This window comes from Ochotona curzoniae, unplaced genomic scaffold (genome assembly GCF_017591425.1).
Source record: "Ochotona curzoniae isolate NIBS_2020 unplaced genomic scaffold, NIBS_Ocur_1.0 scaffold_3208, whole genome shotgun sequence".
NCBI classification, from domain to species: Eukaryota; Metazoa; Chordata; class Mammalia; order Lagomorpha; family Ochotonidae; genus Ochotona; species Ochotona curzoniae.
In genome coordinates, this window is record NW_024467106.1 from 59,632,157 (window position 1) to 59,776,335 (window position 144,179).

Genomic DNA, 144,179 nt, shown 5'->3' on the forward strand with positions numbered 1-144,179 from the left:
GGCACGGGTGCCCCAGTACACACACACACACACACACACACACACACACCCAGGCACCTGAAGGCACGGGTGCCCCAGTACACACACACACACCCAGGCACCTGACAGCACGGGCCCCAGTACACACACACACACACACACACACACCCAGGCACCTGACGGCACGGGTGCCCCAGTACACACACACAGAGGCACCTGAAGGCACAGGTGCCCCAGTACACACACACACACACCCTGAAGGCACGGGTGCCCCAGTACACACACACACACACCCCCACGCACACGCACACACACACACACACACACACACAGGCACCTGAAGGCACGGGTGCCCCAGTACACACACACACACACCCTGAAGGCACGGGTGCCCCAGTACACACACACACACACCCCCACGCACACGCACAAACACACACACCCAGGCATCTGAAGGCATGGGTGCCCCAGTACACACACACACACAGAGGCACCCAAAGGCACAGGTGCCCTGGTACTGGCTGGCATCCCAGCCACTACCAGACCAGCATCCTGAGCCTTCAACACACCCGCTGTGAGCGCTCCCTCCCGCTGAAGTGGATAGATTCCCTTTTTTCCTGGCTATCACCGGCTCTAACCTAGCCCCGACCCAGACAACTGCCTACATGATGTGAACGCAGGAGCCTCGACAACTTCATCCCTTGCCAGGTTATTCCCACAGCCGCTGTGCATGCGCACCTGTGCTCCCATACCATGGCCTCTAGGCACACAAGGCCGTGGAGAGCTCTCCATGTGGCACGCGAGCTGGAGGAACTGGCACTGTAACTAGCTGGGAACTTAAGTGGCCCATGGGGCAGGCGATGCCACACTGGACAGCACAGACACAAAACCACAGACAAACCCAGTGCATTCTATATCCTCATCTGCATCTTCAGGACTTGGGAAGCATCGAGCCATCATGATCGCAGGGAAGTCCCGTGAGTTCTGCACACATCCAAAGCCTCGGATTGCCTCCCACTGATGCGCTGCCCAGCCTCTCAGCTGCAGCCCCCCGGCAGCAGCCTCTGTACGACAGTTCCCACACCTGCCATCCTCGCTCTCCTCCCCACAACCTTCACAGGGATTACTCCAACACCGGACAGCCCGGGCCTCCCAGGGCAGTAATCTCATTCCCTTCAGCTGTTGCCCTCCGGACTGTGAGGCCAAAGAGGAGGAGCAAGTACTGGACACTCTCCGATGACCACACCTCCCTGTGACGCCCTGCGGAGGCTTCCCGGTTGTTCTTCCACGCAGAGCACCTCCCCTTGACCAACAGTCTCTAAGCAGTTACACTCCCAAAGTTATCGTAGATTTCAAATGATCACTGTATTGTGGGCCGCTTCCTCAGACCGCAATACTACGGAATTATAAACCACTTTTTCAGAATGAGTTTAAACCATCAACGAATTATATGTTCTGTGTGAAGCAGCCATGCAGATTATTATAAAATATGCGAAACAGGGACCCAGTGCGATAGCCTAGTGGCTAAAGTCCTTGCCTTGAACACGCTGGGATCCCATATGGGTGCCAGTTCATGCCCTGGCTGCCCCACTTCCCATCCAGCTCCCTGCTTCTGGCCTGGGAAAGCAATCAAGGATGGCCCAAAGCCTTGGGACCCTGCACCTACATGGAAGACCCGGAAGAAGCTCCTGGCTCCTGGCTCCTGGCTTTGGATTGGCACAGCTCCGGCCATTGCAGTCACTTGGGGAGTGAATCAGTGGACAGAGGATCTTCCTCTCTGTCTCTCCTCCTCTCTGTATATCTGACTTTCCAGTAAAAATAAATGAATCTTAAAAAAAAAAAGCAAATATGCAAAGTGGAACAACATGAATACGCACTCAGTATCCACAGCCTCTGATCACACAGACCCATCTAGCCTCCAAACACTGCAGGGCTGGAATGAGGGGAGCCTGTGTCCTCCCTGCAGGGCTGGAGTGAGGGGAGCCTGTGTCCTCCCTGGGCGTGTGCAGACTTTTCTCCTGTCATCACTCCTCAAACAACAGACACAGCAGTGCACATGGTACCTTAGGCATTGTGAGTAATCTGGAGATGATTGTAAAAGGGGGTGTGCATCTGTTCCATGCAAATATCACATTGTGTCTCCCAAGGGACTGGGGCACCTGGTGTCTCTGGGGGTCCAGCAGCCACTTCCTTGAATGGTGAGGGGTCCTGTGAGCACTATGAAGCACACAGCTGGGGAGCCATGGCCTTAAACACACCTCCCCAAGGTCCGCATGGAGATGGCTTCCCTCGTCCATCCGGGCAGTTGGGGAAACAGCCATGGAGCAAACGTAAAGAAAGAAGAGCAACGATGAAATGAGACCACGAACAGCAATGACTGAACCGGGGAGTGAGCCAACCAAAAGCAACACAGGGTGAGTGCTCAAAACCCAGCTCGGTTCTGCAGCATCTGCCGACATCAAACGAGGGACAAGGAGAGGACATGGAGTATCGGGATCCAGTTAACACATGTGTCTGTGCCGGCTTAACCATCCTTGAGAGCCTCATGGGCTGTTCCCAGAATGTTCCCCCAGAGCCAGTGGACAGGGCCACCACACCGGCAGCTTTAGCAGCCACTCCCCATGGGGTTCCTGAAGAGGAGAAAATCGGTAAACCACTTTGCAAACACAAAGTGAGCAAAAAGAGCCCAGAAACATGGCTAGGCTGAAACTACATTTGCAGAGCTGATCAACTGACGGCACAAATTCAGAGCAGAGGCCAACTCATGCCACACCAAGATGCAGGGGCACAGGCACCCGGACAGCAGAAACTCAACTCGGGCCATGCACAGATGCAAGACCCTCCCTGTGGGCCTGGGAGACCTCTATGGGCAGGCATCCCGGCTGTGCAAAACCCAACATTTAAAATGCACAAAAAGCTAGCCTTAACCAGAAACACAGAGCTAAGAGGCACAGAGGCAGGAGGAAGAGACAGCCCCAAAGGGCCTCGGCTGGGTCCTCTGCTCTGCAGCTGTGGCACACAGCTGACTACAGCCCCTTTCCACTGAGGCAGGAATGGGACGGGCCAGGGCAGTACTTACTGCATGCCAGACATGGACGCAGACAGCCCGGCTGGAGTCAGACCCGGACGGGGGAGGTGGGGGAGTGCAGGCTGGCCGTCCCAAGAACTTGGGATCTCACTTGCCAAGCGGCAGGAAGTTCCTGGAGGACCACTGCTGGGCAGCAAGGAGGAGGCGTCATTTCCCCAGTAGCAGCCCCATTTCCTCCACAGGGCCCGAGCCGACTGGGCATCTGAGCAGTACCAGCTGGCACTTGTCAATGCAGGGTCCCCAAACAACTCCTGGGAACTCCCCGTGTCCCAAACCCAGGGGCAGCACGTGATGGGAGTCCTTATTCAGACTTGCCAGGGGATCACGGTCACTTGGGTCAGCTGGCCCTGCTGGTCTCCGAGCACTGAGACTGAGAGCAGCACCCTGGACGGCATGGGCAGCCTAAGCCTGGGATGCCGCCAGGTGCCTGTATCTCTCCTCTGGAAACCACGGCCCTTCCCATCTCTGGCCTGAACTAGCTGTGGGGCTTGGGCAAGCTGGTTGACTTCCCTGAAACCCAGAGTCCCCATCTGGGACTTGGACAAGCTGGAACACAATGGCCACAGAACAACACAAAGGGATTTCAAAAACTCTGTGAAGAAAAACTGAATAAGGGCCCGGCAGCGTGGCCTAGCGGCTGAAGTCCTCGCCTTGAGCGCGCCAGGATCCCATATGGGCACCGGTTCTAATCCCGGCAGCTCCACTTCCCATCCAGCTCCCTGCTTGTGGCCTGCGAAAGCAGTCAAGGACGGACCGAGGCATTGGGACCCTGCACCTTTGTGGGAGACCTGGAGGAGGTTCCTGGATCCTGGCTTTGGATGCACGCAGCACCGGCCGTTGCGCTCACTTGGGCAGTGAATCATCGGACGGAAGATCTTCCTCTCTGTCCCCCTCCTCTCTGTATATTTGACTTTGTAATAAAAAATAAATAGATCTAAAAAAAAAAAAAGAAAAACTGAATGAAAAGATAAGTTTAGCAGCTATGGCACAGTAGCTTAAGCTTCCACCTGTAGTACCAGCATCGCACATGGGCACCAGTCAGAGTTCTGGATGCTCCGCTTCCGATCCAGCTCATTGCTGGTGGCCTGGGAAAGCAGCAGAAGATGCCCCAAGTCCTTGGTCTCCTACACCCACACGGGAGACCCAGAAAATCTGCTCCTGGCTTTGGACTGGCCCAGATCCGACCATTATGGCCGCTGGGGGAGTGAACCAGCAATGGAAGCTCTCTCTCTGTAACAGTCTCTCAAACAAAAAGAAAATATTTTTTTTATTTTTTTTCTTAAAGATTTATTTATTTTTATTGCAAAGTCAGATATACACAGAGAAGAGGAGAGACAAAGAGGAAATATTTTCCGTCTGATGATTCACTCCCCAAGTGACCACAACGCCCGGTGCTGCACCAATCCGAAGCCAAGAGCCCAGCTCCTCTTCCAGGTCTCCCACGCGGGTGCAGGGTCTCAAGGCTTTGGCCCGTTCTCGACTGCTTTCCCAGGTCACAAGCAAGGAGCTGGATGGGAAGCGGGGCTGCCACGATTAGAACCGGCGCCCATATGGGATCCTGGCACGTTCAAGGCAAGGACTTTAGCTGCTAGGCTAAAACGGCACCAGGTCCAGAAAATAAATTTTTAAAAAAGAGGTAAGTTTAGAGACAGGCATTTGGCAGGGGTTAAGTCAGCACTTCTGACACTTGCACTTCCTACCACAACACCCAGTTCGTGTTCCACTTCCAATCCTGCTTCCTGCTCACCCTGGAAGGAGCACCCCTCGGGTCCCTGCCATCCACACAGGAGACCCAGGTGGAGTTCCAGGCTCCCAGCCCAGACCTGGGTGCTGCAGACACTTGGGGAGTGAATCAACGGATGGCAGATCTTTTTCCCTTCCCAGCCCTCCATAAACACCGGCTGCTGTGTTGGGTGGGAAGGACCCCCCTCCAACCCCAGCTGTGCTGATGGTTCAACCGATACTCTGACCCCTGGCTGCACTAACTGGTACAGGAAAGGGTAACCAATACAGTCTGTGAGCGTTCATGGGAAACTTGCCTGTATGCTGGGAAAGAGGATGGTGCGAGGCTGTGCAATGTGAGGCATGGCAACCATTCTGGCACCATGAGGAGAGACTGCGTTTGCCTGGCAGCCATTGCCTGTAGCCTGAGTGTGACGTGGACACGGCAGAAGGAGAGTCATGAAAGCGGGTCCAACAGCTTCTGACCTCCCTTGAGAACAGCTCCTGGCTACAGGGTGGCTTGTCTGAGTCAGTCCATAATGTATTTTGTTAATCACTTGGAACATTACAGCTAGCTCTGATGCAGGAAGGCATAAGGCAGCCAGGATGTGAGGCCTAAGAAGAAGCCTTGAGGTGGCCACAGTCAGCTCCTGCTGCAATGCCCAGGGCCAGCTCCCAAGTCCCCGCCTCTGCAGCCTCAGCCTGCAGACACACCTGCAAACTGAACGGGAGAACCAAATGGCCAGCCACCTCCCCTGAAATCACCACGCTGGCTCCACAGAAAACACAACACATTTTGCAGGGCCTGGTAACCGGGCACTCTCACCAATACCCAAGGGTCCCACTTCTCCTTGTCCTTGGCACTAATGTGATGTTTTTTTTCCTCCCCACACTTTACCCAGCCCTGTCCTTGTCCTGGGCAGCACAGAGCCTCTAGATTTCGGACTCTGGATTCTTTCTGTCTCAACCAGTAGCAACTACTGCCCAATAAATCTCTCTGAAGCTCACTCTTGGGTTCATTTGCTCCCACTGCCCATCAAACACACATCTTATGGGTGTGAAGCCCTGGGTCATGACTGTCCTGGGGCAAGAGAAAGCAGGAGACCCCTGGAGAGCTGGAATGAGATGTGGCCACAGCAGATCTGACTCTGGATCAGGAGTTAAACAGCTGGGTATATTGCACTGGGAGCCCAGTGAGGGGGAAGTTCCCCCGCGCAATGCCCCAGTGTGCAAACAGACAGAAGAAGCCAGGATCCACAGACTCCCCGGGACCTGGTGCATGTGTTGCTTCTTCAGACTCAGGGAGGAAAGGTGGAGATGGCCAAGAACCGTGAGCACAAGCATCGGCTCCCCACCTGCCAGTGTCCAGGGCCTGCCCAGCCTCCACCCACCAGAGGGGAAGCCTGCCAGTCTGTTTTCTCATCAAATCCCAAGTACCCGCCTGAAATGGAGCACCCACCACAAGGGACAGAAAGCAAGACCCCCTCAGACCTCCTCAGGGTCCACTGCCCTTCCAGAGGCTGGAGGGCCCGGGGGTGGGGGGGAGGGAAGCACTATAATGAGACAATCATAAAATCAAACAAAATTGCCACAGAGTCTGCCTCTCCAGGACAAGAAGTCCTGCTGGTGCCAGTAAATACAGACCTTGTACCTTCCATTCTTGGACAGATACCATTCCGATCAAAAAGCAAAGGGAGACGTGCCAGAAGGAGACTGAGTCCCGAGAAAACACTGCTGGAGCACTGGTGTCTGGCTCCATCCCCCCAGAACCGGGGAGGAAGGCATTTGTGTGGGCACCTGACAGCCAAGCCCGCAGCCTGCATCTTTAGTCAGCATCCAGCTGCGCCCAGATGCTGTGCCTGGGCTGCACTGGCAAGGTAAAATCCTTAAAGACAACTCTAAGGACAAGGCGAGAGTTCTCTTGTCTTCTTCCCAGAGGGGCACCTGCACCATCACCATCACTCCAGTCACCTCAGGGGTATCCAGCCCCAAAGGACTGCACCTGCTACCTAGAGAACTCAAGTGGTCCACTATGCATCCGGTGGGCAGGAGGGGACGTGCTCGGGCCTCTGAGGAGAGGCAGCTCTGAGCTCTCTTCCCCAAACATCTACCAAGTGGAAGATCCGTGACATCAGTATCGTAAGCACCCCCCACCCACCCATGCTGCACACACACACAGCACCATTGACAAAGCGCTGTGCTTGCCACACGTTCTTGAAGCCCAGAACACCTCCTGAAGGCTTTACGCTTTTAGCTCTCAGTGGTGGCTGTTTCCATTCTGCTCATAATCAGATTCCGTAAGCCCAGGCTGGGGATAAGCAGAACTTGGGAGCCAGCTCCAACAACTCTCAGAACATGCCATGCTTACACACAACAGTAAAGGGGTTAGGGACATTCAGCCTGGAGAAAAATAGAGCTACGTGCACAAACTGAAAGATCTCTCTGAGGATGAGAACCAAGGGCACGGGGGGGGGGCGGGCAGGCAAGGCACAGGATGCACAGACGCCCCACTCCATGCACCTGTCTGCCTCCAGCTGGAGCTCATCCGCTTTGAGAAGCTCAGCAGCGAGACAGAAGATGGCTCTGCTGAGCCCCAGCCAGTGCCCATGCCAGGGGGGTCTGGAGGCTCATGGCAACCTGGGAAAGGAAGCAGCCCAGAGTCAGGGGAGCTGTACTGTCTGCCTCAGTGGTACATCTGGCAAATGGAGGTAAAGCAACACAAACAAAAAGCAGAGAATGGGTCCACAACCTACCCACAGTGCTGCAAGCTACCATGCTACCACGTGACACATCATTGTGTCCAGCAACAAAATAACCCGCCAAGGTCACTCCCTGGGAAAGCCCAAGCTACACTCCCCCAGGGTCAAGTACTAGCACCCTCACAGTCTTACTTCTCAAAAAAAGCATATTCTTTCCAAAAACAGCAAGTGGGTGATTTCCATGTCAAACAAGTCGCATTGTATTTCACGCCACGCCACAACAAAGAGTTGTGGTGCAATGGGATGGCTAACATCCCATTTCAGAGCAGCTAGCATCAAATCCCACCTCTGTTTCCAATCCAGCTCCCTGCTAACCTGCCTGGGAAACAGTAGGCTCAAGTGCTTGGGGCATCGCCACCCAGGTGGCAACCCACATGGAGTTCCAGTTTCCTGGCTTTGGTGTGGTCCAACCCCCAGGGGTTATGGCTATTTGGGGAGTAAATCAGCGGACAGAAGATCTCTCCTCTTTGTCTTCTCTCTCCCTTTCCAACCCATCTCCCCCCTCAAACCACGCCACCCCCCTCCCGCCGCCAAAAGCCTGGTCCCTGTCTCTAACTCTGCCTTTCAAATAAATAAGAAACAAATCTTAAGGCAGGGAGGCAAGGCTGATGCTCCCAACCTCTGCAGAGGGACCTTGGGAGCTCATGTGGCCACCTACAACCATCTGGCTGAGGCAATGAGCTCTATGACCTGAGACTCATTTAATTTTATTTTATTCTGCAAGGCAAGAGAGACAGAGGGACAAAGATCTTCCATCTGCTGGCTCACTGACATCCAGGGTTGGACCAGGCAAAGCCAGGCGCCTGGAACCCCATCTGGATCTCCCAGATGGACGGCAGGGACCTGAACACCCTACTGCTTCCAGGGGAGAGCTTTAGCACTAACAGCACCAGCGCACGAGTCCTGGCGCAGAGAAAGCTCTGAGCTCAACTTTCAATTCACAAACTCAAAAGCCCAACACGGAGGGTTTGAGCACAGCGTAGACACCTACCTCTGCCCCGCGCAACACACGACTACATTACGGTTCTACAAGTCCATCACTGCCGGTAAACACCAACCCGAAATGGGAGCCAAATACCTGAGTTATTCCTCCAGCCCAAAACCTCCCCCACCGCTGCCACACGCCTAGTGCATTCGCAGATCCGGGTGGCGCTGTCCCTCGCCCTCCCACCCGCTGACCGCTGACCAGAGGCGGGAGTTGGGGAAGGGACAGCTAGCTGGGTGCCCACCAGCGCGCTTAGAGCATAAAGCCCCAGAAGCGCACCCTGCCCAACCCGGTCCTGAAGGGTTGCTCAGAGAGATCCAGCGACGTTCCTTGGACAGAAAGGGGCGGCATAAAGGCGGAGCTGGGCAACCCGCCCCAGCCCAGGACCCCCACTCACTGCCGGTAGGGGTCGTGGAAGGGCAGCGCCAGCCAGGCGCCATGCAGCTCGTGCATGAATTCCAGCATCTCCTCGGCGCTGCCGTCGGCGGACACGAAGACCACCTCGAAGGGCGCGGGCCGCGGCGCCGCGCCTACCAGCGCCGTGTAGAAGTCGCAGAGCAGCGGCGTGAAGTCGCGGCTCGGCGCGCACCGGCCCGCCGCGAAGTAGAGCGCCACCACTTTGTTCTGCAGCGCCGCCTCGGCCTCCACCGACGCGCCCTCGCGGGTCAGCAGGCGCCGTCCACCCAACAAGTCCACCATGGCTCTGCACTGGCGAGTCGGCGGCCCGCCCGCGATCCACAGACCCACGCGGACCTCACCAGGACCTGGCTCGCTTCAGGCCGGGGAAGAGGCGTCCCTTCCACTTGGCCAGACGACGACGCCAGCCGCGAAACCACAGCAACCCGCCCCGCCCACACCGCCGCCGGCGCGCTCCGCCCAGCGCGCGCTCCCACCTGCGCCCCGACCTCTCCAGTGGCCACCTTCCAGCATCCCTCCCAACCTCCGACCCTGGCGCTGCCCACGAAGTGTACCTTCCCCCGTCCTCACTGCGTACCCCACTGTGCGCTCCCCTCCGCCCTGGCAGGGTATCCGCCCGCTCCCGGGGGCACTTGAACCAGCCTTGGAGATCGTGCCGCTGCCCAGAGCCCGGGAAGATGGAGGAAAGACTAGGCTGGGGGCGAGCGCGGCTCTGGGGACCCTGGGCTCTGTTCTTTCTGGAAGGTTGCTTCTGGCGGGCGAGTGTGTCCAGCGGGAAAAGGTGCCACTTCCGTCTCCTGCTGGCCATACCGCATGGACACAGAAACAAGCTCCACACAGAGGGTTCGTGGAGGAAATTGGGGCCGGTTCTAAAAGGCGGCTTAATTTAAGGAGCCTGACTTAAAAAAGCGCGGTGGGCCTAAGGATTCCTCCGATGTAAGCGAAGGCAGGGGAGGAAGGAGAAGGGGACTCGTGGGCAGTGAGGCACCTGTGAGTGGGAAACTTCCTAAGCCGTGCCAAAAAATCTCCATCATCGGGATAATTTGTAACGCAGTCTTCTTAAAAAGAAAGTGTAAAACTAATGCAAAAAGGTTTTTGATGAACAAAATATTAAATATTTTAAAGGCTGGAGGAAAATAGAAATATGTTAGGTAAATATGGAAGGTAAATTAGATACCCTCCTGGGAGGTGCACCTGTTGGGAAGATGAGATATGGAGCCTTGAAATCTCCCAAGACCCACCTACAGAAACCACGGGGTCCCCCCACCCCTACGGTGGAATGATCCCACCTCCCCTCCCCTAATTCCTGCCCTGCACCCTACCTGGAGCTCACTTTCAACAAAAACAAGGAAGGACGATACTTTGCCTTAACCCTAGTGAGAAAAGAGCCACAGGTGGAGCACAGTATTAAGTCAGCAGGTCCCAAGAGCCCAGGATCCCCCTGCTGGCGCTGGCTCCCTGGCGCCTCGCCCTGCAGGAAAGCAGAAAGTGGGCGGAGTAGCTGGCGTCAGTGTGCTTAGCAGAATGCCGACCGGGGACTGACGGCTGCTCTGAGGAGCAGCGGGAGCTGTGAGGCATGTAACCCTTGCTTGCCAAGTGCCCAACTTTCCTTAAAGCTCTGAAGTAAAAGGAACAGGATGCAGGTCAAGTCTTTTGGTTAGTTTGGCTTCCTTACCTTTGCACACACAATGAGCCCAAGTAGCCAGCCGTCCATCCACCCCAGGAAACGTCCCGTTGTGTGCACAAGCACTATGTGCCATCCCTAAGGTGTTGTGAGGGATGGGGCCCCTTCCTGGGGAGGACAGCCCCTCCAGGACTGTGGTGGAGCCCTCCAGAGAAGTATAGCCCCAGAGAACAGCCACTCGCTAGCCCTCAATCTCAGGACATTCTACTCAGCCAGGCTGTTTTGCGTGTGTGCGCACACATGTGCCCACGTGTGTGTGCCCATGTGGGCATGCATCTGCCAGGAAGAGCCTCCTCAGTCTGTGCCCACGGACCCTGGCCACTGATTGCTGAGCTCACTTCAAACCGCATTCCCAGAGACCCCTGCTTGCTCTTCTGGGAGTACCAGTCTTCAGCAGGTGGGAACACCTGGTGCAGGGGATGTGTGCCCATTGCCCCCTCACCCCACCGCTGCCCTCTCCTTAAGGTAGGCTGTGCTGCAGATGCGGAAGAAACAAACAAAGCCCAGCCACTCCTCCCTGCTCTGAGACTGAGCCCACTTCTCCTCCAGGGCTCCCCAATAGGACATACACAGAATACCCACAAATAGGGTCCCTGAACCAGGAGCAGGGGCCCCCAACTTATCCAGCTGGGAAGGTCATCCCGAACCTCCTTCCAGAGAGTCTAAAGGTAGCTAAGGAAGGGCGTCTCCGATCAGCCGCACATGTCCTACAGTCACAGGATGTGGCAGGGAGTCCTCCTGGTGCCCCTGGGAGCCCCTCAACCCCACCCAGTCTGCCCTCCAACCCAAGCCCCCCTCCCCTCCCATGCCCTATCTTGAATTCTCCACTCTGATTTAAGGACAGTTTCGGGATTTCCTCCCATCTGCTGGTGCTTACAACCATGGCTAGACAAGGACTAGCACCTTAATCATGTTTTTTTTTTTATTTTAAAATATTTATTTTATTATTTTTATTGGAAAGGAGGATATACAGAGAGGAAGCTCTTCCACCTGATGATTCACTCCCCAAGTGAGCGCAACGGCCGATACTATGCCGATCCGAAGCCAGGGGCCTCTTCCGGGTCTCCCACACAGGTGCAGGTTCCCAAAGCCTTGGGCTGTCCTCGACTGCTTTCCCAGGCCACAAGCAGGGAGCTGGAAGGGAAGTGGGGCTGCCGGGATTAGAACCGGAGCCCATATGGGAACCCGGGCGTGCAAGGCGAGGACCTTAACCACTTGCGCCACCGCGTCGGGCCCACCTTAATCATGTTTGAAGAGCGTTTCCAACCGTCTCTTCTACAAAAGAGGAGCACGTGAAGAAAACGTGAGGCCTGGACACCTGACCCAAAATCAAGATGTGTGTATGACGCTGTAATGGCTCACTAATTTCTGGCACAACTTATAAATGCACAAATATAGTTGTAGAAAAAACTGTTTTTGCTCTGTTTAGCACAGCAAACAAATTAAGCATCCCAGTGTACAAATATCTGCATTTCCTAGCTTTTATTTTTATTTTTGTTAATAAAGATGTATTTATTATTGGAAAGTCACATATACAGAGAGGAGGAGAGACAGAGAGGAAGATCTTCCGTCCGATGATTCACTCCCCAAGTGAGCACAACAGCCGATGCTATGCCGATCCGAAGCCAGGGGCCTCTTCCGGGTCTCCCATGTGAGTGCAGGGTCCCAAAGCTTTGGTCCGTCCTCGACTGCTTTCCCGGGCCACAAGCAGGGAGCTAGATGGGAAGTGGAGCTGCCAGGGTTAGAACCGGCACCTATATGGGATCCTGGCGCGTTCAAGGAGAGGAGTTTAGCCACTAGGCCATGCCTCCGGGCCCCGGATTTCCTAGCTTTTAAATATCCAAGTTTGAGTTACTTATTTTCTTACATGTACATGGCATTTATTCCCAGGGACTGATATTATGAGGTCTTCATGCTTATGTACTTAAAGATGTATTTACTTGAAAAGCAGAGTTACAGAAAGACAGGAAAAGACAGACACACAGAGAGAGATCTTCCATCTGCTGGTTCACTCCTCAGATGGCTGCAATGGCTGGTGCTGGGCCAAGGCAAAGCCAAGAGACTGGAATTCCAGCTGAGTCTCCCATGAGAATGCAGGGATCCAAGCACTTGATTCATCAGCTGCTCCCTTCCCAAGCACATTAACAGTGAGCTGGATTGTAAGTGGAGAAGCCAGGACTCGAATCACTTCTTATGTGGGAATACTGAACCCTGTGTTCCACAGCACTGGCTCTGTGATTTATTTTTAGAACAGTGATGGCCCATTGAGAAAGGACCAGAGAAAGGACACGGAATTGAGAATTAGACACTGGAGCTTGTCAGAAATGAATTGTGGGACCACAGGCAAGTCACTCTGACCAGTCTCTTTCCAGGGATACTTAAAGGTGCTTCTAGAAGCACAATCAAACCCAAATTTGATCCTTGCCACAAGAGACGCCAGTAACCTAAAGGACACAGATTTGGGGGCAGGAGGGAGAAAAGTTTATTCAGGCTGCTAGCAATGGTAACAAGTTCATGGTGCAACATCCCATCTCCCAGATGAATGAGGACAATTTTTTTTTAAAAGAGTTATTTATTGGGCCACATGCAACGGTCTACTGGCTGAAATCCTCACCTTGCACACCTGGGATCCCATATGGTCACCACTTTGTGTCCCAGCTGCTCTGCTTCCCATCCAGCTCCCTGCTTGTGGCCTGAGAAAGCAGTAATGGATTGCCCAAAGTCTTGGGATCCTGCCCCCACATGGGAGACCCAGAAGCTCCTGGCTTCAGATTGGCTGAGCTCCAGCTACTGCAGCCACCCGGGAAGTGAATCAGTGGATGAAAGATCTGTCTCTCCTTCTTTCTGTAAATCTGGTTTTCCCACTAAAAAAATCTTTTTTTATTTATTAAAATATAAATATTTATTATTTTATTGAAAAGGCAGATCAGATTTATGGAGATGAGGAGGAACAGAGAGAAAGATCTCTGTCTACTGGTTTACTCCCCACGTGGCTGCAGCAGCTATAGCTGAGTCGATCTGAAGCCAGGAGCTTCTTCTGGGTCTCCCAGGTGGGCGCATAGTCCCAAATCCTAGAGCCATCCTTTGCTGCTTTCCCGGGCCACAAGCAGGGAGCTGGATGCGAAGTGGAACAGCCAAGACAAAACCAATGACAATGTGGCATCCCTGCACTTGCAAGGTGAGAATTTAGCCATTGAGCTATGGTGCCGGGTCTGAGACCAGATATTTTTAAGGAAACACACACTTAATTACGTGATTACACTCAGATAAAGAGTATAGGGAGGGTGTGGGGAGTCAGAGAGAGAGCTTCAGTTATTCTGGGGCCCCTTGGTGAAGACTTGTTGGATAAGAAGCATGGCTGTTTGGACTTAGTAGTCATAAACTTCTTCCTTAGCACATGACCAGGTGGCTCTGGCTCTTGTATCCATCAGCTCTTTAACAGTCTTGGAACAAACAAAATTATTCATCAGATCAGATAGGTATGGCCTCTGTTACAGAAACACCTGAATTGCTTCCTCCAGCTGGGGTAATAGTTTGGGCTACCGTAATGAACATGAGAGATCTGACAGTTTAAGCATCAGACGTTTCCTTGTTGCTGCTCAGGAGGCTCCAGGTCTGAGGTCAGATGCCAGCCTAGTACAGTCTTGGTACACACGGCTGCCTTCTGGCCACACATTCTGGTGTCCTCTTCTGGCCTGTTTGCTCAGTTCCACCCCCGTGACCCCACTGAGCCGTGATTGATTCCCCTGAGGTCCCGTGTTGGATCAGTCACAGGGCAAGCCCATGTTTCCCACAGGACTTGTGAGGAACATGGTTCAGCCCTGAGCACAGCAGCAGAAGTCCAGGTCACACACAAAGGTTTGTGCAAACAAAACTCAAGGATTATGTGGGTCAAAAAAGTTAAGATGTATCTGCTTATTTGAAGTGCAGAGTGACAGAAAGAAGGAAACACACAAAGAAACAATGTGTTTCACTCCCTAATGAATGCAACTGCAGGGGTTGGCCAAACCAAAGCAGACAATCTGGAACTCCATCCAGGGCTCTCATGTGCATGGCAGGAGCCCAAGCCACTCAGCTCCTATTCCACTGCCTCCCTAAGCACATTAATAGGGAGCTAGATTGGAAATGGAACAGCTAAGACTCAAACTGGGGGAATGTTGGTGTTGTAAGTGGCAGCTTATTCCAATGCCAGCTCTGTCCCAAATTTTGAAATCCATAGTCACAAAGGCTCTTCTGACAGTTCATGAAAAATGCATATTGTGCATGGATTTCAAAATTTTTACACCAAAAATAAAAGTTTTTTAAGTTGCATTTTTTCCCCCTGTCCTTGTGGAAGTCTCATCATTCACAGCTCTCACATTGGACACACCCTGAACTTTAGTGACACCAGTACTGGGAAGGCTAGGAGGCATCCGCAGGCAGGGGCTTTACCAGGTGTAGCAATAGGATCCCGAAACAGGAGAACAGCTGTCAGAGGGGAGGAAATGTGTATGTCAAAACGCAAGCCACAGCTTCCCTGTGCCAGAAACTGCAGAACACTTGCTGGGTGAGACAGAAACTCAATGGGGCATGGTGCACACAACCCTGCTGCATTTTCTTCAGTTTGGTGTCCCATCAGCAGGAGCAGCCTGGCCAAGATGCCTGCCTGATGTCATCATGAAGCTGCTTCTCCAGGTTCCAAAGCACCAGGACTCAACTTCACAGGGCAGTTGAGGGGCCCCAGGTTTCATCTCTGCCTGGAGCATCTGCTCATGGTTGCTAGCCAGGACAGTCACACTATGACCCAGGACAAAGTGAGGTTACAGCCACTATGATTCAAGAAGCAAGAAAAAACACAGGCCAACAAGGCTACTAAATAGATTACAGAATTCTTAGCAGGGTGGTTGAGTGTCCATGCAAAGGGAGTGAGATTGCATCCAGGTGGTTGGAAAGACACCTGTCAGGCCTTACCATACAGCTGGAAGCTCCCCGCAGGCTTGCCAACAGGGCAACTGTTCTTTTTACACCTTCATGTTGTGAGAGCAATTGGACTGGGTAGTAGGCAGTTAGGGTATCCTGGGTCCCCAAGTCATCATTTTTTTTTTCTCAAATATAAAGGGGTATTTTTCCCCACCATGTCTTGAATTCACCAGAGCATGTCTTTCCCAGGACAAGTGCATGTCTTAACTTATCAGGAACACACTTCCCCAAGAGACAAGGGCAATATTAACATATCAATTCCCCACCTGATGCCTCAGCCCAGTTCTGTCTCTGGCCATTGCCAAGGGGGAATGGCCAGACTGGTCTCTATCATTAGAAAGGGACCAAGGAAGTTGGCTGGTGACACCTTTCTGGCCTTTTGTCCCAGGGCCAGGTACCGTGGAAACCAAGAATTTTCTTTGTTTATGGAGAAACATCTTTGAGGGAAACCTTTATAAGATGCTTTCCGCACCATTAATACGGGTCTTCTTTTTCACTTTTCCTCCTGCCACTATGGCAGGGGGTAAGGGTCCTTTCTATTTCAGAGCCCCTTCCTATCACTAGGACAGGAGTCTCCTTTCTCAGCTTTTCTAATAAATCTTGCTTTAAAACTAATATGTGTCTGCATGAAAATTCTTCTTTCCTGCGAGGCAAGAATTGAGGTTGCTGCCGTATTCAGGGTCAAAAAAACCCCTACAACAATGTCATCCACACTTACTGCATGGACCCCCGCATGCAGGGACTCATGGACTCAGAACATCTGCTGCTTTCCAGCTTACCAGCAGGGAAGTGGAACCCGCATCTACATTGGATGCTAGCACTGTGGACAGCACCTGCAGCGGCTCCACAGACCACACTACAGCTCCAGCCCCAACTGTGGGGTTTAAACATGAATTCAGGACCCAAATCTTGATCAAGTCACAGCAAAATATAGTCCCTCTCTTTGAAAAAGCGAAGTAAGGGATATGTGACAGATGGAACAGGCCTTGGCCCCCTACATTCCTGCAATGCCTACACTCTGCAGCCTTGATGCTCAGGGTTGGTGATTAAGGGCACAGACTTGGTCTAATTACAGCTCTCTCACCAGGCAATTCTCTGGAGACAGCTGGTCATTTAAGCCAAGTTCAGCCTGCCTTCCCACAGGGCACATGACCCCTCCTTCCGACAGGCTCAGTCATTGCCAGTCTCAGCAGAAGTCAGACTAGCTGGTCCTGAACTGGGAACTTCCACACCACAGAAACTGAAATAAACCCTTTCCTTCCTTCCTTCTTGAGACAAGTTTCTTGGTTGCTGAGGTGAACGGAACGGAATGTTAATGAAGGCAAAACCAGAGATGTGGATTTGGGTTTTAGCAAAAATGAAAAACAGTGATGCCTAAAAACATTGTTGTGATTGGTTGAGTCCAGGGCAAAAATAAAAATCCCCAGAGTTGGTTTTGACTGCAATCAGAGGCAAGGCAGCAGACTCCCACACTGCCCAATGTTGTTCCCAGCAATTCTAGCCAAATGCTGTTTCCAGGCCATGAGCACAGCCACCTCGTTGGGCACCTGGGCTTTGCTTTCTGTCCACGCCATGGGAAGGTTTTCACTTCCACCAGGACTTTTTTATGGGCTTGGCAGAGCAATCTCTCTACCTTTAGACCTGCGCCAGGACAGAGCCAGGATGGGAGGCAAGCTCACACCTGGCTGACCAGTTTTGATCTTTACCAGGAAAATCTGGAAGACTCTTCCTCCTCACTTCTTTCAAGTCTCAAAGAAATACCCCTCTGCTCCCCCAACCCTGGTCCTCATTAAGCAGGATGCTAGTGCTTGAGATGCTAATCTGCTATTGTGTTCTTCCTTAACAAATTGAGCCATCTTTTTACTCTCAAGCTTTGTCCCCCCTGATTCCAAGGCTAGGGACCAGGACTGAGTGTGGCTTGCCAGAGCAAACACTCTCTCCCGAAGCACCTCCCCATCTCCCTGCCCCCAAACTGGCCAGTAGGCTACAAGGCTCTTCCTGAATGATGCTGGACCTGTAGCAGCCATCTTTGAATCTGTCCTTTATGGTGTTCTATTTAGGATCCACCTGCAGAGAGCTGCCCTAGCTTTGGCATTAAAAAATGTTATTGATTTTTATTGGAAAGGAAGATTACCAGAGAGAAGGAGAGACAGAGAGAAAGATCTTCCATTCACTGGATCACTCCACAAATGGTCGCAATAGCCAGAGCTGAACTGATCTGAAGTCAGGAGTTTCTTCTGGATCTCCCACGGGGGGAGCAGGGTTCCAACGCTTTGGATCATCTTCAACTGCTTTCCCAGGCCACAGGCAGGGAGCTGGATGGGAGGTAGAGCAGCAGGACATGAACCAATGCCCATATAGGAATGTGGTACTTGGAAGTGGGTTAGTTAATTGAGCCAAAGTGCCACCCCTCTGACTTTAACATTTTATCAGCATACTTATTTCTGTCTCAGTGTCATGTCTCTGCAACCCCAGCTAGCAATACCTGCTGTTTGGAGATGTGGTGAATTCCTCAATGCCCTCTGGGACGGGCCACCTGGGAAAGACACTTTATCACACTAGAAGTGACCAGGGCTATGGGATTCCACAGTTCAGCGGGATGTATTGAGAGAGGAGCTAGACAGGGTAGTAATCAGTTAGGGTATTCTGGGTCCCCAAGTCTTCACTTTTTTTTCTCAAATATAAAAGGGTAGTTTCCCCACCATATCTTGGATTCACCAGAGCACAACTCTCCTGAGACAAGTGCATGTTTTTTTAAAGATTTATTTATTTTTATTGCAAAGTCAGATATATACAGAGAGGAGGACAGAGAGATAGAAACATCTTCCATCCAATGATTCACTCCCCAAGTGACTGCAATGGCCAGTACTGCACCAATCCAAAGCCAGGAACCAGGAGGTCTTCCAGGTCTCCCACGTGGGTGCAGGGTCCCAAAGGCTTTTGGCCATCCTTGACTACTTTCCCAGGCCACAAGCAGGGAGCTGGATGGGAAGTAGGGCTGCTGGGATATGAACCGGCACCCATATGGGATCCCAGTGCATTCAAGGCCAGGACTTTAGCCACTAAGCCACTGCACCAAGCCTGGCAAGTGCATATTATAACATATCAAGAACACATTTCCCCAAGAGACAATGGTGAGATTAACTTACCAATTCCCACCTGAAGCCTCAGCCCAGTTCTGTCTCTGGCCATTGCCAAGGGGGAGGGCCTCAGACTGGTCTCTATCATTAGAAAGGGACCAAGGAAGTTGGCTGTTAACACCTTTCTGGGCCAAGTACCATGGAAACCAGGAATTCTCCTTTGTTTATGGAGAAACATTTTTGAGGTGAACCGTTAAAAGATGCTTTCCTCCCGCCATTACTTTTTTTTTTTCCCCCACTTTTCTTCCTGCCACTATGACAGAAGTCTAGCTGGTCCTGAACTGGTTCTCTCTTTCCTCCTCCTGCCACTTTCTGTTTCAAAGCCCCCTCCTATCACTGGGACAGGAGTCTCCTTTCTCAACTTTTCTAATAAATCTTGCTTTAAAACTAAGCTGTGTCTGCATGAAAATTCTTGTTTCCTGTGAGACAAGAATTGAGGTTGCTGCCATATTTGGGGTCAACAACCCTATGACAGTTTTGGTGCCGTGACTCGGATTATCTCCAGCCAGTCTCTGGTCATCCATCTCGTCAGATGGTGAGCAAAGCGGACTACTTTCTATCCTGTCTTTTGGAAACACTAACTCTCCACAATTAATAACTCTCACAAAAAGAAACACCAGGTCCCTGTCAGCCAGGCGTTCCCCTAGCAAGCAGTAGTGAAGTACTTCCTGCTGGGAAAGGCACCTGGATGCTCAGTACCTTTCCTTCGGATTCTATGAAAGTGGGGATCCTACTTTTCTCTCTCCTCAGCTCCAGGAATGTTGATCTTCTCCGAACTCAGTTTCCTTTCCCAGTCACACAAGACTGGGAGAAGTCTTAGCACACCTCAGAAATTCCAGTCAGGACCACCCCTGATGTTTTTTGAAAGGCGTCTAGACTGTACCCCAGACTCCGACAGCCCGTCAGTGTGTCGGGCTGAAATCTGCAGTTTTTTCTTCCTTCTGCAGAGATCCAGTTGTCAGTAAAAATGGGTACAACCCACTGCGAGGCCACGAGCCCTTCACTGCGTGCCTCAATTTCCAAACTGCCCCAGGCACTGACAAGTCCTCCACTACCCTTTCTTAGGATCTTCTAAAAAAGTTCTTACTCACTAAGTCTCCTCAGTCTCTATGGATTCATGTTTTGGGTTTTTTTTTTTTTTTTTTTAAACTGGCCAGCATGTGCCAAACATGAATTGGTCTGTGATGGGGAAAGGAAAAAGGCAGGCAGAGTTTCTTTCTAGGCCACTTTATAGATGAGATCCAAGTAATGGAGATAGACTTAAGGAGGACTGTGTTAAGCCTTTAATCCCTTCACAAGGCAGGCAGCAGAGACAGGTCCTCCAGTATAGTTCTTACCAAGTGTAATCATTAATGTGAGCAGAAAGCCAGGGTCAACACACATACTCCTCCAGCTCCAGTTAAGGACATTGTTATACAGGCTTATAGAATCCAGCTGAAATTTGAGGTAGGGCTTGTCAGCTCGAGGTTAGGACAAATTTCAAAGGGAGAGCATATTTTGTCCAGCAGTAATCCCAGATGCATCATGGTGCAGCGGATATTTTTAGCACATGCTGCTACTGACTTGTATGTTCTCCGGGACACCAGATCAGACAGAGGCCTAGGTCTAGCATGGCGCAGGAAACAGGAGCGGATTGTTCACTCCTGGCACATGCTGTTCTAACTAAGACATCCCACAAGGCATGGAAGGTCGAGCAACGTGAGTCAAGTGTACTGGCTTTACTCGCACCCTCCTCCCTTCTTCTGTGGTCTTCAGCAGCGCACACCTGGACACCACGGGCGAGCTATAGGAGTGTTAAGAGATGTCTTAGACTCAGGAAAGATAGAAACTGAGGGACGCTTCTGTTTTCTTATCCTCTCTTTTCAGATGAAAAATAAGCCATCTACCACAAAACCCTTTTGGGGTTTATCAAGCTTTTGATCCCCAGAATTTAAAGAAAAAGGGCCTGATCTTTTTCTGCACCACAGCCTTGTCTGCCAGCTTTGAGCTTTAGAATGGGGAGAATCGGCCTAGCTGGGCCCTCTTTGTCTAACTCTGCTGCTGTGCTGTGTTAAGTCCACCTCCACATGGAGCTGGCTTTTACCTTGGCCCTTCCTGGTTCTGTCTTTTCGCCAAAGTCTCCCGACTGCACTCTTACTAGACATACCTTACAAAAGGTGAAGGTTCATTTTGTCTCTCCCTGGTCACTGATCTCAGAAGCAAACAGGAATACTGCCTTGTTAGCCATGGGCCAGACCCCAGACTCTCCACCTGCCCTGGGGAGAACTTCAAATTCATTAGCACTTTCTAACCTGTGAGATTTTTTTCCTTTTGCTGCAGTTTCCTCTGCCCTGATGTCATGTGTGTACACCTAGAGCGGTGGTTGCTATGAGGAGGAGCAAATTTGGCATGCAAGCTTGTATGTTCTCTTAAAGTGAATATTTGCATAATTACAAAGATTCTTGGTAAAGTTTCAAAAGTTGCTAATGCATATACTGGTGCTTATATATATTGGTCAAGATTTCTTCTAATTGTGAAGTTGTACGAAGTTGTGGGATTATTTGCATTCTTGCATTGTAGATTATTTGTGTTCTTATTTACAAAAAAGCATAGTTTATGAGATTTGATCTTACAGGAAGATGGCAAGTTCTTAAAGGATGTGTGGTGTGATTGATCAGACTGTGTACAATATTTTCTAAATGTTCATCTTTGTTACAATGGAATTGAAATCTGATTCTTTATCAAAATAAGTTTTCAACATCTGTTTAAGTTATTTTCATCTTATTGGTGACTAAATCTGCTAGCTAGCTCCAGTATAATAATGAAATGTTAACAATATAACACTGCTATCGGTACAAATGTCAAAACATCACTAAAGCCTAATGATCTTATTGCATGGTTAGTCACCGTTGTTATCCTAATGAACAAGGTGAAGAGGCCTAAACACAACAACAAGTGTGTGTAAAGTCCTACTGGTGGTTGCACTGTATAAAGTAAATAGATGTTTATATTTGTTGATTGACAGCTTAATAATTCTAACAATGCATGCTTGATTTTCTAGGTTCCAACAGACCTATTGCATCCATTGCAGATAGAGCTAAAGTTAATCAATAAGCTATAGGTTCCAACTAAAATCATCTTTAACTTGGGTTACTAAGAGCAAGATGTAATTTTAAATAACTGGTAACTTTAAAACACTGAAGAGATTTTTCCAAAAAAAAGCTGTTTTGTTTTATAATGTGTTACATGTTTATGTGGCAAGCTATGTAGTCCATTTTAATTGGCTTATAGATGAAAATGTTCATGAATGAGAATTGTTAAGCTAAATCTTTTGATTTTGATTTAAATAAATCTCTGAGGTTAAGCTCACGGAGAAATCCCCCAGCTTTTTAAAATGCCTGAGGAATGACTGAATATATTCCAACAGACTCTATGTAGAGAAGAATAATGGATTCTTAAGTGCCCTGGACATTAGGCTAGAACTTTAGAGACTTACAAATGGGACCTGAAAGTGCTCTGATATCCTCTTAAAGGGGTCACCATGGTCTTTTACCTCAGAGACCAGGAGGAAATCCCATGGCAGAGCAGGATGAGAGACGTGTGTGCTCCTGGTTCCAGTGAGACCCCTGGAAGGCTCCCAAGCGCTCTTCATTGCAGAAGCAACGGACACTTCACCAAGGATCGACAGAAAGGACACCCAGGGTCATGTCCTAACTACCAAGGAGGTCATTGGGGATCTGACTGTCCTCGAAGGCCAAGTACTTCAGATGAGTCATTTCCCATTGGATCTCCCACATGGGACAGGAAGCAGCCCAGGAACCTGCACAGGCTCAAGGCCATCACGAACTTGAATGACACCTCAGAACAGCACCCAAGAGCCACGGGTGGTTCTCACAGTGGAAGGGAAAACTGTAAGTTTCTGTCCCGACTCTGCCTTTTCTGTCCTAGCTAGCTTTGGCATCTTCTATCTACTATAGTGACCATCAGGGTCTCTCAGGAGCCCCAAATTAGCTCAGGTGACAGGTAGAAATCTAGAAGATCAGAAAAGAAGCTTTTCTAGAGAAAAGTTAGTAAGCCTGTAACTGTCAGCCTGCATCACTGACCAGGCTCCCGACAGGGCATACATGCCATCTCCCTCGTCAGTTTGTGCTAGACATCACTAGGTAGGACACCCTCACTACTCTGAGGCACGGTTCATGTCTTCCTCATTTACTAAATTATTGGGGATTTGTCTGTCCATCTATTTAAGACTCTTCTGTTCTCCAGTTGTCAATGTGTGTGGCTAGTTCATTGCTTGCCTTTGCCCTAAGGTGTAACGTTTTATAAATTCTTCCTAGAATGCCATAAACTGCTGGGTGATTGTAACTCAGAACTAGTTTAATCTTTTGCCATCTATGTTATGAAGTCTTGTAATGAAATGTTTTCAGTGTTGTGCTTTATGTTCTAGGCTCAATGTCTCCTGAGACTCTTAGGGTTTCCAGCAACTGGTAAAGTACAATTGTGATTTTAAAAAATCCAACTCGCCTATCTTTTCAATCTAGATACAAAACAAAAGTAGCATTTTCAAAAGTTTAAATCTTAATTCAAAATTCTCAATGCTAGAGGAAATTGTAACTCCATGGAAACTTGACTTTACATGTACCTGCCCTGTATGGGTTCATATCCTAATGCCATGTACTAATGCTTTCATTGTTTCTGTGCCTTCTAAGGGACCTAGACAACCATTTCATACAGCTCAGAAAGTTTCATGTGTTCTACTATGTTCATGGAGTTTAATTGTTTCAAAAATTGAGCTTTAAAAGAGTTAATTTAAACTGATAAATCTAATTCATGACCTTAAACTAAACTGATCAAGCCCAATGTTTACTCTGACAAAGTGTTCCTCATATCTAAGTTCTAAAACTCAAGTATTAGAATTGGTGTTTCCAACGGATCCCATTACACATGAGGTTGGGAGAGATTATAATCGTGTTTATTTTGTCATCTAGTCTTCAACAAGCAGACGACACTCGGAGCCCAAACAACCTGCCAGGAACCTCTGATGACTTCTGCATTCTACTGGGGACCTCTAGACCACCCCTGAAAGAAGCCCCTACTGCTGCTGTTCCTCAACAATGCCCCCTGTCAACAGGAAGCAGCTAGAGAAACAGCAGTTAGGGTTCCTTCTTCTGGGGGTGGAATGAGAGAGGAGTTAGACTGGGTAGTAAGCAGTTAGGGTAGTCTCAGTCCCCAAGTCATCATTTTTTCTCAAAGTTAAAAGGGTATTTTTCCCACCATGTCTTGGATTCAACAGAGCATGTTTCTCTCAAGACAAGTGTATATTTTAAAATATCAAGAACACACTTCCCCAAGAGACAACGATGAGATTAACATACCAATTCCCCACCTGAAGCCTCAGCCCAGTTCTGTCTCTGGCCATTTGCCAAGGGGGAGGGCCTCAGACTGGTCTCTATCATTAGAAAGGGACCAAGGAAGTTGGCTGTTAACACCTTTCTGGGCCAGGTACCATGGAAACCAGGAATTCTCCTTTGTTTATGGAGAAATATCTTCAAGTTGTGCTGGGGTCTCTGCAGTAGGTGTGGATGGCAGGAAGGTGTATAGAGAACAGCAGGGTCCAGGGCAGCTTCCCGCTGTTTGGCAGGGCCTGACAGATTTCTCTCTGACCACCTTGATGCAGTCTCACCCCCTGTTTGCACAGACACTCAAGCACCCCACTAAGAATTCTGTAATCTATTGAGGCATTATGGTTTTCCCCTGTGAGATGGTTTTGCAACCAATGTGAGCTTGAGAGTTAATGTCGCTGATAATGTCTTGGTGAGCTGGCCTTTGACAATTTACACGCAGGAGCACAAGTAAGCCCATGCCATTTCTGGACACCTTATTGGGTGCTTAACCATTGCCTCAGAATCTGGACCAGACATGTAACACAGCTTCTGGGAAAGGACTTGATAAATATCCTAAATATTAATGCAAGTGGGGCCCGGCGTGGTGGCCTAGCGGCTAAAGTCCTCACCTTGAACACGCCAGGATCCCATATGGGCATGAGTTCTTATCCCGGCAGCTCCACTTCCTTTCCAGCTCCCTGCTTGTGGCCTGGGAAAGCAGTCGAGGATGGACAAGGCTTTGGGACCCTGCACCCACGTGGGACACCTGGAAGAAGTTCCTGGCTCCTGGCTTCAGATCAGCGCAGCACCAGCATGGTTGCAGCTCACTTGGGGTGTGAGTCATCTGACGGAAGATCTTCCTCTCTGTATATCTGACTTTGTAATAAAAAATGAATAAATCTTTAAAAAAATTAATGCAAGTAATGGGAGTAAGAGCTGAAGCTGCTATGGCAATAAATATAGTTATTGTTATCTCAAAGCCTAACCTGTCTTTGCAATTTCTTTGGAGCATAGAAAATGTAACTGTTTTAGCCGCTTTCGTAATTTTTAGCTAGAGGAATTAAGGATGCTCTTATTAAAAAAATATGCTTTTAATTACTGTTTCATTGTTTATGGGATTGTAGAGCCTATGGTTATAGGGGGATTTAACATTTGAAACTCTTGTCTTGGATTTTCATGTTTTTTTCCTTGTAACCTATTTTTCCCATTAAATAATGGACAAATTGTAGAAACAGAAATGTGGTAGGAACGTACTACTGATTAGCAGGTAATTGCGAGTGCCTTGTGGCCTTGGAGTCCTGGCTGTGGCTCCATGGCTACTACTGAAGAATGAATAATGGCTTGCTTTAAAGAATATGAATAGAGTGTTTTGCAGGATTATCTTTAGGGCCACCTGCTTAGCCCTGAACTGCAGACGGAATGACCAAATGTCTGTACACGCCCCCTTAGTCTTGAAGTAAAAATAGAACAATTAATTGTGTGTGTAGAAGCTTGTGATGTGTCTGAGAAAATTAAAAAAGGACAGCTTCTTGAGCTGTTGTGAGAGGACACCAGGTGACAGTGTCTGTGTCTCTCTTTGTTGCCAACTCCACGCACCCTTCCTGAGCTCTAAGCTCAGCTGGAGGTGGTCTCTGGAGGCGTGAACCTTAAAAGATGCTTTCAGGGCCCGGAGGCATGGCCTAGCGGCTAAAGTCCTCGCCTTGAATGCACCAGATCCCATATGGGCATGAGTTCTAATCCCGGCAGCTCCACTTCCCATCCACCTCCCTGCTTGTGGCCTGGGAAGGCAGTCGAGGACAGCCCAAAGCTTTGGGACCCTGCACCTACGTGGGATACTGGAGGAAGCTCCTGGCTCCTGGCTTCAGATAGGCATAGCATCGGCCGTTGCGCTCACTTGGGGAGTGAATCATCAGACAAAGGATCTTTCTCTCTGTTTCTCCTGCTCTGTATATCTGACTTTGCAATAAAAATAAATAAATCTTTAAAAAAAAAAAGCTTTCACCACCATTAATTTTTTTTTTTTCACTTTCCTTCCTGCCACTGTGGCAGAGGTCTAGGGTTTTTCTCTCTTTCCTCTTTCTGCCACTTTCTATCTCAAAGCCCCCTCTTGTCAATAAGATGGGCATCTTCTTTCTCAGCTTTTCTAATAAATCTTGCTTTAAAACTAAGCTGTGTCCGCATGAAAATTCTTGTTTCCTGTGAGACAAGAATTGTGGTTGCTGCCATATTCGGGGTTAACCCTACAACAGCATGAGCTGTTACCAGGCAATCTTGCTGGGTCTTTCCTCAGCTCAATAAGACAGGAATTGGTTGCAGACAGATTAGTTTCATTTGCAAAGCAACTAGGTGAACATAGAATCGGGATGGGGAAGGCACCTCCTGGGAGAGGAATGGAAGACGGGGTACCTCTTGAAAGGAGACAGGGAGAGACGCCAAAGGTTTGAGAAAGGGTCTTAAGATTTTAAGTGTTCTCTGATTCCTTAGGAGGGTCAGGGCAGGAGCCTTCAGTGTTCCCCATTGATGGTCTCTTATCCAGCTAAAGGCTGGGCAATTCTTGTGCCACACACTTGAAGATGTAGCCAAAGTTTTAGTGGGCTTGGATAGTTTCACGGGCCTCATCATGTGCTAGGAAAGTGGCACAGAAAGCAGGGTACCCAATGTTAAGGAAGAGGCACAAATGCAGAAGAAAGGAGGAGTGAACTCACAGCCAAATTGAATTCATTAGCAATAAATTCAAAGAGGCGCCACCTGCCCAGGCATACATGTTTTGATCATGTGGCAGCTGCCCAGCCCTTCAGTAGGCTGGGCTTTACATAGTTTGGTGTCTTGGGGGGGCGGTTCTTTAGGGTGGAGGAATTCCAAGAAACGGGGTAGTGGGTGAGGACTGGGAACAGCTTTTCCAGGATGGTCTTGCTACCTGGGGGCAAGGAAATGGAGACTGGGGTTGGGGGCAGGTTACTTTGGTCTTTTGATATGCAGTGTAAGAGCACCAAGTGGGAACTTCTTTATTTACTATCCCAGATGGCATAAGGGGTAAACTTGTCTTTTGTCTCTCTTCTGTCCTTGGCACAAGCCCAGTGAGGGGCCTTGGGTGCCTCAGAGTGACCCACATTTGCATAATGTGAAAACTGGAACCATTATCAGCCACACCAGCACAAAGCAGTTCAGCCAGGAAGCAGCATGGTATCTGCCAAGGAGCGAATCACTCCAACTCTTCATTAATGAGGGTCAAAGACAAAGGGCAAACCTGAAGGCCTGACTAATAGGGTTAACAACACGCCAGCAGCCTCCTATGGCTTCTACTCCTGGCTCTGGCCAAGGCATTGTAAAACAAACAAAGCATTGCAGAAAACCAAACAAAAGAAGAGCAAGGCACAGTACTCCACACCTAGTTGACCCCCAGCCCTGTCATTCACCCCAGGCAATCTCTGGCACCCACCCCCTCACTGTTCTTCCTGGAAAGGCCCTTAACCAACTACTCTCCTCCTGGCATCTCTCTCTCATCTCTCTCCCTCCCTCTAAGAGGTTTCTAATTGGCTGCTCTTCCTGCTCCTGAGCCCCAGGGAAGCGCTACCACAGGACGCACCCAGAATCCCCGGAAGGGACAGCATTCAGGATGGGACATTTTCCTTGTTCTTGCGGCCACTGGCCACTCCAAGGAGGGGTGATGCATTTTAGCTGTCAGAGCAAAGAGGATGCTACGATTCCGTGGCTCCCTGGACCCACCACTGTCAGAACCACCTCGCGCGAACCCAGAGAGCAACCCCAGGGTCCAGGGGAGGGTAAGGGGTCCGCGGTCCCTGGAATGGCTCTTGAACGCCCCTCCCCACCTCCAGCAGAGTGGACGTCTGCAAAGCGATGGCCGGGAGATAATGGGAAAAGGTGGCTCGGCATCTTGCCCTGCCTTTTAAACCCACAACAGGAATGCCAGGAAAATCGGCAGATGGGCCACCTGTGCAGAACCCGGAGCCCACGGTCCCCCGAGGGCAGCTCCCCTGCGCTGCCAGGGGATTCTGCCTGTGCCTCCAGCAACCTGTCTCTCAGGTTACGAGCCCCCGAGGGAGTATTTCAAACCCGCCGGGCTCAGTCTAGGAGACAGACTTAGACGCTGCTTTGTCTCTGAATTACAGCTGTGGCAAAGCATTGCCGCTTTGGTCCGGAGAACTCCACACGCATCCGCCCAGGCGACTGAAGGACAAGCTAAAAGCTGTCACAGCTGAGTCGGGGAGCGGCTGGCTGCCCATCTCCAGCCTCCACGGGGACCCCCGCAGGCCACACTCCCTGGTCTCCAAGCACAGCCAGCAGGGTCCCCAGAGAGCAGTTCAGAGATGCAGTCACGCCCTCATCGGCTGCCACAGCAGGATTCCTTGCAAACCACGGAGGAAAAAACAAAACCTTAATCATGATTTATTTTTCTTCTCTTCCTATCCGGAGTCACTGAAGGAAGCTCGTCTCTCTGTGATGTGCCTCTCTCTTTTAGACAGCGCACCCTCTCAAGAAATATTTACAGACACCAAAATGTCTCTGCTGTGGGTACACAGGACACATCTAAGGAGAACCGATTTTCCCAGTGGAGAAATAACAGGTCTTGCCATCAGCTGGTTCCCACTACCATGGAGGAATTAGTGTTTAATCTCCAGTCCAGAGCCTGGGCACAAGGCAATCGGGAGGGTGAGCAGAGGTTCCTGGCCGCTGGCAAGGACCAGCCGCCACAGAGGTTCAGGGTGGGGAAATGTACCCATCCTGAACAAGAAGGCTGGTTCAGGAGAGTTGCCTCCCAGCGTGTGGATGCCCCAGCCTCACTGGATTTCATTTCTAAGGAATGGAACGGGTTTTCTGAAGGAGAAAGAGGCTCCCAGGAGGCCATTCCTGGTGCCCAGCTCCCACGCTCTGCACCTGCTGAGGTCCACTGGGGCGGAAGTGGGCAGCACTGGTTCTGCTTCTCAGGTTAGCCAGTGCCTGCCCTGTGTTCACACTGGCAATGGCCCATCAGGCCTCTGAGTTCCAGGCTGAGCATCCACTGAGATAAGCTTTAAGACTACCACAGGAAATTCAGATGGGAAATATTTGCTAATTTTAAGGTAACCTATAATTTTTATTATGGACTCATTTTCTCCCTCATATAAAGACAAAAGTGTACTAAATCGAGTTTTGCAGATCTTTATTAGTGAGTCGCAAATCAGGCAGCACTGTGTGCACAGCACAGAAGGGGACCAGTGTCTGGCGGCAGCTTGTGTGCTGACAATGCCTTGTTTTCTTCTTGCTCATTTATCTTAAGGATTTATTTACTTGAAAGAGGAGGAGAAGCATAGAGCCACGGACAGATCTCACATCTGCTGGTTCGCCTCTCCCAAATGGCTGCCAGGTCTGGGCCAGGCCAGAATCCAGAAGTTCCGTATGGGTCTTGCACACGGGCGGTGCCATTGCTGCCTTTCCAAGCGCTTTAGCTGGAGGCTAGATTAGAGACTGGAAACAACCCTCTTCTATGGGATGCAGTGCCCTGGACCGTATCTTAACCCCTCATGCCCAAACACCCAGCCCCACGCTTCCTCTTTAACTGGTGACCTTCGTTCTCTTCCACGACACTCTGCTCTTTCTCTTTCCTTATGTTAACTCTGCTGGCTTGATCAATTCTGTCTGCCCATAGCCCACGGCCTATAAATCCTCATGTGCCTGTGTTAAAGGAATTTCAGAAAGCTTCCCTTGGGATGTTCCTGTTACACAAGCATGTCACTCCACTCTAATGAAAGCCCCCTGCAGTTGTGGGGGAGGGACATGAGCCTGCTGTTGGGCTGGCTGACCACTGCCCTCTCTCCAGCCAACACCCACCCTGGGGAGTTGTAAGCAGAGAAAAGCCCAGAAGGCAGGAGAGGCCTGGGCATGATCTCAGCAGGAAAGCTGTGGCACTGCCCCTCCCGTCTGTCCCCCTTGCCCTCCTCAGTTCCCAAAGCCAGAGGGTGACCAAAGTCCAACAAAAAAATATTCCCCAACACAGCACCGGCGATTCTTCCACGGTTTCCATTGCCTGCCTGGGCACATGGAAAATGCCGTTCCTGACCTCAAAGCAATGACTTCACATGAGAGGGCACCCCTTACCACCACCTTGAATGACAAGGGCACACCTACTACACAAGACCTGACTAGACAATGGGAAAGGGACTGACACTAAAATTACCCAGAAAGCTGTGCTCATGAGCCAGGAAATCCAGTGCATGGCCCCGAGCGGTGGCAGCGAGGGACGCATGAACATGTTACACGTGGCCGGATGCCAGTGGATGTCTTCTCTTTGCTCAACTCTCCCTCCCTTCAGGTCACAGCAGCGTTCCCTTCCTGACTCCAGCTTCCTGCCGGCGGTAGCAGTTAGTGTCTGCCACCACCCCTGCTGGAGACCCAGGCTCCCTGTTTCCACCTGGCCCAGCCCCAGCTGCTACAGGCATTCGGGGAGTGACCTAGTGGATGGGAAAGCTGTGTTTTTTTTTTTTTTTTTTTTAAGATTTATTAATTTTTTTGTTGGAAAGTCAGATATACAGAGGAGAGACAGGAAGATGTTCTGTCTGATGATTCACTCTAGAAGCGGCCACAATGGCTGGAGCTGTGCTGATCCAAAGCCAGGAGCCAGGAACCTCTTCCGGGTCTCCCACGTAGGTGCACAGTCGCAAGGGGTCACTGGGATGTGGCCCAAAAGCCCTCACTCCTTGCCACTCAGTTCCCTGTGGGAAGCTGTCTCCTTGCATGCTGTGCAGGATCCCCTCCCTGATCCCCCACACCACCGAACCATCCAATGGAAAGCAGGCAGCTGTGTGAGGGGTGCTTGTACCCACTGCTGTCATGAATCTCTGTTCTGCTGGCTTCCTTCTCACAGGCCTCCCCCACTTTAACACCAGCTCCCTAACCCAGTGTCTTCAGACTGACCTCTTCCTTCTGGAAGGACCACCTGGGAGCAAGGCCAACATGTGCATCTCCCAGCACTCACCCCCTTTAGCTACTAGCAGACCTTGCAGTGTCAGCAGGGCCTCTAACTAGTTGTCTGCAGAGCCATGTCTGGCTCCGTCAGTTCTGGCTCCTTCTCTATCATCTGTTATTACAATCTCCTGTTTAGAATCCTTCAGTTCATCTTTCAAACTGATCACCAGCTTTCCCTGCAGACCCAGGGTTCACTCACCCTCAACACCAGGCTCTGGAAGGGCTTCTTTGGGCTCATGATCGTTTTAAGTGTTTTGAGAGGGCAATGGAAACAAAAGTAGACTGGGGAATGATTCACGTGAGAGATGAATGTCCTAGCAGCTTTCAGTGTTACCTGGTGCTCCCCTGGGTCTGGCTGCCAGTTCTCTGCTTTGGAGTTCCTGCTCTCTGAGCAGCGGTGACGTGGCAGGACACACCTTGGCCTGGATTGGACCCCCCTCGTCCACCATCCCTCCTGTTCTATCATTTGGTGGGTCCAGTGGGCCTGCGCCAAAGGCTGTGACTCCAGCAAGCTGTGTGGATTCCGTTTGGTTCTTGCCAGTACCTTTGTGACTGAACACAACAGGAATGCCGTGACCATACGCATGACTTCGGTCCTTTCTGTGTCTTACTTCTGCTCATTTCCCAGTTGCTCAAAGCTGGCTGGGCAGGAGGGCCTCTTCAGGTTTCGATGGCCATCTCTGCACCCGACTGACCAGTGAAGCACAGCTGAAGGTGCCTCTATCTCCAACACAGACATCAGCTTGCCTGACACGGAGTCATGGGAGAGGATGGACTCTCGGAATGAGACAAGAATCTGCTCAGAGGAGTTCAACCACTTACAGTGGTTAATCAACTTACTCCTCTTTCTCAATAATGTACTCATAATGTGCCTCCTTTCTGGGAGGGTGGATTTCTCCTCAGACTCACAGAAACACAGAAGGCTTTTCAAATTCTACTAGAGAACACTCCACAGGATTCCCAAAGTCTTGTCTTCAAGGAACATAAAAAATAAGCAAAAACAATTACATGACCATGGACTTTTAGTAAGAATCAATAAAGCTATGACCACATTTCTTAAAAGACATTATGCTTTTTCCAAACTGCAAAAAGGACTGAGTATTAAGGTTGGTTATGAAAAACTTTGTGATTCTTTTTAGAAAAATTAACAGCTTCAAAGAGTCAACAACCAATTAAGGCCTCTCAATTCAACTTTGAATTTCTCATTCTCACTTCTGCGCTGAATCAGCACACTAACCATAAAGCCAAAGCTAGCATTCTTTTCTGTGTAAAGAATTACCTTGCTTATTAAAATCTGATTTTAATAGTTTAAGACAACAAAAAAACTGGGGCTGGCACTGTGATGTAGCAAGTTAATCCTCCACCTGCAGTGCCAGCACCCCCTGGATGACTTGATTCAAGCATTTAAAAAATTCATTTTACTTTTATTGGAAATTCAGATATACAGAAAGGAGGAGAGGCAGAGAGGGAGATTTTCCATCCGCTGATTCACTCCTCAAGCAGCCACAATGGCTGGAGCTGAGCCAACCTGAAGCCAGGAGCCTCTTCCAGATCTCCCATACAGGCTTAGGGTCTTAAGATTTTGGGCAGAAGCAGAGAGCTGGATGGGAAGCGGGGCCGCTGGGATTAGAGCTGGTGCCTGTATGGGATCCTGGTGTGTGCAAGGTGCAGACCTTAGCCGCTAGGCTACTGTGCTGGGCCCTGTCTGCTTTACTTCTGACCTAGCTCTTTGCAAAACACTCCTGGAAAGTAGCAGAGGGTGGCCACAGTGCTCGGGCCTCTGCACTCACGTGGTAGACAGCGAAGTTGTTCCTGGCTTCAGACCAGCCCAGTTCTGGCCATTGTGGTCATTTGGGGAGTGTACTGGAAGAAAAAAGCTCCTTCCCCGTTCCATAACTCTGCCTTTCAAATAAAAGTACATCTTAAAAATAATAATAACATTTTTGAAATCCATTCACTCTCAGAACATCCTAATTTAGAGACCATTCTGGTATCCTTTCAAGGCCAGGAAAGGTTATCAACTACGACTCCCCAGAGGCCAGTGCAGCCAGCTATGCTACATCTACCATGAACCTGGCATTCAGGCCAACCACACGTCAGTGCCTCTTGCCCCTGGTTCCAGGCTGACATTATAGCCACAGCTATTTTTAAAGGATAGGAAAACATGTGGAAAAAAAAAAAAAACAACAAATGCAGGAAATTTTAAAGCCACAGAAACTAGGCAATGTTTTAGGATTTCTCAGGAAGTAATGGTGTTTGCCTTTTCATTCACAATAAAAACTACAGGAAAGTGCAGACTGATGAGGTCCTTTCCCACAGTTGAGGTCACCTTGCTTCATCACCAAGTACGTCTGTGAAGCTGCTCTGGGGCAGAAGGCATGCTGCAGCCCAGAGCATGATCGTCTGGCAAGGCAGGAGGATGGCTGCCAGCACTTTGCATCTTCACTTCTTTATTATTAGTTTTTAAGATCTTCCACTCACTGGTTCACTTCCCAAATGGCTGCAACAGCTGGAGTAGATCCCATCCAAAGCCAGGAGTCAGGAGCCTTCTTCAAGTCTCCCATATGAGTACAGGATCCCAGCGCCTTGAGCCATCTGCTGCTGCTTCCCTAGGCCACAAGCAGTGAGCCAGATGGGAAGTGGAGCAGCTGGGACATGAACCAGTGCCCATATGGATGCCTGTGCGTGGATGTGGAGGACTGGCCAGTTGAGCTAATATAACAGCCTCTAAGATTTTACTTTCCTTTAAAGGCAGTTAGACAAAGATCTTCCAAATGCAGGCTACTCCCTAAATGGTCACACTCAGGGCTGGGCCTGGCCAAAGTCAGGAACTTCCTCGGGTCTTCCATGTGGGTGCACGGGCCAAAGCACTTGGACTGTCTTCTACTGCTTTCCAGGCACATTCAGAGAGCTGGATCTTAAGTGAATAAGGAGATTTCAACTGGTGCCCTTATGGGATTTATTTCAGGGAGCAGCTTAACTCATCCCACCGCAATGCTGGACGCTTTATTATCTGCTTTTCCTAAATAAGCTACAGCACATTCTTTTTTAATTTCACAAATAATTAAAAAGTTAAGGAAAGGGAAATCATTAGACCTGAGATCCTCAATGGAGCAACAAGAAAGGACACCAGTCAGTTAAAAATGTCTTTGCCAGGCCCGGCGCGGTGGAGCAAGTGGTTATAGGTCCTCGCCTTGCACGCCCGGGATCCCATATGGGCGCCGGTTCTAATCCCAGCAGACCCGCTTCCCTTCCAGCTCCCTGCCTGTGGCCCGCGAAAGCAGTCGAGGACGGCCCAAAGCTTTGGGAACCTGCACCCGCGTGGGAGACCCGGAAGAGGCTCCTGGCTTCAGATCGGCGCAGCACCAGCGCGGTTGCAGCTCACTTGGGGAGTGAATCATCGGACGGAAGATCTTCCTCTGTCTCTCCTCTCTGTATATCCGCCTTTCCAATAAAAAAAAATAAATAAATAAATAATAAAAATAAATCTTTTTTAAAAAAAAAAAGTCTTTGCCTACTGGATGCTCCCACTCCAAGACCCGTTGCCATTGCTTTCTTTAAACCACAAACCGTGGAAGTGCCCAGCTGATCCAAGTGGGCAAGGAGGGCTCTGACACAGTAATAATGAAAGCACACTTTAACAATTTACAGGGTGTGTTAGTGATCCAAACCACTGTACAACAGGCAACAGGGACCATCACTGATTATGAATTTGCCGAAACAAGCTCACCTTTTCATAATGCTTTTAAAATCTGGAAATCATCTAATTACTCTAGACAAATAAATCAGAAATTCAGAGGCTTTAAGAATAAAAAAACATCACACAAGGCAAAAAACGGGTAGAGCGCTGTTTTAACAACTCGGACTCCAAAATGCCTGTGCGGGGTACCTTCTATGGCAAAGCCCAGCTGCACCCCAGCCCAGCACACCTCAAGTCTTCCCAATCACAGCCAGCATCTGTGCGCTGGCAAATGAACAGGGAGCCCAGGCTTCGGGAGCCACTGTGGCCTTTCTGAAGACAGTGTGGCACACTGTTTTCTATTTACCCGGGAAGAAAAGCAAACTTCAACAGACACTTAAAGCTCTGCAAATAAATGTTGACTTGTGTTACAGAGAGGGACTGACAAATACATCTTCCATCTATTGGTTCACTCACTAAATGGCCTAGTCTAAATCCAGAAGCTTCATGCTGGGTCTGCCAGCGTGGCCCAAGCACCTAGGCCCTGCTCTGCTGCATTCCAGACACACAGCCAGGGAGCTGGGACTCGAATTAGTGCACATACGCGATGGCAACTTTCAAAGACAAAATAACAGGCCCAGCACCATAGTGTAGCAGTTAAAGTCCTCACCTTGAATGCGCCCCAGGATCCCATATGGGCACCAGTTCTAACCTTAGCAGCCCTGCTTCCCATCAAGCTCCCTGCTTGTGGCCTGGGAAAGCAGTCGAGGATGGCCCAAAGCTATGGCACCCTGCACCTAAGCGGGTGACCTGGAAGAAGCTCCTGGCTTCAAATTGGCTCAGCTCCAGCCATTGTGGCTGCTTGGGGAGTGAACCATTGGACTCCTCTTTGTGTATCTGCCTTTCCAATAAAAATAAACAAATCTTAAAAAAAAAAAAAAGACAAAGTAACTAAACACACTTTGTCTAATCCAAGTTTTTGGTGGCTTATGAAATTACTTGCATATACCTACACTTAGGAAACATATTAAATGTTCATGTTTGCTGCTAAAAGCAAGTATTTGCTGACTAGCACGCAAGCTGTACCAGGTCATAACTACCTGATATAGGAGTCACAGTGAAGAACCAGAAGATAGCAGCATTGGAAATTCTACTCTTTTAGTCCAACTTTCACCGCCAGTCACGTTTTCTTCAGGACCGTAGTCTGCCATCTCCACCAAGTTTCCAGCGAGTTAAACCTCTACCAACAACGTGACCAAGCCCACATAGCGAACACAGGGCAGAATTACAATCCCACTCCAGCCTTCTACTCTTCCTGCACCTAAAACAGGTGGAGTGTCTGTTGCATTTAAATAAAGCAGCTGGGTATTCTTAGAATATGGGTGCAAACACCAGAAATCCTACCCAAGAATTTAATTCTTTTTTTAAAAAAGATTTATTTTTATTATTTTTTTATTGGAAAGGCAGATATACAGAGAGGAAGATCTTCCGTCCGATGATTCACTCCCCAAGTGAGCACAACAGCCGATGCTATGCCGATCCGAAGCCAGGAGCCTCTTCCGGGTCTCCCACGCGGGTGCAGGGTCCCAAAGCCTTGGGCAGTCCTCGACTGCTTTTCTGGGCCACAGGCAGGGAGCTGGAAGGGAAGCGGGGCTGGCGGGATAGAACCGGCGCCCATATGGGATTCCGGGCGTGCAAGGTGAGGACCTTAACCACTGCGCCACCGCGCCGGGCCCAAGAATTTAATTCTTGATGTGTTGTAACACTGAGGAGAACCTAACGCCTACAGAAATTTTTCTCTCACAAAACACAATCAACTTTTAAAACTTTTGTAAAGATCAATTCTGAGCATGTTTTAAAAAAGGAAAAAGCAGTCAATGTTATGGCATAAGTTATGGCCTGTGATGCCGGCATGCCATGTTAGCACCAGTTCAAATCCTGCCTGCTCTGTTTCTGATACAGGTCCCTGCTAAGACATCAGTGAAAGTAGTGAAAAAGGATCTGAGATGGTGAGTTCCTGGCTCCTGGCCTTGACCTGACCCAGCCACAGATGCTGTGGTCATCTAGGCAGTCAAACGGTAGATAAAAGATCTCCCCTCTCACTTAATAACCTTTCAAAAGGATAAAAAGAAAAAAGGTGGCATTCAGTACGTGTTACTTGAAGCTGCTGCATGGGAAGAGAGAACCAAGACTGTGGGCGTGTTTATACACACTAACTTCTCCGGCACAGCTGCTCCTTTGTAAGAAATGCTGCTTCCCTCTCTGCGAGCATATCCTAGACATGGCCTTGCCGCTGAAGTCACTGCTCACCTGACTGCTGAGTGGACACTGAACTGCAGCACTGAGTCACACGGCACCAAGTAGGCAATCTGTGGGTTTTTTAAAAGATTTATTTATCTTTATTACAAAGCCAGATATACAGATACACAGAGAGGAAGAAAGACAGAGACGAAGATCTTCTGTCCAATGATTCACTCCACAAGTGACCGCAATGGCTGGTGCTGCGCTGATGCAAAGCCAGGAGCCAGGAACTTCCTCCAGGTCTCCCACGCAGGTGCAGGGTCCCAAGGCTTTGGGCCGCCCTCGACTGCTTTCCCAGGCCACAAGCAGGGAGCTGGATGGGAAGTGGAGCTGCCGGGATTAGAACCAGTGCCCATATGGGATCATATGGGATCCCAGTGCATTCAAGGTGAGGACTTTAGCCACTAGGCCACACAGCGCTTGGCCAGGCAATCTGTGTTTGCAAGCACTGTGGCAACTCAAAATGAAACATGTGTTCCTTCACTCTGCAGTTTAATTCAGTCTATTTCCCAGTCACCCTGAAGCCCATCATCCTTCTCCAAATCTGTTATACTGGAAGTATTCCTGTACTTCCAAAAACCTTCCTCACTGCTGCTATATGAAGACTGAAACTGTATCAAAGTGTGATTTCAAATAGCAAAAACCCACCAGCCAACCTGCCCCCTTCCTGAGAACAGGCTCGTGGCCAGGCTTGGGTCCGGCCGGGCTCACAGCTTCTACTGCGCTGCACATGCCTCCTTTACGGCTGAGCAATTTGCCCAGAGCAGTGGGTTAGCCAGAAACAACAACATGGTTATGTGGCTCCTTTTAATGCTATTTTTATTCATCCTTTTTATATGCCAACAGATCTTGAATGCTTCTACAAATGGCCTCTGCTCCACATGCCCTCAACAGAAGTAACAAGAAAAACCAACTGAATGAGGCACTGTGAGTTGAACTGTGTCCTGCCTACAAATTAAACACTAAGTTCTAACCATGGGACCCTCAGAACGTGACTGTTCAAAGGTATTTCTGAGTTATTTTGGTGGGGCCACTGTCTGGGATGCCAGCACTTCCTGTGGACTCCAGTTTGATGCCTGGCTGCTCCACTTAAATTTCAAATCTGTTAATGGCCTGGAAAAGCAAAAGATGGCCTAATTCCTGGGCCCCTGCTACCCATTTGGAAAACCCAGAAGCTGGCTTCAACCTGGTCCAGCTTTAGTCATTGGGGCCATCTGGACAATGAACCAAGAGATGGAAGATCTCTCTGCCTCTCCAACTCTTTCAAAACAAAACAAAACCAACCAAACATAAATAAATAAATAAATAAATAAACTTACCTTTCAATTCAATGTTCCAGATATTTGGAGATAGGTCCCGTGGCATGTCGACAGGAATGTTGCAGCGCAATATTTACTCAGATAGAGCCAGGGGATCATGACAGAATCACCTTTTTGGTCTATCACATATGTGTTTATTCTTTTCAAAGTGTTATTAGCACTCCCAACGACCAGTGTTGTTGGCTCAGATAAGTTCTCGCTGCATCCAACAGGCTTTAGTAAACTAACGGCCATCTAGCAATGGGATGTGTTTCTTGCCCACAGACAATGCCTAGTTTCACGTCACTGGTCTGATCTTTTCTGATGAGTTCCATACCGTGGGCTGTGAGACACAGCACCGGCCTGAACAGAGGCAGGACTGACTCCATACTTCAGACACGCTGGCATGTTTCTGTCCCCTGCCTGTAGGGCTATTCTGCAAAAGATCACAATTATGTCCTTCCCAATGTGGCAAATGAGATTTAGGTTAGATCAAGAAATTTACCCACTAGATGAAACTATTTTATCTCAGTATTACATGAAACTCAACACCACACTGTGTTAAAACCAGGTCCCTGTAAGTAATACAGGCTTAGCTTCTTACTAGGTGTCATTGAGGAGGCCAGAAACATGAAGGCCTGGGCAGGTCCAAGTGCCCAGCGAAGGACAGACAGTGTAAGTAGCTGGCATATTTCTTATGAGGCCCAAGGAGACAAGTTCAAGGGAAAAAAAAGCCTTAGCTGGTTTTTCACAATCTGAGGTGAAGACATTGACGATGCTGATATTCAATTTGGAGTAGTTGTTTAGGTAAACATCAAGGTTCAGAAAAGGACTTCTGTTTACAACATCATAATTTGATCAGCAGTTCCAAGATAAGAGCACACATTTCCAAATCTCATGTATGTATAATTGTAAACACATAAAGTCTGCCAATCGCATAAAGGAGTTGAGGAGCTCATATGGCACATAAAATTCTTTTATTTCTCCTGAAGGATATAAACTGAAATTAATGAAAAGGATGATAAAACAAAGAGCTCCCCTTACTGAACAGCCAATGCAAAAAACAAACATGAAACCAAGGGAGACAGGGGCTCTGTCAGCCATCATCCACAGAGCATAGGGACCACACTGCTGTCTGTTAGCCAGTGTCCTCACACACAGCATGAGAGCAAGAGAAGGTCTAAGTCACTTTTTGGCAAATGTACCAAGCAGCAACCAAACATCACCTGCTACTTGGTTTACCCAAACCAGTCAGTCAACCGAGTGTAAATTCAGACTCTCCAGGAACATTAGGTTATCTAAGAGAAGGAATGTAGACTCACCTACTTCACTGAAGCTACAGCCTAAAACCTTGACTCACTGTGCAGCAGATGTATCAATTACAGTTGTTTGCTCTTCAGCATGTACGGGGCTAGATGGAGGGGGGCTGGTTCTTCACAAGTCCCTGTCATCGCCTGTAACCTAGCACACGCCCTCTGTATATTTCCACATATTAATACTAGGCGAATGGCGTGTAAAAATAGCTATACTATATATTGTTTTGGGATAAAAACAAGTAAAAATGGCCTGTACATGTGAACTTAACCTACAGTTGACACTGAATCTTGGGACGCAGAAAATTGCAGAGCAGAGAGACTGCACTGCAAGGTAGGTATACGGCTATATACTAAGAGCAAGAGAAACTCGGGTTTTAGTAAGATACTCATTTCACGACACACTTTCTCTGTAAAAGAAAAGACTTATTTTTCTGGTGAAACAAAAACTATAATCAACTAGGATTCAAATTCTCAGGATATAGACACAAACGCCTACGTCCCAGCAAAACCTCTTCCTAGGCTATTTGGAAATATGAAAGCCTTTTTTTGTTGTGTTCAATGCATGAAACAGCTACAAATACTATATGGACAACTCACATGCTTTGCTGAAGCAGCTTGCAGCAGGGCAGCTGGAGCCTGAGCACACATCAGGAGCTCTGGGCCTCTCCCCTGGAGGAGGGAGAAGAGTGGCATCTTCCAGACAGTGCTGTGAGGATGAAATGAAACGATGCATGGAAAACAGTCCCAAGGAACCCGTCAGGCACTTACCCATGTTTTATTAATGCCCAAACCTTTTATCATTATTGCAAACATACACCATGTCAAGGAAGAAAAAAAAAAAAAAAAAGGAAAGCCCTTGCCTCCAACACCTGTTACCAACACCAGCTCTGCCAGCCTTCTGTACTGAACTCGCTTTGTTGTTCTGGGAGGACCACACATGCCTTCCACGAATACCAGAGAGAGAGAAGACAATGAAAGGCAGAAGAGGGCTGAGCACCTGGGCTCCCAACTGCTCAGTCCTTCCCTCAGTTCAGGTAGTGCCCAGCACATACCACGCACTGCAACACCAAGAACCTGGAAGCCAGGTGAGTTCCACCCATCTTGTCACCAAGTAAAAGCAACTAGGTTGCCTTTCCTACCCTAGTCTTTCAGCAAAGTGGATAGGGAAAACAAACAAACAAACAAAACATCTTTAAAATTACCAAAAAGACAAAACACAGGAGACACACAGGTATTATTATCACCTTAATTTCCTTAGCTTTAGCATGCTATATATATATATATTAAATTCCAGAATCTTACTCACTGGCATTTAACTATGACTAATGGCATTTTAAGCAACATTCAGATCAAGAGTAAATGTGAAAGTATAAAATAACAGTATTAATAATGAAAACAATTATTTTGTTTAAAATCTTAGGATAAAATAAAAATGCCTCATCAGCGTCAAATCACAAGACTCGCCTGGCGTATCTGTGCTGCCAGTCACTGCTCCCTCTCTTCGGAAGTCACTCCAGCACTCCTTCCTGCTGCCCCTGCGCACACCTGACGGTTCACATGTGGGCACACAGCTTACCTGGCTTAGGAACTTTATTCAGAAGCAGGTTAACACATCACGTTTTGCTCATGAGTACAAAATTTACAGTCAGAAGTTGCACATAAAGGGTTTATTTTTAAATGTTTTAAGGATAGGATAGAGTTACATCATAATTATAAAAATTACTTACAGAATTAACAGATGTATATTGTGTATACTTCTAAATGCAGAACAGGGGCTGTCTACACATTGTATAAAATAAAACCAAAATTAAGAAATGAATTCAAGCTCAAAAGATGAGGTCATTTACCTAATTTTAACATGTGAACACGAAGACCTCTGACCTATGCACACTCGTTCCCACTGCACTAACGATGGGAAGGTACAAAGAGCGCAGCATTGCCAAGGAACCACAGACATTTCGACCATAATTACTGTGTTACAATTGCTCCTGTTTTGTCTTTGGAGAACTTTTTTAAGACAATCAGCTGAAGCATGATTTCAGGCACTACAATTGGTCACAATCAGAACAGTCTTCTTACGGGTCTACAGTGTTCAGAGATTCGGTCCCAATGCACTTCCGGGTTTGGCACATGAAACAAGAAAGGAAATCTGGGTGAGAAGTAACTGTGGTTTTTAAAGAATGCACAGTCCCTTCAAATGCTGCATGACATACACAATTGGAAAATCACCTTCTGTCGGCACTACATTGGCTTCACCAGTGCATTTGTATCCTACGACCACTACAACAGCACAGTAAGCAAATATACAGGAAACTCAAAGAAAATAAAAAAGAAAGAAAACAAAAAAAACCTAAATATCTTTACCATGCAATTTTTAGTTAGTTACACTGAACATCCTACTTAGAATAGAGCATGCAAAAAAGGATGGTCTGCGTTCAAGGTTTGTCTCGGAGTTTTACGTGGCAGCCTGACACCACACACACACATACACGCACGCACACACACACGCGCACGCACACACACACACACAAATACAATAATACTAGAGCAGGTAAAATGAGAAAGGCCAATAAATTTTATACATAGATTCATGTCTTGTGTTGTCACAAGTCCCATGGTAATTTTGGAGCTTAATGTTGAATTCCTAGAACAAGGAATTAACATTCAGATACCAGAAAAATGCAAGCAATGCATGCAGATCTGAAACATGAGCCTAAAATGAAGCCCAAGTTACACAGGTGAGGGGGCAGAATTAGTCACAGCGTCATTAAGAGTGGTGTGGCCACCAAAAAAAAAAAAAAAAAAGAAAGAAAGAAAGAAAAAAAGGGGGGGGCGCGCAGGAAGGAGAAATAATAAAATCCTTTCCCCTTTCCTCAGACTTAAAGGCAATAAACCGAACAATGACCGACATCATAGTCATCGATGTCATCACCGTCCTCTGCATTCCTCTGGAAACTGGGAAATCATGGATATATTAAAGTCACTAAGGTTACTTGCAGGAAAACCACAATGCAAGTCATCAAGTAATGCTAGAAATGTTTCAATTGACCCAACCCTCGTGTAGTTCAAACTGAAATTTATTTTCCAGCCCACAGTTGCCATGACATGTTCTGCTGTGCCTACTTCACATGGACGACTCCTGTGTCACGCATGTCAACGCGGGCTCCAGGAGCCAGGTCACCTTGGAGACTTGACTGACACACAGGAAAACACACAGCAGAGTTGAGAACAGTACTGTTCACACCGGAGCAGCAGCTAGGACTGGGGGACCACAACACAGTGAGAAGCTTGGCCCTGCTCGCCTGCGGGCAAGCCTTTGGGCAGGGCAGCTCAGCTGCTGACAGACAGGAGGGGGAGCAAGGATTTCCATCCAACAACAAAGGCAGGAGCCCTCAGGAAGGCTAACAGGCATCTAGGAAACCATGCACAGCAAGGCCTTGAAAGCACACCATCTCTTCAGATCAGGAACAGCCACAACAGAGGCCGTGCAGACACCGACTCAAACCTCTGCATGCACGCTTAGGGTCTGCCCAAAGTGCAGAAAGATTCTCCACCGTCCAATGAGACTGGTTCCACATTCGGCCTTTCTCCTGGTTGGAAAGCCACCAGGATTCCTCTAGAACAAAGTGACCAGCAGTTCAACTGGTTAATCAATCACATTTGCAGTTCTGTTTCAGTTTAAAATGATCTTGCAAGAACAAACCACGCAAGGACTGCTGGTAAGGGCTGCTTTCACATCCACAGCAAACATGGTGACTGGACCTTCTAAGGTGGCACAAATCTGCCCAGCAAACCCTCAGGGGTCACCAGAGGAAGTCACTCCACAGTAACAGTACACCCGGAGCAAGAACTACACCACCACAAAAGGTGTTGAGAGTAAGCTGTTATTTGTCCATCATTCTTTGTGAGGAAAACTGGGGGTGGGGAGAGAGGCCTCTGACCATAATGATATCAGCAATAATCGTGACAAAAATTAAAAAGTCCCAGAACTCGTTACAAGGCAAAGCCATTTTAAAAACTTAAATTTCCAATATAAAAGTACTGTGTTCTCCAATGAACTTAACACATACACACAAGCCACTGATGGATGTTGCCTTTCCAATCCATGATCTAAATTCCAAATTTCTTATTAGTACAAATAACATACCACATGTGCTGTCCGAAACACACCTGCTTTATAATTCTACTATGTGGACCAAGGACCTGGGCTTTCCCAATGAAAAGTACTTATGATTAAAATGTAAACAAAAATGTATAAGGTTTACAACTAAAGGCAGCCTTTTACCCAGCTTTCTCACCAGTTTGTGAATTCTAAGGTGGGTCACCAACTGTTCACACAGAGCTCCTATTTGGATGTAACCGCTTCAAGTCTCCAGACTGAAAGGGCGCTCTGAACTTCCTTCAAAATATGCTGCATCTTCTCATGTGCTTCCTGTGCCCAAATTTAATTTTAAATAAAGAACAGTAATATCATAAATATGACTGACTTGGGTTAAGCACTCCTGTTAAACTGGAGAAAATTGTATCACCCCCATCCCAATCCACAGAGAAAGGACTGCCAATGGTGTGTGTGTACACTCGTATCTCTGTGTGTGTATATATATCATATACGTATGCACACAGATGTAAGATATAGACAAGTAGATATAGATACATATATCTCAAAAAAGGCAATAACAAAAATACCAAACTATACTTGCATTGTGGCAGCAGAAAAAGAGCATTAAAGAGGAAATGGCTGAGATCAAGTACGGGTTTAAATGACTACGATGCTAGCTTAACTTTTACCAAACTTGCCTGTAACTCCCCTCCACACGGATTTCTTCTAAGAGGGAGGAGTTTTCCTTACACAAAAAGCTTTGTCTTCACATCAATCTGTACTATTCAGAACAAAACCAGTTCTGCTGGCAGAGATTGTGGGTTCGCAGGGACATTTAAGCTTTCATTAAATTGGAAAGCAATCAAGTCTTTATGTCTACAAATTATACATTTAATAGTTCCACAAATTTGGCAGAGTTCATGATGACATCTAGGATGTTTTCACCAAATCGTAGACATAAATATGGAAATCATCATCAAACTTGATGAAATAGACAGATGGTTTGGCCTCTACTTGGTGAATGACCATGCCAGTCCTTTTGGAGCCATCTTCTTTGGCATATTCCACTTGTTTGCCTACCAGGCTGTCCACAACTTCTCCTGGTTCCCTTTCTGCTGGAGGGGAATCATCTGCAATGAAAGGCGGCAGGGAAAAGCAACTTTTAGATACACAGCAATTCATGTACAACAATGAACAAAGTAAAAGAAAAAGAAATTTGAAAAAATCTAGTAACTTAAACTCCATTACAATCTTCTAGACCAGGAGCTACTACACTGTCTGCAAGGGTCAGAAAGTAAGTAAAGAGGACTTCAGGGCCATAGCCTCCGTCCCATGTATTCAACTCTATTGCTGCAACATAAAAGCTGTCTCAGATGAAATACAAAAGGGGTGGGTATGGTGGTGTTTCAATAAAGCATATTTTACAAAAAAAGGCTTGCTGACCCATAATATATAACACGGACACCCCAAAATTCTGAAAATCATACCAAAAATTCTTCCTTTAAAAAAACTTTTTATTGGTAAACCAAAGTTGCAGAGACAGACAGAAAGACCTTCCATCCACTGGTTCACTCCTTAAGTGGCTACAATGGCTGCAATTTAGTTGAGCTGAAGCCAGGAGCCTCTTCCAGGTCTCCCACACAAGTGCAGGGGGTCCCAGGACCTTGGTCCATCCTTGACTGCTTTGCCAGGCCACAGGCAAGGAGCTGAATGGGAAGTGGAACAGCCAGGACATGAACCGTCTCCCATTTGGGATCCTGGCACATGCAAGGTGAGAACTCAGCCACCGAGCCATTGCACTGGGCCCATACCAAAAATTCTTTTGGCTCATGATTAAGTTTGAGTGACTTTAAGCTAGAATTCCAAAGCAGACAACTCCTATGGCGACTGCTCAGAGTATATTATACACTGTATATGTTCAGGTATTACAGACCACTGAGCTTCTCCAATCCGAAAATCCAAAACAATGCTCTCGAAACTTTGACTGTTGATAGAGACAGTGTCCAGACACTTCAGACTTCAAACGTGGGATGCTCAACCAATGCAGCCTATACAACAGTGTCTGTGACATTTTAAAATTTATTTTATTTTGAAAGGCAGATTTTCCAGAGAAAGAGATTGGGACTGATCCAAAACTGGGAGCTGGGAGTTTTTTCCTGGTCTCCCCTGTGGGTGCAGGGGGCTAAAGACTCTGGCCATCTACCACTGCTTTCCCAGATGGCTGGGTTAGCTGTGAGGCAGCCAGACACAAACCAGTGATGCCAGTACTAGCAGGTAGAAAATTAGCCTGATATACCACCGCAACAGTCCCTAGGTATGCAACATTTCTAATGCTATGTTTCACAGATAAGGGATGATCAACCTGTACTAGTCTAATTCTACAAATCCTTAAAGATTTATTTATTTTACAATGCAGTGAAAGTGACAAGGGAGAGACAGAAAGGGATATTGTCCATCTGCTGGTTCACTACCCCAACAGCCAAAATAGTTAACGGCTGGGCCAGGCAGTCGTGAGCAGGGGCTTCTTACAAGTCTCCCACAGGGGTGTAGGGACCCAAAGCCTTGGGCCATACTCTGCTGCTTTTCCAGGCCACCAGCAGGGGACTGGATCAGAAGTGGAGAATCCAGGACTTGCACCAGTGCCTATATGAGATGCCAGTATGGCAAGTGGAAGGCTAACTTGCTATACTACTGGGCCAGCCTGTATTCTAGAAATTCTTAAGGTATTTGCCTCTCAGTGTCAATGGATTCCATGTAATCTTTCTACTCTAGTTTTAAAACAAAAGGAATACCTCATACTCTAAAAGCAGTGAATGGCGTACCAAATAAATTAAGTTGCTTTTGGCAGAACTGGCATTCCATATGGATGATCTATTGGAATTCCAGTTGTCCAATTTGAATCTACCTCTCTGCTAACGTGCCTGGGAAAACAGCAGAAGGATGGTCCAGGACCTTGGGCTTCCTGCACCCATTATACTGGCTCCTGGCTTCAAACTGGCCCCGTACTGGACACTGCAGCCATTTGGGGAGTGAACCAGCAGAAGGAAGATACCAATCAAAATAATTCCTTACAGATTTTGAATAATACACAACTTTTTCTTGTTGGTACAGGTGACCTCACTGAAGATTAAAGTTCTCATTAAACAGAAAAACAGCCAAGGTTCGTGGATGAAGACTGCTAGACTGTGTAGCACTGGAACCAGTGCAATGGCTCCACTGGCTCATACTCTGCCTGCAAGCATCAGTGTCCCATACGGGTGGCCGGTTTATGTCCTCATTGCTTCACTTCTGACACAGCTCCCTAACGGTCTGGGAAGGCAGCAGAGGACAGCTGCACTCTCACAGGAGATCTGGAAGAAGCTCCTGGCTCCTGGCTCCTGGCTCCTGCTCCTGACCAGCTTAGCTCAGCTCTGGCCACTCAGCCAACTGGGGAGTAAACCATTGAACAGAAGATTTCTCTCTCTCTCTCTGTAAATTTGCCTAATAGAAATTTTAAAAACTACTAAAAAAAAAAAAAAAAAAAAAGACTTGTTGGCAACTAAAGACACCATTTCCTGCATCTTCATTTATTCATTATTTGTAATGTAATTCATTATTTCATTATTTGTAATGTAGTTACATAAAGAAAGAGGAAAGGCGTGGGGAGAGAGGGCATGTATGAGAGGGCATGTATGAGGGCAGGCACACACAAGAGTTTTCACCCCACATGTTTGTAACGCTTGGGGCTGGCCCTGTCCGAAGCCAGCAGGTTCTGAATAACCTACATGGGTACGAGGGCCCAAGTACTGCAGGTGCTGCCATCACCCACTATGTCACAGCACTGGCCTCTTCACATGGTATTTCTCTTCAAACTTATCTAAAGATTCAATGCAATTTTCCCCAAGGAGGCCAGGTGATTTCTTTGTAGAAACTGGAAGGAACTTGAAATGATCCAAAGAATTCTGAAAATAAACTCCAACCTTCAGACCTCGAAACTTACTACAAAGTAATATACTTAAGGCAGCGTGGCCCCAGTACCACAGACATGCAGACAAATCAAACAGAACTAACAATCAGTAATAAACTCGTACATCCAATGCCAACTGGTTTTTCTACAAAGGTATTAAAACATCAATGGCAAAAGAGTAACTCTTTTCAACAAAGAGCAGACAAGAGGTCATCCTGACATAGAAATGAAAGAAGCTGGGGCTCCTACGTCAAAACCTATCAAAGACTGACATGTAGAAAAGAGATGAAGTTATAAAACTATCCCATTACCTGTGAAAACAGCTAAATAGTTGAAATTTTGACCTTATAATCTAGTTGCCACTGCAAGGTTCCCAAACTGCTTTCTGAAATCAGTATTCTCCAAAGGTCAAACATTTAGATAAAATCATACAATTCTAGGGTTAGCTTCAAAATAAGAGCCGATAAAACAGACTGGTAATGAAATAGCAGCTATTAAAGCTAAGCAGTAAACACATGGAGAATTATTATACTAGTCCTCAAACCTTCATATTTTTGAACAACATAAGGTCTAGCACTGGAAGCCTAGTGGCTAAGTCCTCCCCTTGCATGCTCCAGGATCCCATATGGGTGCCAGTTCATGTCCTGGCAGCTCCACTTCCATCCAGCTCCCTGCCTGTGGCCTGGGAAAGCAGTCAAGGACGGCCCAAGTCTTTGGGACCCCGCACCTGTGTGGGAGATCTGGAAGAGGCCCCTGGCTTTAGATCGGCTCAGTTCCGGCCATAGCAGCCACTTTGGAGTGAGCCAGTAGACAAAAGATCTTTCTGTCCCTCTATCTATCCTCCTCTCTGTGTATCTGACTTTCTAATAAAAATAAATAAATAAATAAATCTTTTTAAAAAACCTTAATAATAATACATAGTGCTAGTAAATGCTAAGTAGCCTTTATTTTTGTTACAGGAGCTAAGCAAAGCTAATCATCTAATAATTTCCCTAGAACTTACAACAAGAGAGTGGAAAACTTTCACAACCCAGATGGAATGACTAAAGGATTATCACACTCCCAAATTTTTAAAATATACCTGCAAAATAATACACTAATTGTTCAAGATTTCTTTTTGCTAAGCAAACATAAATGTTAGTGTCTACTTACTGGAATCGGGCATGATGCGAAGGTCGCCTTCTTTGTAATCGTCCAGGAGCTGGTACATGTACAAGACGGGGTCTTTCTCATAGGTGATGTAAAACCAAGTGTTCATGACCGGTGCCCGCGCCAGGACCATCCCCCGCCACTCATCCTTAGAGCCGTCCTCCGTCTCAAACATGTGCTCCACTGCTTTGCCAATCATCGTGTCTGCTAAGTGTGCGTCACTGATTCGAGAGGTGGCTGGAAATAAAAGAAAAGGTGGCAAAGTTGGCAGTATTTCACCGTTACTTACTAAAAAGACTGAATTTATTAAAAAAAAAAAAATTACATGTCCTGTCCACGCAAATGCATCAATGAACAAGAGTCATCAGCAAGGCTTTAAGTATAACCGTTAAACACAAATTGTTGGACCCCAGCCCAGAGCTGGATTCCAAAGAAAGAATTTTTATCTCAAGTCAAGTGAAACAACTTCAGTTTTTCCTGTTTATATATTTTTTGGCTCCATGTGCTCTTGGTGCTATACCTAACCAAGAACCTCCCACTATGCATTCAAGCACAGAATGGACAGTTCGGACTTCGAGAAGAGTCGCCACATCAGTTTCCGTTTGCTTTTCTTTCCATTAACATACCACATGACCACAGAGCACTAATTAAAACTAAGAAATTTACCCCAATTAATGCATAAGTTATGTTGTTGCTTTAAGGAAACTGGTGTTCACATTCCATCAACTCAATTCCGTTTCTGCTGAGGCACTGGGTTCTGCTCTTGTCCTTACATTTAGTGCCTTTCCTTTCCATGACCTGAAAAACAATCAAATGCAGCCCTGGGGCTGGTGCTGCGGCATGGGAAGAGGAACCTCCAGCTTCCAGGCTGCCATCCCATATGGATGCCAGTTCACATCCCGGCTCCTCTACTTCCAATCTAGCCTTGGAAAGCAGCAGATGATGGCTCAATTCCTTTGGTCCTGAACCCACATGGGAGATCCAGAAGAAGCTCCTAGCTTGAATCAGCACAGCTCTGGCCATTGAACTCATTTGGGAAGTGAGCCAGCGAGCAGCTCTCTGTGTGTCTACTTCTCTCCAGTACTGTCCTTGGGAGGAAAAAATGCAGCTGTGCAGCCTTGTATCCTGCCCCCAGCTCACCACTTTCCTCCTCTCGGACGAGCCCACCCCCCTTCCAGGCCGGCTGATGCTCCTGTGCCTGCACCTGCTTTCCACTCCTCCAGGAGCCTGGTTCCCCTCACAGCTCAGTCCCTTAGAGGTCTATGACGTTGGAAGAAGTGTGACGCATGCTGGCAGGGTAGCCATTTTTATTTCTTATCAGTAGTCACCCTTATCTACCTTCCCTTGACTTTATGCATCTGTTAACTGTTTATTGCTCATATGGCTGTGACACCAGAGAGGCCTTTGCTCTCCTATGTCACACAATTCAGTATGTGCCACTGACCTAACCAGATGGTTCATGCTGTTGAGATGTCCCGCCTCCCTGATGATAGCCCCATTCTAGAATTCTTCAAAAAGTAGATTTTAGGGTTTGGTGCTCTGGCCTGGTGGGCTAATCCACTGGGAGCAACAGCAGCGTCCACAGGGGGCATCAGCTCCAGTCCCAGTCGTTCCACTTGTGACTCACTCCCACGTGCAACGAGAACCCAAGACCAGGGCCACCTTCTGCTGCTTTCTCAGGCTATTGCAGTAGCAGGGACCTGGATCAAAAATGGACCTGCCAGAACTTGAACCAGCGATGCCGGCACTGAAGACAGAGGTTTAACCTATTACACATGGCACCAGCACCAGCATCTGTACGGATTTCTCTAACTCTTAACTTTCAGGGGCTGGCACTGTGGTGAAGAGCGTAAAGCTACTGCGAACATCCCACAGGGGGGTATATACTCCACTATTTTTTTTAGGTTATTTATTATTGGGGCTGGGATTTACTTTTTATTGCAAAGTCAGATATACAGAGAGGAGAGACAGAGGAAACACGAGGGTGCAGGGTCCCTAGGCTGTGCCTTTTCCAGGCCACTAGAAGGGAGCTGGATGACTGCTGGGATTAGAACCAGCACCCATCTGGGATCCCGGCGTGTTCAAGGTGAGGACTTTAGCTGCTAGGCGGGCCCTGTGCTCCTCTTTCAATCCAGTCCCTATCAATGGTCTGTAAAAGGCAGTAGAGGGTGGCCCCTATGTGTGGGCCTCTGCCACCCACATGTAACGACTAAAAGAAAACTCTTGATTTGGCCCTAGGCTTGGTGGGCATTCAGATACGAACCTCCCTCTAACTGCAGCTTTCAAGTAAGTAAACAGATGATCTTTGAGAAACACACACGTGTACCATTCAACTCATTAATCAGTTCCTTTATTGTTAATAAACATGTTAATTTTCTAGTTGAGCGTATCATTGTTTAACATTATGATAAATAAATCTTACTTAAATAAATAATAATTCAAGAATGGCATAGGCGCTGCATATTGTGGCACAGCCTGTTTAGCTACTATTTGCAAAGCCAGTGTCCTATAAAAGTGCCCCTATTGCTGCACTACTCCCCACAAAAAGCACATAGAGATGCAAGAGGATGCAGAATCAGAACTCCTGGAATATTGTTAGCAGGACTGCAAAATGGTACAACTGCCCAGGAAAACACTACGTCAGATTCGTGTGCCCTTCAGCCTGCGATCATAGAAGGACTGAGCAGCTCAGGTCCCACGGCAAACAATACAGGGAGGTGCTCCAGGGAGCCAAGAGATCTCGCACTAGAAAGGGTACAAACTAAAATTCTGTGTCAGAAGAGGGAATGAGAACTATTTAGCGAAACTAATGACATTATTTGGGTCATCTTTTTTATTATCCTATATTATTCTTTTTATCCAATAGTGTTTCTAGTACTGCACGATCTTAGCATGCTGACATTTCTGAGAAATGGATTGATCTCAAAAAACAGACAGGCACGCACGAACACTTGAGAATAGAGAAAAACGTGAAAACTAAACTGCATCTACAAAAATTAAGCAAAGATTACCATGCAACATGGGAAGAGAAAATTAATGAAACATCTTGCTGCTAAGAAAGAGTTAAGTTACTGGGGAAGAAAGGAGAGAAAGTGACATTAGTTTCTGCCTTTCACAATTTTCTTTAAAAAAGGTTTACTTTATTTGGAAAGGCAGAGCTACAAAGAGAGGAGACAGAGGTCTTCCATCTGCTGGTTCACTCCCCGAGTGGATGCAACAAAAGGAACTGTGCCAGGCTGCAGCCAGGAGTCCAGGGTTTTCTCCAGGATTCTCTCAGTGGGTGCAGGGACCCAAGGACCTGGCAAGCCTCCACTGCTCTCTCAGGCAGCTCAGCAAGCAGCTGGATTCGAAGTGGAGCAGCGGAGGCTGGAATAGGCACCCATGAGATGCCAACACTTGTCAGTACTGGCTTTACCTGCTATGCCACAGCGTTGGTCCCTGCCCCTGCATCTGATGAAACTGTTTTAATAGCACAGACCTTTAAAGGCCATTCTGAAAAACATACATCAGTATTTAAACAACAGCAACAACACTATAATAAAACATTTCAAAAGAAACACTCTGAAGAAAGTTACATTATCTTGGCCATTCACCACTGTGTTAAAAATAAAATCAGTGATTATTTAACACCACCGACCTCGTATCTTAGTATTTTTATGACAAAATCTCGTAGTGTGTGACATAAAAGGTACATTCATTTCCACAAACATTGTTCAAACAAATCCTGAGAAATTAAAGGCAAATACTAAAGCTCCATGTTTTGGTTGCTTAAATTTTGGCTCAAAGCACAGTGGTCATTTATGTAATATACAAAGACATGCACTGCATGTAAAGATCCCAACATTAAAGTTCTTCAGATGGTCTTTGAGAAATCAACATACAAGACATGAACTAATGGTAAAGTAATCTTACCCATCACTGTCCAGGTAACAGTGAGTAAAATGCTACACATCACTACACTGCACGCTTCTTCAGCAGAGGTGGAAGCTGCAGAATAGAGATTCCTACAGTTCCTGGAGTTGTGGTTTCAGAAAATTTGCTTGGTAGCAATGTTTGTGGTTTTGCAAGAATGACTTAAATGTTCATCAGTAGTATTTGCATGCCAATAAAAATAACACCTGTAACTAAGTACTCAAAAACACATCCACCACTTCAATATCACTTTTTAAAGCAGACACACTAGTTAAACAAAACAAAACAAAACTTACCAACTCTATCGGGGAGGACTTCGAGTGCAGAGACTCTCTCATCTTTATTAAGTTCTAGTCCATAAACACAGTCAAATCCATCGTATTTTATAAGATACAAAGAAGGATTCACAGGCACCTGGTCCAGGACAGTTCCCTTCCACTGGGTGACAGGGCCATTGCCCTCTTTCCACCCATGCTGAATCCTGCATCCTACGATGTTCCGACGGGGCTGGGAAACAGGCTTGCTCGGCCCCACGCTGCTCCGGTGTTTTCTGCATTCACACACACACACAAGGGATTATCTCACCAGAGCTGCACATCCAGAGCCAACATGGTACTGGCTAGCATGCTCCCACAACAGCTGAGTCAGCCTCACTGCTGCTCAGTGGCGCCAGGGGTGCCTTCCCACCCACCGCAGGAGCACCTGCAATGAAGCTTTCCCCTTTACCAGCAGTTACGGGCAAGTCAACAACAGGAGCTTCCTGTGTGTCCTACAATCAGGCATTGGTTTCCTAGCTTTCAGATTTCTTTCAATTCAATTAACTCTACCCATTCTAATTCTCCTCTGGCTGAAGCAACAATAACAAACTAGATATCTGAGTTTTTCTTAAAAAGGAGTTGAGGCTGGCTTATTAACAACATACGACATCCAATATGTCTCCAGCAGGCATATCATTAGACACTTAACTAAGTTATCTTACTGTTTATAACAAATGTTTAACATACTACTAGAAGTTACCAGAGCAACAGCGGAAGTACATTCTTTCCCAATTACTATCAATTGAAAAATCTACATATAATAGATACCTGGCTCTTGATATCAGAAAAATCTTCATTTTCATTTCACCTTGAAACACAAAGATAAGGGACCACACTTGGCTTGGATGCAAAGGGGAAGGTCAAAATCAATACAAAGGATGCTAATAATACAAGAACAAAGCAGCTAAGAGCAAAACATAACTCCCTTCCCAGTTATACAGAACAAAGCCACAACTTGGTACACCATGAATAAAAGTGATTAATACTCAGCAAGTAACACAAGTTTTTTTTTAAAAAAACAACACTTTATTGCAGTTTGCCGTATTTAAAACAACTGTAAGTAAAGGATAACGTATTCTAGACCTGCTATGTAAATTTAGTCAAATTAGAAGTCCTAGAGCCTTGGCAGAGGAGGCGTCTGACAAATCTAAGGAGTGGGAGGCCAATACCAGTCAGCCAAAAGGGAGTGCAAAGTTCAGCAGTGTGCCTGCCAACTTAGTCCCTGCTCTGCAGAGCCCCAGGAAGGCAGGGCCAGCCCTGAGGACACCTGCTGTTGGATGAGGGAAGGCCTAAAGTAGGGCTACAAAATCTAAGTCTCCAGAAGCCAGGAAGGAGCTCTTAAGCTAAGAAAGGAGTCCTCCAGTCCTTCTTCACTTAGATGAGGCAGGGGGCAGATCGGGGCTGGACAGCACAGCAAAACAGCAAATGGAGAAAAAGGCAATCAAAATTATTCAGACTGGCAGGAGAAGCCCAAAACAAACACTTCAAAGGAGTAGACAGAAAACAATCCTCCACCCTTTTGTAAACAAGAGTCAATGAGCTGGGCCTCTGGTGTGTCAGTGCTGGCTTTCTGCCCCTTCTCCTCCCGCCTGTGGGCTCCGACTGGCCTGTGCAGCCCGCCTCTTCTCAGGCCTTTGCATTCAAGCTGAAGCACAGGACTGGTTTCCCCAGGCCTCGAGCTTGCAGAGACCTCTCAGCCTTCACAACCATGCCAATTCCTCCTAACAAATGTCATCTATGAGCTGTCCTCATGCAAACACACCCTTGTCCACTATGTAAACAACACCAAAAATAATACTAAACACGAAAATGTCATCTGTGGTCACCTATCTCTCACTGGCTACTTCTCTAGAAAGCTTTCATGCAAGAACACCTAAGAGGCTCGGAATGGAAAAGTCCAAAAATGACAAAGACATGCAGAAAATAGAAAAGGCAGAGAAGCAATGAGCTATTAAAACACAGGGACTAGAGAAGCATGGAAAAGTCAATGTAGCAAGCAGATGAGGGAATGGAGACAAGACAGGATTCAGAGAGGGACAGACAATAAATTCCAACTTCTACACAACAGAAGTTCTGAAACTTCAAATCAAAGACACAGAAAGGAGTACTAAACACCACTTAATTCAGGGACTGCAAAGGCAAGAGGAGAATCCCAAGAGCAGAATGTGCAGACTACCCGCTAAAGCTCAGACTGCCTCACAGCAAGTGGACAAAGAACTCCAAGTCAGCTCTGTTCACAGCAACAAGCCAAGACCCTTGCCCAAAGAGGAAAGGAAAAGGTCTCAGGGCACAGGAGCATTTATTCTGTCAAGGTCTGTTTGGGACTTAAACATCATCTGCATGCCTTACAAAATCATCAACTTAAAATGCAGGCTTCTATAGGTTTATTCAAATTCATGTCTCACCTGCATTTGATTTAGCAGGGTCAGACCAAATGACTTCATGAATCTGTGTGACCCATGCATACAGGTTTCCTACCTCTGGGACCAGGAACTATCAAGTCCATAACCTGTAAAGTCCTGAAGACATTCAGATACAAGAGAAAGTGGGTTTCTCAACATCCAAACCATCACTGGACTCCATCTGGTTTCCTTGGGTGTGTGCTTCTATGGCAAGAGCTTTCTTTTTAAGACAACCAACTAAATATCTCCAACCAATATTTACACCAAGTCTCCACGACATTCACTCTAGACGGGATTAGCCTTTCTTTCCGCTTACAGCAAAGGCGAAGACTAGGTTAAAGACCAGGTTAAAGACCTTACTGAAGAAAAAAATCATGCATACCAGCCTCTAATTTACAAAAGATATACCATTACTACCAAAATCATAAGCAAATATAGCATTTTTACCATTGTACCAAATACTTCTGTGTCACACACTTTTCTAGAAGTCACTAGTATTTCTAGAAGCTGGAGTTAACACTGAAAGACGTGGACTCTGAGGAAATCAGATGACCTTCAACATGAACGTAAGCCTCTGGCAGCAGGGAGAACTCACTCCTTCCTGGGCTGCATCCTAGGGTCCTGCCCTGGAGACTGTCCTTCCCCAGCTAATCTCTCTCCACATACACAGTTATTCTAGAGTTCTGGCCAGCAGTTCTTTGCTAGATTCACATGCATGGAGTGCTCTACATTTTCAACAAAACCATTATACACTTAACCAATGATGGATTTCCTGACTTAGTGCTTGTCCCTTCTACATTTACTATTCTATAAATGAGGATTATCAGCAAGTGGTCCTGATAATGCCTGGGATGCTTGTCATCACATTTCACTGTGACTTCAGCTGTCTTCAGGCAGTCATCATTAACATGCTCGACAGCACAAGGGGCTGGGACTCCTCAGCAGGAACCTGCTGTACACCATAAGGAGGCATGGCCTTTGCTTTTGGGTGGGTGTTTTCCCCACTCATCTTTTAGTAAAATAATTTTATCATTATCTGTTTTAGAAAATTTATTTTTATTGGAAAGGCAGATGTACAGAGAGAAGGCGAGACAGAGAGGAAGATTTTCCATCTGATGGTTCACTCCCCAAGTGACTGCAATGGCTGGAACAGAGCCAATCCGAAGCCAGGAACAAAGTTTCTTCTGGGTCTCCCATGCAGATGCAGGGTCCCAAAACTTTGAGCAGTCCTCGACTGCTTTTCCCAGACCATAAGCAGGGAGCTGGATGGAAAGCAGAGTTGCCGGGATTAGAACCGGCACTCATATGGGATCCCAGCGCGTTCAAGGCAAGGACTTTAGCAGCTAGGCTATCGCATTGGGCCCACCATTATTTTTTGCCATGTTACGTTCCTGATCTTATCCTCAACATTTTGCTTTGCATTTATCTGTCATTTACTTTCCCTTCCTTCCATGGTAAGTATAGCTGGAACCACCGAGGCTTCTGCACACTACATGGAGCTTCTAGCAGAGGCAATGTTACCATTCATAGGCTTACGGTGATCACCTTTCAAAACTTACCATATCCGAGCTTAGATTTTTCTACACTTGATCTTAGCCAAAAGGCCGAGAAGCGATATTTTTCTACTAAATCTACAACTAATCAGAAACTATACTTCTTCCCCATCTGAAACGACACTAACAAAAATCTTCAGCAAAGAAAACTCAAAAACTTTATCTAGCTACTTTGACTAAAACTTGCTTCCAAACTGTTGTTTTTCATTTTGCTACTATCTTAAAAATACTTTTAATCCAGCTTCCTGCTAATAAAAGAACAAATGACTCAAGTCCATGGGTCCCTGTCACCCGCAGGAGACCAGGATGAGTGCTGGATCCTACTACTGGCCAAGTTCAGTCCTGGCTGCTGTAGACTGAACCTGAAGGTATAAGATCTCCATTTCACACAAATGTTAAAACTAAAATCCAGCTCCCTGCTTGTGGCCTGGGGAGGCAGTCAAGGAAGGCCCAGGACCTTGGGACCCTGCAGCCGTGTGGCAGACGTGGAGGAGGCTCTGAGCTCCTGGCTTCGGATATGCTCAGCTTTGGTCATTGTGGCTGCTTGGGGAGTGAACCAGTAGACAGAAGATCTTCCTCTCTGTATATCTTACTTTTAAATAAAAGTAAATAAAATCTTTTAAAAAGGTAAAATAAAAAGAGGTAATCATGAATATGCAAGTACACACATCTCAAAATGCTTTTATAAGACTTGAAAGTACATTTTTAAAAACAAATACCAGGGCCTGGCCTAGAAGTTAAAGTTCTTGCCTTACACATTCTGGGATCCCATATGGGCACCGGTTCTAATCTCCCTGCTTATGGTATGGGAAAGCAACCAAGAACAGCTCAAAGCCTTGGGACCCTGCACCCGCATGGGAGACCTGGAGGAAGTTTCTGGATCCTGGCTTTGGATTGGCACAACACCGGCTGTTGTGGTCACTTGGGGAGTGAATTATCAGATGGAAGATCTTCCTCTCTGTCTCTCTCCTCCTCTCTCTCTATATATCTGACTTTGCGATTAAAAAAAAAAAATTACAGCCCAGTGGCATGGCCTAACAGATAAAGTCCTTGCCCTGAACGTACTGGGGTCCTATATGGGCACTGGTTCTAATCCCAGTAGCTCCACTTCCCATCCAGTCCCCTGCTTGTGGCCTGGGAAAGCAGTTGAGGACGACCCAAAGCCTTGGGACCCTGCACCAGCGTGGGAGACCTGCAGGAGGCTCCTGGCTTCGGATCGGTGCAGCACTGGCCGTTGTGGTCACTTGGGGAGTGAATCATTGGACAGAGGACCTTCCTTTCTATATTTCCTTCTCTCTGCATATCTGACTTTGTAAATAAAAATAAATAAATCTTTTAAAAAATTCATAATAAATCTTCAAGCAAACAAACAAAAAGATAGAAACAATCTAATTCTACAAGTACATCGCAAGACGTGCCTAGGGTAGCCAGGAAACCTGCGACCATGCTCACATCCCACAAGGATGCAAGTTGGGTTCCCAGTAGTCCTAGTCTAGGGACCCTGCCACCCACCTAGGAGACACTGAAGCTCCTGGTTTCAGCCTGGCCCAGTGCTGACTGCTGTGGCCATCTGGGGAGTGAACCAGCAGGTGGAAGACTGATCCCTTTCTGTGTCTGTTCTTCCCTCTAATCTTTCAAAATAAGCCAAGCACAGGAGACTGAGATGGAGACAGAGAGGGGGAAGGAGGGAGCGGACACTACGGAAAGCAAGCCAAAGCCACACAAGACTAACAACAAAAGGAAAAGGTCTCTGCTACTTTCCTTCGCACAGGAGTTGGATAGGAAGTGGAGCATTTAAGAACCTTAACCAGTGCCCATATGGGATGCTGGTACCATAGGTACTGGTTTTATTCTGTATGCCACAGCACCAGCCCCTAAATTTTTAACTATCATTTATCAATAGATAACATCTCTTCACAAGGAATATTGTAAAATAAATATCAAAACACTACGAATTAGGACATCCTGATTTAGAGCAAGTCACGAAAGGTTACTCTTACATCATGATTTAAACAACTAAAGGGGAATTCTTAAAGAAAAATCAGAGTTAAACACCTAACAATCTCTTCCTTTACCGCCATAAACCACTTCTTGAGGAAAAAAGAGGCACAAGAAAAAAACAGGTATTTATCATCATGGAGGATGAGCTGACAGCTTCTTGACAGTATCCAGATGATGAAATGATGATATATTAAAATCATGGAAAAAAGTACACTTCTAAAGCCTACAAACATAGAAACTGGACCACATGAAAAGTTTTCATACATGCAATTATCCATAGATATGCATGGAGATTTTTAAATATGTTAAATTAGTAACATCCATAACCTCTAGACAACAGCATTAGCAAAGCAGCCCATTTCAGCTTCAAATGGGTCTGGCTCCAGGACCCTCCCTTCTCATGAAGATACCAAACTCCAGGAATGTATGAGTACCATATATAAAGGATGTAACATTCGCAAAAAAAAAAAAACCCGTGTATATCCTTCCTTCAACTGTGAATCATCTCAACATGACTTGTACTACTTACAATTCAATCACCTACTAGCTACGTGACCATGGACAGTTCCACATCCTGTACACCAACTTCCTCATCTAACATAAGAGCTAATAGTAGGGCCCAGTGCAATAGTGTTAAGTCCTTGCATTGCATGCTCCGGGATCCCATATGGGCACCAGTTCTAATCCCAGTAGCCCTGCTTCCCATTCAGCTCCCTGCTTGTGGCCTGGGAAAGCAGTTGAGGAAGGCCTTGTGATCCCATACCCATGTGGGAGACCCGGAAGACGTTCCTAGTTCCTGGCTTCAGATTGGCTCAGCTCCAGCCATTGAGGACGCATGGGGAGTGAATCAGCAGACAGAAGATCTTCCTCTCTGTCTCTCCTCCTCTCTGTATGTCTGACTTTACAATAAAAATATATAAATCTAAAAAAAGAGTTCACAGTAGCTATTTTAAAAAATGTTATTTTTAATATTGTTTACATAGTTGACATAAGGACCACTGATTAGGGTGGGGAGGGTCAAGATATGGGGGAAGGTGGGTGGAACAAATTCCAATTTTCCTTTTTTCCCCTTTTCTCCTGTATCTGGTGGAGAGGAGAGGAGGGGGTTGGGGTGCAAGGAGTGGTGGGGGCTGCTCCCAGCTGCCAAAATAAATCAGTACCTGGGGATAGAGGATGTCTTCTTGATGTCATTTAGAAGAATGTTCTGAGTGTACTGCCTGATGCTGTTGGTTTTGCTACTCCAAAGTTGAGAAAATGCTTCCAAGGTTCACTGGCTGACAGAGTCCACCTTAGTGCACCCACTTGCCCAGACACTTGGCCAGGAGAGTTGTCCAACATCTTCTGCTTCCCATCTTCTATATGGTACTCAACATCCTCTGCAAGCCTAAATGAGCTGGCTGTTATGCCCCAACCCATGCACCTGGGCATGCTGTCCACTGCACAGGCATCAGCAATTGAAGCACAATCCTGATACACGAATTCCAAGGTCAGACCAAATACAATGATTCTCCCTGTGGACAGAATTTCAAATCCAGTAGTCCAGTTGGGAATTCTCCCAAGAAAACTCACCTGGGGTGACTCCAGACCTGACCCGCATTTGCCAGCCAGTACAGGCGCCGGTTCAGTCTGTCACCTGTATCAACCTATGCATTCACTGGTGATTGTAGCTGTCAGCTCAGTTCCATCCACAGCCCCAAGGTCCTATGCAAACCAATGTGTGCTGTGGTTCAACCCAACCCAGCAAGCCACAGACCTGACCCTTGAGCACACCAGCAGGAATTGAAGCCTGGTTGGGGGAGTCCTTCAATTGCCCTCCATGAGGCCTGCCCACAACCCTGGTTCCTGCGTGGCCCAGTACATGGAGCATACTAGTATGGTCCTTGCCACATCCCAACGGGGCTCTCATGTATGGGTGTTGCAGCTTAGCCCACCCCAGCCCACACATATCCAACAGATACTGCTGCCCTGTCCAGACACACCCGCCCCCAGCCCTGGCTCTCATGCACACCAGCAGGAGGTGCATCCTGGCAGAGGAGTGCCCACTGTTTTCCTACTAGAAGCACTCCTAGTCCCAGGTCTTGCACTTTTCCAGGACTACTTGGGTCCAGTCTGATACGACTTACACCCTTTCCCGGCACCAATTAGCAGATGCTGCAGCAAAGCCCAGGTAGTAATCATTTATCCTTGCCATTGTATGCACCAATGGATGAAGTGCCCTGGCCTAGCCTAACCCTCCCCCAAATCCAGCTAACATGCAGGGTGATGGTTGCTGAAGCCCTGCACAGCTCGGATCATGCTCAGTTCCAGCTCTTATGCTCCCCATGGGAATAGTGACCCAGCAAGGGGGCTCCCACAATCCCCTCAACAGGCTCACTCTTGGCCTGACATCTTACATGCGCTGGTAGGTACTATAGCCCAGTCAGGCATGGCCCATCTTGCCTTGGCATGCCTTGCCAGGTGCTGCTACCTGGCTCCACCCGGCCTGCCCTCAATTACAGCCCAGTCCCAGCCCTAATGTGAACCAGTGGGTATTGTGTACCAACCCAGCCTGGCCTGCATCCCACATTGACACTCACACCTGCCAGCAGATGTTGCAGATCAGTCCAATCCAGCCCACCCCCACTTCTGACCCACATGTATGCCAATGGATACTATAGCCAAGCCTAGACTGGCCTCTTATCCCAGTTCACACTCACCAGCTGGCGCCGTATCTCAACAGAGTAGTTCTCCAAGATCCTAGTCATGGACCTTGCGCACACTAGTGGGTGTTTGGCACAGCCTGATTTGGCCTAACTCTAGTTCTGACATTCACCAGCGGGTACCATGGCCTTGCCAAACCAGGCCATACCCATTATGGTTCTCACTGGTGGGTGCTACAGCTTGGCTTGGCTACAGCCCTACCTGGCCCACCCCCAGACCCGGCTCTCATGTGGATCAGTGGGTGCCATGATCTAGCCCAGCCCAGCACATACTCTTACGACCACCAGCGGGTGCTCTAACCTAGCACAATCTGGCACACCCCTAGACTCGACTCACAAATATGCCGAGGGATGCTGCAGCCATGTTCAGCCCAGTCTACCCCCATTCTCAACTTATCCCCCACCTGTTTCTTCTTTTTTATTTGGGAAGTCAGATAAACAGAGAGGAGAAGAGACAGAAAGATCTTCCAGCCGCTGATTCACTCGCCAAGTGGCTACAACGGCCAGAGCTGAGCCAATCAGAAGTCAGGAGCCAGGAGCCAAGAGCCAGGAGAGCTTCCTCTGGGTCTCCCACATGGGTGCAGGATCCCAAGCTTTTGGGCCATCCTCAGCTGCTTTTCCAAGCCACAAGCAGGGAGGTGGATGGGAAGCACGGTTTCCAGGATTAGAACCAGCACTCACATGGGATCCCGGCATGTGCAAGGTGAAGACTTTAACCACTAGGCTATTGTGCCAGGCCCTATCTCCCATCATGATTGTTACCATTGGATGCTGCAGTCTGGAATGGCCCACTCATCCCACAGCCCTGCCCAGGTCCCAACTCTGGCTGGCTGGTGCTATAGCCTAGCCCTACCCAGCCTGCCCCCCATCCCTGGCTCTCATGCAAACCAATCAATGTGACATCGTAGCCCACCATGGCCAACACTGTACTTTAGCTCCTGCACACACCACTGTGCTATGCTTTGGCTCAGCCCTCCTGGTTTACCTACTTAGCCAGCCTGCACATTTGCTGATGAACAGAGCAGCCTTGCCCACCTGGCTCACATCCAGCCCTGACTCTCATGCTCACCAGCGGAGGCTATGGCCCACCAGAGTTTGCCAAGTTCGCTTGCCAGGCCCACATGTGCCAATAGGTGCAAGACCCCTACCACCATAGTCTGCCCTCCTGCCTTAGCCTTTGCATGTGCTCGTGGATATTGAGGCCAGGCCTGACTCACATCCAATTCATGTGTGTATGTTGTTGCTGCAGCCTGGGCCAGCCCAGCCTATTCCCAACCCCAGTTCTCGTGTCAGTGAGTTTCTTGGTCATGCATAGGTCAACCCATTATCACCCCCAACCCTTGAAGAAACCAGTAGATATTGCAATACCACAGGGATAAGCCCACAAATCGCCCATAGAACCTGCCCTCAGATCCAGTTCTCCTGAGTGCCAGTTGGTAACTTGGGCCCACTGTAACATGCCCCTCCTGTCCTAACACTGGCGGGTACAGTGACCTATCCCTGCCAAGCAGGCCTCCCAGCCCTAGCTTTCCTGTGCACTGCTAGGTGGTGGTAGATGCCAACTAGCCCAGCTCAGGATTCCCACTGTAGGCAGGTGCACTGGTTTAACCCAGAAAGGTGCTCCAGTTTCCCTCCTCCATTCTGCTTGGCCTCAGCCCCCTCACTTCCCTACAAGTGCAGTGGCCTGGTTGGTGAAAGCCCCAGAAGTCACACCTCACCTGTAATGTACTCCCCCAGTAGTCCCGATGACCCATACATCCCTACGTCTCATTCCCTGAGCAAACCACAGCCCCTATGCCCACGAGTACAGTGGGGTAGCCTGTCACCTGGAGTCCTGCCCTCCTGCCCAGGGCCCCCTTGTATCCACTTGACAGGGTTACTGCACAGCGCTCCATCAGGGACAACACAAAGACAATGATATTCTTTGTCAATGATTAGTATTTTTAGCTTAATAAATAGAAGGGAAGTATTTGCTTCACCAGCACACACACTAAATGGAAGAGAAAAAAAAAAGTGGACTATAGATAAGCCAGGAAGAACCACACAAGTCGGTTACCTCTTGCAACATCATCATGAAATGGAAATGTATGCTCAGTCAGTGGGGGTGGTAGTGGCAGATTTATATTTGAAAACTAAAAGATCTAGTATTTAATGTTAGATACTATCTCAACTAACTTCTTCCCACAAGCAGCACTTAGAAAGCGGAAGCAAACAGCGTCTGGAAATCCCCCAAACAGTGTCAGACAGGGCAGAAAAACACATTCACACAGAGCAAGGTGTCTGGCTGGTAGCAAGCACACAAGCTTATTGAGTGGAAATGCACAAACACAACTCTCCCACAGAGCCTGAGGTCTGGTATGTCAGCCCTACATCCTAACCCAGGCTAGTAGCTCACAGGGACAGGTCCCACTGCTTGGAGCCTCTCCCTCAGCATCAGGTCCCGTGTCTGCTCCAGCTCCAAGGCGTCCAGCCAGTGCAACCAGCCAGGGGCTCACTTGTGATGTGTCCTGAGGGGCTTCACTCCTTTCAATTCCTGGCAGTCATGCTGGTGAAGAGTGAGGTTCCAATTTTGCTTTACTCAATTTGGTTTCCTTAAAACTTTCATATGAGGTGGCACTGTGGCAGTCACTGCTTGCAACACACGCATCCCATACGCATGCTGACTAACCACAGAACATAACACACTGGAAGCAAGTTTTAGAAGAGCTTACTTGTGGGACGTCCGCTTCTTCATCATGTTTGCAGACACTCCAGCATGGCCTGTAAGACAGGTGAGTTACAATCAAGGAAAATGTATGAAACACAGCTCAGAACACACAGAGAAATTAACCACCAGCAGCCCACACGTAAGAATCATTTGCTCACTGTTTCACAGAGGACGTAAGGCCTCTGGGAGTACAAGGGACAGTGCACAGGCAGCAGTTCCTCCCCACCCAACACCAGCTCAAGGTGGGCACCAGAACCACACAGAGAGTGAGTGGTTACTGCAGCCACAGTGCAACATGGTACGCAACTGTCCTCCTGTTGTGTAAATTGAGAATGGGACAAAATACACAGGTATCTGAATTGAGACAGCAGAGCGGCACCAAATATGGTCTATGAGAACTGGCAAGGAAAGAGGGATGAGCAGGTTTCACAGACATCCCAAGAAGGGACCAGAAGTGAGGCCAGGACTGTAAACCAGTGCAGGCCAGGAGGAGCTGCCGCGGAGGCACAGCCTCCAAGGCCTCCGGGAAGGGGTCTTCAGTCTCTGGCTAAGCCCAAGTCTGCATATAAAGAACGATGAGAAATTACAGCGACCAAAGTTGGTCCAACTCCACTCAGCCGCTTGAGCACGTGGGTCACGCCACAAACTTCCAAAGGGGGATCCCCACTAAGAAGCTGGGGAAACCTCACATCCATCTTCAGCACCTCCTGCCCGACACACTTTGACATTCTTTATAAAATATCAGCAACTGTCTGAATACTTAACCACAGTATGTGGAATATCTAACGCTCCAATAAAAACCGTGTGCAGAAAGATAATTACAATCCCATAATCAAGTGAATCATAGCCAAAACAAAGTATGTAGAAGGGCATGGAGAAACTAAGTCCAACTATTTAAAGAATACAAATACTTAAAAATACTTATAAATACTTTAAAAATGGAAAATACAAAGGAAACAAAAGGCAGGAGTGAAAGATATAGGACTTCAAGCGAAAAGTTCATTGACTGTGGTTAATGAAACAGATCCTTAGTGTGCGGGAGCACAGCCCTACTGACAAACCACCCTAAGGGGAGACATAAGGGAGGAAGGAACACAGCCCCAGGGAGCCACGGGACGCACGAACTGGTCTGACATACAGGAAACTGGACACGAATTTGAAGGAAGAAAAGAGTATAAAGTTTTCCACTGGTAATAAACAATATATGACCACAAAGCCAACAAAAGAGCAAAAACAGGAGCAGGCTGGGGCAGACGCTGTGATAGAGCATCACATGGGACGCCCACATTTGATATCAAAGTGCCTGCTTAGAGCCTCAAGTCACTCCACTTGCAACCTAGCTTCCTTTGCTAAAGCCTGTGGACGCAGCCAGTCTCGGCTCAGTGCTTGGGCCTCTGCTACCTACCTAAGAGATCTGGACCGAGTCCTGGACTCCTGGCTTTGGCCTGACCTACTATCTTTGTCTTTTGCAGTCATCTGGGGGAATGAACCAGAGGATGGAAGTTGCTCTCTCTCTCTCTCTGGCTCGTTTGATCTTGCTCATTCCATCTGTCAAGTAGATGAAAGCAACATTCAAAAACAGTGGGTATTTGGCCTAGCAACCAAGACCCACATGAGGCGGCCAGTACTGTCAGAACAGTAGTTAAATCCACTGCCTATAATGCGTGACCCGTACAAGTGTTGGGTCTGGTTCCAAACAGCATACTCCTGATGCAGTTCCTTGTTAAGGCACCTAGAAAAGCACCAGAGGATGGAAAAATGCTTGGGCCCCTCCCTGCCAGCCATGTGTTCCTGGCTCCTGGCTGGCCTGCCTCAGCCTTTGCAGCCATTTGCAGTGTGAACCAGCAGACAGTTCTGTTCTCTGTAACTGCCTTCTAAGTGATTGAGGGAATAAATCAATCTATATAAATCAATAATGCAGACCATATGTGGCAGCAGTGATTGCCCAAGAAGCTGGGTTCCTGCAGCCCTTGTAGGAGACACAGTGGACTGCTTCTGGGCTTCCGCCTGGCCCCTACAGTTGAGGTCATCTGTGGAATGACCCAGCAGATTACAACTCATTCTACTGTGTGTCTTCTCTCTGTTTCTTGAATAACTTAAAAACAAAGTACCTCACACCAATGTTCTTGCTGATCAAATTTCTGAGCCCAACTGGTAAAGAGAATATTTAAAGCCAGCCAGGACTGAGTGCTTGTCACAGTGGTTAAGGCAAGACGTGAGATGCCAGCATCCCTTACCAGAAGCCATGGCAGTGCTGCTGCAATTCAAGCTTCCTGCCAGTGTGCGCCCTGGGAGGCATCAGGTCACCCCAGGGGCAGGACTGCACTCTGACCTTCTGGCTCCAGTCTGGTCTAATCCCACAAGCTGCAGCTATCTGAGGAATGGACCACTGGAAAGATCTCTATCCTCCCTGTTTCTCTGCCTTTTAGACATACAATAATAATTTAAAAAAAAAAAAAAACTCATATAAAAATAGCCAAAGAATACGACGCACACTGAAATAGGGAAACAACTGACACAGCAGTTCTAGATTTGTTGTCCCACAAGGAATATAACTGAAAGCACTACAAGACAAGCCAACCAGGCAGCAGGTCGAGCTGCCACTCAGAATTCCTGGCAGACAGCAGACCATCACTCAAACACTGAGTCCCTGCCACCAGTATGGGAAACCTGGACAGAATTCCTAGCTCCTTGGCTTCAGCCTGGACCAGCCCGGGAAGTAAGCCAATAAACAGAACTTCCTGTTCTCCCTGCCTCTGCACACATGTATGTATGCATTGTTCCACATCTCAAATTAAAAACAAACATTTTCAGGGCCTGGCATGGTAGTCTAGTGGCTACAGTTCTTGTCTTGAACACACTCTGGGATCCCATATGGGTGCCGGCTCTAATCCTGGCAGCCCTACTTCCCATCCAGCTCCCTGCTTATGGCCTGGAAGGGCAGTGGATGACGGCCCCCAAGGCCTTGAGATTCTGCTTGGGAGACCTGGAAGAGGCTCCTGGTTCCTGGCTTCAGATCGGCTCAGCTCCAGCCGCTGGGGCCACTTGGGGAGTGAACCAGCAGACAGGAGATCTTCTTCTCGTCTTTCGTCCTCTTTCTGTATATAACTTTGCAATAGATAAAGTAAACATTTAAACATTTAAAATAAACATTTAAAAAATGGGCATTGTAGGCAATTGGAGAGTAAATGAGAACTCTGACTGGCTGTCTTGCTCAAAAATAAATAAAGTTTTAAAAAGGGTAATTCAAAAAGGTAAGATGGCCAATTCACCAAGAAGGCATACTCCTCAACACATCTAAACCTAATTCTACAAACAGGGTTCGGCGCTGTGGTACACTGAGTAAAGTCGCCATGGTGCTGCCATCCCATGAGTGCTGCTCCATGCCCCAGTGCCCCACTGTGAGGCCGTGCCTGCTAACAGCCTGGGAAAGCAGTGAAGATGTCTGCAGCGTTTGGGCCATAAAGCCCTGGCTTTGCCCTGTCCCAGTCTTGACTGTCGCAGCCCACTGGGGAGTGAACCAGAGGATGGAAAACCTTTCTGTCTCCCTTTCTGCCAAGTCTGACTCTCACACAAGTAAGTAAAGCTTAAAATAAAACAAAACACGTGAAGCAAAAATTGATGACATGGCCAGGAAGGAAACATGTGAAATTGTATCATATTACACAAGTTCTCCAGTCTCAGCAATTGATGCAACTAACTGAAATGAAGACTACATGAAATCATGACCTACTGAAGGTCGTGAACAGCCCATCTAACTTAGCTGACATTTGTAAACACTGGACCAATTATGCCAAAGCACACATTTTTCCAAGTTGGCATAGAAACATTCATCCAGGTGCCATCACATGCCAACTCATAGCACGTTTCAATATACTTAAAGACAATTTGAAATCATAAAAACATAACCTCTTACCACATTAGTTAAGCCAGAAATAATAAAATATTATCTGAAAAATTAAGCATAGTAAAAAAAAAATTTTTTAAGATTTATTTACTTGAAACATGGAGTGATAGAGAAAAAGGGGTTTTCCTTCCACTGCCCTCTTTTAGTGGCAAGCTCCGGAGCCACTTCCTCCACAACTCCCACATGGATGACCAAGACCCAAGCATCTGGGTATCAGTGGCCACGCCAGCAGGTGCATTAACCAGAAACCATCAGAAGCAAAATAACTGGGACTCAAGTTGGCACTGATAGAGGATTTCAGCACAGCCAGCAGTGGCTTAAGCACTGCACCACAACACTAGCTCCCGGACAACAGCTTTCTAAAGATCCATAGCTCAAAGGCAAACTCACATAAACAACCCATCAACATCTATCAAGCAGTACTAACAATATTCATCAGGAACATCTGTTTAAAATGATAAATTATGAAGGGAAAAAGGACTTTTTGAGGCTCTGGAATGTTGTGGCGCATCGTGTTAAGCCACTGCCTGCAATACTGACGTCCCATATGGGTGCAGATTCAAGACCACAATGATGCTCCTGGGGAAGCAGAGGAAGATGGTCCAAGTTCTTTTTTTTTTTTTTTTTTTTAATTTTTATTATTTTTTCATTGGAAAGGCGGATATACAGAGAGGAGAGACAGAGAGGAAGATCCTCCGTCCGATGATTCACTCCCCAAGTGAGCGCAACGGGCCGATACTATGCCGATCCGAAGCCAGGAGCCTCCTTTGGGTCTCCCACGAGGGCGCAGGGTCCCAAAGCCTTGGGCCGTCCTGGACTGCCTTCCCAGGCCACAGGCAGGGAGCTGGAAGGGAAGCAGGGCTGCCGGGACTAGAACCAGCACCCATGTGGGATCCCGGGCGTGCAAGGCGAGGACCTTTAACCACTTGCGCCACCGCGCCGGGCCCAGTTCTTAAGCACCTGCACCCACATGGAAGCCCCAGAAGAGGTTCTGCTTTGGTCTGACACAGCCTGGGTGGCTGTGGCCATTTGGAAAGCGAGCCAGATTTCTTCTTTCTCTCTCCCTCTTTCTGTGTATATACCTCTTCTGTGTAGCTCTGGCTTTCAAATAACATTTAAAAAAAAAAAAAAGAAAAAAAAAAGACTTCTTACCATGAAGTCAGCACAGTGGAGAGGACAGGAGGCTCCTGATCATCTGCCATTGCCCTTCTCTAGCACTTACAGTGAGCTGTGCACTGAAGCAAGCATTTCAATATTGTCGCATTTACAACATTTAAAAGTTAACTAAATATAGCTGAAGTTCAGAGACAAAGATGTTGTGATGGGGGATCTGAGTGTAGAGAGCAAGTGTGCCCTGCCCCTCTAGTGAGTGAGGAGGAGAGAGGGGCAAGGAGGGCACTAATGGTGAAGCGAGCACTTGCCAGCAGCAAATCCTCCAGAAGCATTCCTGTGACATCTCTGGGCTGCACAGCACACCAGGAGGAGGGAGGGGAAAAGGAAAAAGGCAGGATCCACCGAGGGTTTACTCAAACTGCACCTGGTGTCCAAACCCCTTTCCCCCAATACGCACAACACCCCGCTGGATACACCATGTGCTGACTTCTGGGCAAGGCAGGTGCTTCACGGGCCAATCACACAGACATCATACCTGCCTTTCAACAAAAAACTACAAGGTACATTAAACACAAAAATGGACTGAAGAGACTGAACACATATCGGGACCAGACTCAGAAATGGCAGGATGTTGGAGTGATCAGGACAGGAATTTGAAATCATTAATATGCTGCAAAGTTCAGTGAGTAAGTGAAAAAAAAAAAAAAGATTCTAGACACAGATCTTACACCTTTACAAAAATGAGGTTAAAATGGGGACACAAACCTAAGTTAACATATGAAATTATAAAATACCTGGTAGGTAACACAGGGACAATCTAGATGACCTAGGCTACAGCAATGACTTGCTAGGTGTAACACCAAAGGTATCATCTATGAGAAAAACAAAAAACTGTAAGAAGCTGGAACTTCAAGAAAACCTTAAATGCTGAAGACAAGGTCAAGACAGCCCATGGTCACACAAGCCCCAGATTAGCAGCAAGTAGCTGCATCGGAAACACCTAATTCAGGAGGTCTGGCTTTAGCAGCTCTGATGTGATGACAAGATGCGGACTTGGAGAGCTTTCCGGTCACACGATTAGACCTTAGCTGTCCCTGAGCCTGTCCCCACAGCGGTGTGTGACCGCTCCACGTGTTTTCAGAACCTCCAACTCTCAAAAGTGTCAAGAGAACTTGGCCCACTTCTCAATCTTCAGAAACCCCAGGAAACTTAAGAAACCCCTCTAATAAAACTGCCCTGAAGTTCTCCACTATTAGACAAAAATACTAGAAAATGCAAAATTGAAGAGGTAGTCAAAGATCTGGGGCTTGCCAAGGTCACAGGAAGTCAAAGCTCAACAGAGTGCAGGGATCTCTAATGCAGGAGAATCATGCTGTATGACACTGTAATGGCAGACGCACACCATCACATCTCTGCCCCAAGCACACACGCACAAGATCAACAGGAAGCCCAGTGCAAATCGCCGCTCTGGATGCGACACACACTCAGAGTAGGCTGAAATCAGCCAAGCATGTAGGATAGACAGTGGGAGAGCTATACATCTGTGAGAAGGGGCAACAGGAATTTTGTGTATTTTCCATTCCATTTTGCTGTAAGTTCAAAAGTAAGATCTAATTAAAACATTCCTTAAAGGGCCAGCATTGTGGAGCTATTTCATTGAATGGAATTTCTCTTTCTATATCTGTCATTCTGCTTTTTTAATAAATTTTAAAAGACCTAAGAATCTTTTTAAGAAACATAACACAGACCCCACAATTTCTCCAAGGAAATGACTCATACCATAAAAAGTGAGAGAAAATAATATTTTTCACAAAAAGTTAAAAACTCTAATATTAGAAGAACTTACAAAAGTTGAGGAAATAACAGAAAAAGGCCTAAGAGGTTCCTAGAAGACATACAGCCTCATACACGTAACTACCCTTACAGACCATTTCTCACCAATAAAAGCAACACAACTCACAATTGTGTCAAAGAACACTAATGGCAAGTCTTCCATGTAGCTGGCAGGAGTGCAAAAACAAAACAATTATCCAAGAGGGAAATACGGTGATCTTTATAAAATCACATACGCATTTAAGATCTGAGTCGACCCTACTTTCAGAAATTCACCCAGTGACAGACTGGCACGCTATATGCACAATGCCATTCATGACAGTTCTATTTGCAATAACAGAACAGTGGAAACAATTCAAGTGCCCAGAAAAAATAAATGAACATGGTCATACAATGGAATACTATTCAGTCCCAAAACAGCATAAGCGGGAGCCACCACTGTGGCACAGAGGGTAAAGCTGCCACAGGGATGCCGTCATTTCACAGGGGTTCCAGCTTCAGTCCCAGCTCTTTCACTTCCAATCCAGCTCCCTGCCTAACATGCCTTGATGGCCCAAATCTCTGGGCTCCTGCACCCATGCGTGCAGAGACCCAAAAGAAGACCTTGGCTCCTGGTTCTGGCTTATTGCAGTCATTTGGGAAATGAACCAACAGGATAAAAAGATGTCTCGGTCTCTCCCTCTGTGTGAAATTCCGCCTTTTCAAATATATAAATATACTCTTAAAACAAAAACAAACGCCACACAGCGGATACTCTGCATTGGGAATGACCACCAAGACTATTAGGTGGCAAAGCCAACTAACAGATTAGGAGTATTGTAAATACTACCTGGGTACTAACACGTTCATCACTGACGATGGTTTCTATCTCCTGTCTGAGGCTCACTGACTTTCCAGCAGAAAACAGAACAAGACCCTTTACTAAGAGGCTGAATTACACCTATCTATCGAAATGAAAAAAGATCCATAATGTACAAACATTCTATGCCTCAAAAATAGCTACATTATGCAAAATTACAACATTCAGAGAAACCAAAACTGGTTTAACATACAGCTTTACTCAAACAAAGGTTCTAAAATAAGATGAACTCACTCAGTAACTAAACCGTGTGTAGAACTAGATATCTGACTACCCAGAGATCCTTGTGGATTAGAAACACCTTGCCACATCACACTTGCTCATCCAAACTCGGATACACTCCTCCCTGGAAGCCCCTTTCCCTCTCTCCCTTCCCACAGGGAGTCTGTTACGGTGATACCCCTAGCAGGTCACAGATTTCATAAGCCTAGGGCTGCATACCATGTAGCAGTCTGTGGGGCAAGGCCTTAGCAGAAGGTAATGGGTGTGTGTGTGCACACAAAACTCCAAGGCAGAAACGAGAACATCGGAGAGATGAGCTGTACCTGTATATGAATGATATCACCCTAGTAATCTGAAAATCACTCTCCAGAGAACACATCCACAAATATTAACCCACTCACAGGGACCCTCATGATTTCACAAAATATACTACATAACTAAGGTCACTTTCTCACACATAGCTTCCCTCCACATCCTTGGTACTCATCAAATGAAGGCTCTGTAGACTAACAGCAAAGAAACAAATCACCAGAGCTAACTCCAGAAATGTTTAAATGCAATTTACATTCTCAGAAATGCAACCTACTTGCACTAATAAACAAGCATGAGAATTAAAAAATGACCCAGAAGACAGCAAATGGAAGGATAGATCTAAGAGGCCTAATATCCAAGCAAGATATTCCGGACTAGACAGTGAACAGGAGATGACTGAAGAAGTACTCAAAATTCTGCATTGTTCAGACAAAGCTGGAAGCCATAACTCACAAGGACACTCCTTAACACACGTTAGCATCGTGTTTCAGAATGCCTAGAGAAAAGGCAGGAAGGTAAAACCCACTGGTCACAAAGAATGAGCAATGAAGAACACCAGCCAATCTTTACTAAATATAATGGGACCTCAACCAATAGAGAAATGCTTTGAAAATTCAGACTAAAGAGTACCTCCCTTGTAACTTTCCATTAGAATTACAGATTGAGCATGATGGCAGAATAAAGACAGTATTAAGACCTCCAGAAACTACTTTCAGGGGCCAGCAATGCGGCACAGCAAGTTAAGCCCCAGAGTAAACCACCAGCGTATCAATTCAGAGTGCTGGTTCAAGTCCCCACTGCTCCACTTCCAATCCAGCTTGCTCATGTGCACGAGAAAGCAGTAGATGATGGTCCGGATAGGCGGGGCCCTGTCACCCACTTGGGAGACAAAGATGGAGTTCATTTGGGTCTAATCAGCCCTGGCCATTTGGGGACTGAACCAATAGATCATTGTGCCTTTCGAAAAAGTAAATCAGAAAGCCAGCAAGTGAGTGAGACAAATTACTTCTATACACACTTTTAAAGAACTATTGATATAGACAATTTCAAACGTATGCAAAAGTAGAAAATAAGAATGAATAACCGTATACCTCACATGTAGCTTTGATAACCAATTCATTCACTGCCTACTCTTCAACTTGTTAAGACGTACATGCTTCACCTGGACAAGTATAAATACCAGAAAATGGTTAGCACAGCCTGCAGGAAACATGAAAAAAAAAAAAAAAGTGGAAAAGGAATTCCTACAGTGGCAAAGTGGCAAGAGATCTAGTACTCAATCAAAACAAACCAAAAAAGATAAAGTTCTATAAAAATATAAAACATTATTTTCACATACAATTTTTTTTCAGATAATTGTACCAAGGAGTTTTAGCAAATTTTGGGAGAAGACAAAATGCCTTCAAAAATAGTAATAATAATGAAAATGTCTTACTTACTTACACAACAAGGAGAAACAAAGCACACAGGCTCCTCCACCTACTGGCTCATTCCCCAAATGGCCGCAACAGTCAGGGCTGGGGCTGGCCCAGGAGGGTCCAAGAAGCTCCTCCAGCGCTCCCACACAGGTGCGGAGGCCCAAGCACTTGGCTCAGCCTTGATTCCTTTCCCAGATTAGTGGGGACCTGAGCTGAAGATGGAGGAGGAACAGCCGTGATCTGAACTGGTGCCCATATGGAATGCCAGTGTGTAGGCCATTACCTAACCTGCTACCCTACAATGCTGGCCCCAATATCAAGTTGCTATCTCAAGCAACAGAAAGAAAAGTTAACCATTAACTCCAGGAGAAACAAAATGCTCTAGCAAAAAAGCAATTATACATTACTTGGCCCAACAATGTATTACATATACATATCAATTATAATAGAATCACCTCATAATTTTAGCCAAACACAATTAGCAAGCTAGTGGGAAAGGAAGATATTATGTAAAAGATTCATAATTCTGTGTACAAGTCATCTAATACTTTTTTAATGTTATAAATTTTGAGAGTGAAAATCACAATGAGTTAACAGTCCTACCTCTGGAGTTTCTATTTGTTTTGCCTTTTAGCGTGACTTGGTATCAACAACCATAAATTTGTATCAAGTTGATACAAAAAACATCAAACTTTTTTTTTAAAGCATCTACATACACAAGGAAAAAAATCTTTGATAAATCTATTAGGTACAGTGATATTTATTGTTATCATCACCTGTACTAGCATATTTAAAATAAGTCATAAAAGAGACAATACCACTACCACTAGCAAAAGCAACAGATAAGAACAGTAGGGGAAAATATGTGAAAAATTTTACCATAAAAAAGTGGTTCCTACCTATGCTATACTATTTATTTCCATTTTCTCCACAGTACCAGGCTCTTACTCTCTTCTTCCACGTAGCTCATAGCAACTCTAATCGTGGTGTCTTCCTCTAACCTCCCCAGCATGACATAGGTCATAGGACTCTGCATTCCACACTGGTGCTAGCCCATAGCCTGGAAGAAGAAATGCTACAGAAAGGAGCAAGAAAAATCTGGACAGACCTTGCTGGGGTTTTCCAGCTGGGACATAAGCAATCTTGTCTGCTTAATGAGGTCTTCTTCAATCTCACAAGACCTGGGGCAGCCTCCTGACTGAGCAGTTAGTGGAAGTGCTATACTGCCCCACATCTTGTGCCTCATCAAACTTTCTTTCTTTTTTTTTTTAATACTTAGGCAGATATACAGAAAGAGGGGAAGACAGAAAGATCTTCCATTCACTGGTTCACTCCTTAAGTTGGTCCTCACAGAAGGAGCTGAGCTGATTCGAAGCGAGGAGCCAGGAGCTTCTTCCAGGTCTCCCACATAGGTGAGGGTCCCAGGGTCGTGAGGCCACCCTCTACTGCTTTCAAAGGCAAGTAGGGAGCTGGATGGGAAATGGAGCAGTCGGGACATGAACTGGCACCCACATGAGATGCCAGTCACGCTGGCCCCATCTCTATCTTTTGTAATATCCTTTATCATAATCTGGCAAGCATGTTACCCTGAGCTGTGTGAACTACTCTAGGAAATTCCTCAAACTCAGACAGGGGTTTGTGACAACCCTGAATCACAGTGTTTTGAGACACCCAGACTTGGAAACAGCATCTTAAAGGGGACCGTCTCACGCACGCAGCCTTCACCCAGCCTGTGGGACCTGGTATTATCTTCAGATAGAATGTCAGGATGGAACTGCAGGCCATCCTGCTGAAGCCTAGCACAGAATTCTTCAGCTGGGAATAAGGAGAATTCCCCCCCCCCTGCTTTCGGGCTCACAGAGGCACAGTGCTGTATTGTTTATGCAAGGGGAGCAGGGAGGAGCTACTTTCCTCCTGCTCTATAACCATCCAACAGTAGGAGAAAAAAAAAAAAGAAATAACCTTATAGCTCCCGAAACAGCTAACAAGCCAACCAATCCAGAATATCTGTCAGTCATATTAAGAAATACTGAACAAGAATTAAGTATAATACTGAACAAGTGTTAAGAAATACTAAACAAGAAAATGTAAGATCAAACATATAGGGATTCTCAATTTTCCCTTTAAACATTTAACATCTCCTGGGTCACTTTCAGTATTTTTTCTTCTTACCACACTACACAGCTTCCTTCTTAATAAGGATGATTTAAAAAAACACACACAATAAAGAAAACAGAAACACTGAGTTTGGAACGATGTACATACATGAACTTTGGACAATGGATTACCACTTCAAGTGACCCTGACTCAGGAACTTCCACCAGGCAATAAAATCCAACAGTTACCCTCTCATCCGATACAATGAAACCAGTGTAACAGCAATGCTATTAAAAACATCAGGCACCTGACCTGTTATTTCATCTAATCTTTAACTCCAATAGCACATTTTTAGGTAAGAAAAAAAGGGCTGACCAGACTAAAAAAGAGCATCAATCTGAAAACAGCTATAGAAAAGAAGTGGGATTCTCAGTAAGCTCTCAGACGGTGTCTGACACAGCAGTCATTACTATCCTAAGTGAAGTCTTTTTGATAAGCATAATTTTTTTTTTTCATTGGAAAGGCAGATATACAGAGAGGAGAGACAGAGAGGAAGATCTTCCATCCGATGATTCACTCCCCAAGTGAGCGCAACGGCCGATGCTATGCCGGTCCGAAGCCAGGCACCAGGAACTTCTTCCAGGTATCCCACGCAGGTGCAGGTTCCAAAGCTTTGGGCCATCCTCGACTGCTTTCCCAGGCCACAGGCAGGGAGCTGGATGGGAAGTGGAGCTGCCAGGATTAGAACTGGCGCCCATATGGGATCCCGGCACATTCAAGGCGAGGACTTTAGCCACTAGGCCACGGTACCGGGCCCAAACATAATTTTTTAAATTAATTTTTATGTGAAAGGCAGAGTTACAGACAGAAGGTGAGGTAGACTGAAATCTCTCATCTGCTGGTTCATTCCCCAAATGGCTGCAACAGCCAAATGTGGGCTGATCCAAAGCCAGGAGCTTCCTCGGGGTCTGGTCCCATGGCTTTGGATCATCCTTCTCTGCAGCTCTGCCAGGCCACAAGCAGGGAGCTGGATGGGAAGAAGAGCAGCCGGGACACGAACCGGCGCCCCTACAGGACTGCAGCACCACAGCAGCAGCTTACTCTACTACGCTGCAGTGTAAACCCAAAATATCATTTTTTGCAAAGGTTGTTTATTATTTTTTTAGTCTGAGAAGCAGAGTCAGAGATAGAGAGAAAGACAAAAAAAGAGATCTTCCATGTCACTGGTTCATGCCCCCAAATGCCATAACAGCTAAGGCTGGAGCAGGCCAAGGCAGGAGTTGAGAACTCGATCCAAGCCTGCTATATGGATGCAGAGTCCCAGCAACATTACCAGTGAGCTAGATCAAAGGCAGAGCAAGCAGGACTTAAACCAGCAGTCAAACTGGATTAAGCATCAGCAACAGCAGCTTAATATGCAAGGCCAGGCACTGGCCTCATAGCAAATGTTGAAATCAGTATTATTTTTATACAGAGATAACCAAAATGATACTTAGAAAATCTTAGTCTCTGCGGATTCTATGAAAAAGGCACTCCAAATACACTGCAAAGGTAACCAGCTTGGTAATGCTTGTAATAAGTCTGCTAGCATATTCCCATAATAGTGTAACAAAGAACCTTAAAATATATGATGGATTTTTCCTCAACTCCAGATGTTTATGGGGCTGAAGAATAAAATTCCAAAGAAAATACAACTTGTCTATTTTGTAGTGTATCCTATAAGGTTTATTTTATCTTTCTGCATACCTTAAAAATAAGAATTAATGCAACTAAATAGCCATCTCATTTTCATTCTAGTAGGGTTCCTTTCAAAGGAACCTTTCAAACAAACTCCTGAACTTCTCTTTCTTCCTTAAAGCTGTTCTAAATATCCTCAACTTTCTCAATTCAATATTCACCTTTCATTCTTTCAAAAAAAAAAAAAAAAAAGACCTCATTCACTTTACTATCCACCAAGTAACAGGCATTTACAATTCACTTATGTTTACTGTAACTTGCTAGAAGTTCGTTAAGAACAAAAGCAAAATCATCTTTTCCTTTCAAGAAATCTTGTTTGTTCCCCTCAAACATGTGTACACATGTACCACACTTGGGAGTGGCAAACCCTCAGACATTCTCCAAGTGCTTCTCAGTTTCAGCACTGGAACACCCGCAGAGGCAGTGCCTACCTGCATCCGCTCTGGACCGCTGGCCAGGAGTCTTTCCGAATGGGGTCTTCATTCATCTGCATTTAAGTGAGCAGCAGAGCTGCCGGACTAGGGTGAAAATTCAATATGCTCCAATTTGAAACTTTCCAAAGAATTTCAGTTTTCTCATTAATCCACTATCCAAATGTTTCCTTTGCAAGTTCAACAAAACTCCATGAAATCACAAGCACTCTGTAAAACAGTGAAAACAGTTCATTACTAGAGCATCACAGGAGTAAAATTACAGCAAAGGAGCTACGCAACAAACAACATTTTAAACACAAGTATTAGCTAAAACACACTTTACATTTAAGACCCAGATTTCTAGAACAGGACAAAGTAGAAAAAGAGTAAACAGAGCCTGTAAGAGAACTACATGCCATGTCTTTCTTAAAAATTTTCCACTTCTTTTCCTACTGTGCTTGCAAGCTAAAGCCGTGAAATAATTACACAAACAAAACCCATAATTCAACTTCACATTTACACTCTTGAACTTCATTCACCTCAACAAAAGGATCCTCCTCTACTCCAGGACGGTGCAGCAACTGCTGAGCCCTGATTCCTGTAATGAACTGGCCTCCCTGAGACATGCCGAGTTCCTCTACCCCATTCCCTCTCTTCAACAGGATACTCTCACCAGCACATAATTACGAAGCTATTCCCCAATCTTCCACAATCGTGTGACTCCATCCCCTTTCTCAGCCCCTCTTTAAACATCTACTTCAGTACCCGGCACGGTGGTCTAGTGGCCGAGTTCTCACTTTGCACGCTCCAGGATCTCACGAGGGTGCCGGTTTGTGTCCCAGATAATCCACTCTCCATCCAGCTCCCTGCTTGTGGCCTGAAAAAGCAGCAGAAGATGGTCTAAAGCCTTGGGACTCTACACCTACATGGGAGGCCCAGGAAGAAGCTCCCGGCTCCTGGCTCCTGATCAGCCCAGCTCCGGCCACTGTGACAACCTGGGGAGTGAACCAGAGGATGGAAGATCTTTCTGTCCTTCCCTCACTCTGTAAATCTGCCTTTCCAATAAAAACAATCTTTTTAAAAAAGCCTACTCCAAAGATTAAGGAAAATGTTAATCTCCAAAAAATTAATTTTTAAAAAGATTTATTTTTTTTTTGAAAGGCAGATTTACAGAGAAGGAGAGAAAGATCTTCCATTGCTGGTTCACTCCTCAGGTAGCCACAATGGTCAGTGCTGAGCAAAGCTGAAGCCAAGAGCCTCCCCAGGGTCTTCTGTGTTGGTTCAGGGTCCCAAGGCTTAGGGTCATCCTTGACTGCATTCCTAGGCCACAAGCAGGGAGCTGGATGGGAAGCAGAGCAGCCAGGACACAAACTGGCGCCCAGATGGAATCCCAGGTGTGCAAGGCCAGGACTTTAGCTACCAAGCCATGGTGCTGGGCCACAGAAAAATAACTTTTAAAAAAATGATTTATTTTTATTGGAAAGTCAGATATACAGACAGGAGGAGAGACAGAGGAAGATCTTCTGTCCAATGATTCACTCCCCAAGTGACTGCAATGGCCGGTGCTGTGCCAATCTGAAGCCAGGAGCTAGGAGCTTCTTCCAGGTCTCCCACATGGGTACAAGGGTCCCAAGGCTTTGGGCTGTCCTCAACTGCTTTCCCAAGCCACAGGCAGGGAGGTGGATGGGAAGTGGGGCCGCTGGGACACAAACTGGAGCCCATACGGGATCCTGGCACATTCAAGGCAAGGACTTTAGCCACTAGGCCACCACACAGGACCCACAAAATTAACTTTAACCTATGCAAAGAAGGTTGTTCTATGACATGAAAACTTTAGCTAACGAATATCCACAAGTTCACACAATTCTCACTGACAGATATAAGCTTATTCTGGAAATATTTTCCAGGTCGTTAATACTGAACTTGTTAATGAACTTTGATTCTAGGACAGGAGTGAGCGGCTGGTATACCTACACTGAGGGCCACCTATGTCTCCTAAGGGAGTGCCTAGGGTCAAGTCCCACCTTGGCTTCTGATTCCAGCATCCTGGGAATGGGCACCCTGGGAGGCAGCAGGGAGGAGTGAACCAGGAAAAAAGATCTGCTGCCCAGCACTTCCAACTTTGCCTTTCAAATAAACAGATGAAAAATTGGGGAGAGGGGGGTGGGAGCGACGGGTAGGTAATGTCTCAGACAAGTAACTGCTTTTTTAATAGTCCTGATTCTGACAGATCCAACAACAGATAAAACCATTAAATAAAAAGTTGCCGGAAAATTTTTTTTGGTACCAAAGCATCACCCCCACAGACTACTTTTTAACTATAAATGGAAAACTATTACTTGACAACGGAGAGCTTTAGACCTTCGTTACCAGGTCAAACTAACGCCAGTAATAAGTTGACTCCACTTTATGCATTTTTGATAATCTGATGTAATGTGATGCAAAACAAGTCAGTTATCAAGCATTCTTGTCCAAACACTTTCCCTAGGAAGCCTAGCATGACTTGAAGCCAGTTTCCAGTTCAGGAAACACAGATGATGCACAAACCAACCGATGACACCAGGAGCAACAAGCAAACCTAAAAAAGTAGGCTAGGGCACATCACCATTTGGGCCACACGCCTCAAAAAATGTCATTAAAAAGAAGGCGGACTACTGCTTCAGGTGAGAACAGACTACATGGAGCCCTGAACCAATCAAGTAAACCCTGAACCAATGAATTAGATTTGGAGAAACATCTGCAAAGGGCTCAGAAGTTAAAACAACTGGTCAACGTCATACACATTGCAAGCTGCACTGCTAGTAAATCTCTACTTTAAAAACAAACACACAAATCGCTTGCATCCCTAAAGGATAGGATACCAGAAAAAGGAAGGATAATGCAAAAAGTTAGAGATGAAGATTTCCATATTGTAGCTAGAAAAGCAGCACCCCCTCAAAACAGAAGCTCCGTACCAAAATGCTTGCTGCTGAGCCAGTGCTTGCGCTACAGCCGTAATTTCACCTCCTGCAAAGCTCGCGTTCCACATGAGCAGTTCCCATTCCAGCCACTCCATCGCTGATCCAGCTGTCAGCACAACATGGCCCAAGCATTTAGGCCCTGCCATCCATGTGAGAGACCGGATGAAGCTCTTGACTTTGGTCTGCTGGACCAGAGGATAGAAGATCTCTCTCTATGTCCCTCCATCTATCACTTTCAAATAAATCAATAAATATTAAAAAAAGAAAAAATTTTCAGCAATTATCATCAAATAAAGCTGTTTCTGAGAATAGGTTTCCCAAACTCTTTAATCCTAATTTTCTATGTACATACAAAATGTATGTATTAATACGTAACATGTCAAGTATGAACTGAAGCTTGAGCTGCCAACAAATTGTTTTAAAACTTTCCAGAGGGCTGAACAGTATTAAAAAATACATGTCCGAATCACTCCTCAGCCTTTTGGCTAAGAGCAAGTGAAGAAATACATATTTGTGGTGCAGAGGAGGGGGTGGGTGCAATGGCTTAATTGGCTAATTTCCTGCCTCGCAGCGCCAGCCAGCATCCCATGTAAGTGCCTGTTCATGTGCTGACTGCTCCACTTCCCATCAAACTCCCTGCTTACAGTCTGGGAAAGCAGTGGAGGATAGTCCAAAGCCTTGGGCTCCCACACAGGAGACCCGGAGTGGGTTCCTAGCTCTTGACTTCAGATCAGTTCAGCTTCAGCTGTTGCGACCACTTGGGGAGTAAACCAGCAGCAGATAGAAATTCTTTCTGTATCTCTTCTGTCTGTAAAGCTGCCTTTCCAACAGAAAAATCATTTTTATAAAATTATATATATTGGGACCAGCATTCATTTTGGTATGATGGGTGCTGGGGTCCGTGTGATGGGTGTGGAAGACAGGAAGGTGTGAAGAGAACTGTTCCATTGCAGGCAGGGCCGCAAAGAATTTCCTGCTGTGTGGCAGGGCCCCGCGGATGTCTCTACAACCACCTGAATGCAGCTCCACCTCCCTCTGCATGGACACAGACAACCCCGCTGAGATTTCTGTAAGGTATTCAGGCATTGTCTGCCTCTGTGGAGTTAATGGTTAGTATCAATGTGAGCTTGGAAGTTGATGTTGCTGATACCATTTTAGCCAAAAGGCCTTTCATTACTGCTGTCTTGGTTGCCCCCATTGACCATATGCTGATCAAGGGTGTTAAGTCCCCCTTTGATCCTATGTTAATCAAGGGTATAGCAGAAACCTATGCTTAGGATTCTCCTCCCCCATTGACCATATGCTAATCAAGGGTGTTCTGTCCTCAGGTGCAGTGGGAATCTATTCTTTCCCTCTTTCTTTGATCTTTAGGTCCCTCCTTCTGTGATGCCTTTCCTCCCTTAACTGATTCAAGACTAAGCTGTAGAATGAGGATTGTAGTAGGAATGTTTTACTGATTGATATGCACCTTCTACTGAGAACTTCTTAACCAAGGTGCCAGGATAGATAACATTCTGATTTAAGGTGAAACAAATGGCAGAATTAGCCTTAGAAACACTCACTTGACCATGACGTAAAAAGTCTGAGCCAGAGTTTGACTGGTTCTGTATAAATAAAGCAGATAGCTTTATTGCATTGTCCATGATGATCACGGAATTGTACTGGTCTGTTTCATTTCTCTTTACGCCTCATCCACGCACCCTTCTCCAGTTCCGAACTCAGCTGGAGCTGGACTCTGGCAAATGGATTAAACTGTTGTCCAACATCCATACAAGCAACAACTGAAGTCCCAACTGTTCCATCTGCAATCCAGCTCCATGCTACTGTGTTAGGTGAGCCAATGAAAGATGGACCATATTCTTGCATTTCCGGGATCAGTATAGGATACCCAGATGAAGTTCCTGGCAATTCACTTCAACCTGGCCCAGTCACAGACCAGCTGTTGTGACATTTAGGAAGTGAACCAATGGATGGAAGATATCTCTCTACCCTTTTCAGATAAACAGATCTTAGTGGAGGAGAGGGAAGAGCCATGGTATCTGGAATTTAAGGCAACTTTTGAAAGGCCAAACGCTGAAAAACATGACAGCAAATATCATCAAATGACTCTGGATGGACAAGTCGGGTCACTCAATTATAGTTTCAATTTTCTTATATACAAAAAATTTCATTTTAAAACCTAGGGATGTGTACCTGCAGCAAGAGCCAGAGTTAGGGGTAGGCCTGGTAGTGGACCTGAGCAGCTGGGGCTCCTGGGCCAGGCGAGCGTACCCATGGCTGAGGGTTGCGGGGAAGGTAGGAAGGCCCACCAGTGGCTTTCAGCATTAGTAAGCAGTCTCACACAACAGGATCTCCAGTCTCAGGGACCAGAAACCTGCAGTGTGTAGTCTGGCCTTGGGGCACACATTCCAAGATTAGACCACCAACACTAACTCCTGTGCAGAGGCCAATTTCTCAGAGGAATGGTGAAGATGTGGGGCACATGACCATTGGCACTAACTCACAAGAGAGTTCAGAACCTGGACAGACAAGCCTTATGCCCCAAATCAGTAGAAAGTTACTAAACAAGATGTGATAAACCTGCACCCTTTAGCAACCCTTGGCTCTCTGAGGGATACTGAAATGGGAAAGGCAGGTAGCAGACTCAAGGTCGTGAGCTACAAGCCGCACTACCCCTGCTCTTACTCACCAGGTACTTGCACTCCTGGAAAGCACCCCTGCTGTAGCAGGAATTGTCCCTCTTTAACAAACCTTGCTTTGCACACTCAAGATTTCTACACACACACACACAAAGTTACATGAGAAACAGACACACATACAGTCTTCCACCCACAGGGTCATTTCCCAAATGGCCACAATGAAAGTAGAGCAGCCAGGACACAAATGGTCACACTCCCAGGATACGTGATGGCTCAGTTAGTAGTTCCACTATGCCACAACACTGGCCTCCGCTGCTCCACTTCTGACTCAGCTCCCTGTTAATGCGACAGGGAAGGCAGAAGACGGCCCAAGTACTTGGTCCCTGCCACTCAAACACAGGCTCTTGCTTCAGCTCAGTCCAGCCTTGGCCTTTGCAATCAGTATCCCAGAGGGTGGCAGATGGACAGCACTCTCCGTGTAACTACCTTCAAAGAAACACTCAAACGGAAGTCTAGGGGCAAGAGTAGCCAAAGTCAGAACTGGTCACAGCAACACGGCAATCCACCAGAGAATTACATCAAAGCCTGCCGTAAGTTCAGAAGGCAGGCAGGGACCAGCACTGCAGCACAGCCCACTGAGCTACGGCTCACAATGCCCACATGCCCTAACCAAGTGCTGGTTTCAGTCCATCCTGCTCTGATCCTTTTTTTTTTTTTTTTTTTGAGAATTTGTTCATTTTTATTGGAAAGGCAGCTATACAGAAAAAAGGAGATACAGAAAGAAAGATCTTCCATCCATTACTTCACTCTCCAAGTGGCAGCAACAGACAGGGCTGAACCAATCCGAAGTCAGGAGCCAGGAGCCTCTTCCAGATCTCCCACGTGGGTGCAGGGTCCCAAGGCTTTGGGCCGTCCTTCATTGCTTTCCAGGCTACAGGCAGGGAGCTGGAAGGGAAGTGGAGCAGCCAGGACATGAACTGGTGCCAAAATGGGAACTCGGAGTGTGTAAGGCGAGGACACTAACCACCAGGCTAAATCCAATCCTAATCCAACTTCCTGCTGTTTGCCTGGGAAGGCAGGTCTCAGTATCCATGCAGAAGGCCAGCATGAACTCTCTGGCTCCTATCAAATGCCTACACCAAACCCAGCTGTTGCAGCATTTGGGGAGTCTCTCTTTTTGTTGTTCTTTCAAATAAATCTGAAAAGATGGCAAAATATTTATAATTCCTGACTCTGGGTGTGAGAATTCAGTTCCGCTGTTCAACTTTTCCATATGTTTGAAAACCTACACAATAAAACATTGAGAGAAAAAGAATCAATGGTTTTAATATTTCTAATTCAGAAAAGGAAAAATGCTGGGAATATCAATCAGAACTTCCCTAGTTACCTAAAATAAGTTATTGGAAATGTTTATTATAAATATCCCAACGAATGACACCAAAGTGTTCTAGAGATCTCTGGCATAGGTTAAAACTTTGGGCTGAATTCTAGTAAAGCACTGTTAGTGTTTGTCTACTTGAAGATTCGTAGAAATTGTATCACACAAATCAAGTTTATATGAAGCCCCCAAATCCAGAGATCAATTTAAACAAAACGAAGCAGCCAAAAACAATAAAGCTGCTAAACACCACATGTTAAAATGGAAACTCCCTAAGAAAAATTCCCAAGGACTGTGGATTTCCCAAGGTGTGAAAGTGCACACCTTTCTTTTTTCCTAGCCTCCCCCTGGGACCCCCTTCCACCATGGATGATTGCAACAAAATCCAGTGCTTCTGCCAATACCGCCAACTCCTCAAGAGAAGCCACACATGTCTCCAGCTCCTGTGCTGCAGGTCTCACACACATGTGAGCTCCTCCTGTGACCGAGCAGGTCTCCCCACAAGCATCAGTACTTCCATCTAGGTGCGCAGATGCAGCACAGTCCAGGTACATGGCTACCCTGGGCCTAGGCCTTTGTTCCTCTTGGCATGAAGTTTCATGAGAAAGACTGAGAGTCCTTGATTCATGGTGGACTTCCCAACAAGCTGCTCCAGGCCACGGCTCGTGAGACCACAGAGTACCTACCAGCAGTCTAGGATCTGGGCAGCAGGCAATGTTAAATGCAGGATATGCTGACCTCATGGAACACCAGTAATAAGCCTGAACACTGATGCTGAAAACAACTGTGCCCTGTGCCACACAGAAGAGCAGACCATCCAACCGGCCCGGGGGCAAGGCTGCCATATAATGGGGACCCTCCCCGATCTGCCTTCATGTATCTCTTCTTTCAGCTCATCCTGATTTGACCACTCTTGTCATGATAACAAAACTACACTGTCTTGAGTTCTGCAGGTCATTTTGGGTGAATTACCAAATGACAAATTATTAAAACCTCTAAATTTCTGTCACCTAGCCAGAAACTGAGGTGACAGGGAAGCCCTCAGCTTACAGCTGGCGTCTGACAGCCATTTACACAGTATTAGGGTACACCCGTCCACAAGGATTTCCTAGCATTCCCAATCAACAATTATTTAGTCAAAGATAACACCAGTTCTTTTCTTTTTCACATTAAAGTCTTCACTTTAATATGGGGAAACAAAATTTAAAATTATCCGCTAGTATTTTATCATCTAAAGTATTAAAGCAGCAGCTATGGTACCACATTAAACATAGCAATACATTCATAACTACTGAAATACTATGTATTTTGTTCACTTTGCTGAGGAACATTACAAGAAGGCATCATTTCACTAGACAGAGAAGATCCATGGCACAAACCACCTTTGCCTAAAACCTCAGAAACAAGCAAGCCTTCTGCTTGCTCGGGGGCTTGTGAGGACCACATGCAAGCATCCACGTAAGAATCGCAACCTCCTGGTAACAACAGACTAGTCATTTAGACAGCCGTAACAGCAACAAAAATCAAAATAAAGTTTAAAAGGATATTCCTAATGAATAACAAATAGGAATCAATTTTCAGGTCAGTGAAAGGAAAAAGGTGAGGTGCTCAGAACATTCTGTCCTGAGCAGGAACTTATCAAAGACTATGCAAGAAAACACAACAAAAGCTGTGCTTTTCGGGACTCACTGTGACTGAAAATTTCCACAGCAAAGCTGAATACATACCCTAAACATATGACTAAAAACAAAGAACCTGAAAGACAGTGAGCCAGGGCCCAGGCAGACCTTAAGACAGGAAACCTGCTGGGCACACAGCTTGCAGCCTGGAGAACAATCCCAACACAGCTCTGGGAAACCCACCTCAAAAGGGAAACCCCAAGATCCAAGTGTAGCTCAACCTCACATTTTTATCCCAAAAATTAGGTTATCACAAACTGTCCACTCCCTCAGATGCAAAAAGATTTAAGTATAATATCACCTAGGCCCAAATTATAACAATATTTGAAATATAATCTGAAATGTACATATTGTATGTACATATAGTGTATATATACATACACTAAGCCCACAAGGAGAAAAAAATGAGTTAAAAGCCCAACAGAAAATAACAAACAGGAAACCAAATAAACAAAGCTATACAACATAGAAGCTTTTATTTTTAATTACAGGATAAAATTTACAGTTTTTGTATGTCTGAAAAATTTTTTTAAGATTTATTTATTTTTATTGGAAAGGCAGACGTACAGAGAGGAAAGAATCTTCCATCTGCTGGTTCACTCCCAAATGGCTGCAACATTCTGAGCTGAGCCAATCCGAAGACAGGAGCCAGGAGCTTCCTCCAGGTCTCCCACATGGGTGCAGGGTCCCAAGGCTTTGGGCCTCCTCTGCTCTCCCAGGCCACAGGCAGGGAGCTGGATGGGAAGTGGAGCTGCCAGGACATAATCCTGGTGCCTGCAAGAGGAAGAGTAGCCAACTGAGCTATCATGCCAGGCCCTATTGTATCTAAAATCCTAAAAATTCCATTAATTTATTTGAAGGCAAAGTTGCAGGCAGGCAGAGGGAGAAACAACTTCCACATATTGGCTCATTTCCCAAATGGCCATGACAAGAGCATCAGGGCCAGGCTGAAGCCGGGCACCATGAGTGTCCGAGGCCCAACCACTCGGGCTCCTTCAGTGCTTTTCTAGGAGCCTTAGCAAAAGCTGGGCTGAAAGCAGAGCCACAGTTACCAAAGCCAACACTCAAAGGGATGCCAGTGTTGCAGGAGGCAACTTTACCCACCGTGCTGCTCTACAAACTGATGTTTTAGCTACACTCGGAGAACTATCTATGAATACATAAAATAATAAATAACTACAATCACTATGTTCAAAGGGATAAAAACACTAAGGGTTTTGTTGAAGCCTATCAAGAATCAAATATTCCACAAACGAAAAGGAAAATAATTGATTGCTGTGGTTGACAGCAATTTAATATTGTTAAAAATTACCAAGGAGATCTCAATACTCAGAATGAAACAAGCAGACGGTAAGACATTAAGAAGGTATACCACACGTTCAAATGGACTCTCAGAAGACAGGAGCAACAGAACACCTGAAGACAATGCCTGTTCAACACAGAGCTGCTGAATGCCCAAGAAAGAACACAAAAAGGATAAAACCTTATGTAAGAGATCCCGGGTCAGTGCCATGGTGCAGCAAGCTAAGTGCTTGCCCGCAGCACTAGCACCAGTTCAAATCCTGGCTGCTCCACCTCCAATCCAGCTCCTTGGCTAATGGCCTAGAAAAGCAGTGGAAAATGCTCCAAGTCAGATTTATACAGAAAAAGAGAGTCAGGAAGACCTTTCATCCACCGGTCTACTTCCCAAATCGCCACATGGCCAGAACTGGGCTCCTTCCAAGTCTGTCTCATGGTACAGCGTCCCAGGCTTTGGGCCATCTTCCCCTGCTTTCCCAGGCCAAAGCAGGAGTTGGATGGGAAACAGAGCAGCCGAGGGCATGGACCAGCATCCATAAGGAATGCCTGTGCTTGCTGGCAGAGGACTAGCAATTGAGACATCACGCTGGCCCCCACCAAATCAATGTTAAGCTGCCATGTTTTCTTCTTACAGAACAAAGCTGAAAATCTGCTACTTTTTTCCCCCACATCTCAGGATCTCAGGAGGAAATGAAGTTTATACAATAAACATACTCCTCAAAAAATCACTTTGAGGGACCAGTTAGATGGTTCAGGGCTAAATCATCACCTTGCACATGCCAGGATCCCATAAGGGCAGTGGTTCATAGCTGGCGGCCCTGCTTCCCACCCAACTCCCTGCTTGTAGCCTGGGAAAGCAGTGGAGGATGGCCCACATGGGAGACCTGGAAGAGCTCCTGGGTTTGGATTGGCCATTGCAGTCACTTGGGGAGTGAATCATCAGACAGACGATCTTCCTCTCTGTCTCTCCTCCTCCTCTCTGTGTATCTGCCTTTCCAATACAAATAAACAAATCCTTAAAAAAATATTTAGGGGGAAGAAAATACTCACCTAAAACAGAAGTATACAGAAACACTGAAAACAAAGGGTAGGGACAGTTGGTAGAGCTGCCTGGGATGTCGACATCTAGCAGGACCTGGGTTCATGTCCAGCTCCACTTTCAACCCGAGTTTCTAATCATGTGCATTCCGGGAGGCAGCCTGGCCCAGCCCAGCTGCTGCAGACATCAGGGGAGTGAACCAACAGCTGGAAGATCCCCATCTGTCTCTGCCTCCACCTGACTTACTTTGAAATAGGAAAGGGTAAGGAAGACAGTCCCTGAACATACTAACCCAAGAATAGATACTGCAACAACACCAATATGGAGCTAGATAAATGTAATCTCTAAAAATAGTGCTGCCTTAAAATTGGAAACATAATAGTCATTTAAAAACACTCAAGAAGTTAGCCTCAATGTTATATATGCATTAAATAACAAAACTTCTAGCTATAGACAGACAGAAGCAAACCTAGCACCATTAGTAACTAACACCTCTTTCAGTAGCCAACAGACCTAGCCAGCATATTCCAAAAGGAAAGAAGTATGCATACAGAAGGCTGTAACATGATTAACTCGGAGTGGCATAGAATACTGTTTCCAACAAATGCCTTCCCATCACACACTGCACTTACAAACGCTGCCTATATGATGGCCATCTTCAAAACTCTCACAACCTTTTAAGTATACAGTGTTAATTTTTTTTGTTCACAATGAAGCAGACAGAAGTAGGGAAAAATAAACACATCAAGAAACACACAGATCACAGAGGATTCTTAAGGCAGTGAAGCCAGCCAAGTACGGATATGAAGTGTTTGTCTAAGCCAGGAATATAAACCACGGTCTTTGGATAAGGAGGTGGGATGTCGAGGCACATTCACTCGTACTACATGCTGACTGTGAAGAGGGTATGCCTGGGACAGGGATGAAGTGGACAGAATCCAGGTTCTGCACAATTTTGCTGTGAACCTAAAACCACTCTAAAAAACTTCCTTTATTTAAAAAAAAAAAACTGGCCAGAATATAGCATAATAAGTCACACTATGGCTATAAACAGTCAGAAATCCTATTACTAGAACGAAGTCATCTTGCAGCCCATCTCAGCTCATGAATATGTGCGCTGTGGAAAAGCGCACGTGCAAACGTGCCCGCGGTGGCAGGAGGAGTTAGTGGTAAACCTCACCACCGTCACACAGTGACAAGTCTCTTCTAGCTACATTGCACTGTCCAGGGCAAACCACATGGCCACACCAAACTTGGAAAACAGGAACCACAGTAAAAACCACCTTACATCCACCGGTTTGACCGAAATGAGAAAGACTGACAATACCAAACACTGGTGAAGATGTGCGGCCACGACAGACACACTGCACTTCGGAAAACATTTCACAGTATCTACTAATATTCCTCAAAAGCAAAACATATTGCCCAGCAACTCCTCTCTTAAGCCCGCCCACCATGCAAGACAATCTATGTAGATAGCCACATCCCGGGACCCTGTGTGAATGAGACTCCTGGTCCCCACTCGTGAGAACGCACTGCCCTTCCCAACCCCACTCCTGCAGGACCTGGGCCTTCTCAGAACTGTACTGCAGTCTTAATATTTTTCCTATTCCGTATTGCTGCCTCCCCTTTCTCCTCTACACATCCAAACGTTGTGGGTCACGTGGCTCGTTTCCAGTACTTTCCCAATGAAGCTAAACCTAATCACAACTTATTATTTGGAGAACCCGAATGTACACACGCAGGTATAAACTACAATGACGCAGGGTTCCATAGGTGGAAGGCGTTACAAAACGGGGGGGGGGGGACTACAGTCAGCACCTGGCAAAACTCAGGAATCCACAACTACTTTTGCATTTATAACACATGTCAAAACTTAAAAAAACAACAAAAGAAAAACCCCACGTTGTATGCCCCAGTCTCTCTTGTACATGCGGAGTACTCCACAGATTAGCTTGTTTCTCAAGGTGTAACAGGATGGGCAATGTTGGCCTGATACATTTAGCCCCTGGCTTGACCACAAGTTTCCTCTTCCATGCTTCCCCTTTTTAAGATGCCCTCAGGGGAGCTTAGGAGTTGCTTGAGCATTGGGAAAATACTGGGAGGGGCTAAGCAGACTATAAAAATGGGGACCAACTTTGAACAAATGGCATTCTCTTTACCAGAATGACCCACTGTGTGTTGTCTTCTGTAACCCTAGTCCCTCCACTCGGCTCGGGGCACAGTGGTGGTCGGTGGTGACGCAGACGTTGCCAACAAAACATTTTTAAAACCAATACTAAGAGCAGTGCTCAAAACAAAGGAGTATTTACTATTAAGTTATCTGAAGCCAAGCACTTCATCTGTTGTCATTCATTATACAACATCTTCCTCCAGTTTGTTACTAAGCAAAGATTATCTGCAGCCAAACACATCACACTTGCTACCACCTTACACAATGGCATCCTCCCCACCCAACCTTCACCTTAAAGGGCTGCCATGAAATGAATCTAGCACTCCATTTCCACATAAAAACCTGAAATTATGATACATACAAACATCACACACAACTGAGAACATACAGCTCTGCAACTTGCTTCTTCCTAAAAGCTGTCTTCCATGCAGTGAATGCTTCCATCAGTTTCTTTTTCACACTAACAGAACACTTCAGAGTACGGATAATCTTTTACTTTCCACTGGACATCTGGTTCCAGTTTTTCCACCATCAAAACTTTTTGCTACAGTGAGAAACTTTATAATACTTTATAATTCATCTACAGGAAAATTCCTACCAGCAGAACTGCAGGCTAAACTTATCTGCATTTTCAATTCTTTCAGAGTAGAATGCCATTCTCATTAGGTTGTCATTCCATTAACAAGTTATTTATTTAAAGGCTACGCAAGGCACAGAAGACAGAACCACAGTCACAGCTCCAGCATCCCACTTGGGCACGAACTCCTGCTAACATACGTGGGAAGGTAGCAAAACCTGATCCTTGCACCTCTGTACCCACGTGGGAGATGAGGTGGGGTTCCAGGTCCCAGGTTCCAGGTTCTCCGCTGTGGCTTGGCCCCACCCATCTCTGCAGCTGCATTGGAAGTCAACAAGGGAATACAAGATTGCCCTCTCTCCATCTCCGTCCACTTTGTAACTCTGCCTTTCGAATACTTAAAATCTTCAAATCTTAAAAACAAAAAGGTTGTGATGGTGAGCAATTCTGAATGAATAGCACAAGGTTACTTTGTCTCTGTAATGATGTATTTACTTATCTATCTGTAAGGCACAAGAGCTCACCACCTGCTGATTCTCTCCCTAAATGGCTGCACTAGCCAGATCTGGGCCCATCTGAAGCCCCAAGGCAGCAGTTCCAGCTGGGTCTCCCATATAGGTGGCAGGGGTCCAGGTACTAGGGCCAACTCCTACTCCTTTTCTAGGCAGCTCAATAGGAAGCTAGACTAGAAGCAGAGATGCCAGGCCCTGACTCTGCACCTCAACACAGGATTTTAGTATCATAATCAGCAGCTTAACCTGCAAGCTTACACCTTTGTTTAATCAATTTAAAGAAAAAAATCTTTCAGAAATAAAAAGTAATACCCATGAGGCTTTTGTGTTTTCTTTTCGTCACCCATGCATTGATTATTCAGTGCAGCCTTTTTTCCGACTCCATGGTGCTGTAATTTTTTGTTGTGGCTGTTCTAATTCAGACCGGTTGTAGATTTTATTTCATGGCTTCTCATTTAAGGGAATGTACAGTGATGGAGTAATAGACTACCATATCCAGATGTGGGGATACAATGCAACATGCATCCCTACTTCCAAATCAAAGATGGACTCCCAAGAAAACTGTTGGACAGGGGCCCGGCGCGGTGGCGCAGTGGTTAAGGTCCTCACCTTGCACACCTGGGATCCCATATGGGCGCTGGTTCTATCCCGGCAGCCCCACTTCCCTTCCAGCTCCCTGCCTGTGGCCTGGGAAAGCAGTGGAGGACGGCCCAAAGCTTTGGGACCCTGCACCCACGTGGGAGACCCTGAAGAGGCTCCTGGCTTCGGATCAGCATAGTATAGGCCGTTGCGGTCACTTGGGGAGTGAATCATCGGATGGAAGATCTTCCTCTCTGTATATCCCGCCTTTCCAATAAAAAAAAAAAAGAAAAGAAAACTGTTGGACATATCTAGACAACTGGATGCTGGACTGTCTGACATTGACCTGAACCAGTCATGGTCTTTGGGGAAGTGAACCAGTATGCATCCCTCCTGCCTTTCAAATAAACCTTAGAAGAAGAAAAAAAAAAAGAAAGAAAGAAAGAAAGAAAGAAAGAAAAGTCATGGGGTCCAGGGCAATCGCCTGATGGCTCAATCTTCCGTTGCAAACACAGGAATCCCATGAGCACCAGTTCATATCCCAGCTGCTCCACTTCCCATCCAGCTCCCTGCCTGTGGCCTAGGAAAGCAGTCAAGGACAGCCCAAGGCCTTGGGACCCTGTACCTGCGTGGGAGTCCTGGAAGAAGCTGCTGGTTCCTTGCTTTGGATCAGCTCAGGTATGGCCGTTGTGGCCACCTGGGGAGTAAACAAGTGGAAAGATCTTTTTCACTGTCTCTGCTTCTCTGTTTCCTTTACAATTAAAAAAAAAAAAAAAGTCATGAAATGGGGCTTTGGGAACTAGAGCAAGGAAGAAAGGTTAGCAGAGTGAGAAGTAAGATTGTGGTTATACACACAAAAGCACAGGAAACACAAGAGCAAAGCCCAGTAATGCTGGGTGAGGTCATATGAAAGTCACTGTTGAATGACATTGTACGGGATTGTTTCTGAGTCGTTTAGGGATGATGGAAGCTGGGCAAGGAGCAGAAAAGGAGAGTTCGCGCAAACAACCCTACAGTGCTTCCCACAAAGGCCTCAGCGGCCACTGGCCTCGCCACTGCTGCTGGTGAAGAAACGACCCTCGTTCTGCACGATGCCAGCTAAGAAGCCCGACTGAGCCAGACGGATGTCTTGTGTGGGTGGCAGGAAAGTGTGGTCGTAACCCAGCACACTGAGAGAGCCAGCAGGACCTGGGAGTCCTCCTACCTGTTGTTTCTTCCTCCAAAGCTTCCTCACCACGGGACTGGGAGGGTTCTGCCCTGAATTTCCTTCTCAGTACTCCTTTCTGGATTCTAAATTCTTATTTTTTGGACTTGCTTGAGTTTTCTTTTGAAAACTGTTCCTAAAAATATTTTTTTAATGTGTAGTTGAAGATGAAGCTAATTAGTAATTACTGTGTGAACTATTGTGATCTGCCCTTTGCAAAACAAACAAAAACAAAACTAAACCCAAACTCACCAGGACCCTTACACTCAGGTAACTTCCGGGCATGGCACTTCCAAGAGCCCAGCCTCCTTCCCGGCCGCAGCCCAGATGGAGTCCTGGAGCCGGTGCCACTGCTGCTTACTTGGCGAGCTTAGCAGTTTCTTACACATTTTAGCTTGTATTTTTAAATCTCTTATTAAAAAAGGATGGATTAATAAAACTATTTTGAAGCTTAATTTTTTGTAAAACAATTCTGGGTGCAACAGTGATTCCAAATAAGGGTAGCTTAATGTTTTTATGTCTTTTTAAAGATTCACTTATCTTACTTAAAAGTCAAAATTACTGAAACCAAGGGAGAGCAAGTGAGCTCTTCCGCCTGCTGGCTTTACTGCCCAAATGGCTGCCACAGCCAGATCTGGGCCTGTCTGAAGCTGAGAGCCAGCAGCTTCTTCCGGGCACTGAGGAAGAGTTCAGGGGTCCAAGGCTTTGGGCCATCCTCTGCTGCTTTCCCAGGCCATTAGCAAGGAAACGACGAGAAGTCAAACAGCTAGAACCCAAATTGCCTCCTGTAAGGGATGCTAGCACCACAGGCAGAGTATCAGCCTGCTAACGCACTGTGCCAGCGCCACAGTCAGCTAATGATTACTTTCAACATTATGGATGACTGGATGAAGAAAACATCAGGGGCAACATGGCGGCTTGGCAAGCTAATCCTCCTCCTCCTCCAGTGCCAGTGGCATCCCAGCTACTCCACTTTCAATCCAGCTCCCTGCCTACAACCAGGAAAAGCAGTGGAGCAGGCTCCTGACTCCGACTGGCTCAGTCCTGGCCATTGCAGCCATTGGCAGGAGAGTCAGCTGATGAAGATCGGCCTCTCGGACAAAAATACACTACGGAATACTACTAAGCCATAAAAAGACTGTCATCTTGTCTTTCGCAACTAAATGGATGCACAAGAAAATCATCAGCCTTAGTGAAATAGGCCAGTCCCCAAAAGATAAACAGTATACTGTCCCTGACTTGTGATAACTACTAGAATTAAAAAAGAAAAAAGTTCAATTTAAAGATACAAAAGTGATACTCTTGGGATTTTACTATACATCTGAGAAATGGTAGGCTTTTGAGCGTTACTATTCTTTCATTCTTTGTTATTAACTTCATTTTTTAAAAGATTAATTTGAAAGGTGGAATTACAAAGAGACAGAGCAAGATCTTCCATCCGCTGGCTCACTCCCCAAATGACCGCAAAGGCTGAAGCTGAACTGATCCAAAGCCAGGAGCTTCTTCTGGGCCTCTCAGGTGAGTACTGGGTCCTCTGCTGCTTTTTCAAACCATAAGCAGGAGCTGGATCAGAAGTGGAGCAGCCAGGATTAGAACCAGCACCCATATGGAATGCCAGCCATTGCAGGCAGAGTATTAGCCTGTTGAGTCACCACACTGCCCCTTATTACTACTTTCTATTTGCCATTTGTTGATAATGGAATAGTAAACACGTGGAAAATAAAACCCATACAATTCTTAAAAATAAAAGGTTTGATCTTTAACTTAATAATGTCAGTGGAAATTCCATTTTTTGGGTATATTCAACAGCTGTATTACCTGGATTGTATAAAAAATACAGGTCTGGGTCCAATGTGGTAGCCAAGCGGCTAAAGTCCTTGCCTCACACATGCCAGCATCCCATTGGGCACCGGTTCATATCCCGGCTGATCCAATTCCCATCCAGATCCCTGCTTGTGGCCTGGGAAAGCAGTCGAGGATAGTCCAAAGCCTTGGGACCCTGCAACTGCATGCGAGACCCAGAGGAGATTCCTGGCTCTTGACTTCAGATTGGCTCAGCTGTGGCCTTTGGGACCACTTGGGGAGTAAACCAGCAGATGGAAGATCTTTCTGTAAATCTGATTTTCCAATAAAAATAAATAATACATATATGTATACACACACATATATATATCCAAAACGCTAAAAATTACACTGCGTACAGAGGTGTCACGTCACCCTCTGCTGCTTCCACAGGCACATCAGCAGGGAGCTGGGTCAGAAGTATGAAACTCTGATATGGGATGCCAGCAGTGCAGGCAGCAGCTTACCTCAGTGTAGTGTGACACCAATCTGCTTTCCACTTCATTGTAACTCAAAGCCAAAGACCACTAAGTCTCCGCATACAGAACTAAGAACACCAGCTACAAAAGCCACCATGTATCATTACCACTGCAATCTAAGAGGTGTGACAACTTGGCTATGGCATGCTGTACCTACAGGGGCTTGGAGGAGCTCTGCAAATCACCTGCCGTATGCTTCCTCAAAGAAACATGTCCAGCAATTCGCAATTTATCAGCCAACAGTTTATCAGGTGGCATTGTGATATTAATACTACACTGTTTACAGTGGCAGTATCAATGGAAAACCAGTTTGGCCCTGGCAGTTATGCAAAAGTGGAAACACACAGTACACAAGCTATGAGAGAACCTTATAACCAGCCAGTATCCTCCCCCAATCCATCTCCAACTCACACAGACGTCCTTTAAGATGTAACTCCCCTCATTCCTCCAAAGAGATCTGGGCTACACATTCACACCCTGTGTGAGACCAGGGATCAAGTCAGAATTCTATTCTCTGGATTTGGAACACTCCTATTACTTTCACAGGTCAAACAGGATCTTAATATGAACACCCTTCATTTCAGTTCTAGGGACACCATAGTCAACCACCAGGAACAACAGCCAGCTTCTCTGTGGTCTAACTCCAACAGTCCCTAACCTTAGGGATGCAAGCTGAGGGGCCAGCACTGAGGCCTCCTGTAGTGCGACATTCCACAGTAGCGCTTCAAATCCTGGCTGCTCCACTTCTGATCCAGCTCCCTGCTAATGGCCTGGCCTGGAAAAGCAGAGAAGATGGCCCAACAACTTGAGCACTGTACCTGTGGATAAAGAACCAGGAGATAGAGTTTTCTCTCATTCACTCACTCTTTCAAGTAAATAAGCCTTAAAAAAAAAAAAAAAAGGATTCAGGATGAGTGGCAGCAGTTTCCATGGCATTTCTGTCTTCAGAGAAGAGTGGTCGCAGAGCTCTCAAGAATACCAACCACCCTTTACCCACACGTCGTGCACTGTTACCACAGGATGCACGAGTTCACCCTCCCAGGAAGGGCATGACATCCAACGGCAACCCACTCTAACATTCCCATCTCTCTAGCTTTCGGACCCCTCCTTGACAGTACACCAGGGCAGCTGTGGTACTGGTTTCACTTAGCATATGCCACCTTGGGGTTTACATTTCAATCAACAGATTAAACTGCCAGGAGCCCTTTCCTACTCTTCAAGTTGAACACTGAATCCAGATCTCTACTTGGTGGGTACAGATCAATATCCTTGCTCTGATCCAACCTTACGTCCCCTCATTATTATCTCACACCCTTAAGATCCATTTCTACAAATATTTACCCAGGCTGCCATCTAGGAAGTGGTATAACTAGCATCTTCTCCATTATTAATTTTAACACTGTTTACATAGTTAAGATGGATGCACGCCATGTCAGGCTGGGCCAGACAGGGCCAGGTATAGCACCACCATTGAGAGCTGACTGAGAGAGGGCAGTCGGGCTGCCTGCAGCACTTGCTAGTGAATGCCAGGACTGAGGGTGACCCATGCCAAGTCAGGCTGCAGCATGTACCAGCACACGCTGAACTGACTAGGGCTGCAAGTGGGCCTGGTAGGGCAACTTGGGAAACTTCCCTGTTAGGATGCAGCTCCCGCTAGTGAGTGCAAGAGCCTGGGCTGGCACAGGACATGCTGGCATGGGCTGGGTTGTAGCACCTGCTGGCAAGTGCCAGGACTGGGTGTGAATCATGACCGATGACACCGCAGTACCCCTGGCAGGTACAAAATCTGGGGCTGGGAGCCGGCCCAGTAGTGGAACTGTGAGCACTCCCCTGCTGGGCTCCAGCTCGTGCTGATGACCATGAGATCCAGGACTGGGGATGGGTCAGGCTGGTCAAGGCAGAAGTACCCACAAGCACAGTAAGTGTGAGCAGGGTCTGGGGAGCAGGTCAGGCCAGCTAAGCTGCAGTATCCACAAGTGTCAGATGGGATGCAGAACAGACCACAGCACATGCTAGCATTGGAGGTGCCATGATAGGCTGCGGGAAACTTGGCTGAGCTAGGCCACAGCACCCGTCAATTTGTGTGAGACAAATGGGGCTGGGGACAGAACAGATCAGGCAGCTGCATCCAAAAGAATGTGCAGGGGCTGGTGCAGGTGGTGGACCAAACCTGACCCTGCACTCACTGGCACACACAAGAATCAAGTCTGGGCTCATCCCAAGCAAGGTGTCCTGGGGCACTCCCCAGTGAGATGGCTGGACTCAAACCCCAGCCACAGGGAACATCACAGGTTACGGGGTCCAACCTTGGAGTGCATGCATCAGGTCTGCACCTCTTCAGCTGCTGATGCCCGTGCGGCAGACAGCACACGCCAGATGCCCAGATGCACACGGGAGATGTGCCAGCCAGCTCACCTAGGACAACCAGGGTCATCAGGTGCCTCACCAGAGGATGGAAAGCAGAACAAGCTGGACTACTCTCCTGGCCAAGCTTTGCAGCATGTTCTCAGGCCTGTGGCTGCACTAAGGTGGACCTGATCAGCCAACAGACCTTGGAAAGATTCTCTCAACACTGGTGCAATGAAGCAGGTGATGCCTCAGAACTGTCAAAAGCACTCAAGTAACACCCTCGGAGCAGTCTGTCCCACCTCGGGGTCTCTAGATGACTGTCCCCCAGCCTCAGGTGCTGATACAGTAACTCCCCTTTCCTTTCCTCCCTGTGGATATAGGAGAAAAAAAATTGAAACATTTGTCCAATCTACATTCTTTCCCATCTGATCCCTCCATACCCTAATCAGATGATCCCTCTCAAGTATGTAAATAATATTTAAAAATAGAATTAAATTACATTTTTAAAAACCTTGAAATATTAAATTTGAGTTGGACTGCTTCTTAGCCTTTTGGCTAACATCAAGTTTAGTATTTGTTCTTATCAGTTTAAATCTGAGTTGGAAATAACAATGGAAAATTAATTTTTAAATTTACTTTACTTGGGAAAAGAGGGAGAGACACAGAGAGTTATCATCTATCCACTGGTTCACCCCCTGCCCCATGGCCACATTGGTCAGAGCCGGACCGGGTGGAATTTGGGAGCCAGGAGCTTCTTACAAGTCTCCCCTGTAGGGACGGTGACTCAAGGACCCAGGCCATCTTTCATTGCTTTCCCAGGTCATGAGCAGGGAGCTGGATGAGCAGTGGAACAGCCAGGCCATGAACTGGTACCTATATGAAGATACTGGTGCCAAGAGGTGGAGGACTACCCTGTTATACCTATACCAGCCCCCTAAATCAAAATTTATATATTCTCCAAGTCTAATGAAAACAGAAACATCCTCTAAGCAGTAAGGCTTTACAGTTCCCAATTTTATTTCTAAATTTGGCTCCCTCAAAAATGAGCTGAAGGAAATGCCTGATACGTAGTTGGTTAGGAAAAGTGTTTCTCAGACATCATGAACACATGAAACGCTTCAAAGACTAGTGTGTCATGTATCAGATTAAAGAACCAGCTTATCTTATGACAAGCAGGGGGACAGCGACAGAGTGAGGACCAGACCTGCGGCACAGAGCAGGAGGCCCTGCCTGGGAAGCTGGGACCTCATGGACACACCGCTCCCTACCGATGGCCCGAGTACTTGGGTCAGCTCAGCCATCTGAGGAACCACCTGGACCACTGCTGGCCGCTGTGGGCACAGGAGGGAACAAACCAACAGATTCAAAAGCATTCTCTCTCTTTCACATTTTCAAATAAACAAATCTTTTAAAAATACAGGTTAAGAAAATTTAATTTTTTTTTAAAAAGCCACTTAGCGTAATCATGAAACACCTCAAATAGTACATAAAACATGACTTGGTGGTCTCTGCATTAACTCTCAACTTGCAGCTAACACATTAATATCCATGTGACTTGCATCCCGAAGCACACGCTGGACTCAACACTCAATATTCTGAGTCCATCTGGATTCCTCCTGCCTCCAGTGACTTCATCCACCTTCCCAGCGGACAAGATTCTGGAGACTCCTTCTCCACTGGCAGCTCCCCAGTCCACTATGACCTGTCCCCTATCTATCAGCAATTTCCCCACCTGTACAATAGGTATTAGCTATCTGTACCTGCCACGTGGAATCTGAAATGTGGCCCCAGGGGCTAGGGTTGCAGCACAGGGAGTAGAGCTACCACCTGCAGCAATGCCAGCATTCCATACAGTTCACATCCCAGCTGCTCCACTTCTGAGCTAGGAAATCAGCAAAAGGTAGCCCAAGTGTCTGGGTCCCTGACACCAATGCAGGAGACCTAGGCAAAGCTCCTGGCTCCTAGCAGCCAGCAAGGGAGTGAATCGGAAGATGGAAGACCTCGCTACTCTCTTCCAAATAAACAGGGACCAACGCAAAGACACAGAACAGGCTTCTGCCTGCGGCATCAGCATCCCACATGGGCACAGGTTCAAGTGCCACTGGCTCCCCTTCCCAGTTAGCTTCCTGCTATGGCCAAAAAAGGCAACAGAGGAGGTCGCTGCACTCATGTGGGAAATATGGAAGAAGATCCTGGCTCCTGGTTTCAGATCGGCTCATGTTCTACCTTTGTGGCCATTTACGGAGTGAACCAGCAGAGGGAAGCTCTCTCTGCTTCTCTCTGTAACATTCCATTTAATCAAACAAGAAACAGAAAGAAAAAAACAACTTTAAAAAAAAATTTATTTATTTTTACCTTTAACTTAAAATTAAGCTGAACTGAATCTTGAGATAAGACTAAGCACACTATCTACACGGAATAAAATCATGCTGTAACTACAGCACAGCTCAAAAGTGAAAAGGGGAAGACATCAGCACTTACTGGCACCAGCTGTTGTATTTCAGGAAATGTACTGGGAAATCTATAACCCTCCTCCATTTAATTCTCATAATAGCAAAGTCCCATCCCAGTTTACAACTAAGGAACTAAGGGTTTAAAAGACTATGGGCGGGGCCCGGCGCAACGGCCTAGCAGCTAAAGTCCTTGCCTTGCACACACTGGGATCTCATATGGGTGCTGGTTCTAATCCCGGCAGCCCTGCTTCCCATCCAGCTCCCTGCTTATGTCCTAGGAAAGCAGTTGAGGACAGTCCAAAGCCTTGAGATCCTCCACCCTCATGGGAGACCTGGAAGAGGCTTGAGGTTCGAGGCTCCTGGCTTAAGTTCAGCACAGATCCAGCCACTGTAGCCACCTGGGCAGTGAATCAATGGATGGAAGATCTTTTCTCTGTTTCTCCTCCTCCTCTTTGTATATCTGACTTTCCAAATAAAAAATTAAAAAAATAATAATAAAATCTTAAAAAAAAATCTTTTAGAAGACTATGGGTGATGAATCAGCTTTGTGGCTTCCAACCAACACAGTGGGACTCACTCTCAGCCCGGAGGTTTCTAACATGCTAACTCCAGAGCCACATTTCCTTTCGCAATGCAGTAAAGAAAATGCTCGGGTAAAATACTGTACACAGGCAGGCTGGGAAGTGAAAGCACAGTGATTACATTTATTTAAGACCAAGGACTCTGTCTCGCCAACCTAAGAGCCAAACTCGAGGTACTATTCACTGCATGCAGAGGCGCACTCAGGCCTCAACACCATGGCCTCTCAGTTCACAGGGAAAGGCGCTGCAGACACAACGCAAGCACAGGGTCAGTTAACAAGGGCGCCTGCCGCAGCCCCAACAGGCCAAAGGAAAACTCACACTGCACATCACCAAACTCAAGTCGAGTAGTGTGACCTCTCCGGACAGAAGGAAGGGATAGAACCACCCAACCTGCCCAGCAGACCAGTTCTTCCAGTGTCAGCAGGTTCACTCTGGGTAAGCCCTTACAAAAGAGGGTCACGTGATGCTATCTGAGCCTGACCCGGCTTTAACTGTTCTGTGGCTTGGTTCCCAACTTACTGTGGAAAGACCAATAAGCTGTTTTTACTTTCTTCAGCCTTTATGTCTCACAAACTCACTTCAGACTTTCAAGGAGCAGGCCCAGAGGCTGAGATGCCGGAGCTGGACACAGCTGGAAGGAGGCAGCGACTCCTCAAGTCATCCGGCTCCTGGCTCAGTCAGGGTCAGCCCAGCCCTGGGGGCACGCGGGAGGTGACCCAGCAAGCAGGAGCTCAGGCCTGTGCTCCCTTCCCCTTTCAAACGAAACTGAAATGTAATGCAAGCGCTCCAACAGTCTTAATTTTGTGCTCTGACAACACCAGTGGCCCACATTTCACAAGGACTGTTGGGAACTTCCGCTGCTCCTGGATTACAAGGGCAAACCAAACACCAAATATGGAAAACACAACCTCAGGAATTGTCACAATCTCCAGGATGTTAACATAAACTGGTCCTAAGGGGCAAACCTATCTGACCAAGGATCCTTTTTATTTAAACCCCAGTAGCATCTCTCAGAAGTGGTAGGACCAAGATCGCCACCACATTCCAAAAACTAAGTTACTGATTATCCTATACTGTTACTTTTTTCTAAGTTGGCAATTCAAGGCACTTTCAGAAGACAGCAGTCAGCCACAACTACAGATCCACACAACCGTCCACACTCAAGAAACACAACTGCCCCTGAACGAAGTGTGAACAGCCTTTCTCTGTCACTGCTTTCTGAACAATACAGCCTAACCTGCGCGGCAAGTACCTTGTCAGCTGAGTATTCAGGAGGGTGCTGGTGTGCCCCAGCCACAACCGGGGGACCTGGGCACCAGCCAGCATCACAGGTCCACACCCAGAATCTCCTGGGACAGACACGCAGGTACAACTTCACTGGCAAAAATCCGGAGCTTAACCAACACTTCACACATAAAGCCATGACTGACATCATGTATGCCGTCCCCTTTGACTGTCTCACATCTGTGGTAGCAGCAACTGGAAAATTTCGCTACTCAAACATGAAATGCTTGCCGTTTCTCCTGAGAAACTAGTACTATCCATAATACATGGCATAAAGATCTTGTACATGATTACCAAATCCCCCCATGGGAGTCCTGTCAACGACTGGTTCCTCATCAACAGAGGCTGAAGGGGGAGAAGCTGGAGGCATCTGCCATCAGCTGAGCTTCCCCCAAATTTCACAGCCTCTGGGGGTTCCAAAGTCACCACGCGTCCAGGCACGGCCCCTCCTCCCCCAAGTTCAGGTTCGATTCTCACGACCTAACAAAAGCTGCGCTGAACGCCAATCACCATACCTTCTTCCATCCCTTTCACATCGCATAGCATTCCTTCTAGAAAATTCGAACACAAGAAAGTTGCACGGGTTATTGGCATTTTGGTCCGAGTGTCGCCTCCGGCACCAGTCACACTGCACAGTGGAATCTCGCTGCACACCTCAACGTGCCTCGTGTTGCTCACTGCTGCACATGCGAAAGCGGCCCAACCACCCGCAGCAGCAGCAGCAGCAGCAGCAGCAGCAGCGACAGGGACGCAAAACCCTGTCCTGAACCCGGAATCAATGCACGAAATCATAAAAGGGCAGGCACATCACCGTAAAACACAAAGCCAAAAAACAACAACAAAAAAAAACCACAACTGCGTAAACAAACTTACGACGTTCCTCACCAGCACCCTCCGCAACGCCGAGGGCGCACCGTCGGTCACGACACCACCCGAGGGGGGCCGGGTCCGCAGGCCCCCGGGCCGTGGCAGCGCCAGCAGCCGCGCGCGCCCAAGGTCACCGGAGGTGGGGTGGGGAGCCCCGCGCGCCCCGCTGCTGGGGCAGCACCCCGGGGGGCACCCGCCCCGGGGAGGGGCAGGCGGGGCAGAGGTCCTGGGGGGTCCTCGGCGCCCCTCGCCGGGATTACGCAACGTCCCTCGCCCGCGTGCACGGACCCCCTCCCCGCCCGCGCCGGCCACCCCCGCCCGGCTCCGAACAAAGCGCGCGCCGAGGGGCCGCGCCGGGCAGCGCCGCCATGTTGGCGGGACGCGGGGGGCGGCGAACAAAGGCGCGCGCGGCCGCCCCGGCCCAGCCCGGCCGGCAGGGGGCGCTGTGCGGGCGCCGCCCGCGGACAATGCGCCCCGGGCCCCGCGGCGAGCGCTCACCTGCGCCCCCGGCCGCCGCCGCCGCCGCCGCCGCGCCCCCGCTCAGCCCGCGCCCCGCACGGCCCGCGGCGCTCCCTCGGCCCGCCAGCGCCGGGCGGCTCACCTGCCGGCCGCCCAGGCCGCCGTCCGCAGGCCCCGCGGGGTGCACCGCCGCCGCCGCCGCCGCCGCTCCCTCACGCTCCCGCCGGCCCCAGCCAGAGCCAGACGGCGCCTCCCCGCCCCCGCTCCGCGCCGCGGCCGCCGCCCGCCCCCCGGCAGCCACGGCGCACGCGCACTGCGCTCGCCGAACTGCGACGGCCGCGCCGCCCCGGCGCCCGGCGCCGACGGCCGCAGTGCGCAGGCGCGGCGGCGGGGCGGGGCTGCCGCTGCGCGGGGGCGGGGCCTGGCGCGCTCACCTGGAAGAGGGCGGGGCGCGGCGGGCGGGCGGCCAGGTAGGCGGTGGGCGCGTCTGCCGGCGTGGGGGGGCCCGGGCCTGGCGCGGCCTGGCGACTGCCCGCCGGGGGGCCGGCCGCCTTGGTCGCTGCGCGTCAGAAGCGATGGGTGCCTGGCAGGGATGCAGCGGCGGAGAGGGCGGGATGGGGGGTCACATGGCGGCGCCGTGCGCAGGACAGGTGAGCGCTGCGCAGCAGCTCCGGCGGGAGGAGGACCGCAGCAGGACGCGAGCCCTTTAAAAGGATGGTCCTGCCATCTGAGATGCCGTGGAGAAAACGGCTCCCCGGCCTCGCTGCGCGGAGATCCTGCCCGCAGAAAGCCTTACCTGGGCCCCAGCGCCACAGCTGGCCGTCACCCACTGGCCTGGGGCCACCCGCCACCCACCCACCCGGCTCGCGCTCCTCGCCAGGCTGGGAGCCAGGCATACCCACGGTTGCGCGTGAATTCACTGGACTTCGGTGTCAGTTCAGATGCCCTTTGAATATGTTGCTTTTTGTTTGTTTTGCAGGAGGAAGGTGTAGAAGGCGTCGTTAAGAACCATTTTTATTCCCACAGGCTTGAACCTGGAGGCCAAATCCTGGCTTCCGGCCAGGAGGGTGCTCGGCCTGGACCTGCAGCCGGGTCACCAGACCTCATTCCTCGATTGCGTAGCTGAGGAAGCGCCGCCCTCCCCAAACGTCAGGTCAGGTTACAGACCTTTTACTGGAAAGCCCTGGGGACGCTCCTTGTCTTTGGCACCTGGCACCTTGTCTATGGCTCTGGCACCTTTTCTCCCGTATAGGATGGAGAGGGAGACTGCTGTCGGGCCAATGACGGTGCTTGTCTCAGATGACACACTTGGCAGGCAGGGGCCAACCGGAGGACTGGCTTCAGAGGTAGCACAGTGTGTCTCTGTGTCAGCCGGTTGGAAAGTACTGGGTAGTAATTCGTGTCCTTGGCTTGCTTCCCGAGGGCAGCGCGGCGGGCACCAGGAGGCAAGGGAAGGTGTCGGGGCGCGGGAGCTGTGCTGGATGGGTCCCGCTGGGTTGCACCTCCTTGGCACTATGGACCTTTCAGTAGCTGCAGATCATTCATTTTTTTTTTAAAGATTTATTTATTTTTATTGGAAAGGCAGGCTTCGTAAAGAGAAGGAGAGACAGAGATCTTCCATTTGTGCTCCACTCCCCAGATTGGCTGCAAGGGGCTGAGCTGAACCGATCTGCAACCAGGAGCTTGGAGCCGGGTCCCAAGGACTCGAGTCATCCTCTGCTGCTTTCCCAGGCCACAGGAAAGAGAGCTGGATGGGAAATGGCACATCCAGGTTGCAGCCCAGCTCCCATATGGAAAGCCAGTGCTTGCAGGCTGAGGATTAGCCTGCGGAGCCCTCCCCCAGATCCTCCTTCTTTGAGCTGGATTATTGGCCTGTACCTACCCCCCTACCCCAGCCTTTCCTCTGGTGCTGAAAACCAAGCTGTAAGCTGTGAGGCCCTCTCCTTCCGCAACCCCTGGGTTTCCCTGTGTCTGGGGAGGGTCATGGTAAGAACTAGCAGGAATACGGAGTTTAGCAGCAGCAGTCAGAGAGCAGACAGCTGGAAGGGCCACACCCCAAAGCTCTAAATCTCTCAACTCCTCAAGGCCTTACTGTGCTGAAGCTCAAGGTGGGATTTTTACTCTCATACAGTTCACCGCTGTCTATCCGCCTGACGTGTGTAAAATGAATTTAGGGGTGCTCTTTTGAACATCCGTTGAGATGCCTTTGGGATACCCAGATACGTCACTAGAGTAGTCTACTTCCTCCCCAGCTTCCTGCCTAATGCACAGCCTGAGACAGTAAGTACTGACCCGAGTAGCTGAGTCCCCACTGCACTTGTAGGAAATCGAAACTGAGGTCACAGCTCCAGCTTCAGCCTGGCCCAGCAGCCCCAGCTGCTACAGGCATTTGAGAAGTGATCTGGCGGGTAGAAGAGCTCTCCATCTTTCAAATAAACGAGCACAAAAGCCTAAGGGAGTTGTCACAAAGGAGACTCCTGTGGGAGCTGCAGACTTAGAGCGGGCCAGACCAACGCCACCCGCAGCCCTTTGCCTGCGCCTACACTGGACAAGATGAAAGCCACTCTTAAAAACTTAGTGGGCAGGGCCCGGTGCGGTGGCCCAAGTGGTTAAGGTCCTCGCCTTGCACGCCCAGGATCCCATATGGACGCCGGTTCTATCCTGGCATCCCCGCTTCCCTTCCAGCTCCCTGCCTGTGGCCTGGGAAAGCAGTCGAGGACGGCCCAAGGCTTTGGGACCCTGCACCCACGTGGGAGACCCGGAAGAGGCTCCTGGCTTCAGATCGGCATAGTATCGGCCATTGCGCTCACTTGGGGAGTGAATCATCGGATGGAAGATCTTCCTCTCTGTTTCTCCTCTCTGTATATCCGCCTTTCCAATAAAAAAAAATAATAAAAATAAATCTTTAAAAAAAAAAAAAAACTAGTGGGCAGCAATGAGAGTCTGTAGGTTTCCATCAGAAAGCGCAGACTGCCCCAGGCCTTTACTATAACTAAGGCATAATTACTACTTTTGTTCCTTAGAGATAACTGCTGAAGACGTGTAAATAACTCTGCATTGTCCCCACAGCCTGGTCTCCACCCATCCCTCTGGTTCTATTGTCAGGTCTTCACTTTTTCTTTGCTAAAATAAAACTTCGTTTTTTTCTGCTCTTACCATTGTACCTGGTCTCACACAGCATCATCCACACCACAGCACGAATCCGGGTTCGTCTGACCAGTCTTCCTTCTGCACTGAAGCCCAGTCTATCAAATGGTTCTGGACCCAATGCTGAGTGGAAGAGAGCTGATGAAACAATCCGCAGACAGTTGGAACTTTGTGTGAGCTAGACACGGGAGACCTTCTGAATCCTGGTGACGTTTTCCCGTGTTCATGGCAACTTAAGAGATTGCTCCGGTTATTAGAGTTTTGCCAGATCATTTACAAGCGAGTTCTAGTTGCTACAGTTGTTTTCGGATAGCTTAGAAACATGCATTTCGTGCGGAGTTAAGCTCACGTAGCAGGATATTAGCACCTTGTGAGTCTAAGTGAAGAGCAGTGTGTGTTCATTGCACATGTTTTTCGATTTTTCTGGACAGCTTCAAAGTAAAGAAATTAACCGAGTTACTTTATGAATCTTTGAAATGCTAATTCAGGTTGATCAGTTTGTGAGTGTTAACTTGGCTCACCAAATGTGTTTGCAGATATTCAAACATTTTTTAAAGTTTTCTCAAACACGCTGAGGCCGGTGCATGGAATTGCAGGCTAAGCCTCTGCCCACACTGCCAGAATCCCGTAAAGTTACCAGTTCATGTCCCAGCTACTGCACTTTCTTTCTTTCTTTTTTTTTTTTTTGAGAGTTATTTATTTTTATTGGAAAGGCAGATATACAGAGAAGAGGAGAGACAGAGATAAATATCTTCCGTGCGATGACTCATTCCCCAAGTGACTGCAATGGCCAGTGCTGCCAATCTGAAACCAGGAGCCAGGAACTTCCTCCAGGTCTCCTATGTGGGTGCAGGGTCCCAAGGCTTTAGACTATCCTCGACTGCTTTCCCAGGTCACAAGCAGGGAGCTGGATGGGAAGTGGAGCTGCTGGGACTAGAACCAGTGCCCATTTAGGATCCTGGCATATTCAAGGTAAGGACTTTAGCCGCTAGGCCATTGCGCTGAGCCCAACTACTGCACTTTCAGTCTGCTCCCTCCCAATAGCCTTGGAAGGCAGGGGCTCAAGTCCTTGGCTCCCTGCACCCATACGGGAGGCTTGGCAGAAGCTCCTGGCTCCCAGGTTCGCCCAGGTTCGGCTCAGCTCTGGGTGTTGCAGCTGTAGAGAAGAGAACCAGCACATGGAAGCTCTCTGCCTGCCTCTCTATCTGTAATCCTGTCTCTCAACTGAATTTTTTTTTTTAATTGGAAAATCAGATATACAGAAAGATGAGAGACGGAAAGATCTTCCATCCATTGATTCACTCCCCAAGTAGCCACAATGGACGGAGCTCAGCCAATCAGGAACCAGGAGCCTCTTCCGGGTCTCCCATGCAGTTGCAGGGTTCCAAGGCTTGGGGCCGTCCTAGACTGCTTTCCCAGGCCACAAGCTGGTTAGGAAGCAGGGCAGCCAGGACCAGAGCCAGTGCCCGTATGGGATCCTAGTGTGTGCAAGGTGAGGACTTCAGCCTCTAGGCTACCATGCTGGGCCCAAAATAGAATAAATCTTAAAAATGTCTCAAACACAAAAGTAAATCAATTTCTCAACCACCCTCCATTTCTGGAGATTAGGTCAGAGAACCTGTGTATCCTTCCCACAGCACCTGATTAAATACAAATCGACAGTGAAATCCTTGCTGGGGTGGGGATTGGGCCTAGCAGTTGAATCGTGGATTTAGATGCCCATGCCCAAGTTAGCTCAACTGCCAAGTCCAGCTTTCTACTAGTGACACTTGGGGCAGCAACAGAAGCTGGCTTCCATATTCAGGTCTCTGCCATCCACAAGGGAGACCTGAATTTGCATACATGCCTCCAACCCTGGCTCTGGGGAATCTGGGGGGTGAACCAGAGCAGATTCCCACCCTGCTTTCCAAATAGATGAAATAGAAAACTAAAAGGAAGAAAGAGAGCTTTGTCTTATAGTAAGTAGTCTTGTCTTTCTTCAAACTCAGTGTTTCTCGGTCCTACTGGGAAAAGGGATTTTTGCCCCCAGGAATGGGAGAAGAGCTGACAAGGCATGGGAGGGGTTGTCAGTACTGTGAACCTTGGTCTATTTGCTGATGTTGGAGTAATAATTGGAAATCTTCACTTTCCAAATTATTTAAGACTACTTTAAAAAAAAAAATCTGTCTACTTGTTTGAAAGGGAGTTATATGGCAGGAAGGAGAGACAGATCTTCCATCCACCAGTTCTCTCCCACACCTCACCCCCTCACATGGCCATAACACTGGGACTGGACCAGACAGAAGCCAGGAGCCCAGAGCTGCTGCTTGGTCTCCATGTGGGTACAGGGATCCAAGCACTTGGGACATCTTCCGCTGCTTTCCCAAGCACATAAGCTGTGAACTGGATCAAAAGTAGAGCTGTTGGGTCTTGAATCAGCACCCATACAGACTGCCAGAATTGCAGGTAGAGGCTTCACTTGCTATGGCACAATGTCAAGCCCTAATTAAGACTTACTCAACACATCAAAAAATACCCAGTATGCAGTGTGTATTCCAAGCATGCGGAGAGTTCTTTACATTGGCTTGACTTCCAGGTGGATAATCTTGATGATTCACCATTGGTGGCTTCATGGATCATCTCAGTGGTATCAATAATGCGCCCTTTTGCAAGGCTCAAAGGTCATCCATGTTGGACCACTCAGGATTCCCACAGCGGTCTTCAGTTTGACCACGGCTTGTGGCGTTACCTACTCCAACTGTGAGTGTGTTTCTTGGTGAGTATAATCAAGGAACACACAAAGAGGCATTATCATACGAGCTCCTTTGCAGAAGAGAAGCTGAAGAGACTGCAGAGGATCACGGCCACCGCCCTGGCTCAAGCAGTGGGAAACAGGGATGTGAAAGCGGAAGTTCTTGCCTTCAGGCAGGAGCGGCACAAACTCGGCTCCTGCAAGTGCAGCATGGAGACATGCTTCCTTGTCAGGAGGCCTGAGCTCCTCCCAGTGCATCCTTAAGACCCAGGTAAGCTAACTGTTTGGAACACAAATGCTCAGTGGTCCTGACTGGTTGCAACTGGTTTCTAAGGGGTTTCTCTGCTTTGTTGGAATCATCTGTTTCCTCCTTCTGAGCCTGAAAAACAACTTTGAGGAACTGCTACTTTTTGTCTGGTTACCCAGGAGGAAGGAGGGGCTCTTCAAACTCTTGTTACTTGTTGCTCTGTGGTGGCTCTCGATTGTGGCTATTATCATAATGCAGTCATAACCTGTGAATCCTATTAAGATGGTGGCCTAGGGATGGGACAGAAGCAGCCCTTATGTGTTGGTCCTACAAGATACTGAATTACATCCCTGAGAGCCACAGTTGAGATAGTACCATTAAACTGACCTGGTCTAAACCTGTCGCTGAAAGTATGTAATAATGTTTGACCCAAAGTGGCTTCCATACATGGTGCACTGTACCCTAGCTTGGTGTGTAGACCAATCATAAGCTAACGTAAGACTAATGCTGTTGTAACAAAATCACTTAACCTCTGCCAATGACAGCTGTGAGTCAACCAATCATGGGCTCCCAAAGGACAAGACTATGCCCACACAAATAACCTACTGCAGCTGGTCACGTGATGAGGTTGGACATTCTGAACCTGTCTCCCTCCAGACTGATGCCCAGTTCCAGAAACTTTTTCTTGCTCAAATAAACCGTATTAAATGCATACTCCCTATGGAAGGAAACATGGGATCTAGGGCTGTACATCAGCACAGAGGTGACCTGAACCTGCCTGGAGGGTCAGCAGTAGCATCGGAGAGGGGATGGGAAGAAGGGGTGCCACAGGTACCGGAAGTGTCAGGGCCAGAAACAAACTGGACCTGCCAGCCCCTGCCAGGAGCGTCATGAATGCCGTTGAAGGTGTGTAGGTGGTTTCAGGCTCCATTCATCGCCTTGCTGCAAAAAGTATCCATCAAGGGGAGTAATCAGTTAAAACAAAATGAGGCAGGTATGGCCAAGAGGAGCCACACCCCACCAAAGGCCTCACGCCCTGCTTCCTAACTCTTGCCAAGCTGACTCCCTCTCCAGGGTATGAGCCCAGAAAGGAGTTGCAGGTTTGCCCCTTCTCTCCTAAGAAGAGAGGCCTAGCCTGCTTGCTTACCAAGAAACCTCTTCCACTTGGACCCAATACAAAATAAATAGCACAGAGTGTATTTCAGCAAAGACCCATTCATGATTCCAGCAATGTCTCAAACCAGGAGCAGTTCAGAGAGCTTTACTGGGCAACACAGCACTGAGAATATGGATGAGAAAAGACTGAAAAAAATAGGAAAAAGGAGCAAAAAGATACTGGGCATTGCAAAGGAAGAATTGAGGCAGAGAGGATTTCTGTATCATGCAAGCTAATCCTGGCCAGTTTGGAGATCTGACTTAATATCTCAAAAAAAGAAATTGCAAAGTATCTGCATTTTGGCACCATGTTAAGCCATCACCTGCAATGCCTTGACACCATTGTTAAGGTAGTTAGGTATCACCTGACTTAAAAAAAGGTTTTCCTAACATTTCTAAGCAAAATCTGTATCTGTAAAGAAAATCTCAGAGTTGGCACGATGGGTCAGATGGCTCATCCTCCACCTGCAAGTACTGGCATCTCATATGGGCACTGCTTCATGTCCCGGCTGCTCTACTTCTGATGCATCTCCTTGCTTATGACCTGGGAAAGCAGAAGACCATGACCCAAAGCCTTGGGACCCTGCACCCATGTAGGAGACCAAAAAGAAGCCCCTGACTCCTGACTTCGGATTGGTCTAGCTGCAGCCTTAGCAGCTACTTGGGGAGTGAACCAGCAGATGGAAGATTTTTTTCTGTGTCTCTCCTTCTCTTTATAAATCTTCCTTTTCAATAAAAATAAATAAATCTTTTTTTTTTTTAATGAAATGTGGGTTTATTGGGGCAGTGCCCACTCTGTACCAAGAAGAAAAGGATGGCTATACATCACTGGGAACTCATTAACACACAAGGCAGCCACTGGAATCTGCATCACAAGCCTTGCTCTGGTTCGCCACACTTGTCTTGGCTTTCAAGTCATGCAGAAGAGGAGGTCTCCCAGCATCATCCGGTCTCTGTCTCAGGTGATTGTTGCAGGGAAAACAAGGAGAGGAAAGAAGAATTTCCACTCAGACAGACCAGTGAGCAAAGCACAATTTATTGATTCAGAAATCTGCCACAGTGGTCTGGTGAGGGTCTTCAGGAGAGGAAGATCCAAAAATCTGGTCAAAATGGAATCGTTAGAACACAATTGTTGGGTGCAGAAAAAAAGAAAAAATAAGGAATAGCTGCTAGCAATCAGATGGAGAGGATGAAACCCATTGGAAGGCCAGAACTGCAGTCGTGGCTAGCCTGCATGGTGAAACAAAACACTCCCATGCAGGTGGCATAGGTAACTCCAGTCTGTTCTCGTAAAAGGAAAGCTCAGGAGGGTGAAATTACTTTTCCCTTGCTATTTTTGAAAGATTTATTTTTATTGGAAAGGCAGATATACAGAGAGGAGGAGAGACAGAGAGGAAGATCTGTCTGCTGATTCACTCCCCAAGCAGCTGCAGGGGTTGGAGCTGCGCCGATCCAAGGCCAGGAGCCTCCTCTGGGTCTCCCATGCAGGTGCAGGGTCCCAAGGCATTGGGCTGTCCTTAACTGCTTTTCCAGGCCACAAGCAGGGAGCTGGATGGGAAGTCGAGCTGCCAGGATTAGAACCAGTGCCCATATGGGATCCTGGCGCATGCAAGGCGAGAACTTGGCTACCATGCTGGGTCCTTCCTTGCTATTATGATAGGACTGGAAACCAAAGGAATGAGGACCAGTGCTTTTGGTCTGGACAATGACATCTTCGACAGAAAAGCAAGCATTGTGCACCCTCTTAAAGATAGTTCACTAATTCCTTTCTGTCCTGATAAGACTGGAAACCTAGAGGAACTGGGATTGACATCTGGGTATACTTCAAGGGAACTCTCCCTTGCCATTTGCAACAAGGACCTGCCTCTGTCTGCCTATCCACTTAACTCCTTACAGAATGATTAGTTTTCATTGTGAAGTCAAAGTGTGACAGACGGGTTAATAGGTCGTCAGAGTCACCTCTCTGTTGGGATGAGAAAAGGGGGAGTCTCTTTAAAAGCTCACAAAATACTTCTGCCCAGAAGCTTCTGTCTTAGCAAGACAGAAGTGCCTGCCCACTGTTGTTGAACAACACTCCAAGATGGTTGGAGGCACTGTTGTAGAACCCTAAACTGGGTCCCCTTGCACAGTACACAGAAAGGCAACCACTGACATCAGGGTCGTAGGAGAAAGTAGGTGTTTATTGCAAACTATTGCTTAATTCCCAGGCTCCTCAAGGAGTTAGAAATACAGGGCCTTATAGGTTGAAATTGGGGCTAAGAGGTGCGTGATCAGCTCATGTCCAAGTTCTCGGTTGGTCACTGAAGTGTGTGACCTTCCTTTGATTGGACCAGTGATACTGTGACTTTTAGGGAGTTTACGATGGCCTGGTGGGCTCCAGCTAGTCTGGGGGTTACGTGAATGTGGCAGTTACATACTGTCCAGACCTGGACTCGCCCTACGCAAATCACATCAGGACAATATTGGCCATTGATGCTCTTATCTGTTGGAGAACAAGTGTTATCTTGAGTCAGATGATTTGAACTGAGTAAGGTCAGCTGTCTCTCCCTTGTCAGTGGGTTTCTTTTGATAAAGGGCAGGCAAGGACATCTTGTGCCAAGCGAGGCATACAGGAGGTTGGGGCCTGTTTTTACATTATGAGTGCTCTATTTCACTGCCCTTCTGAGCTTGTAGCATAGCTTAAGAATGGAGAGAAGTTACCAGTCACCACCCTGGATGACTTTTTGTCTTACCAAGCTAGACAGAGCTACACTTTGGCCTTCTGATGACATTTGTCCCTACACTGTTGTTGTCGTCAGCCATTGTTCCACTTACCCAAATTTTGCTTATGGGACACCACTTCCACCAATTCCTTGGATCTTCCTCTCTTGAAAACTCCACTCCTGATGCTATGCAGGTTTCCATCTTTAGTATCTTTTTAAAAAATCTAGCTTTTTACACTGAACTTGTCTACATAGAAGTTCTTTTGTGTGAGACAACAACTGAGGTTGTTTTCTTCTTCTCACATGGAAATTCCCCAAGCCTCCTCCTTGAGAGTGAGTCGTCCCTCTGTGTCCGTGAACTATACATCCCAATTCCTATTTGGTTCTCTCTCATTGGTCTGTCTTTGGCTAATAGGAACTCACCACAGAGAGGATGGGGGATGATGTTCTCTTATTCATCACCTAGGCCAGCCGCTCACTATACTGTCTGCTAGAAAATCAGACAGCAGTGAGACTGTGAGGGACAAATGTTACCGTCAAAGCTTGCTGGGTGCTTTGCTCAGCTTAGTATACAAATAAAAAGGTGGGAATCAATTGCTGACGGAGAAGTTTCAGTTGCAAAGTGCTTGCAAAGCGATCGAGTGAACATGGAGAGAAGGAAGGAGAAAGCATTCCAGGAGCAGTCCAGGAGGTGGTGTGTCTTTTGAAAGGAAAGAAGAGACACCAGAGGGTGTCTTGGGTTTTCAAGCATTCCCTGACTTTGTCTGGGCTGGGACCTGCGGAGAAGAATGAGAATGATCTCTCAACCAGTTAGAAAGTGACTGGGTAGCTTCTGTGCTGCCCACTTGTAAGAATGGTTCCCTGGGCAAGGTTTCAGCTGGCTTGGACGGTCACAGCAAAGAGGACCCCTTTCCTCCAAAGAGCCCTGTCTATCAAACGGCACTCTCCACATTCACGCAGGTTATAACTTTTACCTCCTTGCTGTTGGAATTGCAGCAAACTCACACATCAGAGTGTCTCAGGCCTCTAGGCTTCCCAAACAGCCCACGTGCTTCCTGAAACAGCACCGTGGCATGCAGAAGACCAGCAGAGCCCTTCCACTGGCAGCCTTGACAAATAAATGGACCACCACCTGCTGCCCAACCCCTAGCAAGCAGGGAATACAAAGTTTACATATTTGAGTGTGTTGGTTCTTCAAGGAGGTTTTATCACCTGCAGCTCAGGAAATGTCAACTGAATGGAAGATTCTGAAACAAACAGCAGGAGCAGAGCTGAGCCATCTGGTGGACTACCTGGCTTCTTTCCCGGCTCCCTCACTCTTGCGTTCTTCTGGGCCACTTTCTGCCCAGCCAAAACATAAATGCTTTTACATGTCACCTCCTTCGAGAAGCCTCTTCTGACCGCTGATGCCCGTAGATGGCTCCCTGCTACACTGTTGTCCTTACATTCTTGGGGCATCTAGAGGGCAGAGCCCAGGTCTGTTTTTGTTATCAACACACCCTTAGATTCCTGGGAGAGCTCAACAGGTACCTATCAGAAATGAACACGGGACTTGTTCTGGGAGTGTGTGTCGCTGTATGAAGCCATAACTCATGGGAAGGACCTCCGATACCAAGTGACAGGGTGAAGTTAAACTGCCTGCCCACTTGGTGTGACCGTATTCTGTTCAATGGTCAAAGGAAGTTCTGTACAGAACTAAACACAGGTGAAGCAGCTGGGCCATAGAGTGGAAAACAATGGGAGAGATTTGGTCACATGTGTAGGGGGACCATCCCTGAATCAGTCTGCCACTGTTAAATACTAATAGAAAAGATACATATTTAAAAATGATTTTGAAACAGCTAGCAAACTAGACGCTAGCTCAGTGGGGCTCCTTCACTAGGTAGGGGCAGGATAGTGGCTTTCAAGTTAGGTCAAAAAGGAGAAACGGATTTTTTTTTTTAGAGAAATAATCTGAAGGGTTTTGATGCAATGATATAAGGATAATAGGATCCTGTTGATTTCTTTTTCGAAAGATGTGTTTATTTGTTTGTAGGTAAGAATTACAGAGAGGGAGCAATATTTTCTACCTGAATGACTGCAGCTGCCAAGGCTAAATCAGACCAAAACCTGGAGCTCCTCTCAAATTTCCCATGGGGATGCAGGGGCCCAGGGCTTTGAGCAGCTTCTTCTGCTTTCTCCAATGAATTAGCAGGGTGCTGGACTGGAAGTGAAGCAGCTGGTCCTGGAATCTGTGCCCGCATAGGGTTCCAGCACTGCTGACAATGGCTTAACCCATTTACAGGTTTTCCTCACTTCTGCTGATTTCTGTGAACAGATTAACTTTACCTAGCTCTCTCTTTTTAAATCTTTTCTTCCTTTTATTATTATTATTATTATCATTTTATGATACAGTTCCATAGTTTCCTGGGATTTCCCTTATCCCGTCTCCAATTCCCCACTCCCACCTAGTTACTCTGTATCATTACTAAAGTATAGTTCTTCATACACAGTCATATGTCCATCATTGCAGGCATGGACAATGGCAGAGAGTCCAGCATCCTATTGTCAAGATATAGTAAACAGTTTCATTGTAAGTCCATCTTTGTCTGGAAGCAGAAATGGATACTACACTGCATCCTTATATCTGGATGTTGGTCTCCATTTCACAGTTACTGTACATCCTCTTAAATGAAAAGTCATAATGCAAAATCAGCAATAAGAAGAAAAATAGAAATTTACAATGCCATGAAGTTAAATAACATGCTACTGAATGACTAATGTGTTGCTGAAGAAATGAAAAAGAAAATCAAGAACCTTCTTGAAGAAAATGATGCTACTCTATGATCTATGAATCACTGAATAATTTAATCAGAAGTGTTTTGAAGAGATGAAACCAACAGAAAACATCAAAATCCATGAGATATAGCTTCCGCTGATCTTTGTTGGTGAAATATGGATGGGTTTTGCTTTTTAATTCAGTCTCCTAATCTATGATGTTTGATTGATGAGTTTCAGCGATTTACATTCAGGGTTAATACAAATAGGTAGTAATTTGGTCCTGTCATTTTTAGCAATGGGTTGTTCATTGATTTAGTCTTCTGCTGTCATTTTACTGGGATGTTCTTCACGTTTGCCCTTGGTTTTGTCGGGTGCTATTCCTCTTCTCTGTGAAGAGAACATCTTGAAGTATCATTTGTAACGTAGGTTTGGAAGAGGCATATTCTTTAACTTTTCTTTACTATGGAAGAATTTTCTTTCATTTTCTAAGACAAAGAAAAGCTTTGCTAGATATGTTATCCTGGGCCAACAATTTTTTGCCTTAGGAATCTAGAATATGTCACTCCATTCTCTTCTTGCCTGTAGAGTTTCATGTGCGAGATCTCCTGGGAGTTTAATTGGCATTCCTTTATATGTCAATTGATTTTTTTTCACAAGCACATTTAAGGATCTTTTCCTTATGTTCAATTGAAGAGAGCTTGATGATCATGTGCCTTGGTGAAGATTGCTTTTGATCAAGCCTGTTGGGAGTTCTGTGCCCCTCCTGGATCTTGTTTCTTAGATTTTTCTCTAGATTAGGGAAATTTTCTCTTATTATTTCATTAAATATATTTGTAAAACCAGTTTCTCTTTCTGCACCTTTTGGGACTCCCATAATGCTTATATTTGGCCTTTTAATAGTGTCTTTCAATTTTTGAGTACTTTTTTTTTTACCTGATCCAGCTCTGCTTCCAGCTTTTTGTTTGCTTCTCCCTGGTGACAGGAAATACCTTGCAATTCTGAGATTCTTTCTTCTGCTTGCTTCATTCTATTTTGGAGACTCTCCACTGTACTTTTAATTTGCTCTACTGTGTTCTTAATTTCTGATATATCAGCCTTGATTTGCTTTATTGCTGCTATTTCTTGTATAACATATTTCTTAACTTCTTTGGACTCTTGTATGTGCTTCTCATTGTTATCAGAAGTTTTTTTTATGAGTTTTTTAAATTCTGTGTCCCCTGTCTTCTCGATGTCTTCCTCAGTAAACTCTGAGGTTGGCATAGGGTTTTGCTCCTTTGCAGGGGAGTTTTCAGTAATATTCATTGTGCCTTTGTCTCTTCTTTTGCTCTTGGTCATTGTACTTCTGGTTAGCAGAGTCTTCTCCTTGGGGCAGGTTTCTAAGCTGTGTCACCCACAGGTCTACAGTTCGATTTTTCTTATTGCTCTTGGTACATAGCTTCTTGCTTGCAGCCACTTGTGCCACTCCCTCCAGTGAGTTCCAGGTTTGGGTTCTTATGTCAGATTTCCCCTGTGATCTCCATAGCCCCAGCTCCTGGCTAACCCCTCTTTACCTTCTGTGATACCTTGCTGAGGCTGCACTGTTGTCTCTGCAACCTTGCTCCCACTTCTGGTTGGAGCAGGTCCGAGGATTAGGGAGACACTAGGTGTCCTATATAGCTATGTTGTTAGTGGTGTTGTTGCTGGTACCTGTTGGATGTTAGGTCTGGTGCCACACGGACCTATTTTGACCCGTACGATGCCGTAGTAGGTATTTTCGTGCAGGACTAGTGCCATGCACTGAACTCAGTGAGTTCTTGTGAGCTCAGCCCATGCGCAGTTCACTGTTGTCCCTGCAGTCCTAAATTTTTGTCACAGTCTACAAAATGGCACCCGATAAACCACTACTAGAGTTCTTGATCTGCTGGCCATCAGGTCTCAGGGCTACCCAGACCTGTCTTGGGTGAAACCTGTAGAATGCCACATTGATGCAGTTCACTGAGTCAAAAATAAGCTCACTCCCAGCTTAGTTTATGCTCAGTCCTTTCCCTTGCCTTTGCCTCCTTAAGCAAAATGGCACCCATTTCAGCTCTAGGGGGCTGACTGGGCTGTGAAATCCACCCTGTTCTCACACTGTCTGTTTGTGATGTGCTGCTCTGTCTCTGCTCCTGGTCAAATCAAACAGACCAGCAGGACGGACAGGTCTTTGGGTTCACCTCCCAAGCTCCCAGTGAAAGTCCTTTCCTACTTGGTTGCTGGTGGAGTTCTGGCTGCTGGTAGAGTTGAGATCACCGTTTGCTGAATGCAGCTGGAGTATCAGTCACTGTAGCACCACACCATTGTTTTCACTGCTTTCCTGTGTCTGTCAGTCTCCAGGTACCCCTCTGCTGCTGTTCTGTCCTCTCCTATTTCCTGGAATGTGCCCTCTCTGCTTCATATTGGTTAAATGTTTTTCCGTCCGTTTAAACGTGTCTGTACCCTATTCTGCCATCTTCATTCTCCAAAACAGATCTTAAAATTCAGCTTTGCTTATTTTTTTTTTAAAGATTTATTTATTTTTATTGGAAAGGTGGATATACAGAGAGGAGAGACAGAGAGGAAGATCTTCCATCCGATGATTCACTCCCCAAGTGAGCACAACGGGCCGATGCTATGCCGATCCGAAGCCAGGAGCCTCTTCCCGGTCTCCCACGCGGGTGCAGGGTCCCAAAGCCTTGGGCTGTCCTCGACTGCTTTCGCGGGCCACAGGCGGGGAGCTGGATGGGAATAGGGGCTGCCGGGATTAGAACTGGCGCCCATATGGGATCCCGGGCGTGCAAGGTGAGGACCTTAACCACTGCGCCACCGCGCCGGGCCCAGCTTTGCTTATTTTTTGATGGATCCAGAAGGTGTGCCCAGTCATTCAGACTGGAGTAAGTATAGTAAGATGTTAATTAGGGAGAACACACCTGTCAGGTGGGGCAGACATCTCAGCAAAGATCTGCACAAGGAGTACGGAGCATGCAGTCTGTATTCACACTGGGGCTCCTTCCTCCTGCCATTTCTCCTCCGGTCCCCACTTTCTGCTAAGCAAAGGGTTTGCTGTCTATGAAACGGATGAAATTCCTCCTTGATGGCAGCAGACCGGAGTCCCCTGGGGTTGTTTCCTCGGTAGGGGGAGGGGATGACAAGCGCCACCCATAAAGGCCTCCATGTAAGGTCAGGACTTTGTCGTGTTAAATGCTGGGCTGCTTTCCAGGGTGCTGCCTCTGCCTCCCTTAGGGACTGTCTCCCTTGGCCCCTTTCACACACATCAGCTCATGTCTATGCCTGCCTAACAGGAGCTTTTCCTCCCTGTGCCTGGCCATCTTGCTCTGTCCTTGGTTCTTAATTAAATCAATCACAATTTTACATGAAACTTATGGGAAGCCATGTCCTGAGAGCAGGCTCGTGCATCGGCATCAGGACACCCAGCTAAAAAAACAAAGTAATGTGTGTTTTGCTTAGCTTTCTAAGTTTCAGGATTGGGAAGACCATGTCTTCCTAACAGATCATTTTTAATTGATGTGATAATGAGGTTCCTTCTGCCCTAACCAGACACACACACACACACACACACGTAATATAGTTGTTTTCCTATGGCTGTGTCTTCTTTCACCTGTCCTAAAAGCAAAGTGTCTAGCGTCAGGGTGATGACTCATCAGGCTAATCCTCCCCCTACAGTTCTGTCATCCCAAATAGGCATCTGTTCTAGTTCTGCCACTCACTTGCTATTCAGCTCCCTGTTTATGGACTGGGAAAGCAGAGGAGGATGGCCTAAGGTATTCAGTTCCTGCTCCCATGTGTAAGACTTCAAAGAAGCTCCTGGCTCCTGGCTTCAGCTCAGCTTAGCTCCAGGCATTATGGCCACTTAGGGAGTGAACCAGTGGATGGAAGCTCTCTCCCTATCTCCCCTTCTCTCTGTAAATCTACCTTTTAAATAAAAATATATCTTACAAAAAAAAAAAAAAAGCAAAGTGCCTTCGGTCTTCACTTTTGCTTTCTCTGTGAAAACAATCTTCTGCTTAGTCCATCAGAACATTTTTCAGTTTTATTAGAGGAAATATTGCCTGATTCTAGGATAAAATATAAATTTAATTAAGATCTTTAAATTGTGGTTTTGTCCTTTGACACTTGAATATTTATTAATCGCTGTAGATGTTGTACCTGAACTTCAAAAGAGCTGCTATGAAATATATTCCTGGAAGTCGAATTGCTATGCAAAAAGCATGCGTGCTTATTTTAATAGATACCACTCTTACACGATGATAGACACATTTTAGATATTTTCCAATTAAATAGGGACGGTATCATACTCCATGATGGCTTGCGTTGCATCCTCTGACAGTCTAAAAAAATTTGATCTTTCTCCATACGCTTACAAATTATCCAACTGCAGGGAACCCGGGAAAGCACTATTAGAACTAAGTGAGTTCAGTAAGGTTGCAGTCATATGGACGTGGGCAGTCAGCTAGTTCAGAGTCATGGGCTTCTCTCACCTTTGTAATCCCTTTAGTCTACCTGTCAGTCAAAGGAGGCCTTTCCAGAGAGAGGCACTCCCTACCTGAGACCTGAGGGAGAAGGTGTCACATAGCCAGTCCTCTTTCAAACCCTTAAAAACTGGTGCAAGAGCCCAGTGCAATGGCTCTGTGGCTCAAGTCCTCGCCTTCCAAGAGCCAGGATCCCATGTAGCTGCAGCTTTGTGTCTCAGCTGCTCTACCTCCCTTCCATCTCCCTGCTTGTGGTCCCAGGAAAGCTGTTGAAGATGACCCAAAGCCTTGGAACCTGTACTCATGTGGGAGACCCTGAGGAAGTTCCTGGCTCTTGGCTTTGGATTGGCTCAGCTCTGGCCATTGTGGCCACTTGGGGAATAAACCAGCAGAATGAAGATTTCTCTATATGAATATATCCTTTTCTCTGTAAATCCGCTTTTCCAATTTAAACAAAACAAAACTCATGCAAACAAGGGGCTCCCTTGCTCTCTTGCTCTCCACTGGTGTGGAGGATGGAAGGTAGAGTCTGTCTCTCCCTCGCTCTTACCCTTCCAGGCTCACTCTCCCTGAACACAGCCCATGTGTGTCTGTATTCTTCAGCTTCTGCTATCACTGCCTTAAGCCATGGTGGTGACTTTTGTGCTTAAAGTACTTTTTAAGAGGCAAGAACTTAGGAAATAAACATTAGGCCATACGTAACCCAGAGCACAAAAGTAGGTCATAAGATCAAGAATCAAAAAGCAGTTGTATTTCTATATGGTAGAGATGAGTAAACTTGATTAAAAAAATTCTGCCTACAAAATGATTAAAATATTTAGGAATACATTTAGCGAAAAACCAACCAAACAAACAAACAAAAAGAAACCTTAAAGAAAACTAAAACAGCATTCTTGAAAACAAAGACTTAATGGAGTAAGTCAGAAAGAATTCTGTTTTCGTGGTTTGGAAGACACATCTATAGAGACCAAAAGCACGTAAGCTGCTGCCTGGGGCTGTGAAGGGATCCGGGCGGTGTGATGGTTGGTAGAACCTGTCAGGCCACTGAGGTTTGCAAAATTAACCCCAAGCCTGAGACAACTAGCTACAAGTAGTTCATGTAAAGACTGGTGGGATGTCTGTGGCTAGGCAATCACCAGGAGATGCCCACTCATCCTGCTCATCAGTTTCTGCACCTCTCCCAGCAAGCAGCTTCAGTTTTCCAACACCTGTCCTGCACGCCCTCACTTTCTTAGAACCCTTAACACACTCACACCTAACAACAGCTAAGACCTGTAGTTTTTTTTTTTCCCATGAAAATATTCTAAAATTCATCGTGGCTCTCTCCTTTTCTCTGTTATTTTAGAGGCTGCACCCGACTCCTTTCCTTGCTAGAGGGATTCAGCTTGATGTTACTGGAGCCATCCTGGATGTAACAGCATTTTAAGATCTAACCACCTGCTTGAGCAATAGACAACCTAGACATCATCCAAAATGGTATAGGATAAATGACGTCATTAAGATAACATGCCTGGCCAGACCCTGCAATGTTCCTTATCTATGCCTGCAGTATTAATACTCTTTGAGAAAGTCCTGGTACACTCGGCCTCCTTGCCCAGCTGGAAGGCAGGGGTACCCATGTGTCACAAGTGCCCAGTATCGGAGACCATCCCTCTGTCCATAAATCCCCTCAGGAAATCACATTTTACGTAATCTTGGATTTGTCTTATTTTTTTGACCTCTCAGCCACTTCTGCCTTTGGCAGCTGGTTTTTATACATGGGAGTTTTCCAAAACACTTGATGCTTTAGTCAGTCTTTCATTTCTTTCTCTCTCTCTCGTTCTTTTTTTTTTTTTTAGATTTATTTATTTTGATTGGAAAGACGGATATACAGAGAAGAGGAGAGACAGAGATAAATATCTTCCGTGCGATGACTCACTCCCCAAGTGAGCACACCGGCTGGTGCTGCGCCAGTCCGGAGCCAGGAGCCAGGGACTTCCTCCAGATCTCCCACTCACGGGTGCAGGGTTCCAAAGCTTTGGGCCGTCCTCGACTGCTTTCCCAGGCCACAGGCAGGGAGCTGCATGGGAAGCGGAGCTGCCGGGATTAGAACCGGCGCCCATATGGGATCCCTGCGTGTTCAAGGCGAGGACTTTAGCGGCTAGGCCATGTCGCCAGGCCCAATCTTTCATTTCTTTAACAGGAAGAGAAGGAGGGGCTACTTAAAAGGCAGGAAGTCTGCTCAGTTTTGCAATCCAGGATCAGGTGATCCCACTTGCCTACAGGCTGAAGAAGGCACACAGTGCAGAACACAGGCAGAGCAGGATCCCGTGGTGAGTGGGGACAAAGCAGCTGGGCTCAACGCAGCTTTAATAACCAGCCCCATGGCAGGAACTGCTTTCTGAGGCCACGCTCCCCATGGACCTAAAGAAATCCTCTCCGAGGTTGGATCAGGCCTCCCCTCAGTCAGTTGAACATTAATACAATATTGGAATTTATGTATATAGTATGTATATACATGTGAATATATGTGTATGTATTATATATTATTATATATATAATTATATGTTTAGATAGAATTAAATATAAATATACCATAAACATATGTATAAATAAAATAGATTACCTATTTAATCTATATTAAATATATATTTATATGCATTAACATATATGTATATACACGTGTATATATATATATATATATATATATAAAAGATTTATTTTATTGGACAGGCAGGTTTTCAGAGAGAAGGAGAGAGAGAGAAAGATCTTCCATCCTCTGGCTCACTCCGCAAGTGGCTAGAACTATTTTAGCTGAGCTCTGATCTGAAGCCAGGAGCCAGGAGCTTCTGGGTCTCCCACATGAGTGCAGGGTTCCAAGGCTATGGGCCATTCTCTACTGCTCTCCCAGATCATAAGCAGGAAGCTGAATGGGAAGTGGAGCAGCCGGGACACAAACTGGTGACCATACAGGAACCTGGAGCCTGGAGGTGGAGGATTAGCCAATTGAGCCATCATGTTGCGCACACAGTAGTTTTTCTGTTTACTATTTGAATTGTTCATTTGATGATCATAAAATAAACTGAAAGTATGTCATTATAAACATTTTTTTTAAAAAGGAAGGGAGAGTGGGAGTGTGGAAAGAAAGGAGGGTGAGTAGGAAATATTGTATTCTTAAATCTGTACATGTAATACGTGCAATTTGTTTACCTTATATGTAAATGCTTCCTGGAGCTAATCTGGCTGCCTGAGATGCAAGCATCCCATATTAGCACCAATTTGGGGCAAGGCTATTCCACTTATCACCCAGCTCCCTGCTAAGGCCTGGGAAAGCAGTGGAAGATGGCCCAATTGTTTAGATCCCTGCCGCCTGATAAGAGACTCAGAAGAAGCTGCTGCACCTAACCTTGGTCTGGCCCAGTGCCAGCTGTTGAGGCCATCTGAAGAGTGAACCAGTACACGGAAGATTCTCTCACTCTTTGTAGCTCTTTCTTTCTTTTTAAAGACTTATTTTCATTTGAGACAGAGAGATACAGAGAGGGTAAGAGAGACAGACAGAGAGAACTCTTCTATCCACTGGTTCACTCCCCAGGTGGCCACAATGGATGGAGCTGAGCTGGTTCAGAGCCATGAGCCAGGGACTTGTTCGAGGTCTCCCTACTGCACTGCCTTCCCAAGCTATTAGCCGCGAACTGGATCAGTAAGTAAAATATTTAAAACCGAAAACCAAAACCACAAGCAAAATCGACCTAGTCTGCCAACAGATTCAGGTGAAAACTTCACGGATCAGGCACAACTCAAGAAGAGATGTTGGAGAGGAATCCAGCTGGGTCCATAAGGAATTGCACATGAGATATTCATGTGTGCACATATGCATATTCATGCTGTTACGAGGTCACTGTCATCTGTACTACAGCAAACTGAAAGTGCTACCACTGTGGCGACAGTGAAACATGTTTTGTTGGGGATGTGATGTTTCTTCGTTTCTGTGCTCTTCACTGTTCATTTAGTTCAGTAACGAGCACGAGAAACCTCACGTGTGTAATGGCATGGATATTCTAAAAGGCCATTAGACCGTACAGTTGAAATAGGTGAATTGTATCGTAGGTGAATGATGCCTTTTTGATGTCCCTTTAAAAGGCATGGAATGGACAGACCAGAAATGGTACCCTTCGTTCTCTTTTCCATCTTGTACGACGGCAGGTGAAAGAGCTCCGGCTCCAGAGGCAGCGCTAAAAACACTTGAGCCAAGAAGGTTCCTGATGCCGTTGGCAAAGTTAGAAAGAGGATACACATCCCAAGGAAGGGAAACCCTCTGCCGCTGAAACTCTGCCCTTGTGGGAGGAACTGGCAGATGTACTGTCAGCTGCGTGTTCCAAGAAGGCTGTGTACAGGAGGCAGCACTCCGTTTCCACATCCAGCCTCGAAAAGACGAAGGAGATTCGTGGCGAGAATGGCCACACCAGGGTGGTGATGTTTTGCAGAATGCCTGGGTTAGTAAGTCCCTGGAAATGTGCCTTGAGCAGTGCAGGACTGCGGCAAAAAGCCCCTTAGTCAGCGTGTGAGGAACCTGCAGGCCAGCGTTGCTCCTCGTCTTCCACTGTAAACATTTTGGTGATGTTTATGTAGCTGAGAGATGCATGCCCATGTGGACCACCAATTAGGGTAGGGAGGGTCGAGGAATGGGGGAAAGTAGATGAGACAATTGCCTCCAAACTCTTGTTTTTTTCCTGTGTCTGAGGGAAGTGGGGAGAGAAGTGGAGAGAGCCGTTCCCAACAGCCCAACCACATCAGTAGTACCTGGGGGTGGAGACAGCCACCTATCAGGATTAACAGAACAGACGAGAAGTTGCTTAACAGAGAAATGATTTTATTAACGTGCACTGTGGTCATCATCTATACTTTCAGGATGATGCACTTTGTTTAGGAATACACAGAACCCATTTGTCACACAGCTTTCACTAATCCTTACCTTACATAAAGCTAGCAGTTCTTAGAATCATTTTTCCTACGTTAGCACTGATGTCATCCCAGAGTTCCCAAGATGGAGCTTGCTCCAGGGGTTCTGCTTAAGTGGTTTTGATAGTTCTGAGATGCTGTTGATCTCAGTGCTCGAAGATTGAAAAAAAAATCCTTCCAAGGTCTGTTGGCTGACATATTCAACCTTAGAGTCTCAATTCAGCCAGATACTTGCTGTCAAAACCTGTCTGAGAGAGCTGTCCAGTCTGTTCTGCCCTCCGTGGCACTAGATGTCCTCTGCAGACCTCAGTGAACTGCTTGTCATATTCTCCATGGACATCTGGGCATGCTGCCCACTGCTCAGGCCTAAGTGATTGTGGAGAGCCAGTTCTGGCACATGCACTCCATGATCCTCTGGTTTTCACTGTGGTCCAATGGTTTTCACTTCTGAGTCCAGTGATCCAATTCAGGGGGATCCCAAAAGAACACATGCCAGGGGGGTGATTCCAGACCTGATTCCTGTGTGTGCCAACCAGTGCAGGGCAGCCCAGTCTATAACCCAGATCAGCCTACACACAGTGGTGGGAGCAGTCATGTCTGTCCCTAGCCCCATCTCATATGCAAATCAATGGATGTTGTGGCCCAGCCTAACTCTGCCCGCCACACACACACACACACACACACACACACACACACACACACCAGAGGGAACTGCAACCTAATCAGAGCAACCGTCAGGCTTGTCCCTAGTCCCCATTCCTATGCATGTCAATACATGTAGTAGACTGGTCCAGTCTGTCTTGCATCCCATTCAGCTTTTATAATATCAATGGGCCTAGCTCAGCCCAACCAAACCCACTATCCAACCCACACTCATACTGACAGGTGCCACCACATCTCCAGCCAGGCCTTCTCCCAGTCTTGGTTGTCATTCTCACCAGTGGGATTTGCAGCCCATTAGAGAGGTGCCCACAATTTATACAAGGTGCACTCCCAGACCTGTATCTTGCACTTTCAGAGGATTCAATGTTCTAGCCTGGCAGGACTTGCCCGAAATACTAGCACCTACTAGCTGACACTGTGGCAAAGCCCAACCAGCCTGCACTTACTTTGCCTCATGCAGTGGATAAGGTCGCTTAGCCCAGCCTGGCTGTCCTCCTAAACCAGCTCACATGCAGGCCAATAGGTGTTGGAGGCCTGCCTAACCTGCTCTGCCCCAAGTCCCAGCTCTCATGGCCAACAGTGGGAGCAGTTTCCTAGCAGGGGAATCCCCACAGCTTCCCTACTGGTCTTACCCCCATCCTGGGACTTGCATGTGCTGGTGGGAGCTGCAGCCTAGACTGATATGGCTCACCTCACCTCAGAATTCACTAGCAGATGCTGTAATGTGGCTCAGCCCAGCCTGCCCCCAGTTCTAGCTCATGTTGGTGGGTGCCACAGCCTAGCCCAGCTCAGTCAGCCCACAGCTCATCCCAGCTCTAATGTAAACTGCTTGGGATTGTGACCCAATCCAGTCCTTCTTGCACCCTGTCCTGGTTCTCACATTTACCAGTGGGTACTGTCCCCAGACCTGACCCACACGTATGCCAGTGGGTACTGTAACCTGGCCTTGTCTGGGCTGCTCCCAGCCTTGGTTCTTAACTTATCTGCAGGGACTGTGACCATGACCAGAGAAGTTCCCCAAGCTCTCCATCAGGTCTCGTCCCAGTGGCAGATCTCGCTCACACCAGTGGGTTTCTGACCCAGTCTGACTTGATACACCTCCTGTCCTGGTAGGAACAGTGTCTTGCCCAACCGGTCCACACCCAGAATGGTCTGGTTCTTACTGTTGAGTGCTACAGCCTAGTTCTGCCTGGTCCACCTCCAGACCAAGCTCTCATGTGGTTCAGTGGATGCTGAGACCTAGCCCAGCCTGTCCTTAAACCTACTGTGGTTCTTATAAGCACCAGCAGGTGCTGGAGCCTAGCCCACTCTCGCACACCCCAGATCCAGTCCACACCCATGCTGCCAGAAACTGTAGTTATGTCCAGCCCAGTTTGCTGTCCCCATTCTGGCTGTCGTGCTCATTAATAGGAACTGCAGCCCAGCTAGAGCATCCCCTTACCTCCCTGTCCAGACCTGCTCCCAGCAGAGCCCACCGCCCAAGCTGGCCTTTGCCATCAGATGCCGCAGCCTGGCCTCACACAGCCTGCCCCTAGGCCAAACTCTTGCTGGTAGGTACAGTAGTCTAGAAGTCACTCCTCACCTGTCACATTCTCCCTCAGCAGTCCTCCCTCCCACACATCTCCGTCCTGCTTCTCTGTTCAATCCATGACCCACATGCCCACTAGCATGTAGAGCCCCAGGCCTGTCCTCCAGTGGTGTACCGTCCAGCCTGGGTCTTGCCTAACTACTCAGGCCCACGCATTCTCACGTGTGCATCCCCAGAAGCTGTCTGCTGGTGTACAGGCATCTGCCCCCAGCGCATCTTAAAAACAAAACAAAGCAAATAAACAAACAAACCAGAGTAGGCAACTCTGCTGGCATGGTGGTATAGATAGCACAAATCTGGCATTGACCAGGCCCAGGATGCCCGTCAGCTATTAGCTGATTTTCTCCCAGCAACTTGGTATAATGAACCTAGGCAGTGGCCTAAAGCTGGGGAATTTTTAATGTAATCAACAATTATTTGCTTTATTGCTCCTTCATTTTTCACCATGTTTAGAAAGTTCTTCTCTGAGCTGGAATAATATATATTTTCCTCACATGTTCAGAAACTATTTTTGCTGTTTATAAACTTAAAATTATAGAATATAAGCATTAGAAATGATTAATTTTTCACTTCTTTCTTTAAACATTTTTGGTTTTAGATGTGGCTGACATTGTAAAATAGATGAAAATCTTCCACTTGAGTTCATCAAGTTTAAATATTGGTCTCCATAGTCAACCCACAGATGACACACCCAGAAATAAAATGATTTTTGAGGAGCTGGGATGGTGTGGTAGCAAGCTAATCCTACACCTGCAGCTCTGGCATCCCATATGGTCACTGCTTAGAGTCCTGGCTGCTCCTCTTCCTATACAATTTCCTAATAATGGCCTGAAAAGGTAGCCGAAGATGGCCCAAGACATTGAACTCTGCAACCATGTGGGTGACCTGGAAGAAACTCCAGGTTCCTGGCTTTGAACCGATCTACCTCTGACACTTGTAGCCATTTGGAAATGAATCAGAAGATGAAACATTTCTCTGTCTCTCCCTCTTTCTCTCTGTGACTTTGCCTTTCAAATAAAAATAAATATCATTATTTTTGAGATGGTCACAGGTCTATACGTGCTTCTATGTTAGGGGACATCTGGAAGCCTGGCACCGAGGCAGTGGAGCACAGGACTCCAGTCGATAATAAGAATCCTAGATAACATGCAGGGCCAGTAGATTGTGGCCAGGGCAGAGTCTGTGCCCTGGGAGACTGAGCCAGGACCCAGCCAATGGTGGCCAGGGCTAGACAGGCCACCAGTGATGACCAACTTATGTCACCAGCAAATCTTCTAAATCCGCTTAAGGAATGGCTTTTATAATTTCAGTGCCTTTAAATATTTAACATATATAACTTCCTCTGCAAAACTTTCAGTTTTTTGATTGGTAGATAGAATTTCTCCCGAGTAGGTCAGTAATCTTCGCAAAAATTATAAATTGTAGGTTCTTTTGAATGGTCTAATATGTAGAGTAACATTTCCTTTTGAGATACCAAAGACCTAATCAGTTATTTAATTGCATATTTAAGCTAAAATCACAAGACTATTGAGTCCCAAATCTGTTACATTTTAAATCTACTTAAAATTGCGGGTACTGTAGGCTATTCCTTAGTACAAAAATATGAATCCATTTATTTGATTTACTTTGTGGAGTCTACCCTTATTTTATAAATCTTAGTTAAAATGTTTACATATAACAGACATAACAGTGTTATCATGCTTGAATGTTTTCTTGTTTCTTTTTAGATAATTTAAAAGTTTTTCTTTTCTCTCTTTGCAAGCACTGTCAGAGAAAGAAAGTTCATTCTCCGAATGTCACACTTAGGTGGCTACGCTAGGTCAAAGCCAGGAGCCAGGAATGCAATACAGTATGCCCATGTAGGAGACAGGGACACATCCACCTGAGCCTTCATTACTGCCCACACTGCTCTGCAGTAACAGGAAGCTGAATTCACACTCAGAGCCAGGTGTTGAACTCAGCTACTCTAAAGTGGCATGCGAGTGTCTTTGTGTTTTATTTATTTTTGAAAAGTCTAGTTAAAGATGAGATCTCTGTCTGAAGATTCATTTCCCGGATAGCTCCGGAAGCTGGGACTAAGCAAGGCCAAAGCCAGGGGCTTCATCAGGGTCTCCCACATGGACACAGGGGTCCAGGGACTTGGATCATTTTTGGCTGCTTTCCCAGGCTGATTTGCAGGGAGCTGGTTTGGAAGGGCAGCAGCTGGGATTCCGATTGATGTTCATATGGAATGTTGGTGTGACAGCCTGCGGTGTCCTCATTTCAGGGAATCCCAGTCTGAGGCCTAGGATGTTTTGCCTCTAACACATTCCCAGGTGATTTTACCTGCCAATGTGTCTGGGACAGCAGCAGAAGATGGCCAAAGTGCCTGAGCCCAAGTGGCTTCTGGCTTCCTCCCAGCCTAGGCCTGCATGTTGCAGTCATGTGGTGAGTGAGCCAGTGGATAACAAATCTCTGTCTCTCTCTGTGGGACTCTACCTTTTAAATCAATCAATAAATTGAAAAAAATTTTACCTTTCAATTCCATTTTCCATGGACTGTTTGAAGTTCCCTCGTATATTATGCTTGTCTCCATAAGCACATACCTGTGATAATTTAATTTATAATTTAGGTTCAGTAAGATTGACAACAACTACTACTAATAAAATAGAACAATCAAACATCATTACTGTTGTGTTTGGGGGTTTTTATGAAGTGAATAAAGGTGATGTGAACACCAGCTCTGTGATAACAAGACAGACTATGTAAATCTGTAATGGCAATTGTCAGACTAAGGGGAGGGTAGTGTATACAGCATGGAATTATTGGACGAAGAGCTGATTCCCACACCAGGCAGAACCGAGTGAGTTGGCTTCCCCCAGCTACTCAGAACAGCACACAATTTAAAATCGATGAGTATTTATTTTTGAAAAACGTCCATTTCATATTTTCAGACTGTGGTTGGCTTGTGGGTAATTGAGACTGCGGAAAGCAAAACTGTGGCTAAGGGAGATGACTGTATTTTCACTAAATTGGATTTCAGGGGTGGACACTGGTGCAGAAGGGTGACTGGCCAAAATCGGGATAACTTGGGGCGGTGGAGGAGACTCAGCTTCTCCCCTGTGCCCTGTGCCTGTCGAGACAAGGGTGCCCCTTCCCTCCAGGAAGAGAACAAGCACCTGTAGAAGCAGGTGTCGTGACCTCCTTGAGAAGAGAGACCAGAGAGAAAGATGACACAGCTGGAGGTGGTCCTGAACCCCGTTTAAAAATTACAGGAAATGTACTCTATGTCCTTTTCATCACCTCCTTGTTTTGGGTCTGGACAATAAATGATCAGAAAGAAGCTTTATACTTAGAGTGGGTCACACCTCTGTCCCTCTGTCTATGAGGGTGCCAATGACACAGGATCTATTGTCTCAGGAGGGCACCTGCCCAGTGCCCGAGGCCGGTAGGTCATAGTAATCCAAAACTCTCTTTGTGAGGTGGGGGGGAGGGGGCTCTGAGGGATGCTCCAAAGCCACCCCTCCCCCCGGCAGCATACACACACTGAGAGGTCTGTGCCAGGGTCAAGGGGGGGAGGGGCTCTGAGGGATGCTCCAAAGCCACCCCTCCCCCTGGCAGCATACACACACTGAGAGGTCTGTGCCAGGGTCAAGTGGAAGACAAATCTAGCAGTCAATCCCAAAAGTTAATTACAACTTCATTTTCCTTCTCCTAAAATTTTCTTTGGAAATCCTGATTTATCATCTCTCTCCTATTTTCTCAGGAATCTGCCTACAAAATGAGGGCCTCTTGTCATTGCATGTTTATTTTGCTACCAGTCTAACATTCAAATGAATGTGTTTCTGAGACAAATTCATTTTGTACTAGCTACTTAAGCTCTTTGAGAACGTGTTACTATAAAGAAGCAATTTAATTAGATATCTAAGTGGATCTCTCTGATATAAAGTAATCCTTATTCAGTTTTAGTGCATTTTCAAAAAACAGGGCCATGTTCGAGTCATAGAAGAGTTCAACAGGAAGTTTGTCTCAGTCTTCTCACGGCTCAAGAGCTTATTTCTTTTTAGCATTGAGTAATCTTCTACTGTTTGGAATATCAGCTATTTTCTAAAATTACAGTCAACTCTCAACGTCTGTCATTTCCACCTCTCTGGATTCAACCAACCACAGACTGAAAACCTGGGAGTCGGGGCAGGCTTATGGTGAAGAGCTAAGGTGTTACTTGGGAAGCCCACATCTCAGACTCCCTACTCTATCGCTAATTCCAGCTTCTTGTTAGGGACACTCCGGAAGGCAACAGGCCACAGACCAAGCAGTTAGGGCCCTGCTGCCCATGTGAAATACCATGGTGAAGTTCCCGGTTCTTGGTTTTAACTGGCATCTGCCTGGCTGCTTGGGCATTTGGGGAGCGTACTAGCATATGGGAGATCTCTATTTTTGTCTCTCTGCCTTTCAAATAATTGCTTTCAATGAAAAATCAATTTGTTAGCTTTCTATAAGTTTTATTTTTGATGATGTTTACATAGCTGATTAGGATGGGAAGGGTAGAGGATTAAGAGAAACTAGGTGAGAACATTCTTTCCAAAATTTCTTTTTCTTCTTCCTGTGTGGGGGAAGGTGGGAAGAGGAAGGAAGTTGCACTCAGCCTCCTAAGCACCTCAGCACTCTGGGAAGGGGAACAGTCACCCCGTGTCATCCCAGGGTCCCTGATGTGCAATATGCTCTGAGGATTCTTTTGAGTGGTTTTGATAGTTCTGAAATGCTGTTGATCTCACTGATCCAAGGATGAGAAAATCCTTCCAAGGTCCACTGGCTGACACAATCCACTCTAGAGTCTCTATTCGCCCGGATATGCTGTCAGTGCTTCCCTGGGAGTTAACCAATTCATTCTGCTTCCCTTCCTTTGTTGTGGCACCAGAAGTCCTCTGCAGGCCCCTGTGGACTGCCACATTCTCCATGTGCAGCTGGGTGTGCTGTCCACTGCTATGTCTAAGCCACTGAGGAGGTCCAGTTCTGACACAGGTACTCTACGGTCACACTACAGATCCTGCGATTCTTCCCAGGGTTGGAGTTCTTAGTTCAGTGGTTCATTTGGGAAGATCCCCAAAGAAACCTCATCTGAAGTGATCCCAGACCTGACTCCTATGTGTGCTTGCCAGTACAGGGTTCAGCTAAGTCTATCACCCACATCAGCCTACACACACTCTGGTAGTTGCAATTGCTGGGTCAGTTCTATTTCAAGCCCCGTCTCCTATGTAAACCAGCTCAAACCTGCCTGCCACACACTTGGCTCTCATATATACCAGCAGGAACCGCAGCCCAGTCTGGGAGACTCCCAATAGCTCACAGGAGGCTCGCACTAGGCTCACCCTGCGCACTGGTTCCTGTGCTCACCAGTATGTGTAGCAGACTGATCCAGTCTGTCCCACATCCCATTCAGTTCTTATATACATCAATGTGCACTGAAGCCTAGCTCAATCCATCCAATCTCACTACCCAATTACATTCATGGCAGCAGGTGCCATGCCACTACCTATCCTGCCAGGCCTATCTCCAGCCCTGATTCTCATGCTTACCAGTGGGAGTTGTGGTCCATCAGGGAGGTGTCCACCGTTTCCCTACTTGGCCCACTCTCAGTCCCAGATCTTGTATTTTCCTGGTTGTTCCGCATACAGCTTGACAGGATTTGCAGCTAATGCTGCAGCAGAGACTGACAAGCCTACACTTACTCTGGCTCATGTATAGATCAGTGAATATCGTCACTTAGCTCGGCCTGTCTCTCCCCATAACGCAGGTCACATGCAGGTCAACAGGTGCTGAAGCCCTGCCCAGCATTCTCTGCCCCTGATCCCAGCTTTCATAGTCACCAATGGAAGCAATGTTCCAGTAGAGGAGCCCCCGCAGCCTCCCACCGGGATCACAAATCCAATCCCCCAGGTCTCACATGTGCTGGTGAGTGCTGCGGCCTAGTCTGGCATGGCCCATCTGACCTTGACATTTGCCAGCAGGTGCTATGGTCTGGCTTGGTCCTGTCTGCCTCCAGTTCCGGCTCATGTTGGTAGGTGTTACAGCTTAGCCCAGTCACTCCCTAGTCCTGGCCCTAACATGAACTAGTTGGTGTTTCGGCCTGCCCCTGCCTGTCCTGCACCTCGCCCTAGGTCTCACATCTGCCAGTGTATGCTGTCAACTGGCCTAACCCGACCTGCCCCCAGACCCGACCCACACGTATGCCAGTGGGTGTCATAACCTGGCCTGGCCTAGACTGCTCCCAGCCTTGGTTCTTGCACTTATCTGCAGATACTGTGTCGGGAAAAAGGAGTTCCCTAAGCTCCTTTATCAGGTCTCCTCCCAGTGGCAAATTTCACACATACCAGTGGATCCTTGGCCCAGTCTGACTTGATGCACCACTTGTCCTGGCAGGAACTATGTCCTTATGCATCCATTCCATATCCATTCCAGTTCTTATTTTGGGTGCTATAATCTAGCCACACCTGGTCCACCCCGAGGTCCAGCTCTTGCATGTTCAGCAGGTGCCGAGACTTTGCCCAGCCTGTCCTATACCCACTTAGGCTCTCATGAACACCAGTGGGTTCTGGAGCCTAGCCCAGTCTGATACACCCCAGACCCAGTCCATACATATGCCAAGGGACACTGGACACTGCTGTTGTGTCTAGCCCAGTGTGTCGCCTTCCCCCCCCCCCACCATTCTGACTATTGTGCTTAACAGCGGGAGTTACAGCCCAGTCAGTAAGTCCCCTTAGCTCCCTGACCAGGCCTGTTCCCAGCCACACATCTTGCAGGTGCCAGTGGTTGCTCTGACACAGCTTGCCATAGCTCCTCACCCAGTGGCCTTTGCCATTGGATGTGGCAGCCTGGCTTGGTTCATACCCAGTCCCAACTCTTCTGGTTGGTCCCGTACCATAGCCCTGCCCAGTCTGCTCACATCGCTAGCTTTCACACAAACTAGTAGGTGTGGTAGCCTACCCTAACCTGGCATGGCCCACACTCCAGCCTGGCTCCTGCACATGCCAGTGCGATAAGGCTGGCCTGGCCCTGCCTGGTCAATACCCCTCTAGAACCAACCCACATACTTGCTGACAGGTGGAGTACCTTGACTGGCCTAATCAACACTCAAGCTTGAGTCACATGTTCATTAGTGGGAACTACAGCCCACCACTAATTTCCCAAGTTCCCCCACCGACCCACTCCCAGACCCAGATCTCACATGTGCCTGCATGTGCCGAATCTTTACCTGACATAATCTGTCCCCTCCATCCAGGCCTTTGTATGAGCTGATAGATGTTGCAGCCTGGCCTGCTTCACACCCTGTTTTGGGGTATGCCTGTGGGTGCTGCAGGCTGGACTAGCCCAGCCTATTCCCAACCCCAGTACCCATGAGTGTTAGAGGGTTCCTTGGCCATTCCTAGCCCAGCCTGTCACCTCCATCAGCAGACACTGCGGTTCCACAAGAGTAGACGCACATATCCCTCATCAAATCTGCCCTTAGACCTGGTTCTCTTGCATGCTGGTTAGTGTCATGGTCCAACCTAACATTATCCATCCAGTGTTTCAGCTCTCACTGGTGGTACTGTGATCTAGTCCTACCAGGTAGGCCCCCAACCCTAGCTTTCATGTGTGTCAGTGAGTGGTGTTCAGCTGTGATTCATGCTAACTAGCCCAGCTCAGGTCTCCCACATGGACTGGTGCATCGATCTGACCCAGAAAGTTCCTCCAGCTTCCCTACTCCAAACCATTGGGTTTCAGTCCCTTTGTTTACCTGCAAGTGCAATGGCCTTGTTGATGGAAGTCACTCAGAAGTCATTCCTCACCTGAAGCATACTCCTTCAGGTATCTTCCCTCCTACATATCCCCCTGCCACTTTCCCTGATCAATCTACAGTCCTTAGACCCAGGATTGCATGGGTTCCTCAGAGCAGCCTTCCAAAGCCAAGTCTTCTGGTGGGGTAGTGTGCTGGCCTGGAGCTCCATCTGCTCGCCAGGGTCCCAAACTCCTGGCACATGTGCTGACTTGGAACCTTATCCCTTAACACACCCAAGATCCAAGCCCATTCTAAGTTCCCCAAACCTGGTGCACCCACACACCAGGCCAGTACTAGGGTGCTCCCCGCCTCTCCTCCCACCCTGTTAGGGACCAATCACGTGGAGAAATCCTCAGACTCATTAGCCTGGCTGCTTGTGAGCTCCCAGGTCCCTGTACCGGCCCCACCACCGGCCACATCCCCAGGACCCCAGCAAGCCTGTACCCTTGGCCCCCATGAGCCCGCCGCCCCCAGTTGGCCCAGCACAAATGGTGCTGGGTTATACCCCACGTTGCAATAATCTTCAATAAACTGTTCCTAATCATTTTATAAAGTGTCAGAATAATTTTTCTGATAAGGAAACAGAAGTACTTCTTTGTTTTGAGTTGTATTCCTACTATTGAGTGGGCTGCGACCACCTGTGTGCCTCTGGGAAGTAAGCTGTCATTTTTTTTGCTTGGTGCATGAAAGATGAACAACCTGCTCTGATTCTTGTACCCGTTTCCTACCTGGCCGCAGGAGAACAAAAATGTGGGCAAAAAGCATGCCTAGGACCAGCAAATGTGGTTTTATCCCCTGGGCGTTGGAAAGAAATGACAAAGTCAGGAATAAATGTAAATGCTTCGTTCTTTATTCTTAGGTTGAGAACTGCCAGGCATATCAGTCAGCACCTTGTGCTGGTGGGAAGAGGGGTGGGGAGACCTTAGGCAGTCTGGAATGCCCAGGGGTCTGAGCCTAAGGTGGGCACCTGCATGGGTCCCAGGGTGCATGTAGCACCCAACAGACTACAAGATCCTTCCATCTGTGTAGCCTGATTCTCAACTTTAACATTAAATATATGCAGGAGAGATCTTCATCTGCCACCTTCCTACTTTTTAAATAATTCCTTTTGCAAAGAACAAAGGAAGGAGGAAATAAAAAAGCTAGATTGATTCCCAAACAAAACACAAGTCAGGCAAGTAAACCAGATGATTGAAGATTTTTCTCTCTGTTTCTCCTTCTTCTCTGTAAATCTGACGTTCCAGTAAAAATAAATAAATTTTTTTTAAAAAAATTAGTTATTTATTTGAAAAGCAGAGCCAGAGAGATCGCAACTACTGGTTCACTCCTCCAATGCCATAGCTGGACTGAATCATAAAGTGAGAGCCTGCAGTTCAATCCTGCGCTCAGAGGCTGCCTCCCAGGGTACACAACAGCAGAACACCGAAGTCAGGAGCCAGACTTGGAACTAGAACCTAGGTGTTCTGATGGTAGCAGGTATCTTGGAAGATTTTTTTTTCTCTGCTATCTCTGTCCTTCTGTGTTTCTGTCTTTCAAATAAATATGCATTAAAGAGATTTGATACATGCTGCTGGTACTGTTTCAGAAGGAAGGCCCTGGGTCAGGTTCTGAGGGTCTATACGAAGATAATATGCGGTCTCTATAAGCTAACATCATTAAATAGAGCTCTGGGGAAAACATCTTCTAAGTATCAAATTCAATTTATAGGAGAAAAATCAATCAACATGGTGCTCTTCTAAGCCAACACAGTTTTCCTTATTATTTTAAAACACTCTATATGGGGAAAGGTATTGTGCTAAGTGGATTGAACTCTGCTTGGGACACCTGTATCCCTACGGAAATTCAAGTTCCAGCTACTCTACTTCTAACCCAGCTTTTTGCTAACGTACCCAGGAAAAGCAGTGGATGATGGCTCAAGTATTTCCATCCCTGTTATCTACCTGGGAGTTGTGGTTGCGTTCCTGGCTCCTCAGTTTGGCCTGTCTTATCCCCAGGCATTTGGGAAGTGAATCAACAGATGGGTTTTTTTTTTTTCTCTCTTTCTCTGCCACTTGACTGTTCAAATAAATATATATATATAAATGTTTCTTAAATAGCTCTGTGTAGAGACTGGCATGGTGACTCAACAGATTAATCCTCCACCTTGCAGTACCAGCATCCTACATGGGCATTGGTTTGTGTCCTGTCTATTCCACTTCCTATCCAGCTCCCTGCTCATGGTATGGGAAGGGAGTGGAGATTGCTCAAACCCCTGGCCCCCTGCACCCATGTGTAAGACCAGGAGAAAGCTTTAGGCTCCTGTCTTTGAATCAGTTCAGCTGTGGTAACTGCACCCATTGGGGGAGTGAGCTAGCAGGTGGAAGACCTCTCCGTCTCTTCTCTCTGCAAATCTACCTTCCAAATAAAACCAAATGAATCTTCGAAAAAAGTATATAGTTTTCAAAGAAGTCCTTTGTAAAATGTGGAAGATGTATACATCTTACACTGATATTTTGGATCATCTTCCTGGAGCATGACTTTCTCAACCTGAAGCAGTCAAGCGCAGAAGAGAAAGGGAAGCAGTCGGTCATAGGCAGCGCCAGCCTTGAGCAAAGTGCTGGCCTTTAAAACCACAGTCCTTCCTTAGAGAATGTTAGCAAGGTGGCACAGGAAAGTGGGGCATCAAATGCTGGGCAAGAGGCACAGAAATTGAGAGAAGAAATAGGCAACAAACTCACGGTCTTATTGAACTTATTAGATATAAATTCAAAGAGATTCCATCTGCCTGGGCATAGATAGAATGACCTTCATCAGGTTGGACTTCTTCTAGTTTGGGGATCTTGGGGGCGTTCTTAGGGTTGGGGAATGAAAATGGAGGAGAAGGTGAGGACCAGGACCAGTTTTTCACAGGCATTTCAACCTTTGTAGGCACTGGTCCCCAGGAACAAGAAAATACTGAAACTGGGATGGGGACAGGCTAGCCTGGTCTTTTGAGATGCTATGTAAGAGCCCTTGGTGGGGGATTCTCTACTTACTACCCTGAGGGTGTAAGGCACAAGCTTGTGTTCTTATTTTTTTCAGAGAAAAACAAAATTTTAAATTCCAGGTCAGTTAGAAACACAAACGAACAAGCGGCCAGAATTACGGCATAAGAGTAAAACCACTGCCTGTGACAGTGGCATTCCATATGGTGCCTGTTCTAGTCCTGGTTGCTCCATATTTGATCCAGGTCCCTGCTAATGTCTTGGAGAAAGCAGGAGAAGATGGCCCAAGAGTTTAGGCTACCCATGCAGTAGTAGACTTGGAAGAAATTCCTGGCTCTTGGCTTCAGCCCAGTCCCATCCAAGTCCCAGCTGTTGCAGCCTTCCTGGGAATGACCCTCTCTCTGTAATTTTGCCTCTCAAACAAACAAAACCAAAATAGTCAAGCATCCAGACTTTTGCTCAGAGTGATGGTGTATATGTGGTTATTTGGGAAAAATATCAAAATTACTGAAATCTGCCTTGTATGCAGATGCTAACTCAATCAGGCCTTCATCTACAGGGGGCTCCCAGCTTGCTTCCCTTAGCTCAAGTTTTCCTGCCCTGGTTTATGGCTGCAAATCAACCTCTTAGTAAAATAGTAAAATTAGCTCACTGAATTGAGACATTAGCACAGCTGGTTACCACCTGTCCCAGTCCCTGAACATAAGATTTAGGAGATCATTTATGTCCCCCAGGAGATAACATTCTGATGATCTTTTTTTTAAGTTTTCAAAAAAATAGTTATTTATTTCTACTAGAAATTCAGATATACACAGAAGAGGAGAGACGGAGAGGAAGATCTTCTGTCTGCTAATTCACTCCCCAAATGGGCACAATGGCCAGAGCTGAGCCAGAAGCTTCCTCCAGGTTGTCCCTGCAGGTGCAGGGTCCCATGGCTTTGACCCATCCTTTATTGCTTTCCTAGGCCACGTGCAGTGAGCTGGATGGGCAGTGGAGCAGCTAGGATATGAACCAACACCTGCATGGGTTCCTGGTTTGTTCAAAGCAAGGATATTGCCACTGAACTATTGCGCCTGGCCCTTGATGCTCACCCTTGTCTCGAGAGACTTCTCCAGGAACGTGCCTGGTCTTGCACATAGCCCCCAGATTGACCAGTCAATTTCGCCATCACAAAAGTTCACCCAAAGGTTGCAATATGGCCTATTACCTAAAGGAGGACCGGGAGCACTGTGCAGACCCACCACAAGCTTGGACCGGAGCTGAACACACACCTCTCGGCCTCAGCTTCTTTCCCTAAGAACCTCTATGGCCAACCTCCTCTGGAGCCTGGGAATTAAGGGACAGATTGCCGTGTGTCTCCTTGCTCTGAGCTCCAAAATACACACTTCCTTTCCTCCGTTTCTTCCACTACCCAACTGTCAGTAACGGGCTTGGTTGTCTCAGGGAAGCAGACCCAGTTCGAACGCTCCATTTCTCCAATCAGTTTTGGGGGAGTTCTAACACATCCATTCTTTTTTGGATCTTAAAGAGCTCACCAAGGCTGAATTTAAATCCCCAAATTCATAGGTTGCAAATATGTAGGTTTCTGAAGCCCCAAGATTCCACTCTCAGAAATGAAACAGGAGGACCCACAGTTGGTTGGTTGGGTCTGAGCTTCCATGATTGTATGATTTGTGGTTTAACTTTTACTTTTTTTTTCTTTTTAACATTTATTACTATTGGCCCTGAGATTTTTCTTACTCCTTCCTCAAGTTCCCTACTCCCTGCAACCGAATTCCCCCCATATTATTACTATAGTATAGTTCTTCATAAATAGTTACATGTCCATCATTGCGGGCATGGACAATGACAGAGAGTCCAGCATCCTATTGTCAAGATATAACAAACAATTTCATTGGGAGTCCATCTTTGTCTGGGAGTAGAGATGCATACTGCATTGTATCCTCACATTTGGATATGATAGTCTCCATTACACAGTTATTATACATTCCTTTAAATGAAAAGTCATAATACAAAATCAAAGAAAAATAGAAGAAAAATAGAAATTTACAATGCCGTGAAGTTAAAGAACATGCTACTTGATATGATAAGCCTCCATTACACAGCTACTGTACATCCCCTTAAATGAAAAGTACAAAATAAAATCAACAACAAGAAGAAAACAGGAAATTAAAAACACCATGAAGTCAAGTCACATACTGCCGAATGACTAATGTGTTGCTGAAGAAATGAAAAAGGAAGTCAAGAACATTCTTGAAGAAAATGATGCTACTGTGTGATCTATGAGTCAATGAAGAATTTAATGAGAAAGTGTTTTGAAGAGATGAAACTAAATTTAAAAACTCAAAATCTATGAGATACAGTTTCTGCTGATCTTTGTTGGTGAGATATGTCTCCTGTAGGCAACACATAGATGGGTTTTGTTATTTTAATCAAATCTACTAATCTATGACATTTGATTGATGAGTTTCAGCGATTTACATTCAGGGTTAATACAAATAGGTAGTAATTTGGTCCTGTCATTTTTAGCAATGGGTTGTTCATTGATTTAGTCTTCTGTTGTTATTTTACTGTTCTTATGTTACACATTTATCTTTGGTTTTGGTAGGTGCTATTCCTCTTCTCTGTCAGGAGAACATCTTTAAGTATCATTTGTAGGGCAGGTTTGGAAGAGGCATATTCTTTTAACTTTTCTTTACTGTGGAAGAATTTTCTTTCATTTTCAAAGACAAAGAAAAGCTTTGCTAGATATGTTATCCTGGGCCAACAATTTTTTGCCTTAGGAATCTAGAATATGTCACTCCATTCTCTTCTTGCCTGTAGAGTTTCATGTGAGAGATCTCCTGGGAGTTTAATTGGCATTCCTTTATATGTCAGTTGATTTTTTTCACAAGCACATTTAAGGATCTTTTCCTTATGTTCAATTGAAGAGAGCTTGATGATCATATGCCTTGGTGAAGATCGCTTTTGATCAAGCCTGTTGGGAGTTCTGTGCCCCTCCTGGATGTTGTTTCTTAGATTTTTCTCTAGATTAGGGAAATTTTCTCTTATTATTTCATTAAATATATTTGTAAAACCAGTTTCTCTTTCTGCACCTTCTGGGACTCCCATAATGCTTATATTTGGCCTGTTAATAGTGTCTTTCAATTCCTGAATATTTTTTTTGGCCTGATCCAGCTCTGCTTCCAGCTTTTTGTTTGCTTTCCCCTGGTGACAGGAAATACCTTGCAATTCTGAGATTCTTTCTTCTGCTTGCTTCATTCTATTTTGGAGACTCTCCACTGTACTTTTAAATTGCTCTACTATGTTCTTAATTTCTGATATACCAGCTTTCATTCAATTCATTTCCAGTGTGACATATTCCTTAAATTCCTTGAATGCTTTCTTTACATGCTTCTCATTGTTGATCAGAAGCTTTATAACAAGTGTTTTAAATTCTGTATCCCCCATTTTCTCAATATATTCCTCAGTGAACTCTGAGGTTGGCATAGGGTTTTGCTCCTTTGCAGGGGAGTCTTCAGCAATATTCACTGTGTCTCTGTCTCCTCTTTTTCCTTTGTTCATTGTACTTCTGGTTATCGGATTCTCCTTGGAATCGGTTCTAAGCTGTGTCACCCACAGGTCTACAATGTGATTTTACTTATTGTGGTTGGTACATGGTTCTTTGTTTGCAGTCAGTTGTGCCACTCCCTCCAGCAAGTTCCAGGTCTGGGTTCTTGTGTTAGATTTCCACCATGGTCTCTGTAACCCGAGCTCCTGGCTTACCAATCTCCAGCTCCTATGATACCATGCTGAGGCTTCACTGTTGTTTGTACAACCTTTCTCCCACTTCCAGTTTGAGCAGTTCCCAGGACTGCAGAGACACCAGATGAATAGCTAGGTTGCTGGTGGTGCTTGATATTACTGGAACCTGCGGGTGTTTATGCCTGAGGCTACATGGACCTATTTTGAGTCATAAGATACCTAAGTCAGTGTTATTTTACAAGTGAGACCATTGCAATGCACTGAGCTCAGTGAGTTCACTCCCAGCTCAGCTCATGCACAGCTCACTGTTGTCCCTGCACTCTTTTTTTTTTTTTTTTTATTAATAGCATTGCCTTATGTGACACAGTGTTATGGGCACTGGGATTTCCCCCACCCCTCCCCGAACCCTCTCCTCATGGTGGATTTCTCCACCTGCTGCATTACCACAGTTCAAATTCAGTTGAGGTTCTTTCATTGGAAGTATTTACCAAGCATAAAGTCCAGTGTCTTATTATCCTAGTGGGTTCAAAGATTTCTTGGTGAGACCATCTCTG

At 46.9% G+C, this 144,179-nt stretch overlaps 2 protein-coding genes, 1 long non-coding RNA gene and 1 pseudogene across 14 annotated transcripts in view; 1 reads left to right on the forward strand and 3 right to left on the reverse strand.

Moving 5' to 3' along the window:
* NXNL2 (nucleoredoxin like 2) overlaps positions 1-9,232 on the reverse strand; it is a 10,338-nt gene extending 1,106 nt beyond the window's left edge. The window contains exon 1 of the mRNA XM_040963818.1: positions 8,931-9,232. Within this exon, the coding sequence (XP_040819752.1) occupies positions 8,931-9,232 (302 nt within the window). The remainder of the gene's footprint in view (positions 1-8,930) is intronic.
* A 31,993-nt stretch (positions 9,233-41,225) lies between these two features.
* SPIN1 (spindlin 1) lies at positions 41,226-104,894 on the reverse strand. 12 transcript variants are annotated; one of them, XM_040963704.1, is made up of 8 exons: positions 104,253-104,451; positions 78,368-78,577; positions 73,776-73,846; positions 70,253-70,330; positions 64,443-64,491; positions 53,056-53,309; positions 48,851-49,084; positions 41,226-44,882 (listed from the first exon to the last, which is right to left on the reverse strand). In XM_040963704.1, exons 5-8 carry the CDS (start codon positions 64,466-64,468, stop codon positions 44,683-44,685), a joined length of 714 nt encoding a protein of 237 aa, XP_040819638.1. In that variant the 5' UTR covers positions 64,469-64,491; positions 70,253-70,330; positions 73,776-73,846; positions 78,368-78,577; positions 104,253-104,451; the 3' UTR covers positions 41,226-44,682. The 12 variants fall into 12 exon arrangements, with proteins under 12 accessions (XP_040819638.1, XP_040819640.1, XP_040819633.1 ...); XM_040963706.1 differs by lacking the exon at positions 70,253-70,330; XM_040963699.1 differs by lacking the exons at positions 70,253-70,330; positions 73,776-73,846; positions 104,253-104,451 and adding an exon at positions 104,848-104,894.
* On the forward strand, positions 99,594-99,755 carry LOC121145183 (annotated as a pseudogene).
* A 30,782-nt stretch (positions 104,895-135,676) lies between the features above and the next one.
* LOC121145031 overlaps positions 135,677-144,179 on the reverse strand; it is a 16,443-nt gene continuing 7,940 nt past the window's right edge. The window contains exons 2-3 of the long non-coding RNA XR_005881935.1: positions 139,929-139,936; positions 135,677-135,760 (exon numbers count right to left, since the gene is read on the reverse strand). This is a non-coding gene — a long non-coding RNA (uncharacterized LOC121145031). The remainder of the gene's footprint in view (positions 135,761-139,928; positions 139,937-144,179) is intronic.

Bases quoted from the DNA above. Each gene is read 5' to 3' on its own strand.
- SPIN1 (XM_040963699.1), bottom strand. From the start codon at position 78,419: ATGAAGACCCCATTCGGAAAGACTCCTGGCCAGCGGTCCAGAGCGGAT. The intron at 64,492-78,367 runs GTAGGCACTGCC...CCTGTCTTACAG, and splicing joins GCGGTCCAGAGCGGATGCAG to GCCATGCTGGAGTGTCTGCA. The intron at 49,085-53,055 runs GTAAGTTTTGTT...TTTTATTTCCAG, and splicing joins AGTCCTCCCCGATAGAGTTG to CCACCTCTCGAATCAGTGAC.